We start from the raw sequence: 144,179 nt of genomic DNA on the forward strand, positions 1-144,179 counted from the left end.
TAATTTTTTCAAAGTCTTTTTTTCTCCTTCTTTTAATAACACAGATGTACTCCTTGGTGGCGTTAGACACCTCAAATTTAGGGTGAAGAGACCGTAACATATTACTTAATATATTTTAAACATATATGGAGTGATAAGGCTATAAGAATAACAAACAAGCTTTTTAACAACCAACCAACAATTAGTGTAAAGTAAAAAAACATATATATATATATATACAAAACCCTTTTATAATACAGGTGTGCGTGTCTAAAACTGAACACTCCTTTAAATTTTACGGCTTGAGGGCTTGATGAGGGGTTCTCTAATAGACCTTAAGGCCAAGATCTTTCTTAAATAGCCGATCCATGGTCCTTCTGCTGACGTTGAACTCCCTGGAGAGGCCACTGAAGGTGACCTTGCCTCTCTTGTCCTCGACAGACTTTTTCACGGCAGCAACCATTTTGTCCGACCTTCAAGACCTTGACTTAGATCTTGTGGTCTCAGGAGTCCCTGTGGCTACCACGCTGTAGACGGTGGTACGGCTGCAGTTCAGAACCTTGGCGATTTCAGTGGGAGTTTTTCCCCGCGCGGAAAGTTCCAAAATTGCGACTCGACGTCTCTCCATATTATCGGCTGTTGTTTCACTTTTGCTATTTAGATTTTGCTGGAGTTTTGTTTATAACTAGTCAAGACCCTTTTCCTCGAAGTATGAACCGGTTTCAACTCAATAAAATCACGAATATGTGCATGGCATAAAATTTAAAGGAATGTTCAGTTTTAGACGCGCACACCTGTACATATTTTTTTTCACCATCCTTTCCTATATACACTCCTCCGTCCATTCTCCAATCCAAGGCGGCCTCCCCTATCTATGAAGTATCCAAGAATACGGATCGATTGCTCTATATATTTCCCGAAACCACCCTGGATCCCCTTTCCTCTGCACCGGTTGGCGTAGAGTATTGAGTGCTCGCTTATAACCAAACTCTCCATTTTTTTACAGGTCACATGCCGACTTGACGTCGTTATGAGCCAGTCTAGGACGTTTAGTTTCACCTTGTACTCCGCAAGAATATAATCCTCTCTAACATTCTTCAAATCGTCTAGTTGACCCTGAATAATTTTACGGTTTTTTTTTTATAAATATAACAACAGATCATATTTTTAGATCAAAAACCGACGTAAGTATGTAGCTAGCTTTGTTACCAAGAGCTCTCAATTTGTAAATATTTTGAACAAACATAATTGAATGGATTAAAAAACAATTTTGGAAAGTCATGTTAAGTCATTTCCAGGCATATATTTTCCAATGTTAGCACAAAAATGTTATGAATAATTGCTATAAGCGTAATGCCTAAAAGGAATGTGACATTTAAAAGACGTACACTCACAATAAAAACATAAAATAAAATCTACAAACTCTACAATTGCACGTCTTGTTTCAGCTCGATATTATACATACACTAAATAAAGTATGATAAACAATCAGTAGGGAAGGGAAGATTGTAGAATAAAAAAATAAAAAGTTTATTATTATTTTTGCAATTACCATTGCAGATGGATAATATATGTAAAAATATAAAAAACAAATATATATTTTTTTCAAATTGTGACACTGAACGTTTGGGAAGAGAGCATCTTAGTTGATGTTATATACAATCAGCTGCAAGAAGTCATGACAGGATAGAAATACACACAAATCCCACACATAAGGGGCATCCGGAGGAATACATTTTGTGAAGGAGGGATTTTTTTAAAATTAAATTTTCTGTTTTCAATTTCTAAAATTACAATTTTTGTTCCGCCACAAGATTTGGGATTTTTTATTTATAAAAGACTGTTTTTACTTTAACAAATTAAATTTTTATTTGCCTATTAAAATTTTGGCTCAGTCCAAGGATTTCATCCTAACCTCTTAATGATCTATAATTGAAGAAAATCATTCCTCTCTGTTTTCGATTTCATATAAATTATGATCTATCCTTTTTTATAAAGATAAATCTTCATCCGTTTTAAAATTGACAATTTTTTCCCCCAATTAAAAGTTTTTTAATCAATTTTTTTAGCCCAAACCTGCGTACGCCCCTGTACATAGCAGAACTTACAACTTCCGAGCAAACACTTAAAGTTAATCTTTGTCTTTCATAAACACACTCACTATTTATTACTTTTTACTTAGATTTTCTCTCTTCAAGAATCAAATAACAATGGCAGCAAGTTTTGATAAAAAAAAAACCCTGTGCGGATTAGCTACCGCTTTTCAGGACAAGTTTTCTTGTGATGGGCAACTATGTGGTTAGGCAAAACACTTTAATAGAAGATTAGAAATAATGTTGTATAAAATATGACCTAAACAAGGCATGTCAACCTTCTAATATAATGGGCCGTATTGCCACTCGAAATATTTTAATAGGCCATAGAATTTATTAAATTATATTTAAAGAAAAATGGCTTCATAAAACAAAAAAACTATTAAATACATATTTATTTCAAATTTAGGCCAAATATATAGAAAGGCCAAATCCAATTTTCAAGGTCAAACTGATTTAAATAAGGACCAATCTGGCAACCTTGTTCAGGGGCGTCCCCAGGATTATGATTAATTGGGTTTTTTTTTAAATTTTTGAAAAAATTATTCTTTTTCCTGGACTGCATAATTTCATCCAATGACCTTTTTCATGACAAAAATTGTACAACCCTGACCTACACGAAGTGGTAATCTCCAAAGGTTTTTTAAAATTTTCCATTATTCTTTCATTCTTAAGGAGAGAATATCGAAGTATAAAGTATAACCTCACTAACACATAAATAAAGAGGTTATTTGTTGTCACCTGTTGATGTTTCAGCTTATTCTCCTCATCAGTGTTCTGAACATTGTTGGATTGAATTAGAATTAGCTTCTATTAAGTAGAGAAACCACTTGCAACAATTATTGAATAATAATTCCCACTGCCAACTGAGTTTGCTGCTTTTTTTTTTCCGGAGGAAAGGTTCTGTGTTACAATCAAGGTTATAACTAGTGTTGAGACTCGGTCCAGCACCAATTTTTTTTTTGTTCGGTCTTATATATTATGAGAGAACAATTTTTTTTATGGATCAACTGTCATTCATTTTTTACAAAAAAATCTCAAAAGTACACTATAAGTTCTAGAACGTATAGAAGAGACGGCGGGATCAAAATTAATCTGAGTTATCTCTGCTTAAACTTCGTATCACGTCATGGTACTTGAAAAGACATATGATGTCATGTTATAAACAACTTATCTGTAAAATTGGTCTGGACCAATTTTTTGGGACCGAATTTTTCCATTGGACCGATCTAGATAAAGATTTTTTGTTGGACTGAACTAATTTGGTCCTAAAAAAATATAACGGTTTCAGACCGGTCTAGGATTTCCAGACCGAAACCCAACACTAGTAACAGACTACTAAGAGTAAGTATAATGCAATCATATGTCCATGTGCTCATGAACGAGGTAGAGGACCTCTGAGGATTTGTTGGGGAATTATTCGAGTAAGTCCTTGTTAGACTCAGATTAGAATTGAAGATGGACGTTGGAGTAATTCTTGGCTATTCCCTTGGTACATACGGAGTAGGAGTTTGTGTATTACTAAGGATGTGAATATTGGCTAACGAGCATTGAACAGAACGCAAAAAAAAAAAAACAAAAAACTTGTTTGTAACCTGCAAAATATCAAAAATCATATTTATTATTCTTACCTAATTTGAAAATAATGTCATTTGTAGCGAGCGTGCTCAAGCCTTTGCTTAGTATTATATTGTCAAACTACTGCTGTAGACAAAAATTGATCACGTGGCCACATGATTTATAGCATAAAAAAATGAAACATAAAGCTATACAACATGGCTTGACGTCGACCTGTTAATAGAATTAATAAATAATCTATTTTTTAAAATTAGCAATAATTCAATTCAAATAATCATGTTAATTTTTCTTAGACGTAAAATAGAATGTTGTACAAGATTTATTTGTTCTAATTCAACTAAAGAAAGATATTATATTTTTGAAGTACTATTTTTGCATGCTTGATGGATAATTATTTATCTAAAGAGGAATTTGTATTAGCGGAAGGCGTAACTACTTGATTGCTTCACAGTTGGATGCGACAAAACAACATTAATGAACTCTTTAGCTACGAGTACATTTTTGATAGTATGTTAATAATTATTATTTTTCGTTAAAATTCATGCAAGTTTTAATCCTACAATATTTTGCATACATTGCCAAGAAGGGGAAAAAAGTAGTATGATGTGCTCATTATTGCTCAACTACGACTTTAAAGATGAAGTGAAGAATGTAAAATGGTGATATCATCTAAATCTGTAAGCAAACATTTCTATAAACATATGTGGCCCCTAAGACAAAAAGAAAGCTATAAGTATTTTTTCAAAATTGAGTATGGATTACAAATGTACTCTTCCATGAATTATAGTCGATTCCATTCAACAAAGTTACTCTTATTAACCATTTTGGTATGTTGCAAATTTCACTCTTACAGTAGCTAGTATTGATTGTCACAATAAAAGACGGAGAGATTGATATATTTTATTTTAAAGAGCCATATCGGGGCCAACATATTTTAAATCAAATAAAGATTCTAAACTATAGTAAAATTTATTGGGTATCTTAATTCGTTCCAGTAATTTGAATAATACACCTATAATTAATTTAAATAGGAATAGTTGTGGATTTTTGAAAAAAATTGAATGTCAAATTCTATATTTGAATTTTTTTTCCAAAATTACCCTTGGAAAAGAAAGAGGAAAAAAATCACACACACAGAGAGGGGAAAAAAAGCAAGGAGACGATTCACAGAGTAATAATAAATCGTGGAATCCTTCGGAAACGGGATAGGGGAGAGGGTTGGAAGGACCCCTTATTCACACGAACTCCTATACGGTCTTAAAGAAACCAGAAAAAGACTTCTTGTGGCTTTGAAAGTAATTATTTGATTCTAATCATTGATATATATGGCACGATATAAGAATGTTAACCCTTCACTTAAAATAGGAAAGGCAGTATTTAGCGATTTTTTAATTATATAAACAACAGGCAGTCTTATTTTTATAAACTTCAACTATTACGCTGTGATTTGGCATTAGTTTTCATTAAAATATAATGATTAGTTTTGTAAAAAATCAAATTAAATATAAATAAATCGCGTTGGTTGTTAAATTGAGGTTGAACCTTATAAATTTGAACAAATAAAATCAATAGGAATTTTCTCGTATGCTTGAATTTTGTAAAGATTGTTATTATGTAGACATATGTTTTTTAGTGAGAAAAAAAGTTGTGCAAGATCAAAATTGGGCTGTTTATTTTATTTTTTTTAAACAATAAATGTACATTTTAATGTAAAATTTAGTCAGGGGGGGAAAAAAATCTCTTTTTTTTTGTCCATAATGACTATATAAATAAGTTGAAAACTCTATTCATAAACATTGGTGTGTCCCATATGAACAAAATTTAGTTACATATTGAAATGTGTACATAAATTATAATTGAAACTAGTACCTCCAACATCCCAGTACGGTGTAAAAAAAATTGGGCTTCCGATTACATAAGCTGTATTACTAAAATTTCATTTTTTTTTTCAATTTTAAGAATAAATATTGTATCTTCTACAGCATTTTCACTGACGTCATTAATTTCTTCATTACCTGCATTTAGTACATCTTGATCTTAATGATATAAACTGATATTTGAATTAAATCAAAAATGGTTAAACAACGAGAAAAGTTGTATATTTAGAGAACAATCTTTTATTATTTCCATTTAGTTAATTTTTATCTATTAAATGGAAAGAAGATTGTATAACAATGTAATAAGGTATTTGTTTTAGATTTTAGGGTCTGATATATAATAAAAATAAGAAATACAGGGATAAAAAGTTTATATATAGTAAATATTAGATCCATTTCTTTCTTGGTCCAATTTTGACATAAAAGAGTTCACTAGTTTACTTACTATTAATAAAGAAAGTGGTTGCATTGTTATAAAACATGGTTGTTTAGGCCCCCAAAATATCAAAATGCTCTATTAAAAGTCTACAAATTTTATAACTAGCTGGGCCCTTTAGAATCCAATACAAAAATCCTTCGAATGCATGTGGTTTGCTCTTATTTGATATATATTTGTCCGCGAGATGTATCGAAATACAAATAACAATTTTGATACGTAAACAATTACGAAAATATAGATTCATGTGTGTCCAAAATATTCATGCATCTATAAGCAGATTGTTCTATGGTGTTTAGTGCCTATTTATATTTTAGAATCTTTAGAGATTAAATGCATAATTTTTTTACTTAATTGAGGACGTAAAAATAAGTAAATAGCCTAGCAGCTGACATGTCTTCCCACATTAAATGGACGCTACTTGAATCGCTCCTTGGAGACAACTTTTTTGATTGCAAGAGTTGGAGAAGGGCCCATCATAAACCCACAAAATACATATTTGAACTTCATAAAAAAAATTCAGTGCGGAAAAATTTCATATTAAGAAGTTTCTAATATCTAGACTAGACTACAACAAGTTATGGAATAATTGGATAGGTAACACATGTTAAAATAAAAGTTCCATATTCAATTACAAAAGTAATTAACAAGCTGACCACGAATCTGAAACTAGTTTTTATTTATCGAATTTGGCTTTTAGAGAATGAATTACTCTTAAAGAATTCATTTGAAGGGTAAATAAAACGTTTTTAGTTTAGAAAAGAGTATTTGGGTTCAAAAGTTCTAGTTCAGCTGCAATATTGATTTGTTTTCAATTTTATTGAGGTATAGAAAAAGTATAAAACTCTATTTTTACATTTTTTGAATTAAATGTATTCATTTGTTTTTTATACAAGACTAGTAAAGGGTTACCCAGCCTTGCTCAAGTGAAAGAGGGATAGGTACTCACATTGACAATGGTCAATATTATTTCTTGTCAATTTTTAGAATCCTTTGGTAAGGGCGAGCATTATAATATTTATATATATATAATTATTTTTTTTAAACTCCAAATAACATAATAGCCAAAAACTTAAAAAATGGAATTGTAAATACGAACAAAAACTTAAAAAAAAAAAAAATCGTACTTGCAAAAGAAAAAAAAGTATGGAGAATAATGTTGTCGAAAAAATAACTCTCCATAATTGGTTCATTTTTACAAATATTGCAAAATGTATGCAATAAAATATGTATGATATTTAAAATACTTTTGTCATCGGTTAAGTTTTTTTCTTGTGGCATTTCTTCTTAAAAATTGAAAATTGACCTTTGATGAAAAAATGAGAATCCAAATGAAAAAAATTGAAAAATTATTCTTTTTTTTTTTTTAGATATTTCAGTTAAACAAAATTTGTGTTTGTAATATTTATATGCAAACGAAACTTCAGACAAATTTTATAAACTTTAGCTCTTCAAAAAATCCAATATTTCATAAGAAATTCTTCTTTTTTTCACCTAAAATAAAAATAAAAACTGCAATTTTCACCGATTGCTTTTTTGATTTTGAATAAACTTAGAAGACGTCCTTATTGGCATAGTGGGTCTTTTTTTAGACGCCAGTCACTTTTTGATTTATAATTCAACCCCTTATCGACTCTCCATGAGCTGCAAAATAACGGTTTTTATGTTTTGGGTAGAGTATAAGCCCAATTATATGACCCTCTCAAAAATTGGCACTCCTGTGTTAGCCTAACCAGGTTCAAAATAGGCACACATGCACAATTTTAGCCTCCTAAGGTCAGGGTTGTGGTCAAATATAAAGGACACACGCTCTATTTTTTTAATAGATGCAGATAATATTATTATGGTGTTTTAAAAAAAATAGCACTCAACCTCGATAAAGAAATATACTTTTTAAAAACTAAATATTATTTTTTAAATTATGATATGCTTCAAATAAATATATTTTTGATACATTATGCCGAATATCCCTGCAATATTAACTCTAAAAACAATAATTTCAATGATTTTCTCCCTTTAGCTTCCCAAGATGCCTACATTCGAACAATGGCTCAAAATTTGCGAGTGACGAATTTAAGGCAAATCTCTGACTCCCTCACCTTTACCACAGTCAATCAAATAATATGGTATAAATGACTTTACGAATGGTTATGAACGTCAGTGCGCTGATAAAGATTATGGGAGAGCGGCATCAACATTATAACAGATATCGCTAGCATTGTAATATAAATTCAGGTACGTGGAAACATATTTGAGCAATTGTGATCGACGGAGTCAAGAACCCTCTGCTCCTAGTCAAATAACATATTCTTCGCATAGAAAAGTTATTTCCTTTAATTTAAAGCTGGCAATAATTGAATTTCAACTATCAGCCATCGCTGTCTACAATTTCCAGGTAGAAGGATAAAGTAGGACGTCAGGTAAACTTATACAATATACCTATACAAAATTATGTACAGGTAGTAATACCAAAAAAAAAGCACCAGTTTCAAATTTCGTACCTTGTTACACCCTGAAGCCATGATCAATAAAAAATACGGCTAAACCATCGACAAACTTTTCTTTTCCTATGCCTTTGCGAAGGAAAATAAAATGTGTAATAGTTTATCCTTTATATATTAAGTAACGAATATGACATAACTAAAATTTAGGAAACAAATTACATCATTCAATCTTTAAGATGTAATTTAATGTATACAAAATTGAGGATGCATTTATTTAGTTGCGTCACGAGAAACGTTATATGTGTGTAAGTCATGTTTGATTTTACGTCATTGATGTGTCGGAACATGTTTATTTTTTTTATATAACAAAGTTATAATTAAAGTTGATAATATAGTAGAGAAAAACGCGTGCAAGGAGATAGGTGAAAAAAATACATATGGTATCATTGTTTAAAATACTGATGTGATTATCATCTGCCTGCTTTATTATGATTTTGAGCGTATAACGAAAGTATTTATTAGCAAAATGTTTAATGAAGATATACTATGTATAATTGACTTAGACGTTTTTCTATCCGTTACTGTAGATTTTATAACGTCACACTACATGAAATTGTAATTCATTATGAACCTTATTCTCAGAATAATAGCTAATGAAACGACAAAGTAGAGTATTTCGAAATATGTTTGAAGTTCCAAGTTTAAAAAAGAAGCCTTTAATTAAATATAATCTACATAATAAAAAATATACCATCATACATTTATGTTAAATATACAAAATTAAACAATTGGAATCATATAACTAATAACAATAAATTATATATATAGAATATTGAAATAACAGATTGATCCAAATAATATTTTCTTGTTCTGACACCGGAATCCAGTTAAATATGCCATAACTTTAGGTTGCAAGACACAAGCGAGACGTGGAGTTTAATCAAAAAGATAATGACCCCTCTTCTTCATGTGGAAGTTACTATATACAATTGTGCACAGGATAGATATATCTCTACCAATGAGATCTAACTAATTATTAATAATAAAGTAAATGTCAAAATCATAAAATTACACAATAAACATACTAATAAAAAAAATGTTAGAAATAAATCCCTCTTTAGCTATTTAGGGCAAAAGCTAATTATGTAGTAATGTCCGGCGATATTACTCCTCATTAAGAGCATCAAAAAAGATATTATCCCCGTTATTTATGCTTATATAACAACATACTATTATCATGAAGGATATACACAATTGCTAATTATAATACACCCAATGTAACTACCCCCGTTGTTGTGACCATTTAAGCAGTTGTTTTTGCGTTTTATGAGTTTTCTGAACACCATTTCTTGGAGCCTATCAACCATAGCTAAGCCTTAAGTGATAAAAAAAGTAATATTTATTGACTATGTAATATTGGAAAACCTAATTATCATACCTAAGTCTTTAAGTGAAGAAACTAGTCTCAGACAAACTAGTTGCGAACCAACCAAAGCTACTACCCCCGTTGTTGTGACCGTTTAAGCAGTTGTTTTTGCCATTTAATGAGTTGTGTATCATAATTCTTGATATGTTTAGCTAAAATAGAATCATATTTTATGATTAAATTTACAAAAATTGAATACTTACTGTTAGATAGTACAAAATTCAGAGTTCCATTTCGAAATTATTAAATATTTTATACTTTTTACTGATAACTTGATCGTCATTTGGTGTGGATGACTCAAAACATTTTTATATGTATTTCTATAAATGACATGAGTACCAATATTCTCCATTAATTTAATGATGGTTCCTCGGGAAGGGATAGGTTTACCCGTGTATTTCTCCATAAATTTTTTGAACTTAGATGATTAGCAATGGATAAGGTTATATTACATTCAATAAGCATCTTTGTGAGTTAAAGTATGACTTGATGTATTCATCATTAACTTGATTTTTTAGATGAATATCCATGCTCTTGATATGAGATGATGATAATGAGTGGCGTGTAATTCTAGACAGGGGACTAAAGGCACATTTATATCGACAAATCCGACAAACCATCTGTTTCTCATCCGGTAAGTATTTTCCAAATTCCTTGGCCTCCATTTTCAGAAATCCAGACAGAAGGCGACGTTATTTTAGGCATTGTATTCAGTTCTCTATCGACTATCACCATCTAATATTATATTAATATTGAATAATAAAGGCGGGAATGATAACGTTCTTGATTGATAGAAGAAGATGTATATTATTTAATCAATGATGCCATAAGTATTTCTTCTCTTCTCCTCGCACGCTTTTCTATTCTTACCAAAATTATCACCCTTAGTTATAATTCAAGAAAAAAATAAATTAAATATAACTATGGGACGTCAATACGAAAGATGGGCTAAAAGGATTTTTTACAAAATTGACTCTGGATTACCTTTATATTCTTCGTTGAATTACCGTCAATTTATATCAACGAATATTTCTTATTAACTCTGTACCACAAATTACACTTAAAGTAGGCATAATTAATCAGTCATCTCAATAAAAGGATAAGAAATGGATAGGTTTATTTAAAAGGGCGATAAGGGCCAATATAAGATTCTTAAATCAAATAAAAGTTCTAAAGTATAGGTAAACCTCTATGGTATCTTCACTCATCCAAAGACTTTAATTGATTCAAATATGTCTATAAAATATTGGGGCGTATGTACATCGGGTGCTTTATATATATTTCTGGCCTAAGCTACTCTAAGTATTTCCAGGTGCAATTTGACATTTCTTTTGGTTAGTTTGACATTTTTGTAGCATAATCGTACTCAGAATGTTTTGACGTACGACAATCACTTGTGTTGTTTTCAGTGACTTGAAATAAATTAATTTGGCAAAAAAATTGAATTAAGTCGTGAACATTTTCATGCGATCCTTTTTCAAAACTTTCGAGGTGGCTTATCAGGACAAGAGTGCATTGATGAACTTAAATCTTTGTACACCATCCTATAGAACTGTGAAAAACTGGTTTAGTGAATTCAATCGTGGTCGACGCTCGCTCAAAGACGAATTCCGTGAAGGTAGTCCAAAAACGGCCATTGTGCCAGAGAACATTGATCCCGTGCGTCGAGTGATAATGCAAGATCGTCATGTGACATACTGTGAGATAGAAGCATCCTTGGGCATTTCTTACACCAGCATACATTCGATATTGCATGTACACCTGGCCGTAAAAAAGTTTGTTCTCGTTAGATCCTGCATAATTTGACAATCGCTCAAAAGAAGACTCATGTCGTTTGGTGCAAAGAAACGTTGAAAAATACGCTCGCGGTGCTTCAAAAGACGTTTATAAGATTGTCATAGGTGACAAATCATGGATCTATGCGTATGATTCCGAAACAAAACAACAAACGACCGTGTGGGTCTCCAAAGACGATCAAATCCAACGAAAGTTGTTCGTGGAACAAGCACCTCGAAGCAAATGGTCACCTGGTTCTTCGGCAAAACTGGTCATGGGGCGACTGTTCCACTTGACCATCGTAGAACTGTCAATTCTGAGTGGTACATCAAAATTTGTTTACCTAAAGTACTCGGAGGAATTCGAGGAACGAACAAGAGTAGGCGAATAATTATTCACCTACACAATGCGAACTCAAACATCGGCTCAAACCAGCACCTTTTTGACCGGCCAAAACGTCGAATTGATGGGTCATACACCGTACAGCCATGACTTGCCACGCAATTACTTATTTTTATTCCGCACATCAAGGAAAGAAAGTGTGGTCAACGGTTTTCGTCGCCAGAAGATGCTGTTGAAGTGTTTAAAAACCATGTTTTGGAGGTGTCTCAATCGGAGGGGAAAAAGAGCTTCGACAATTGGGTTGAGTGCATGCAAAAGTGTATAAATCATGCTGGAGCATACTTTGAAAAACAATAAAACCATTTTTGATGGTAAATATTTGCATTTTCACTATTAGGCCAAAAATATATATAGCAGCCTACGTATGCAGGCTATAAGATATATATATATATAAAATATAAGAATAATGTATATAATAATTTATTTTCCAAAATTAATTCAGCAATTCACAAATATTTTGCTATTACATTAAGGGGTACATAGTGAAGTCAATCACTCAAAGCAACCAACTACATTTTCAACCACACCCTCCCATTTGTCCCTGAACCAGGCCCAGACCTTGATCAGAAACTCCTTGACAATGTTGGCCACTGCCTCGAGAATGGAAGCCCCAAAGAGTCAACAGTGTTATTTGGATGTTTATTGGACTCTTTCTCCAAGAAGCCCAGCACAAAGTAGTTCAAGGGGTTCAGATCTGGCGAGCTAGGAGGTACCATGTACATTCATTTTGATTGTGTATTCCATAAATTTATTATTAGTTGATTAAGCAGTTTCTCAATAATCTCCTGGAGTGTGTACCCAGCATGGAGGCACACAATGATGGCCATATTTGTAGGACATTTTAAGGATTTTGTATTAATATTTATATAATTTTGTCAGTTGAGTCTGAAAAGCATACCAAGTGGTCCATTAAAATCTGAACTCTTTGAATTTTAAACTTCATCAAGATATAATTTATTAATTAAAAAGGGTAATCCAACAAAATTAATACTATAAATAGATGTTTGTCTGAGTTCTCTTAATATTAATGTAGCCAACTTTAGTGGAAATTATGGCTTCCAGGAGGATCTGAACCCCTTGGACGCCATGACAGAGAACTACATCTGCAGCGGGTGCCACATGTTGTTCTATATCATGTTGTCCAAGTGCTGGCTGATAGTGCGTTGAGGGACTTGATTTTTGGATGACGGACACTTCAGGCCACAAAATACACAAATATAATATTTTATTTGTCTTTGAATATTAAATATTTCAATAAATATAACTTTAAACAAGTTTTTGTTTAAAAAATGTGCGTTTATGAATGACTCCCGTCAAAAAGTACATTTTTTTTATGTAGCTATTTCACTGTAAAATTTCCTCACTCCTGCATTTAATGATCAATCGGAAAGTGGGTTTTGAAATTTTGAACCTATTAATTATTTTATAACATATCATCCCAAGGTTTTCATCAAAACAACTCAGAATTCCATAATGTTTAGTAAAATCATATAATAAATTCCAAAAAAGTGGAATCATTTTTGTAAATGTCTAAAAATTCTGAAACAAATCCTATTTTATTATCTATTCTTGCACAAAAATTCGATTTGAATCATAAATGAAGTTATGATTTGCTTTAGCGATATAATTAATTAATTAAGTTCATCATATTTATTAGAACAAATTTCATTTCTGATTCAAATCGAAATATCTTCCAAACTAAAAGAATGAAATATATTTTATTTTGAATATATAAATTTGGGAAAGTACAAATCAGAAAATAAATGATCCCTTTATTGTTTTTATATACTTTTTATACATATATCTATCGAGTATGGCTAAATTTGGAAGGAATAAAAGGCAAAAACATTGAGAAACTTTTGTTAATATAAATTATAAACACTGTTATAGGTATCACGGAACTTGTTGATCAAAATCACTCAACCTTTTCTAAATCTTTTTATTCATATCCAGCTATGAATGGAAACTTGAAACTGACATACTTCTCTTATAGGTTCTGTGTTAGAAAAATAGAACGGTCTCTGACTGTATAGGTTTTTTTAATTTTTTTAAATCGGACGATAAATGTCATTACAGAGAGATTCAAGGCTTAGCGTATCCAACTCCTCTTTGTGCAAGTCATACTCCAACAAAGATGTCCACTATGACGGGAATGGCTCGTAAGACCATCTGCAATGTTAAAAAGAGGCTAGATCAGAACAAGACCATGGAGTGAAAGGAGGGCTCCTGAAAAAACAAACAAAAAAACTCATCATTAAGGTGGATATCTTCAAGGACACACCTAATCTACTTCCTGGAGGGTTACAAGCTCACAACAGCCATGCACATCGACGTTTTCAAGGGTAACAATCTCCCCTGGGCCCAGGAAAATTTCTTCGACGGCAATGTTGTCTTTGAGCAAGATAGGACCCCCCGCGCACACTTCAAAAATTACTCAGACTCTCTGAACTAACAGCATTGCTCTCTTGAACAAGAGAATGTGGCAACCATAGAGTCCGGATGTCTTTTTTTCTGGTCTTACATCGAGAGGAGTGTCTGTAACATCTGTCACTCGTCGATAGAAGCCCTGAAGGCTTCTATCGACGAGGCGTGGGCTGCCATAGACCCACAGTTCATTCGAAATACTTGGAGCTATTTTCGTTAGACGCTTCTCACGATGTGACAATCGTGGATGAATAGAATAAATCAATTGGACATTGCCTATGTATCAGAAAATCATTAATAAAGATTTTTGTTATATGTTTAATTAAAGAATTGTAAGCTATTATCTTTTTTCTTTCCATGTGTGTAAGTTTCAAGTATTTCCCCCGTATATGTTGGTCACCTTCCCAATATCAGTGCTCTTATGAATAATTTCTGCCTATTTGGAAAATAGGATTGTAAATCCTAAGCATTTTTTTTTATTCTTGGCAATCGGAAGATATTTTTTGAATTTTTTCCTCGTGAAGGGAAAATCAAAGTTTAAGGTGTAACCACGAGTGTGTCAAATGACGGTGATTGATATTGACAGTGGCGTTTGCCAGGATTATACATATTTTTTGGGAGGGGCTTGGTTTACAAAAAAACAAAAACATGATAAATTAAATTTTTATGTATAAAATTTGATAGTTATAAGTAAAAGTCCCTGTGGGACTCATAGTAAAATTGAGGATCCAAAACTCAGTAGTTCCTGTCTTTGCCCTTGTTGTCCTGGAATGTCATTCTACTTTTTTATGAGGTCTACTAGTTTTCATTGGATGAATATCTCCTCCCGTACTCTCTCGTGGTATTCGGAATCCGAATTTGAACATCTCTCTTGAGAAGTATGATCAAGTTAAAAGTATCTTCCTTCGATTGCCTCAATCTTCCTTTTATAGAGCATGACGTCATGAAATTTACTTTGAACTCAGAAAAGATAAGATGATAATGTTGTCTATTGGCTGGTACAACACCCATAAAAAATGGGGTCACTTAAAAATCTAAACAAACATCTAAAATGAAACAAAAATCCTTGAGGATGCTTATTTTTTAAATAATTTTTTTTAAAATTATATTTATATTAAATGTTTTTCTATAATATAAGCTTTACCATATATTCCTCATCACTACTTATTATGAATAAGTTAATAGGGCCTCAGGAAGAAAGTTGTTTTTCATCATTTTTCAGCATAAAAATGCACATATATCGAGTTAAGAACAAGATACAGAACTAAAGAAACACTTTTTAATCGTAAAAAACACTTTTAAATAAACTTTATTAATCCCTCTTCAAATTTTGTAAATGTTTCAAGGGTAAAAAATAACTCTGATCAGTAATAGTTTCGAATGACTGTAATCCCAGATATTTCAGAATTCAAATGACTGAGAGAAAAACTGAGACGAGTTTTGAATTCTACTCTTATAGATAAATTTGATTTTTGTCTTCAGTTCATTTCAACAAAATTTCCCTGTGTAATCCTTTATAAAATTTGATTTTTGACTAACGAATCTGTCAGTGTGCAAAAAGTGATTGGTAGTGATATAAATCATTTGTATTTTTTGGCTGCCCTTTTTATAAAATTGGTAATCCAATTTTTATGATATTGTCATTCTGATTTAACTCCCTTTTCTACTAAAGTCAATTATATTCAAAAGCTGATTGAACAGTCGTGAGTGATTATAAAAAACTGAGAGTAACCCGAGGATTTGTGGCAAAGTTAGAATTGTAAGTCCTTGTTAGACTCAGCAGGGGCGTCCCTAGGGGGGGTGGGACTGAAGTGACTGTAGCCCCTTTCCCATTATACAAATTTACAAAAATTAGATATTTCAATTTTTGTTTTCGAAAATAAAAAATAAAAAAACTCCTTATTTTGTGAACAGCTGTGCATTTTTGATTTGTTTCCTAAAAAAATTAAAATTTTGTGAATGAATGTGGATTTCTCATTTTTTTTAACATCTGAAATTTTACTTTTGAAACTACTTTCCAAATAATTTCATTAATCAAATTTTTTGTCAACAGAGGTTTGCTTTTAATTTTTTTTTCTAAGTCCTTGTCGGACTCAGCAGAAGCGTCCCTAAGGGGTGGACTGTAGCCCTATTCCCATTATACAAATTTACAAAAAATTAAATTGTTCAATTTTTTTTTTGAAAAAAAAAAAAATCCTTATTTGTGAACATCTGTGCATTTTTGATTTGTTTTCCAAAAAACTTGAATATTTGAAATTTCGCTTTATGAAACTTTTTTCCAAACATTTGATTTTTATTCTTTAATATGAAAAGCTGGTGATTTTTTAATTACTTTTTCGAAAAAATTAAATTTTTTGTTTATGAATGTGGATTTTTATTTTTTTTTATATCTGAAATTTCACTTTTGAAACTATTTTCCAAAAAATTTCATATATTAAATTTTTGTCAACAGAGGTTGATTTTTGAATTTTGTTTTGTGAACAGCAGTAGTTTTTTGATGATTTTTTTTCTAAAAAATTTAATATTTGGAATTTAATTTTTTAAATTTTACCGATTATTTTTTTTTAAAACACAAAAATACTCGAGCAACCAAATTCAGCTCGCAGTACATGACTAATGTTTTTATAGGGCTAATAAGAATTTAAGTTAAAATAAAATATATTCAATGTATGATTTATTTTATCTTTCTCAAACCAAAAACAAAGAAATATATTTTTTCACTTTGTATGTGGTGCAAGACATGGAACAGAAAGTGGTTAACTAACATACATAGAACATTTTAATGACAGAGTTATACTTAAAAATGGAGATAAAAAATGATTTATTTGTTTTTCGAATCATAAATCTAATAAAATATACATTATTTTTGGGATCAAAGTTGATTTAGCGTAGGAAATTGAATAAAATATACCCCACAAAATGTTCATTTTTAGCTTGATAGATTTTTCCATCTTTATATAAGTAATATACGTGTAGGCAGTCAATACAAAAGCAAGCTAGAATTATTTTTCTAAAAATTGAATGTGGATTATATTGTATTCTTCCACAAATTATCTTTGAACGCACACCAGTAAATGGAGTGATTTTCAAAAAAAAAAAAAAAAAAAATTGCTATGTCGATTAAACATTTTTTTTTGGAAAGGCAAAAGTCCTCAGAAGACAAAAGTAAGCTTGAAATACATGATGGGGACTCTGCACCTTCGATTAAAATATTTAATCAGTAGTTTCAAAATTTTCAAAGTGGCCATATGGTCACAAGTGACGCTGAACGCTCTAGACGTCCTGTCGAGGTTATTAATCCGGAAATCATTGATTAAATCTATCATATGGTGATGGATGACAGAAGAGTGAAGGTGCTCAAGATTGCTAGTCCAATGGGATCACAACTGCTGAGGTGTGAGCTGGTGCATTTTCGGAATGGAAAATTACCTTTTTTGTCGGTCAACTGTGGGCGTTTTCCAAAACCCATATATATTCTCAAAAAAATAATTTTTTGAAGAAACACTTCAAAAATTCAGAGCTGTTCATAAAAATGCAATTTTTTGGGGGAAAAAAGTTGTAAGATTAAATTTCAAATAATAAATTTTTGGAAAAAAATTTTAAAACAGTAAATTTTTGGCGAAAATTTTTAAAAATCTATTCTCAAAAAAATAAATTTTTTAAGAGAAATTTCAAAAATTCAAAGTTGTTCACAAAAAATGATATTTTTGGAAAAAAATTCTAAAATTAAACTTCAAATAAAAAATTTTTCGGAGACTAATTTCAGAAATCCATAGCTGTTAACAGTTAAGAATTTTGGAAAAAAATTTAACTAATGTTAATCGTTCAATTTTTTTTCTTCAAAAAAATTTTAAACATTAAATTTTTTAATAAGAATAAAAATTCCTAATTACTTCTCTTTTTTTTTTTTTTGGGGGCTACAGTGCTTCCAGCCTCCCCCTGCGGACATCCCTGCTGGGATATTTATAGATCTTGTGAAAGGGATACATAGGTCATTTGCTATCCTCTTTGATTGACTAAACCCTTCTTAAATCAAGTTTCCATAGTTGTAAGAAAGTTTCCTTGTTAATTTTGTATTTTTGTAATGAATAATGAGGTTATAATGTTTAATTATGTTTGTTTTTTTCATATGGACGCAAATATTCATGAAATATAAAACCTACATGGGAGGAAAAAGAACTAAAGAAAAAAAAACTTTGGACATTGATCATTTTTTATGTACTAGACCTTCTCTGTAAACAAGGTATCATATGACGGAAATTATTCAGGCAATCACAACAGAGTAATTTGTAGTGCAAAATTGAAAGTCAGGCCCAAGATATAGCAACTTAAAAAATTCCCAATTTATCTTCAAAACCCTGTATTAAATATTTAAAAAAAAAATCAAGAAGATTTACAATTTTCATATCCCAAGTTATAACTAGTGATAAGACAATTCTAAATTTGTTTTTTTTTGGGGGAGAACTATTTTTTTTTTTTTCTCATCACTTAAAAAAGTAATAAATAAGAATCGGAATAGCAAATTAAACATTCCTTTTTCCTATACTAATTCTCCCATCACTAGTTATAACCCTGTATCTAGATATATAATACGTGCATTGTGTATTTCAAATCTATGAGATAAATGACATTTAGTAATAAAAATGTCATTCCATATTTTATGTAAAATGTTGTTTTTTTATTATTCAAAATTATTACACAAATATACAATATTTTTGACATTCAATAATTATTAAATCCTCTGTATATGTCTATATTTTATATATGGGTATAAGTTTTTTGGGTAGTTGTTACGTTATTTTAGACAAGAGCAATCTTTGTTTTCATTCATAAATTATTAGTCATAACTTCCAACTCAGTTAGTAAACAATTTCTCACTTTTTACATATTGTCAGTTACATATTATTTACAGGTATTTTACGTCTATATATTTCTGTCTAGATAACAGAGAAATAAAAGCATAGTCTGTAGCTATTCATTATGGGCCCCATACATAGGAGGATCGCTTGAAAAGTCCATACAAAGTCCAAGAGATGACACTACTGGCACGTATCGAGGTTATGTTTAGTTAGTAGCATCTCTTGGAAGAACACACACCAACTTTCAGCCAGATCGGTCTATTCCTTTCTGTTTGGCATTTGTTTGTATCAAGGAAGCGGAGTGATTTTGTAAAAATGGCCGAAAAATAATTTTGTCTGTTGATTAAACATTACTTTATGAAAGGCAAAACGCCTGAGGAGACTAATATGTAGGTTTATACACATTATGGGGGCTCTACACCTTCGATTAGAGCAGTTTATAAGTGGTTTCAAAATTTAAAAATGGTGTTGTGATAGATCCCATGCAGACATTTCATGCCTGAAACATACGCCCACCACCACTAATCCTATATAAATTACCAGTAAAGGCAGGGTCCTGTTATACAACTCGAATGTTGGGCTGATTTCGGGTAGCATCATGACCCAAAATGGGATTAAACTCACCGCCACTATTTAAGCAATGACAAAGAGCCCCTCAAAACCCCTCATTTACACCGAAAATGCTGATGTTGTTTTGTGTATCATATCGTTTTGGAACCAGCTGTACCCAAAAGCAGCCCCAACTTCCTGGATATAAATTGAGGTTTTGGGAGTGGCTTTGAAGTTAATTTATCTGACGATGGTGGGTTCAATCTCTTTTTGGGACCTGGCGATACATGAAAACATCCCAACTTTTGGGGTATAAATTGAGGGGTTTTGAGGGCCCATAAATTGGGAGGGGGGATGTCTGCAGAGTTAATGTTGCAACACCTGAAAAAATAGTATCTTAATATATTTTTTAAATGTTTTTTGATTTGCAACTTTGTTCAAAGCCTTGAATAGGACATAAAACCCCTTTGTCATCAAGTTATATCTTATATTTTGTTTAAATATAAAAAAAAATTAATGCATCACAATTCTTTAGATACTAAACATAAGTATAACCATCTGTGTTTATTACCCCTTAAATGTAGCCATATAATAAATTTAATAATCTAATAACCTTTAAATTTATGACTTAGTCATTTTGCATAAGTTATTCTCTAATAATTTATTTTTTGAACATCCTTTAAAATCATATTATTTTTTAGATATACACATTCTTTTATAATTAAAAGCAACTACATTCAGGTTGCAGCTATTTGAACTCTGTTATGTTTCGAACTTCACCTCTAAATACACCCAGGGGCGTCCTCAGGATTATAAATATATATATTTTTAGGGGGGTGAGGTGCTTGGTTTTTGAATTAAAAAAGAAATCCAAAAATTAAATGTTTTTGTAAGAAATTTGAAAAATTAATTTTTTGAAAAATCCAGAATCGACAGCTATTAACAAAAAATTTAATATTTTGGAAAAAAATTTCCAAAATCCATAGTTCTTCTCTAAAAATTAATTTTTTTTGGAAAAAATTTCCAAAATCCACATGTATTAACAAAAAAAAGTTAATTAATTAGAAAAATAGTTCAAAAATCTAAAGCACTTCTTAAAAAAAATAATATTTTTTGAGTAAAATTTTCATTAATCCTTTGCCATTCCCAAAAAATATTTTTTAAGAAAAAAATTTCAAAAATTACATTTTGATTAGAGTTTTTTTTATTTTTTTTTTTCAAATGTTATGTCTTTGGAGGAAAATTTATATATCAATACTTTATTACAGCAAATTATTTTTTTGGAAAAAAAAAATGGAAAATTAATTTGAATGTGAAATATTAAATTTTCTAGTTAAAAAAAATTCTTAAGTTTGGAGAAGTTACAGTCCCTCCAGCCCCCCCAGGCGCCCCTGACAACTGAAGCACAATGTTTTTTTTTTCACGTATTAACAAATATTTACATCTACTGCATATTAACATGTTGATACTAAACCTTCTGACTCCAAGTCTATGATGTCCTATTTTTTTTCACACCTTCCCTTTTTCCCCTTTTCTTCAATCTCAAGGATCGTCTATTTCACCATAAAATTCTTCCTGTATTTAATGGAACCTGATATTGTTCATTTTTTCCCTTTCCAATAATCTGTCAGCTATTCGACTATCGCCAGTACATAAGTATCCCAGAGAGCTCTCCAATATATAAACTCTTTGAATTCAATATCTTTTTCTATCCGAAGTGGTGGGTTTATGTGAATATTTACTTCTCGGACACTTGTTAATGACCTTCCTTCTGTGACTTTTCTAATCATATTTACTTCTTTTATGATGAATGAAGTTTTCCAAGATTTTCTACATGAACCGTCGGGTTTCATGTTCATGTTCTTAGATATAATTTTCATTATTGTTATTGTAGATTCTGAATTTGTTACTTTTACACTTTTTTCCAGCTTTTGAATCAGTGATTGATTTTCCATGTCTAAGGTTGTATCCGTTCAGGTTTAGCGGTTCTATCGCTCCCAGTTCTTTTTTAGACAGGATCAGTTTTGTAAAAACTTGAAAAAAAGTGGCGTTGCTAGAAAATTCGGGCCTAGGAAATGATATTTGATACAAACAGGACCTCAACTACCTTATATGCAGAGTGCTTAGTACCCCATGTCTCAGTAGGGGCCCTGAAAACTCGTATACAGGGGGCACCAGTTTAAAACGTATTAGTGTAGGGGCAAGCTTAGCATAGTGAAGTTTGGGAAACCCTGGTTTAAGAAATGTTATAGTTATCATAATATAGGGGCCCGAAAAGCTTAGTAGCGGACCTACGTCCATGATTTACCCACCCCCTCCCTCTTGTATTTACACTGTCTGGTGCCTAAAACCCCTTTTCTAGATCCATAAGAAGCCTTTAACTATTTGGAACTCAGATACAACTGTATCTCCTAGCAACGTAAAAAAAATCATTGGAAACACTGCAATCACATATAAAAAAAAAATCAGAAAACTGACTACATGATTACTACTAATTTATCTATCATTAAAATACATTTAATTTAATTTTTATATTCTATATAGGAACAAAAGTACTATCACGGAGACAAATCAGCAATATATTGCAGCCTCGGTTCGACTTTGTCGGTTTGGGGTCTAGTGGTTCAAGAACCGGAACGTCGTGAACCCTTACAACTGTAAGACCTCTTAGGGCACAATCTTGTCCATTTCCCATTCACTCTTCGTCGGCATCCTTTTTAATATTTAATTTTCTCATGTAAGTTTTCACGAATTTTCTTTATTACTTAATTTCCACTACTCCGCCATGTTATGTTTTGACCATCATCATCAATAAATAGACTTCAAGCACTTAGAGCAGACTAACTTTATATTTCGCGTATTAATATATGTATATAAACACATACTTCTTATTTACACGTTGATCCTCATATCATTATATCCCATCAATCAGCAATATGTGAAAAGAGTGCATGCTGAACAATAGTGGCACGACTTTCAGTGGGGGGTCAGTTGTAAATTTTACCGCCTTTTTGCAAAAATCTATTTATTTTTTTAAATATGTTTCTTAATGGGATTTTGAATCTTCTATTTCTTTTTTGAAAATAAATTTCATATCTTTTATTCATTAGGCTTCAGAATATACAGGAAATTCCCGCATAACGTTGTGTTTGGAATTTATCTGACTCCTCGCATCGTGCGGTGTATTCCTCTCATATTGCGATTTTTATATTATGATAATAAATTATAAAAAAAACTTTATATTAAGGTAAACAAGAACTTTTAAAGTTGTTGATGAGTTTGTTCATATTCTGCTATTTATTCAAAAAATAGAAGGGTATCTACGCTCTTATTGTAAGCGAAACGAAGTTGAGTTAAAAAATAAAATGAAGCATTGTTTAAAAAGGCTCTTTTTGTTTTTGTGGAAGAAAATGGTTGGTTCAAAAATGGCGGCACAAAAAGACAATGGATCGAGGCTTAGTGCTCTTCTTGATGCCCCGATTCCTTAAAAGAAAATTGTAGAGCTCTTTGGAGATGGAATTTGAACTGTCAAACGTATTGCGAATATCAAAAAAGTTCATTAGGACACTAACACATATGTGGGAGTGGCAAAAAATATTTTGTGGTAACTTAGGCTTTGAATGAAAATATATTTGACCTAAAGGAGCACAAAATATCAATCAGGCAGTACTCTCGTACCATGGACGTGTCACAGAACCCAATTCGAAGATTTTTGAAGGACATTGACCTTTAAGTTGTACATGACAAAGAAAATTATTACAAGCGTAAATAGGTTTAAGTTTTGGATTAAAAAGAATTTTGTGTCCACAGTAAAAATTTAAGTCCATTTCACTATTTTTAGTGGGGTGTCCTTTAGAAAAAGGTATATGCTTCTCCCAGCCCCAACCTCGTCTCCATTAAGATAGGCATCAAGAGACAGTGGAACTCATATCTGCCTGAAGAAATTGTCCAGACCTGTCATAATTTTTGACACCGTGTTGAAGCTGCAATTGATACAAGGAGCTCTTTTATTGATCTTTAAAAGATGATTAGTATATGTGCAATTTTGCGCAGTTTAATCCAAATAAATTAATTTATTTTAAAGTTATAAATAGTTAAATATTGCATTGCTTGATGCACCATTTCTTGGCATCCCGTGGCGTATAAGTACATGATTTGGTTTTTTTTAAAAACATAAATGCATTTCACGCTGACAAAACTCTTTAAACGAAAAGAAAAAACAAACCCGGTAATTAAAATCTTCACTTGAAAGACATAAAGAATTGTTATTAACATATAGAAAGGAAATGTGAATATTCTTAAAAGAATACCTTCAGTAGTTAATTGCAAAAAATTTGCATTGCCGATTCCTCGGAAATTTATTGACTCTTTTTAGACTCTAATAATAAAAAAACACTACTAAATTTTTAGTATATTCTACCAATGTACAAGCGAATTCTTCTTTTGATCATCCAAAAATTCCGTTCAAATTCAAAACAATACATAATGTCTGACTTTATGGATGTGAGTAAATTAAATGATAGCAAAGCTTTGTAGAATTTTACCCACAATACATATTTAAAAGAACAAATTCTTGAAATTGAAGGCTTGCTCATAAACTAAGTGTACATTCATTTATACGAATGAATTTAAAAAAAAACAGCTTCTTATAATCAGACTAAGGATTGTTTTGAAGCTAAGATCCTTTTACATGAAAAGAAGTGGGTATTTTGACAATTCCAACAACTGAGTTTACCCCACGTTTTTCAAGATTTGAAAGCTTTTTAACTAGACTTTGCAATAGATTAGGATATCAAACTCGAAGATTCAAATAATATGAATCGCTGCTATGTTAAAAAAAAAATGGAAAGAAAATGAAGGAGGTAATTCTGACAATTTGAATAATGTTTGAGGGTAGAGTAAAATGATATTTTATTAGATCAGCTGCAAACAGAATTACTCGGATGTCGATGTTCAATTATACTCCGAGCCTATAGTTATAGTTGCTCTTTGGCCCTATAAGAACACACACACTAGATATTATTTTATAGCAGGGATTTCCAACTTTTTTTAAGTGATGTACCACTTGGAAAATATTTATTTAACCCAAGTACAAGCACAAAGCAGTTTTAACTTCAGTGACAGTTGAGTCAACAGGATTATATATATATATATATATATTTTTGAGGGGGGTTGGAACTTTTTTGGAAAAGTAATCCAAAAACTAAATTTTTTTGGAAAAAAAAATTAGAAAAATAATTTTTTGGGGAAAAATAAAGTTTTCAAAAAAAAAAAAAAAAAATGAACATCCACAAAAATTTCGATTATAAAATTTTTTGACAAAATTTTTTAAATTTTTCTCTAAAAAAATTACAAATTTCAAATTTTTCTCGAAAAAATTTAAAGATCCATAGCTTTTTACAGAAAATTCAATTTCAAATGCTAAATTTTTCAATAAAAATGGGGGTACGGACTATACTCCCCCCTCCCCCCAAATAATAATAATAACTTACCGCCTGAGGACACCCTTGACTATGTACCACTTATAAAATAGTCGTTCAAAATCTCAAGTACCCCCTGGAGTGCCTTCATGTACCCCTAGGGGTACGCGTAGCCCCATTTGAGAACCACTGCTTTAAAGTACTTAGATGTGCTCTATTTAAGTATTAAATAATAATTACAGATGCTTCACAAAATAAATAAGCCTTTTTTAGGTTGTCAACTAGAAAAAAATCACTTCCCTTTTCTAGCACATACGAGTATTTTATACACGTCTGTCTATTGTATTCTCAGTCCAATAAAGTCTCAGACTTATAACTCCGTAGGAGCAAATCCTATTGGTTACTCTCCCTCCATCATGAGTACCCTCACTAGTTATTATGTTTTATTAGGGGTGTACCGATTCAAGAATCGGTCTTTTTTAAAGCAATACAATCGGCTCAATAATGTCGATTCCTCCCCATGTCTATGCATAATTATAATATATATAATATGACTTATTCGAGCTCATTTTTCGAGACAAAATTACGGTTACAAATCAATAAAATAGCTGGACCAGACAACGTCATTGAGACAAATTAAAAAAAAGAACAGAAGGGGTTAAAATACACAGAAAGAATATACAAATTTGCAGTTTTGTACAGGGCATTTACCTCAAAGTAACACTTTAGAAATAACTTTATTTTTAGTGCCCAATACATTTAAATTGTATCATGAGTTGTTCAAGAAATCCATAACGGTAGGAGTTGGGTTGAGCAGACTGTACTCTGCAACCATGAAGTAATACTTTTTTTGTATGTTTGTTGAATAATATTGTTTTAACAGAGTCAAGTTTTAGTTATCAGTATCCGTCCCGGCTCCATTAAAAAAGGACACAAGTCTGGACTCGCACACTGGTTTATATATATTTCAATTCCTAGGGCAAGCATTTAAAACTGATAGTTCTGATGTAGGTACAACTAGTTAAATAATAGAAAATAGCCATTTGTTAGTGAAGTAAGTTGTTTTTTTAGCAGTAACAATTATTAGAAATTAGAACAAAGGCCTAGGATGTTGACTTTAATTATTTAACAAAGGAGGGATGCGACAAACTCCTAAATATTAGCTCCACATAAATTAATTGACTCCTGATCACGGAGAGTTATTAACTTTTTAAAATTAAAATTTATTAAAAAACAATTACATTTGATTAAATCATATTTTTTCCCCCTATCCGTAATTAATAAAAAGTTAACCATTAAAAGAAGGTAATAATATTATTATTTTTTTGTGAAATTCCTTGACAAGTAATAAGGAATATCAATCGTCAATTAAAATGGTATTGAAACTGGAATAGGAATGAAATCTGATATCTGTATATCCCTACTGTATACTGAAATGTTCCTTCTCAAGAATTAAATAATATGATTACAGCTTTGGAGCGCGAGGGCGCCACAAGATAAAGTTATTTTTCATGTGCTTGTACTGATTGTATACTTTTTGTGTAGCATTAAGTATTTTAATAATTAATAGAGCTATGGAAATTAAAGCATACATATATTCGCATAAAAACTAGAAAAACCTATTCCATTGTAATATTATGATCATCCACGGTGGACACCATGAGGGGTATATTTAATGATTAAATGCTTTTTCTTCACTTTAATAAACCTTTAAAAAAATAATAATAATAAAAACACGTTGTGAAATTGTATTTATTTCTAAATGCTAAGAGTAAAAACAAGAAAAAGAAAGGCAGGTAGGCAAGCATTAATACTTAAATTACAGAAAAGTTTTTCTATTTCTTACTCTTTTTTTCTATGCACATATGTATTGTACATATTACTTAAAACATATTTTGCAATAAAACAAAGGCACACGCAAACACATCATACAAAAAAAAAAAAGAGAGTTGGGTTCTTATATTAATCATTCAATGAATGAAGACTTCAATAAAGATTTAAGTTTGATAAAATATCGTAAAATAAAGGAAATTAATCCTCTAAATGGGATGTATGTAAATGGACAGGGGCGTCTGCAGGGTGGATGGAGGGGATGTAGCCCCCCCACACACACGATGCATCAACTTTTGTCTTATATGTGAAAAAATATTGCTCTGGAAGAAAAAAAAGTCATAGAACCAAATTATGCAGCGTAGCAAAAAATTATAATTTTAAATAAGAAAATAAATTATTCTTTTGAACTCTATGTCCGTAGATTATCCCTTGGTCTGTACTTGAAAGAAATATACTTTATTTATATGGACATTAAAGAAGATTCCTAGGTCAAATGGAGTCATTGTAATGCTTAACTTATACTTAATCAGTACAACTCAATCTGATCAATTAAAAGAACATCAAATAGAAGTCTCGTTGAACTTCTAATTGAATTAAGGAGATAAATACCATTTGATTCACTAGGACATGAACATCATATAACTTATAAGAGATGCAACTGCAAAACTAAAGAAATATTTTAGTCGTCATAACAAAAACGGCACTATGTACTTTCGCTTTAAAATATTTTGCCTCAGGACATATTGTATTAAACCATTTAGCCTTAAATATAAATAAATTAATATAGAATTATGCTCCAAAAGTTCAAAACATACATGTTATCTAAATCTCACTATATAATGAGTTTAAACCAGAGACAAAATAGTTAATGAAGTTAGTATGACAAACAAAAAAGACAACAATTGGAACGGTAGAAGTACTAACCACTACTCCATTATTAATCATCATTACACATGATGGATTATTTATACGAGAAAAGACTCATGGATTGACGAACAATCATAATATGAGAAAGTACATAATTATTCTAATTGAAAACAACCATTGACTGCGTTTTATAGTTATACACATTACATACTTTTATTAAAAAAGTCAAAGGAAAGATCAATTTTAAGTAAAAATAAACAATGCCAACGTATAATTCTTATTTGTTTGTTTCCTAAGAACAAATGGTTAAAGACAAAATGTCCTGAGGCGAAATAGTTTAATGCAAAAGTACCAGGCACCAACAAAAATACCTACGCACAATAAATGAATCATTTAATTTTCCCCCAAAATTTGAATATTCTGAAAACTTTTCAAGAAATGAGATTACTAATAAGGTCGATAATGATTTGTAACCATAAATAAATTGAAATGACTATAAAAAATATAATTAAACAAAATTAATCAGAAATAATTATTAAGTACTCCATCTCCATTATCTGAGTTTTGGTTGCTGCAAATAAAGATTGATTGCTTTCGGAATTTATAATTAATTTTCCAAAGATTGAGGTTTTTTCCAAATGTTTTACTAGAAATTCCTTACAAATAAAACTTTCAAATACATACAACCTTTCTGATGATGCAGATAGCCCACTCACCTCTATTACATATTTTAAGAAATAAAACATAGGATATATTTGGGTATTTTAAGGATAAGTAACATATTTGATAGCCTATCTAATTCCTCTTTATTTCATATTCGATGGGAACTTATATCACATAGTATTAGAATAATTTATGTGTGTGTCTGATGTTCGTTCGTTCCGCTTGGAAAAGTAATGATATATTTTTTTAAACGGAGAAAGATACAGACATTATACATATAAAAGTTGTTCATAATTCTGAGTTATGTATGTAAGACATTCTTTCATTATGATCAGATCAGATTCCTGGACTATGGAATGGTTTGTTTTTTCGCTAATAAGTTGATTTTTTTTTCATGATATAAGATCGATTCCCCGTGTCTCAAAGTTCTTTTTAAAGTATGGGGTGTCCTTTGGAAAATGGCCCAAAAATTTTTAAATCCAAAAAGCAAATTATTGTACCAACGGAAAAGGACAGAAAGTATATTCAATAATACGAATTAAAATTAAAAGAATTATAAAAAAGTTTTCAAAAATGGCAGTTTGAGTTACCAAAAATAGCAATGTTGATTTTGTTAATGAGGATATAAGGAAACAGTTCCCAGGAGATGACATCATACTGTATAGATATGACAAATGATGAAATCAGGACGATCTTTTATAATTTACTCCGGAATATTTAAATACCGGAGTATGTACCAATCTTAGCTTCACATTGCGCCATTGGTCCATAAAATGGAATGTGCAATGTTACCCATTGAGTTCTCGATGAAGTTGTACCAAAAGTAATTATTGCTAAAATTATAAATTAGAGTCCTCATTATAGAAAAATTATATTTTTTTTTACAAGAATCACCCTTATTTCTGGTGGGGATGAGTGTCTATTTTCACTTATAAGAAAACAGTTCCGAATTAAATTAGCAATGACAATGGCAATAAACAAATCATAATATCAAACATTTGAAAAAATTGGATTTATATGTACCAAAATCATTATTTTCAAATGGTCAATTATATGTTGCATTTTCAAGAGTGTCAAAGGGGGTTGCAGGTTTGATTATATTTACACCAAGTAGACATAATTTTTTTTTATACGCCCAGGTTTTACAATATAAATTTATCTATGATATATTTAAAGTAGATCGTTTTAATTTTGAATTTTAACATGAACAAACTAAATAAAAATAAAATCTTTACAAATTTTCACTGTTTATCTTTGAGATAAATAATAATTAAAATTTAACAAATTTTCAGATTAGAGTTTAACAAATTTTTAGATTAAATAACTCTTAAAAATAAATTATAATGTTATTAACATACTCAAGGGAATAAGTGTATCAGTCCTATTTGGATCAGTGTCCTTTCAGAAGTACGGCAACAAAATCGTTCATATAACACTTATTTTATTTTAATTTATCTTTGCAAACTTGCACAGAAGAGACTATACCACAATTAAGAGAATATTTTGGTTTTATGAATTGAAGACAATAATAGAGTTTATCTATGAGCACAGAATCCAAAACTAATATCCGTTTTTCTCTCAGTCATCTGAATTCGGAAATATCTGGGATTATAGTAAGTTGGGACTATTATACTTCAGAGTTATTTTTACCCTCAAAATAATCACCAAATTAAAAATAGGATTAATTAAACTGATATAAAAGCGTTTTTTATGATTAAAAAATGTTTTACTAATTTTGTATCTTATTCTGAACTCGATATTGCTGAAAAGATTAAAAATGAGGTTCTTCGCACAAAATTGAAAAGCGGATCAAGGCAGATGATAAGCTAAGGGCATTGCAGAGATAAAAATAGATCAGGGAGACCAAGGAAACCATCCAAGATTGAGGGGCCCTAGCTCTGATTGAAACAAACCCTTCAACGTCTACCAAAAAAAAATCAAAAGTGCTAATTTTGTGTACCTCATTTCATAGATTAAAAAGAGACAAATATAAGAAATTGAATAATAGATGAAAAAATCCATAGCTATTTCAAAAAATAAAATTTTTGGGAAAAAAAAAAAAAAAAAAAAAAAACTTATTGAAAAAATTTCAAAAATCCAAAGCTATTCTCGAAATATTAAATTTTTTGGGAAAACATTTCAACAGTTCCTAGCTATTCACCAAAAATTAAATTTTTTATAAAATTTCTAAAGTCCATAGCTATTTACATAAAATTAAAGTTTTTGGAGAATAATTTCAAAAATGAAATTTTAAATATAAAGTTTTTGGAAATTAAATTCAAAAACCATAGCTATTTACATAAAATTAAAGTTTTTGGAGAATAATTTCAAATATAAAGTTTTTGGAAAAGAAATTCAAAATCCATAGCTATTTACATAAAATTAAAGTTTTTGGAAAAAAAGTTCAAATATAAAATTTTTTGGAAAAGAAATTCATAAATCCACAGCTAATCATTAAAAATTAAATTTTTTGTAAAAAAACAAAAGTCCATTGCTATTTATAAAAAATTTCAAATATTAAATATTTTGATGCATAATTTTCCCGAATGACGAACAAAATTTCTAGTAAAAAGCAAATATTCCTTCATTTGAGAGGAAGGTTACAGCTCTACCTCCTGCAGACGCTCATGAGTAGACAAAAATTCAATTTTTTACCAACTGTACATTGCTTAAAATATATGTAATGTTTTGCAGCGTGGGGACCCAAAAATTGCAGTATTATTTACTTTTGCTTTTATTCTAAATAATTTTAATTATTTGCTTTCATAGGGAAGTCAAACAAAAGATGACATCTTTTATTTGTTTTTTTGGTTAACATGATGAAAGTGTCAGATGAGTGTTACGTAAATTAATGATATGAGATAAAACTTAGTACGGAAAAGGATAAGAAAAAAAAAAATGTAATTCATATAAGAAATATTGTTAATTCAAGTAAAGAGGAAAACTATATTATTAATTCTATAAATTCATGTTGATATTTGGTACAGAATATCAGATTATCGTTCATATTGTTCCATTTATAGAATTAAAGAAATACATTTATTTGAAAGGTTAAGCTTTTAGTGTAATTAATAAAAAAAAAAGGATAAGATAAGGGAGGAACTCTACATAAATTCAATAAAGTAAGACAACTTTCTTAATGATCAAGTTAGATGTCAATTTTAATCATAGTCTATTAATGTTTTAATACTAAATCTGATTTATTAACATCAAAACAATCGGGAACACAAATCAAGTAAATGAGAAAATCCTATTATCCGATGGTCTATTGAAATCTATCTTCATACTAATTCAACAATTAATGAAGGTAGAGTGATAGAAATTAATTCATATTTCATTATTTTAAAGCATAAATAATTAGTTACAAAATAAAAAAATCTGAGCTCTCTAACTAACATAGAAATTGACAAAATGAAACTTAAATGTGATTGACGAATTTCAAAAAAAGTATACACCAAGCAACTCGGAGTCTCCGTGACCATCGTCTACGCCGTAAGCAAGTACGAAACGTTAGAGAGGAAGAAGGGGTCTGTCAAAAAGGCCAAATAGGCCAATTTTCTCATGTCCAATTGTTCACATATTTTTCTAATGGGTCATTTTAACCCAATTACAAATGATATTTTAAAAAGTTTAAGAAAAATATTTAAATTTTTTTTCCAAAAATTTTTGTGAATAACTGTGAACTTTTTTTTTTTTTTTTCAAAAAATTTAATAATTTAAATTTTATTTTTTAATTTTTTTTCCAAAAATATTGATTTATTATAAATTACTACAGATTTTTGGAACTTTTTTTTCAAAATTTTTTTTTTCTGTTAATGGTTATGGATTTTTAATTTTTTCAAAGGAATTTAATATATATTGTGGAAAAGACAAGTGGTTTACAATTTTTTTTGAGTTGAACCCTTAAAATATGTAATTAGACAATGTACAGCCACAAATTCCTCTCATTGAGAGATAAATACAAACTTTGTAGTGCATTTTAAGCAAATAGATTACTTTAAGGCCATATAACCCCTATAAAGTTCAACCCAGAGGCACATAATATAAATTATTTGACTATATTGATCAAAAATAAAGATTTAACTTCAACATACATATTTTGACAGAAATAAGAAATACAACAAAGAAATAATCGAATATAGGAGTAAATTAATATACATATGTACTACATACAATCATTCCTCAACTATCAAATCTCCTTTTTACGCTAAATAAACTTAAAATTGAAACTCACAAAAAAAAAAAAAAAAATATTACGGACTGTGGATGTGCAAATAAGTTTATATTCTATAGTATTAAATAAATAAGACTAGGACATCATAGCGAGTAAGACTCTCGAAGTAATACGGATTTTATTAAAATAAATATTTCACTAAACAAACATTAAGTACTCCAACATTAGTGATGTAACGGTAATTGTACGGAATCCTACAACTCCCCTTTGAAACCTTTAAGTTCTAAAACTATGAGGTTTCAGAACTTTGTGCGGACTTCTCTTCGATTAATGAGCTTCACGATCCGACGCTTCATCTAATTTATTTTCTATATTTTGAATACACATTCACCCATCTCTAATTGAGGAAGGTGTATTCATCTATCATCTCTGTTGGCTTTAGATTTATCGTTGAACCCTTGTCTAGCATTTGCCGATTTCTTAAATAAATTTATAATCTCCAATACGATCGTATTGGGATTGATAGGCAGGAATCAATGTTCTCATTTTACTTCCAAACAACCACTCAGCTGTTGAGAGTCAATCTTGTCTGGGAGTATTTATCCACTCCAATAAAGCACTATGAAAATTATCTGTCTCCAACTTTCCAATATTTTTTTACGAGTCTTTTCATAGATTTAACTGGAGCTTCCAGGTGTTCATTACTCTGAGTATAATGTACACTCAATGTCTCATGAAGACTATTAAAACTTTTTACAAAATTCCTTAAGCACCACAAACTTAAACTATGGTCCGCCGTCCATCCTTATTATATTTGGTGTACCAAAAATTGACATATGACTTTTAAGAGAATTTGCAATATCTTCTGAACATGGTGATCTTCTGTATTGTGTAAGCGATGACCAACCACTGTATCTATCAACGTATAGATGGAAGAAGTTGTTACCATATTCAAAGAGATCTGCTCAAGTTGATTCGTATGGACGATGACACTCATCTGTCTTTATCATTGGTTATCGGGTTTGACTTGCACTATACTTTTGATATTGTTCACATGCTTGGACTACCTGCTTGATCTCATTTTGGAATCTTGGCCAATATAAAAGAGATCGAACCCTCTCCAACCTTCTAGTCATTCCTTGATGACTGCTGTGAACCCTTTGTATAATTTTGGATCTTAAATTCTTAGGTATAACCAAACCATTTCCATTGAATAATATGATACATCCCTTATTATTGTCCTCCAAGGATAAATGATCTCAGACTCTTGCATATAGATGTGCATAATGATCTTGAAGAATTTTCTTGAGAGGCTTTGACTCTTTTATCATCTTGCAAACTTATTGATAACTCTCGTCCTCCCTTGCAGCTTTGTAAACGGCTTCATTGCCAATATCTTCTACTTCGTTGCTCTCCACATTGAATACAGTTTGTATTTTCTAACCAAATTTGCTTTGCATTCCTCCCATTCTAAAGTCCTATTCTCATGTGCTACCTCAAATTTAGTAGGTCTAGCTTCCTCATAAGATATACGGAATTCGTTAACATGAGGACTTACATAAGCAAGCAACACAATTGACTTGTCTGTCCTGAACTTGATTTGATAGATTCACCATACCTTCACATTTTAATATTTTTTGTATTGCCCTTTATTTGACGATATTGAGATTTAAAATGTCCTAATTTGTCACAAAAATAACACTGCTTGCCATTAGTTGGATATTGCCTGTTTGCATGACTTTAACCACACTTTCCACATTTCTTTTACAAGACTCTGACTCCTTTTGGGATATCCTTTGCCTGTGTTCGTAAGATGCTAAGTTTACAATCTAAGATATCTTGCTTTATTCCTGCGGCCTCTCAAGAAAGACATTTCTCTAATATGTCCTTCAATGTTGGATTATATATTTTTAACATTTTCTTCTGGAGTTCTCTATCATTGAATCCTAAGAGTAAACGTACGCCAAGTTGGTCTTCAGTAGAAAATTTATCGAGTTCGACTTTGGTGCATAATGCTTTAGTTTTATTATAAGACGTAGTAAAGTCTTCTCCTAATCTTTGCACGCAATTATAGAAGTCAACCCTTCTGTTTAACAACGAGTATTTCTCTTTGTAGTGTTAATCTAACGTATCTATACATATTTTGATACTTGTGAAGTCATCCATTTCCAAGAATTGTTCGAGATTGCTGCAGCTGATCTCGGTTATACATACATCCAAATATCCTCTTGGCTCGTCTAAAGGCAATAACTGCATGCTTTTGGCTGAGTAATACTGGTGGAATGTTTTTTTGACATGCCTTGAAATTAATGAAAGTAGTATTATGCTCTAAAGGAGTGGGCTTTAGAAATGAATCCACTCGACTTTTTCTTCCCGATTCCAGGTTTCTATTGGACACTGATCCTTGCCGCATTCTCGAACTCGTATCTGAGCTCCACAAATCTTCTCCTCTGAGTTATAAGATCCTCCTCTAATTTAGAGTAATTCTTGTGGTATGTAGACTCTGTCAATTCCTGATACGAAAGTTCTTCGACTTGAGTGTATTCCCCCATGACCTCTCTGAGTTCGTTGACTTTCTTTTCCACATGGACTACCTCTTGTTCAACCACAGCTATTTTAGAAGGGTCTTTGACGTCCTCCATTGACATCACCTCCAGTTCATCACAAATACTTCTTAGGTCCTCAACAGCTTTCCTTCCAAGAAATCCGGTCTCTTCTAGCGTCCTGAGCACTTTGATGGCGTTCTGTTTCTTTCCCATGTGGACTATTTTTACTATATCGTCGATACGTACAGCTTGATACTAATCTCTGGGTTAGTTAGGAGTAGATTCTGTTTAAACTATCAACTGCGCTATATTCTATAGTGTTAAATAAATAAGATTAGGACTACATGCGAGTAAGACTCTCGAAGTAAGACTGATTTTATAAAAATAAATATCTCACTAAACAAACATGAAGTACTTGAACATTAGTGATGTAACGGTAATTGTACGGTATACTACAGTTTATAAAGGAATCAAAGTTTGAATTCGACGGATGTGAACGATGCATTGAGCAACAAAGGTCTATCTTAGATTTAATTTTCGACTCAGTAGCTCGAACATCATTTTCCACTTTAAGCAGCAATCTGTAATTATTTTGGGTATAAGTTAAAACAGAAAAGGTTTTCTCATATGAATAAGTTGAGCCGTTTAGTATAAGTAAATCTAAAGTTGCTTTTTTAGCCAGCAGTGGGTACTCACTCATTCATCCCAAATCAGTCCAGTGTTTTCGAATCAAAAATCTATTTTTAGTGTTTGGTTTGATAATCGTATCTTCCATATGTGACGACCAGCTATGTTTTTATGGAGCACTATCTTCTGGGAGATGATACTTTTTAAAATGATCCAGAGGAGACTTCAAAAAATATATACATTCATCCTTATTCAAGTTTTGATGCCACAATTCAGATTATATTCTTCTTTTTTGGAATCAACTTGCTACCCCTCTGTTGTGTACCGTGACCCCCACTTCGGAACCACTTGCAAGGGCTACTCGTAATTACAGGCTTGGACATCGAACGGAAAATTAACGTAGTTTGTTTTTATGCAATAAATAATAGAGTAAACCTGATGATTTGTTGCAGAGTTATAAGTCTTTGTGAGTCTTGGAGTAGAATTGAGGATGGACATCAGAATAATTCAATACTAAATGTGTTTGTTTTAAACGGAGTGGATTTTGTTTTTATAATCTTACGGCAGATTGCAGCTGATCTAATAAAACGTCATGCCAGCTGATCTGCTCTCTTCTCAGACATTCTTCAAGTTGTCAGGGTGACACCGTTTACTTTAAGTTTTTTTTTTTAACATACTGGTGGATAGTATAACTAGAATCTCTGATCTGCCGACCCCTGATTTACGTTTTAAGAGATTTGAAAGCAATATTATTCAAATTATTAAAAGGAATTATAATCCTTTATATTAAGCCCTTATGCATATGTGAATAATCCCAAACATTTGAGAATGGGAATGATAAGGAATGTAGAACTGAAATTTTGATATATGACAATATGATATGGGCCATGTTGTAAAATACATTGAATTACTTAAAAATTGGAAAAATTAAATAAAAGAAATGGAAGTGATTTTTTTTGGAATCTATTCTTTGTTAAAATATGTCGTTAAAAAGAATGTAGTTTTTGTTTTTTTTTCTTGGTTTTTGGATTTTTTCTGAAAAAAATCCAAATATTGAAATTTTTAGAATTTTATTTTATAAATCCATAGCTATGACACAAAATTAAATTTTGTGAAAAAAAATTCAAAAATTAAATTTCAAGTATTACTTTTTCTGAAAAAAAGTTCAAAAGTCCATATCTAGTCACAAAAACTTACAAACATCCATAGCTATTCACCAAAAACTAAATTTTTGGAAAAAATGTATAAAATTAAATTTCAAATTTCAATTTTTTTGAAAAATTATAAAAGTCCACAGGAATTCATAAAAAATTTTTTTTTTTTTTTTTTTTGGGGGTCATATAAATTATATCTTATTGTAAGCCCAAAACACAAAAACTGTTTTTTGGGGCTGAAGAGCTGAAGGAGACTCGGCAAAGGGTTGAGTTTTGAATCAAAAAGTGACTCACTTCAAAAAATACATCCTTAAAATAATCAACGTTTTCTAAATTTATTTATAATCAAACAAGTTATGGACAAAGTAAGAAATAGGTGAAAAATGAACTTTTTTTTTTTCAAATGAAAAAAACCGGATTTCCTTTCAATTATTGGATTTTTTATTTTTTTGAATCAATGGTTAAATATAATCTGTGACATAAACATATTTGTATATATTTAAGGTGATATTTTATGAAATATTGGTTATCTCAAGGTCCAATCCATGTTTTTTGTTGAATAAAATGATATTTGCAGGCTCTGCAATACAATATAACTCCACAATAGAAATTAATTGATTTTGTGCTAAGGGTATTTTTCCATAATATATTTCATACGTTCCAATTGCAAAATGCCATCCTTTATTGTCGGCGTCCAAAATGGATTTATATAAGTCTGATCGAGCTAGTCCTCTAAAATATGGTACGTCATGGAAAATAAAAGAAACCTTTTTGAAACCAGTTACAGTTTCTATATTATCTAAGGGATTCGATGTTTGTATCCAGGAACTACAATATCGATGCGTAGCATTTGGATTAACAGAAAACTCAGGATAACAGAGATAAAAATAAAATTCTTCTGTAATAGAGTTTTTACAGAGATCATCAAGATAGCCTAAAATTGAATATTTTTTCGTTGCAGGATTATTTTGGTTGTAATTAATTTCTGATGCTAAAAATAGATTTGGTAATTCCTGATTAAATATTTTAACCCTCAGCATAGGATTAGGAATTGAATTGAACCAAATTTTGGACTCTTTAAATGCTATTGGATATTTTATATGGATGAGGAGCCTATCATTGGAATCCGATGTTTGTATAAATGCAGATGACACAGGTTGAATGAGGAAACACTTTTTGGGATCGGAAGGAACAAGTGAAAAATATCCACAGTTTTCATCTAATAAACAAACAGAGCCACAGAGGATATGAGACGGCAAGTCCTCAGGTTGCAAATCCACAGTCTTGGCGCTTCCCATATTTAATATGAAGCCTTCATATTCCTTGTAATGATATGCAGCTTGATCAATAGCGATGGAATCCATCACAATAATAAGAGTAAGAAAAATAAATTTAAATTCAGTCTTCATCTTTCAAATATCAAAGTAAGAATGGAAATGTATCTATTGTATCGTTTGTTCATGACAGGAATTTCATTATTTATTTATAAAGAATCAAAGTGTTTATTTGTTGTTGGCAACCAAGAACATAAATGTCTTCCATATGTTAGCAACATACACTTTTGAATAAAACTTTTGTTTCAAAAATGTATTGGTTGATTGGTTAAAAGGTCCTTTCTTTTAACACATTAAGTTGTTTGATTGTGTAAAAATTTTTTTTTTTTTTTTCTTTATTATTTTGTCAACAAAATATAGCAAACATGCAATTACTATACTATTAATAAAAGAAAAAGAAAACCTCCACAATTGTAGTCAATTTAAAACGATGAAATATAACAAAATAACAACTAGAATTTATTTATAAGTGCAGAATACAAAACTGATATCAGTTTTTCTGTCAGTCATCTGAATTCGGAAATATTTGGGATTATAGTAATTCGGGACTATTATCGTTCAGAGTAATTTTTACTCTTAATAAATCCTCAAATTAAAAGTAGGATTAATAAAACTTATGTAAAAGTATTTATATTGATTCTGTATCTGGTTTTGAACTCGATATATTTCCATTTTTAGGGTAAAAAATGATAAAAAACGACACCCTTCTTTAAACCCTTATAACTTATTCATAATACAAAGTGATGAGGAATATCATAGCTTATAACATAAATAAATATTAAATGTATAATTTAAAAAAATATGTACTTAAAAATATGCATCTTCAAGGATTTTTGTTTTATTTTGTAGTGAGCCCATTTTTTATGGAGGTGTATAAGCAAATGGTCAACATTATCATAATATTTTTCCCAGATTCACTACTAATTTCATGACGTCAATTCTCGTAAAAGGATGATCGAGACAATCGAAGGAAGATACTTCATACTTGATCATCCATGAGGTAGAATCAGATTCCGAATTCCACGAGGGACAACTGGTTGAAAATTCATCCGAGGAAAAATACCAATTAGCGAGTAGAGTGGCCTCCTTCATTAGGGATGACATACCACGATGGATAGATAATTTTAATATTTCAAAATGGGATCACTTAAAAATACAAATTGGAACAAAAATCCTTGGAGATTAATATTTTTAAATAGATCCCTTTACTATTGAAGTAAAAACGTGAATAAACTTAATTTCGGTGCAATATTTGTCTCAGTAACTTTGTTCTTACAAGAGAAGAGAACGAAGGATGATTCATTTTTTAATCTTACACTTGGTAAATAAATCCCTGAACTCTAACCTTCGCACCAGTTTCTCTCCGCCAACTTTGTTCACAGAAACTCGTTTAAAACAGCAAGAGCCAAACTCCTCGTGGGGTAAACATGATTATATTGGGCTCTGGACAATATACTCTCGAGATCGCTAGCTCCCCCAAAACCATACAAGAGTTCATGGTTTGATGGCTACCTACCCAATTTGGACTCAAGAACCTGGCTAATGTCTTGTAGTATAAACTTCAGGGAGATGAAGTCCCTGAAATTATGCGGTATTGTTTTTTCTTTCATTATATTCTTTGCAGAATGCCAGCTCGTCTTTAAAGAACCCTTCTTAAAAAAGACCCGAGACAAGATACGACATTTCAACTACATCTGCTTTAGTGTGATGATAGGATCCCAAACACGCTTGATGAAGTCCTGTACTCTTTCTGTTTCTGTACATAATGCAGCCTCCTTAAATTTTTATGTGTGGTCTTGTCCTGATGGTCGATGTGGCTACTTTAAAGAAGTCTCCGTCTCTGTTCCTTTTTGAATTGAATGAGTATTGCTGGAGGGGATGCTCCAGCATCGCCAATAGAAGATAAACCCTTCTTGCATTTAATACATCTTCCACTGTAACGAAGCCCAATTTTTTTCTTTCACTTTTTCAGGTAGATATATGGTCATCATGCCATTTCACTCGATTGGGTCCCCTAAGCCTATATCCAGCTAGTATGCTCTTACGGTTGAATCGGAATGCTATTCATTTCTCTCTTCGACAGCCACTGTAAACGAGCAGGATTTCTTTCACCTTCAGTTTCTAGAATTGCCCTATTCCAGGGGAACCCTACATGTGGGGCCCACCTCCTTCAAGATATTAAAATTAAATGCCACTGTAATTTTAATTCAATAATTCTCAAGCCTCTGCAGATCTTAGGAGTGAACAAACGGCTTGTCCCAGCCCTTTTTTGTGATATGTTCGAAATTAATTCCTTTCCTCCTCCAATACTCATCATATGGTCTGATTCACTCTTGGAATTACCAATTGATTCCAAAGTTCAATAGTCTTCAGAAGAGTGAGTCTATGTTTTAAAATTTCATCCATGGATTTGCAAATAGTGTGTCTTCCTTCGGTTTTTAAATGATCCTTTTTGATGGAGAGGGTATTTCTAGGATTGTTGTTTCTTCTACTAGATGAAAGGAACGTAGATTTTGAGGAATGGTTCTCATATTCGTAAGCATCTGAGTTTTAGATGCATTGATCCTCAAGTCAGATCTTTTTCCTACTATTTCCATCACTTCTCCTAGCCTAGACGCTTGGGAGTCAATGATGTAACCACTAAGAATGAGGGTTACATCATCTGCAAAAAAATAGGTTCATCACTTGTCCCTCTAATATTTGCACCTCTAATCTAGACATCAACAATGGTTTTTATTGACATTGTTACATCTTCCATTTGATGACTAGGACGGAACCGGAATTGAGTTTTTGGATGCTTGTTATTAAAATCGGGTTTAATCTTTCTGTTATTCAACCAGAATAAGTTTTATACTCAATTTCGAGCAATGTTATTGGTCTACAATTTTTAATATTAGTCTTGTCTTTCCTATTTTTGGTATTAAAATGATGAGCCACTTTTTCCATCGTTTAAGTGACCATGGCCAAATAAAGCATTGGTGAAGAGTTTTGCAAGGTATGCAGTTAATTGTGGAAAATGCTTGTAAAATTCAGTTGTGAATCCGGTTATACTCGGTAATTGTTTTACCTTAAGTTCTTTCGATATATATTCCCAGATTTCCGATGGTGTAAATATGTTTGTCTAATTCCACTGCGTTTTTACAGACCTATCATGGTCTGTATATAAACTCAATTTATAAAATGCCATCCTTCAGTTCCTCGTATTCTAGTGTCCAAAAGGCAGACAATCTCAAAAAACTTTAATGAGTTCAAGAATTTCATCAAAGAAATCCTCTTTTGATTGCAACACAGTCTATTTATATTCGCATCCAATACTCTGAATTTTCTTTTTTTTATTTTGGATGTGACTCCTCACTTTCTATGTTAGTCCTTGATTGTCTATTTTGGGATTTTACCATCTCATTTTCACTTTGTGATAACTCTTTCTCTACTTCGTTTATACCACTGATTCCCAAAGACCTTACAACAAGGAAGGCTTGGATTTCGGCACTTCAAAGAAAAGACAAATTCAATACGGATAAAACTATACCTTGTGTTCGTCATTTAGATCTTTTGCTTCTCTAAAGAGACTTACAGAATGAACTTTTGGGAACTCCAACCTGGTGCTGAGCTACCTCAACATGAATCCTCTGGACTTCTACATATAGGGTATGTTAGAGAGCAAGGAATGTGCTAAATTCCACCCTCCAAAAAGGCAGCATTGTGTGTGAATTCCAGCTCACGCCAGAAACGTCTGTGCCATTTTCAGGTACCCAATCGAGTGCATAGTGGTATATTTGTAAATGAAAGACAATCTACAAGTCAGGACCTCAAAAATAGACTAGATAGTAGAGGTTGATCCTAAACTTCCTAAGGCTTTTAAGTTAGAGGTATGGTAGTACACATTTTCAATTGATTTAGAATTTGTAATTGCATGTAGGGATGAATTAATTAGGGTCTTTTTGAGGGATATTAATGATAGGAAAAAGTTTTCTGTTTTTACAATACTTCATGGAACTAACATCTCCGTTGCTCTAGTATCAGCTATTGAATTTACTTCAAATTCTTCACTCATAGTATTTTGCGTTGGATGAATTTTTAATTTTAATCATTGGAGTCGGATTCCTGAATTTCGTTCTCATAATCCATTAGTTTGGTTTCATTTTTTTTTTAACTCTTGACCTCACCAATCTCCCTATCTGAATCCCCTGGATAATAAAATCTGGTGGCAAGTAGAGTCCCAGGCCTTTAGAATCTTCAATGTTGAAGCCTTAAAGGAATCTGTCTATGAAAAGTGGGCTGCCATATCCTAGGTGCCTACATTAAAAGCACCTACACCAAATTTTACACCCACCTGTAAGTGGATATTTGACTCCTTACGTTGATCATAATCAAGTTTAATGATCTTTAATGCAATTATGATAAGTTAAACTAATACAAATATTTTGAATATTAATTTATTAGAAAATTATACCTTATTATTTAATTCGTTAATTTAAGTCTCACAATTTTTTTATACGACCTGGTATTGGTACTTTAAAATAATATCTAAATCTTAAGTAGCTCATAGTTTTTTATGGATGTGAGTTGTCGTCCTACAAATGTATCACAATTTGGATGTTTTAATAATATTTCCGTTGCATAATTTTCATATCATATAAATATAAATGGGTTTTGAATTTTATTGATAATTTATGCAAATATATATATCTTGAATGGCTTTCAGTTCTATGCAGCATTGTGAGCTATTGTTAATAAAGGAGCAAATGAACAAGGGAATATTAATAAAACAAAAAAATATATCTTTCTAAGAACCAAAGTGAAAATAATTAATTAGCCTTTCTCGTATTTTTACATAATAGGCTCACAAAATGGGCAAAATATAGACTATAAAACATAAACCAAGATAATAAACTTTTCGACACTATACTAAAACTATTTTTTTTCCCCCTCAAAGGATGAATAAAAACAAATTTGCTTTTAAAATCAAACACAAAAATAAATCCTCTAAAATCTTAGAGATGAAAAAGTGAAAACACTTGAACATAAATGAAAAACTTTAACATGACATAATTAATTAATTAACAATCAAATTCTAACAAATAAATACCATAAATATATGTGTGTCTGATCTCTCTTAATAATTAATGTAGTCGTCCTTAGTGGCAAAGAATGCTACTAGGCGGCATCTGCTGTTGTAGTCCTCTTTCATGGTGTCCCAGTGCTGGATGACAGTGGCTTTGAGGGTATGAAGATTTGGATGACAGACACTGCAAGCCCTCCCCTCAACATGAACCCAAAAGAAGATAGATCGAAGACAAATGGTCAATATAATATCAGCAGGAGATGAAAGCCTTAAATAACAAGGGGCTGTGAGTATGATAGTCGATTTTCAAGGTCACACGGTAAACAATAAAAGATTTTGTGTCCTCTAATATCGACAAATTGTTACTTTAACGGTATTTATAGAGGGACTTATTCGTGATACCAGAGGATTTTCCCAATATCATTAAACAAATTTATAATCGTGTTTTTTCAATAGAATCAATAAATAAAAGCAATTTAGAAAATCATATCCTAGAGATAAAAGAGAAGTATTCACTATTATTTAATATAAAAGACAATTTAAAATCAATGAAGGGCAAGGAAATGCATATTGGGTAAGTTACGCATCGTCAGACACATCGAAAAGGTGTTTATGTTCATATATTTTATATAGACATCGCGCGTCATATTGGAGATTTTTTTAAATAAACTCATTGATAAATATGTTAGTTATATGTTTTGTATACAAATATTTTCAATAAAGCATCGAATAAAGAGGTTATTAAAGATTTAAAAAGACGTTCAAAAAATGCTCAAAATTCATAAAATTCGGACAAGTTTAAAATCAAAAATTGTTTCTTAATTTCAGCCACCATGAAATAGCAAAAATATAGGAGAAAAATATACATAAGAGTGCAAATGCTGTTTGAATATTTATATCTTGGGTGAATAAAATTTAAAATACAACGTCCCTACTCTTGTACGCAGGGAAATCCCTGATTATTTGGTAATCCTTGAGATGAAGGATCTCATATTATTTTATGAAAACGAATGTAACGAGGAACATGACATACGGTACATCAATTAGAAAAAGAAATTAGAAAAAGGAGAAAAACTGTGTTTTCAACTCCGTCTCGGGAAGGAATAAAATGGGCCAGTTCGGCGATATGATACAATTTATTCCATAGATACCTCCAATATCCGATTCACTTTTAAATCTTTACTCAGATTCTAACTCCAGACAAGTATCTATAGAGTCTTTCGGAGTCCAAGCCACTTCACTTCAACTCATGGAACCTTCAGAAAAAATCAACTTTGCAAAGATGTGCTATAATTCTCGCGCCTTGTTTGCTCCTATCGTCAACTCCAGAATGTTAAATCCTCATTTCCAATACGATTCTATATTTCATTGAGACTCTTCCATGTAAAAATTTATATTATCTTTATAGTATGTCGGATCAATTATGAAGAGGAATGGTCTCTAACTCTAAATCCTTCATTTACTTCAATAATCAAGATTTATCATTTGTATTCCGAAATATGATGTGTTGATGTTTTACTTTTGTTAAATTCTTTGGTTTCATTTGTCAATAATAATTATTATTTAATACACCCTCGTCTCCTCCAGACATCTTTGCATTAACGTTCTACAGAATTCCAGTTATCCTCCTTGTTAAAAAATGCTTCATTCACTAACTTGGAAGATTCGATAGGTTTGATATGGTTCAACTTATTAATAAGCAAGGAAGTCAATGGACTACCTTGCGCCTCAATAACTCTAATGTTTTCAAGCATACAAAACGGCACTGAGCTCCTAAAGGAGGAAGGAACTAATAAATTATAATTTGCCACTCATTTATTGCATTATTCCGTTTCTCATTGATTCACTGCTTAAAGATTGTTTTCACATTGTCTAATTTATAGTTTTACTAATAAATTAATTTAATATTATAATATAAAGTTCATAAATGAATTAATTTGAGTTCTTAATTGATTAATTAGTTCGAATGTATCCCCTTGATTGGGTAATACACCATTGGAAGAGGGGAATCATAATATTGGCTAAAGTTTCTTCTACCGTCTTCTCATACTTTTCCCTCAATAAAAGGTATTAATACAAATTAGTTTAATATTCAGCTCCCCACATTGACAATGCTTCAAGAAAATAATAGCATTAATCCAGTTAAGCTTAATGTTGCTATGAACACCTGTTAGGGGATCCATAACAATTATGTATGCTTGCAAATGAAATGTTGATAATTTCCCAAGTTGATGATTTGGAGAGAAGGGACTGGAACTCTGAGAGACTCAGTCCGATAATTGGGTAGTTCTAATTTGGACATAGATTTAACCGTGAATCAAACATGTATTCGAGGTATCCATGGGATATAGGACATTATCTTGCTGAAATGGACCCGTTATACTCCTTCTCGTGACGGAGTTGGATTCGTGGATATAAACGTGATCTCTTTTATTAATTATAAATATGATTGATGTGATGCGTGAGGGAGTTGAATGCAATGATTCTAAAACAAGGTGAGGCAACAAGAAAATGGCTTGGCAAGTAGAGCAGATTTATAAAATAAAACTCTCTCCTTGTATGTCGGGTGACGTCATTGAGACGAGTCTTGGTTATTAATACTAAATAAATTTAAATAGTGAAAATATGTGGTTACTAGAGTTTTCTTAGGGGATGTTTTACTTAAATTAACACCAAAAGGAAGTTTTTAAATTTTATACATTATTAAGACATTGACGTAACACAAGTTCATCAATAATGTATTAATAAAACTACAAAAAAAAAAGACAAATTTAATACTGATGTAGCCAGAATTTGGTCTCATCATTAGGATTCATTAAGTAACAATGAGTATTTGTTTTGGAGTTACAAGTGTAAGTATTTGTTGGTCTCCGAGTGGAATTGGGGACCGACATTGGAGTATTTCCGGACTAGATACGCAGTGAGGCTTATGTTTATTTCCTTCATGCCACAGCTGTTAGCAGCTAATAGAATGAAACGTCATTGCAGCTATGCTGCGTTTCTCCTAAATATTTTTTGAATGATCTGGTTGACCATTTTTAATTTTATATTTATTTTCTTTTACAGAAGCGGGGGATTACACTATATGCATCAATGGATATAGGTAAGTACCTATGTTAAGTGTGTTGATGAGAAACGGAGTGTTAGACCCAGGATTTCTTGGAGAGTTTTCCTGTTTGTCGACGCATATTAACTTTTAGCAATGACGAGTACAACGTCTTGTATATTACAAATGTGTAATAATGATAGAATCAATTACACCATGTAACAGCATTTTCGCCCAAAGCTGAAACCCAGATATATTATCGTTATTTAAGCCGTAGAACACGAAAATGACCATTAAAACTTTCAACCCGGACAATCTTGCCCTTTAAAGCCTATAAAAAAAATCATATTTTAGGGAATAACCATGATTCAGTGCCATATTTCAACATAAAAGAAGTATAAAGATGAAAATCAAAGTAAATAACAAATTGGTGAAAACATTTCAGCAGTTGAAAAATTAATTATTTATTACTTTATCTTGATTACAATCAATCAAAATCATGAGCATTTCAATTTTTTCCCCCGGAATATTATTGTAATCTACCGAGCTTATTTTATTAAATTTCTTTATAAATATTAAAAACTAAATTGACCAAAAATTAACCTCTTTTATAGGCATTTAAAAAAAATTGAAACATAAGGTCTATTTTATATCTTCAGCTATGATATAAAGCACCTGTAGAAAAAAAAGATATTAGCTGCTAAGTAAATCCTTCATTTTAGTCTATTTTTAAGTGGTGTTATACATTTTTGATTAATTGTAATCTGGATAAAGTAATATATAATTCATTTTTATATACTAAAATGTTTGCATCCATTTGTTATTCACTTTTTTTTTCATTTGTATAGTTCTTTCATGTTGAAATATGGTACTGAGTTGTAGTTAATCAATAAAAACTTGATTTAAAAAAAAGGCTTTATAGACCAAACCAAGGAGGAAAATCTTAATAGCCATTTGCTTGTTCTATGACTTAAATAACAATAATAAATGTGGGGTGAAGTGTTGTTTTAGAAACTCGAAAATACTCATGCATTAAAATTCAGCTCGCAGTAGATCACTATTATTATTCATTAAAATGACCCATGTTAAAGTTAGATGAAAAATTATAAAACGTCCAAATTGTTATTTATACATTTTGCGGCAATTTATAGAAGCTACAACTTGTACAGACAGCGCAACTTGTACTGAAAAAATATATTTATTAAGCTCACTTGATGACTGACACACTTTTTGTTAATGTTTCATCATTAGTCAGAGGGAGATGACCGATTAAGGATAAGTAAACATTATTCTATGATTATTAATTACTCGGGTTGACCCAGGAATTGCCTTTGAAGTATTTTATATTAATGAAGCAAAGTTCTGCATTTATCAATAGTGAAAGTAAGTCATTTTTTAGTGTAGATACTTGATTTTTTTTTTTTTTACCCAAAAAATTGTGAGATATATATATTTCATAATGAATTATGCCAAATGATAGGACGTAAAAAAAATAATCCATTACATAATCAAATGTGAATTATATATATTTAAGGATAAGTTGAAGAGGATTTAGACATATAATTTACATCTAGAAAAGAGCAAAGGCTTTCAATCACCCCTCAGCCCCTATAAGTGGGCAAACCACATTGACAAGTAAAATAGATTATATCACACAAAAAGTTATTGATATTTTCCAAGAATTGAGGATGAGACTCCCGTTTTTGCAATTGACAATAAACTACCTTATCCTCTATATGACTCCTGTCTATCAGGGACAATCCATACTAACTTTGAGTTGGTAATTATTTTTTCACATACAGGTTGAGAGGTAATGTCTAAAGTTATTAATTAATCTGTGTATATACTTGATAAAGCGCACCCGTAAATATGGGATAAAAAAACCAACTGGCATAACATACGTTCTAAAAGCCATTTGTCATATTTCTATGGAAAAAAAACCCCGTATTTATTATATTGAAATTAGCATGATACAACTTTATAAATAATCTGAGCTTTAAAATTCATAAATCACAGATTTTATTAAATTATTCAATTCCAATATCAAGCCTATCAACGGCCTCTTATTGTAGGGTACCCCTTTGGACTATTTGCAACTAATGAATGGTGTTTTCCTCCCATAAAAATATGAAAATGGCCTTTTGAACTTAAGTTATGTCATTCTAGTATTTTTTCAAATCTTCTACTCCTTATGAAGTAGATGCACATGAGCTCACTATCAGGTTTCTGGTATTAATCTAAAAAACAATAAAGAAAATCTCTTTGTTTTTTTATGTCAAAATGAATAAACCTTAGGAGGCGTTTAGGTCAAATCATATTACAAAAGAAAAGAAAACGGAAGTACTTTATATACAATTAATAAAAAAATTGAACGAGATATAGATAAAGTTTAGAAACGAGCTACCGTAGTCTTCAGCTAATGAAATTATATATTTTTCTCCAGTATTTATTATTATTTTGATATTCTTGAGGAAAAGATCATCTATTGATTGAGTAACTATGTGTGAGTGTGCTCATAAAAACAGAGAGTAACAGTGAGGATTTGTTGTGGAGTTTGTCTACGAGTCAACCACTAAAAACTTTAGGCAATGCCGAGTACTCTTGCGTTTGATGTATATTTTTTTTCTTGGAGCAGACGTGAATCGAATCTAAACACACAAAGCTGAAGAGCCTTGGACGATTTCCACCGAGTTACGTCACTTTACCGCGTAGATAAAATTATTAATTTTAAAATTTGGGGTTGATTGGCATCATAGTATGAATTCTGAGATTTAGGAACTCAGACGTTTCTGTTGCTATATAAAATAATACCCCTTTTTATAAAAATATATATATTTCAACACAATGTACCTGCAAATATGGAAAATAGCAATATTTATTGGTGTTCACACTTCCTTGTTGGAATGATTTTCTTGTTTTGAGCTATTTATGCAAGGTATTTGGGGTTTTAAATTCTGAGTAATATGGTTGTGTCCATTAAATGCAAAGTTCTTCTTTAATGTAGTTGATTGATAACACCATGCAAGGGACTTAACCCCGCATTTATTATTGTTATTACAGCCGAAGAACACGCAAATGAACATTAAAACATTCAATCTTTAAAGTTCTGGCTTTTAAAGCCTTTTCAAAATCAAGTTTTTTTAAAGAGGAGGACCATTATTTATGTATTAAAGAAGACGTGTCTTTAATACAGAGTGTTTAATGTTATATTTAACACAGTTATAGCGTTTTGTTCATACGTTTTCTTCGCTCGTATTGGTTGACTTTTGGGCTACAACTTACTGATTAAATCATACCTGTGTCGTTACATTATATTTTTCCTTCGGCAACGTATTACTCTTAGAGTGACCGGCTTCTTCTTGACTAGAACATATCTTAACTCTGGATATACATATTTATTATTAATTTTTATGAATATAAAGTAATAAATCCTTCCTTTTTCAATCGCTCAAAGTTTAAATCAGTTTGTTATTTACTTTGATTTTCATCGATATAGTTCTTTCATGTCTAAATATGGCACTGAATCAGAGCTATACCCTTAAAACTTGATGTTTTTCAAACAGGATTGCAAGGTCAAACCTTTAGGGGTTGAAAGATTTTAATCGTCATTTTTGTATTCTATACCTAAAATAACAATAATAATTGTGGGTTTTATCCTGAAGGCATTCCAAGACCTTTATTTTGTTGCATAGTGTAACTAGCAAAATAAAAGACGGTATTTTAGTATATCTAAGGCCTTTATTCGTCCATCACTTTTAGAGATCATAATTTTTTTTTTTAATTTGGCTCAAATATATTTCTTCTGATAACCTCCCTTCTCCCACCTTCGGTGGGTCCACAAATAAAAATCCTTGACTTTTCCTCCAAATTTAAACTCACTAAAATCTTTGTTCCAAGCTTCCTAAAATCTATAGTTTTTACAGAATCCGTAAAAATATTTAAATTCTAAAGTTTAGAAGCTCAAACTTTATAGAATCATACTCATTTTGGTAGTATTTATATGATATTAAATCTGCTTTCATAAATGTGCATCATGTTAAGGTACATTTGGGCAGGAAAGATATGAGTTGAGCGCAATTTGTTGGAACATGCGCAATGACAGTCTATTTTGAGGCTTTTCAAAAATATAAATGTATATTTTATTTATTTATTTTTTTTTTTTAAATCTATTATGTATAGTAATCAACAAGGACTCAACAAGTACTCTTGTACGACGTGAAATACAAGTAGTATTCATTGATTCTTTCAACGAAGATTACGTCAAAATTGCTCATAACTTTCCATCTCTCCTTGCTTTCTTTATTTTCTCTCTCACAAGTAGTGCAGGCAAAGTTTCTCTTCACAACGCCAGAAGAGCAGAAGAAGATGTTTTCCGCTCCTTTTTTCCTATTTATTTTGCCTTCTCTACTCCTTTTCTCCCCAACATACCCAGACTTGTTTTATGTAAGATATATTTTTAGTTAGCAGCAAAGTCAAAGGATGTAAGGAGAAGAGAAAAAAAGGCAAAAAGAGAAGAGTATTTATTTTTTTTTTGGATAGAAGAAGAAGAGAAAGGAATATTAAAAGAATATAACATTTTTTTTTGTTTTTTTGTTTTTGAGAAAAAGTGAATAAAATTATAACCAGTTGCATCTCTAACTTTTAAACCGTTCCTTCACCATATTAAGTGTTCCGATTGATTTATATTACATATAAAAGTTATTTGAATATACATATCCAAGTATATCCAGTGGAATATCATTTTCTTACCTTACTTTCGGTGGTTCATCTACAACGTCCAAAATCATCACCATTATCCTCTCCACCACAATTAACGAGTCGAAGAAAGTGGCGAATATATCTTTATTAACATATTTTAACGGTTGACATAGTATTCACATACATATATATATATTAATATGTATTATAGACAAGAGTATTTATGACAAAAGAAAAAGGCGGGAATATTTATATTTATGTTTATATTATTTACGTATTAACTTAGTTACTTTTTCTTCTCTCATCCCCCCTCCCCTGACTTTTTTTATATACTTAGACTCAGATGTAGTGTTTGTATAAAAATTTCCTTTATTTTATCCTTGAATAGAGTTATTGCATCATACAATTGAAACAGGTGTTAAACTCAAATACATTTTATCCTTCTCATTCCCTCCTACCCACTTTCTTTTTTTGCTGTTCTTTACTTATTTAGTATGTATAATGGTTATATTTGGTTGGTTGATGTGCCTTTTAAATTAACGTTACATATAACCTTTAATTCTTCATTTTGGAAAGTCCTTTTCTAATTCATTTTAAAATTAATATGTTAAACACTTTCTATGAAAAAAAAAAGAGTCAACTTTTTATATAAAACCTTCTACCATTTCTTTTCTACCTTAAATAACTTGTTGATTTAAGTCTACAGTGCGTTATAAAAAAAGGTGAAAAATTACCTACTCACAATAGATATGCCTTGTGATTATTGTTTTTGATCAAGTAGGACTTGACAATTATACAGGGTCAATCTTATTTTGTGGTACACATTCCAATTTTTTGAATTTATCTAGAGTAAAATTTAAACAAGAGATTTTGTAATGACATTTATTTAACAAAATTATCTTAAAATAATGCTCCTCATAACTTTTATTCATTATGTGGGCCCTGTGCTATAATAATTGCCTCAATACTAGGCCCAGATCCTTTGCAGATCTTGAATAAACATGAAGACGGCCACATGTTGAGGTCCTCAAAGTCCAGAAAGTTGTATATCAGGAAGGTCTGAGAATTCCTCTCCATAAAAATGGAAAGCCACGTACTTTGCCTCTACTGGCCACCGTATTTTTTGTTCTAAAGCCATGTCTCACTGAAGCTGAGATGTTTGGTTCTGAGATACCGGCGTTTCTGCTTATTCACAGTGGCATGAACGGTGAAATTTTTTTCAACGATACAAAGCCTAACTTTGCCCCAATTTTTGTTGGGCTTGATAAAATTTAGAATCTTCTTTATTCTTTCCACCCGTCTCAGCTTTCGCTGCTCAGAGATAAAATGTCTTGTTGTCCTTCTCCGTGATTTCACACCAAAATCATTCCGGATTTAACATAATAAAATGCGTACCATTAGATAAGATCAACCCTTTATCATATGCAAAGTTTCCGAAATTGTGTTTTAAACCTATGAAGGAAACTTATTTTTTGACTCCTAGTGTTATCAGAGTAAGATTTCAACTGCCCTATAACTGTGCAATTAGTAGGATGTGAAAGCTTTTTCTTTTGACTAACGTGTCAGCCAGATATATCCCACTATATGCCCACAGCTTTTTGTTAAATTTTGAATTCGTTAATGATACGCGGATCAAGGGTCGGCCAGAAATATGATCCTAACGAATTGGCATCATGTGCTATTTTAGCTCTTTGAAATTAGGTATCAATTGACTTTGAAGTCTTAGAGAATACATAATAAACTTTCTGGTTGATTTCAATGATCAACCAGAAATACCAGAAATCAACCAGAAATGTTGCATAATGTGGTTATTCAACCTCTTATAAATGTAGTCAAATAGGCCTTGTAGCTCTTAAAGTTTTTAAAAAAATATTCCGCTTTCGTGAATTTTCGATAACTATAAATTATTAATGATTGGAAGATTAATTGGAATCAGAGAATTTAGTGTTTTTAAATGCATCGGGAAAATGATGTTTAATTTGCGATTCCAATTCTTATTTAGTTCTGATACTTGACTATTTTTACTTTTCTAAATAATGAAAAAAAAAACACCCCCCCCCAATTAAGAAATTTTTGATTTAACTAAAAAGTTTAAAATTTGAATATAATTTATTCAAAAAGTGAAAAAATTGTAAAATTACTTTATTTTTTCAAGTTTTTTTCCAAAAAATTTAATTTTCTCTGAATAACTATATATTTTTGGAATTTGTCTCCCAACAATTTAATATTTTAATTTTTTTTTGTAATTTGTATACTACATATGAAATTCTGAAATTTTGTTGTAAAAAAAATTACTTTTTTGGAGAAAAGCTGGAGAGTTTTGAATTTTTTCCCTAAAAATTTTATGTAAATTTTTTTTCAAAAGTACCTGTGAGTTTACAAAAAATTTTAATTATATTTTTTTTTAGTAAATAGCTCGGGTTTTTTGAATTTTTTTTCTAAAAAATTTAAACATTTATTATTTTTAAATTGGTCGTACAGGGGAAATTTGTTCCCAAGTTTTTATTTGAAATAAAATATATCAATTTCTGATTCTTTCATTATAACAATGCACGTTTACATTGTTTATTATAGAAATTTAACCAAATTCATTCTGGCCTGCTTTTTGTGTTGAGGGGCCACTATTATGCTTTAAAAAGCAAACAAAAAACGAGCAAAACAATATCATATTTAAAGCTATATACAAGTATTATTTATCCAAAAGTGGATTAGTATTTTGGCTATGATTTTTTATATGTTCGACATTTCGCTAAATTTAAACACTTGTAAGTAGATATCTATAAATAGATCTGTAAAATGGGCGATATTCCTTGAGCATAAATTAAATTTTTAACTATTTCTTCGTATAATATTTTAAAAGGTCAAACGTATGAGCCAACAAAGTGCACAATTGTTTATAGTGATCTCTTACAGCAGAGGTCACTCTTGGGGTTGTCCTTAAGGTTGTCCCAATCTGCTGATCCGACAGACTGGGACCTTGCTTAAGGCCTTTATGATGTCCGAGTTGGTCCTCCCGGCGCAGATTAAATTGCCAATTTAAAAACTCTCGCGGATTCAAGTGCAAATTATTATTTTTTAACTTCTCCCTGCGTCTTTATAACAGAGTGTTGAAATTTAGTCTAAAAATAGATTAATTGTTGTAAGGACTCTCAAAAGTATTGTATTTTGGAGTGATGCCAAAGGCATAAAAATTGTTATTTGTTCTTAGATAGGAAATACATCATTACCCATCTTGGCATTACGTAGATTAAAAGATATGAATAGAAATGAACATATTTATCTCAAGTTCCTGAGTGATTCACATCTTTTATTACATTCTTAAGTATGGATAATTCTTTTTGAAACTCGATCCAAGACCGAATTATAACTTCGGTTCGGTCTTAAGTGATTTTTTTCTAGACCGAATGGGACTGATACTTTGGTACAGACCGCAATTTTAGACATAAGACACAAATTATACATAAGTTTATATAAGTGAAAGTTCTTGTTGGACTCGGAGTAAAATTGAGGATCGATATCAAAGTAATTCCTGTATATATCTGTGTTAAGCACTGAGTGAAATGTATCTTTAATTCATTCTTGACGAGGCTGCATGTACATAAGTAATCTAATGAACCGTCAAGATAGCTCAGCTACCCTCTTTCAATATTATAATACTCTACCCTCAATAACTAGTGTTGTGTCAGTTCTTATTCAGTCATGTACATCAGTCTAATATTATATATATCTCTGATTTATCTACTCTAACGTAATATTATAATTCACTAGGACTTAATCGTATTATATATATATATTTTTAATTATTATTTTATTAATATTTTAAATAACTCCATAATTTAGTAAAATTGTCGATTGACAACATAATAATTAAAAATAAGTTCCTCCTTGAACCATAACGAAGATACTTACTAAGATTATCTCGCTAATCCATTTCCTAATCCCTTTTGTAATTCATATTAAATATACGGTCTCCCCTTTTCTGTATGTACAATAATTCGCTTTTTTGGATTTTTAGTTATTTCAGTGTATTTTCCATGGACAACCCATAGAAAAAAAATTACTTCGAGACATGGGGAATGAAAAAAAATCAATTCATTAATGAAAAAACAAACTTGCCCTCCAGAGCTCAGGAATCTCGTCAGATCAGAATGAAACGTGGCGCTTTAGGTACATCACTCAGAATATCTCTCTATGTTTTTGAAATAAATACCCTATACTTTCTATCAGCGGACATAGAACTATAATATAACATGTCCCCTAATATAAACGTATATTTTATTTATTTCAAAAACGGAGTTGTTCAGAATTCTGAGTCACATACCTAAGGCAATGCTTTATTCTGATCAGGTCAAATTCAAGAGCTTTGGAGAGCAAGTATGTTATTTTGGCAAAAATAAATTTTCTTCATAAAACAAGATCGATTCCACGTGTCTCAAAGTTTTTTTAAGGTATAGATTATAATTTGGAAAATGCACCAAAAAGCCAATTGTTGTTTTAACCGAGAAAAGAAAGAACATTTATTTTGAATACGAATTAAAAAAGAGAATTAGGAAGTGGATTGATGAGTTTGTCTTAGTATGGATCTTCATTATGTTTGAAAGAGGAACATATTTCTAAATTTTTCTAATTATATGTAATAGCCCAAGGGAACTTCAAATGTTTTCTATCCACAAGTCTTACAAAATTCTGAAGTAATTTAAAGCAATGATAAAATTACTCGAAATACAATATAAAATAACACAGGTACGCTCTAGTTATAATATAATATTACATCAGTTTTATAAAACTATAAAGTTCGGTTCTAGATGACGTCCCTCAATATTTCGTCTTTTTTTTAGAATCATTTCTAGTACTGATAGTCCAAAGGACCGACAGTTTTAAGAACCGGTCCCAAGTACTGATAGGAGCGATCCTAAGACAGGAACGGACCGAATAAGTAAGGAATGCCAGAACACTATGAATAACTCAGTGTGTAAATGTGCCTTGTTTACATTGTAGAGATTAAGAAGGAAAGAGGAGACAAGATGTTTGAAATAAAAAGTAAACAAAAACTACGTATATGAATTAAGTTCAGGATTCAAGTAACCTCGATCAAAATATATAGAATATAAATACCCGTTGTAGATGATTAGGTTTGTATTTTTTGTTTTAAAGCAACTTTTCTAAATTTTAAAACGCATCATCATGATTAAGATACCATTAACTATGGTTTTAATTAATAGTTTATTCTTCTGGTTTACTTTAAAGAAAAATACATAGCCCTGTCCAAAACGTTGACTTGTCTTAAATTACATTAGATGAATCTTAGTCAAAGACGTGATAAAAATGAACTGCGCAAAAGAGGAAAATAGCGCATATACATAATTTTGGACGAATTAGAGATAAGAAAAAATTTCTTGATTGATATATATGAAACCTCTTTCCTTCATTATACTTTTAGTTTAAAGGAGTGAAATTGACTAAATAAATTATATAAAGGAAGCATGTAAATTACAAACTCTGCATTTTCTCTTCCCCACACAAGAAACATTTGATATCACTTGAGGTTTGAAGATAATAATTTGCAAAGTTTTTAGAAATAAATATCATTTACACACATGAAAGATATGACTGCTGCCTAAATACAATCTTATGTGCAGTTGTTTGAACTGATCAAATCAATTGAATCCTTGCTTTGTGCTCTATTTTAATCAAAAAAAAAAAAGTTGTACTACAAACAAAAGGTAGAAAAAAAGTTATTTACTAAAGGTAAAAGGGTTCAATTATGATCCATTAGCTTTCAATTTGTTTGCTTTTTTTTCTTTGGCCTTATGAGCTGATTACTTTATCATTATTAATTAGAATTAAAGACAATGATGTTTTTATACTTATACAAATTGATTCGTTATTATTACTATCAAAAGAGAAAGCTCAAGGAAATGTGAACGTTTTTTCAATTAGTAATATTCAAATGTTGTGTCAACTTTAAAAATTAAATTAACTCTTGTCTCATATGAATTTTCAGATTGTAAAAATGCCCAAGTTGAATTCATATTTTGATATATATCACTAGTGTTGTATCGGTCCTTATTAAGGACTGAAGACTGCAGTACAGTTTAGTGTCGGTCCAGTCCAGTTCAGCTCTTCGTCTTAGTACTAAATTCGGTCCTTTATGATGTCACTAAATTAACTTTAATTTTGCAATTAGTTATATATTGATAGTACAAAAGATCTACACTCTTAAGGACCACTTCTAAGACTGGACGGGACTAGACCAAATAAATAAGGACTGAAACACCATTAATTTTTACTACACCTCATCAAATGTTAGTTTGAGTTTCGTGGGAGCTGCTATCCCTAAATTATATTATAATTAATCACAATTTCTAATAAGGTTCTTCTTATATCTGAAGATACAAACTAGACTTATAGCATGGATTTAGAACCATAGTACCATTACACAAATTAAGAAAAAGAATAAACAATGAAGCAAAAAAAAAAAAAAAATCACGCCAAAGTACGTAAAATGTACATTCTCTATATATCAAATGTCAATGTGTGTTTGTTTTTTTGTAATTCAAGCCAAACCAATGAATTATTTTTCTTGAAATTTTTTATGTAGTTTCTTAAAGCTCCAGAAACGATTTTAATGACATTTATCTTTGCATTCAAGCCCATGGTGGCCTTACAATAGCAAAATAGCACTTCACGTGTACAACCTGAGGGCCAGGCTGTATTTTGGATATTAGAAGGGTTCTTCGATGCCTAGCGAAGCAGCGGTAGAATAATTTACCCTGCCTCAGGGACCAGCAGCTCATATAACAACCATTAGGGGGGGGGGGTATTCTTGCATATTAGGTGCTTAGAAATACGGCAGCGATTCAGTTTAAACTTACTTGAGGCCTAGTACTTCACCTCTACAGTTTGAAAACGGGGATGTGTTTTGGGGTATTAAGAGGTTCCTTAATGATCCTGCACATCCCATGAGCTGGAGTGTATTATAGCATATCAGAAGGATTCCTTGGTGCCTAGAAACACGGTAATGGTAGAGTTTAAACTGTATTTAGGGCCAGAACTTCACATGTACAACCTGAGAGTTGGGGTTTATTTTTGGATATTAGGAGGATTTGTTGATGCTCAGGGAAGTGGTGGCAAAGAAATTGAACTGAACTTGTTCCTAGCAGTTCCCCTGCACAACCCATGGACTGGGGTGTATTACAGAATATTAGAAGGGCTTCTTGGTGCCTAGAAACGTAGCCGCGGTAGAGTTTAAAATTTATTTTGGGCCAGTACTTTACTTGTTCAACCTGAGAGCCAGGGTGTATTTTGGGATATTAGGAGGTTTCTTTTATGTTCAGGGAAGTGCCTGGGAGACTGCAAGCTCGGTGTCTAACCCAGAAAAAAAACTTACTCATCGCATGAAAAAAGAGTCTCTACATATTAGAATACTAATACTCATCAAACTTTCAATAATTTTTAAAATTTTTGATTTTTGTTTTATATAAAACAGAAGAGCTCTTAATTAATTTTAATTTCTTATTGTTTCGGGCAACACTAAGAAAACCTACACTAATATCAATTAATTTATAGGATGAATGGGGATGAAGGATTACATAATTATTATATCCACCATTTTGACCTTGATTCGAACTATACTTCTACAAAAAATACCACAACATATAATCAGACAGTGTTTTTGAAAAGAAAACGTTTTTAGAATTTTCTGTATTTAGAATGTTATCTCCCATAAGAGATATTTTTCTCAATTGGAGAGAGAAAAATTTCTTCAAAATTGAATTTAAAAAAAATTAAACTACCATTTTTTTTTAGTTGGTTATTTTGCATGTTTTAGAAGGGATATGTAGGACTGAATTATGGACCAATACAACATAAATCATATATATGAATTTTGAAGAGAATTTTTAGGTCAGATGGAGTGATTATAATATACTATAATGTTTACTTGATTTAATTAGTGCAAATTATCAATCATACAAATTAAATGAACATTAAAAAATAGAACGCCCAATAACTAATTAATTAATTTACATTTAATGAAGATCCTTCAAAGTTTAGATACTTTATAGATTATATACAAGGGTGTTACTAGATTTTAAAAATAGTAACGGATGTGAAATTTCACAAGAAACCTTCATACCACATTTGAGATATATAATTTTTTATGGAACAGACAAGATTTGGATTAAGTCAAAGTCCATATTGCTCAAATGTTAAAACAGTGGGAGATATTTTCTAAATTATTTTTGGGTATTCAGGTAACTTAATTGGATTTTCAAAAATACAAAGATAACTTTTCATATCTAATCATTTAAAGAAATGGGGTCATATATACTTTTATTATCTATCTCTAAATGAAACTTAGCCAAAGGTTTTTTTTACAAGACATTTTGAATGGATTTGCTTTTCAAAAGTTCTATAAACTTTATATGAATTAACAATTTTTCTTTTCAATATATATATATACGTCAGTTGTGAGCTCTTTAAAATAATTTTTGTTTTCTCTTTTTTCGATGAGTAAAAAATAATTATTCTAGTACATCAATATAAAAACAGTCTTAAAAAGAGAGAAGTTCCCATTTTTTTTTTGGTTATGGACTTTAAGCTATAGCTAAACTTCCGGGGTATCATAAACTATTCCTTCTTTACAATATTTTACTTTATAAATCTTTTTATACTTCTTACAATAAAATTTAATATTTGAAGGAATTTTGAATGTAAAAAAGAGTGTTTTCCTTGAAATTTTTCTCATTAACATATTGGATCAATTATGAAGTTAATTAGAATTGAAAAATTTATAATTTGTCAACCACATATTAAAATTCATGCATTGAAGGGTTAAGCCGAGGCTTTTCTTCCCATGTTTAATACAAATGCATTAAGGAACATTAAGAAGTGGGCCTATTGGGCCTTCCTACCAATGCAGTATTTACATTTCTGATGAAATTGATTATATATATACCAACGTATGTAAACTCTGTTGGAAGAAAAAAAATATATAATGTAAAAGCTCATTTTTACACAAATATATATTTTTCTCTTAAAATAGCTTTTTATTAGCGACTTTCTTCTCTCTTTAGGTTTTTATTTCTTTTTCTTTAGTGATCCCTTTATTAAAATATAAATAAAATTTACTTCATATATTCCTTTTTTGAGTTTGTCATATTTAATTAATATTTATCAAGTTTTTTTTTTTCATTAATAATCATTTAACTGGTTGTTTTCTGTTGGAAAATTACACAATGTAATGAATTCGAACCAGAGATAAAATAGCTAATAAACTTAGTATAAACACGGGAACTATTCGAAGTAAAGAATTTCTAACCACTTCTCCGTTAGTAATTATCATTAGACATGATTGATTATTCATACTAGAAAATAATCATGGTTTGAGAAACAAGGCAATCCAACAGAAAACAAAGATTTAATCCATTTTATAGTAATAAATATTATATATTTTTATTTAGAAAATTCAAAGGGACCATCAGTTTTAACCAAAAATAAGCAATTACGAAGTATAAACATCATTTATATATATTAAGGTGAAATACCCTTGAGGCAAAATGGATTTAAGGCCAAATGTCCTATGGCAAAATCTTCTGAAGGAAAATGTCCCAAGGCGAAATAGTTTACAGCAAAATTACCAGGCACCCCAGCGAGAACCGAGTATAACTCGTAATTTTTTTAATATTTTTCCCCCTTTATAAACTCGAAAATACTCGAGCAGCAGACTTCAGCTCGGAGCACATCACTAGTTACGAGCTCCATGAACGGTGGAAATCGTATTCTAGGGGTTGTAAACTCGGTATTTGTCTTCATCCAAATCCCTTTTTTTTGTTCATATAATGTCTTTTATTGTTATCATACGGCTGTGTCAGTGGGCAAACCTACAAAATTGGCAAGGAATCAAATACTTATTTTCTTTACTCTATATATTTGAAAATGTATAGAAATACCCATATCAAAATGCTATAAAAACATGAGTATCGAGACAATACTAATGTATACACATTATTTCTTCAAAAAGGGGGAAAAAAAGGTTTTGATACTTTGAGACTTATGGTACAAAAAAACAACATTGTAATAAATCATCCTATGCAAACAGAGGTTCTGTCATTGCCAAAACTGTAATGAACCTTGTTTACATATATTAGTCTGTAAATAAGGCAACAGAGAGTGGTGCTGCTGTGTTGAGGCAGAATAGTACAACTCCTTGAATTATATTACACATGGGAACAATCAAAAAGGGGGGTTTTGTACAAATGAATTGAAGAAAATAATGAACTTATGTATGAGTGTAAAATCCAAAACGGATCTCCGTTTTTCTCTCAGTCATCTGAATCTTGAAATATCTGGGATTATAGTAATTTGGGACTATTATTGCTCAGAGTCATTTTTTACCCTTAAAACAAAATCACCAAATTCAATGTAGGATTAATAATACTTATGTTAAAGTTTTTTATGATTAAAAAATATGTTAAATGATTGTGTATATAATTCTGAACTAGATATTATTTTGATTGGTCAATTTTTTGACATAAATAACGGATGGATTTATCATCTAAACATATTTTTTAATGCATATATGTTGGTATGTTATTTGAAGTTTAGAGCGCATTTTTTTAAAATTCATAATAAATATACATTACGTATTCTCTCAAAAAAGTACCGGGAATTGTTATTTTAAATTGCCCACACTGATTTAAACACTTTTTTTTTGTAAGTCGACAGCACTGTTTTTCATTATGATTCCAAGTTTGAGGGCAATCTGTGAACCAGTTTGCTTGCAACAGTTGGATAAGTAAGTCTAACTCCCTAGTGCTCCACGATTTTTACTATGAACGAATTTATTGAACAAAAAAATTGTCATACTAGCTTTATAGAGTTATCATATTGTCTTAGCATCTCTCTCTATTCAGTTCGTACCATTCTTACAAAAAAATTGGGCGTGAGAATCGTCGCTGCAAGGCTTTTTACAAAAGAGCTGAATATTTTGCCTCTTTGGACATGCTTGATCATGCCAATTCTGACCCAACGTTCATGGAAAGCATCAGAACCAGTTATGGGCAAGTTAACTTATCTTTTTTGCTAGTTAAGTTAAAGTTAATTAGTATTTTATCCTTTAATGACTAGTTAATTTCGATTTTTTTTAAAATTTAATAGTGATTAAGATAAAGTTAATTAACATTAGAGTAATTGAAGTAACATACTGACCATTGGTAAATTTAATGTTTATTTTGATGTTGGAAAATAACTATTAAAGTTCCAGTCAATTGAGAGATTTATCAAGGCTACATAATAAAAATTATTCAGTAGGTTTGTCTCTCTGGGATTTTCTCCACTTCAAATTGAACTATCAAGAAGTAAATACAGACTAAAAATCCCACCAACTTCTGCTTTGAGTCGAAAAAGCATTGGAAGGGATGCTTGCTTCGTATAATGATTACTGGAGGAGGCTAATGTTGAATGAAACACGTTTAACGACGTCTTTGCGGATTTTCACTTGAACTTAATAAAGTTAAGTTAAAGTTAATATATTGCAGTTTAAAAAAATAACTAGTTCAGTTAAAAGTTAATCTGTAGGTGGGATATTATTGTGGGGCAAAAATGAAAAAGAAATGGAATATTCATTTCATAGTTGCGATGAATTGACTAACTTCTAAATTGATTTTGGGACTTTTTTCCTAATTCTTATCGGAAGAAAGGTTGGGTGAAACAATACATGGCACGTAGGGATTTAGCACGTCGTTACCTCGCTAATACGAAAACATATAGGGTGCTTTGTTGTTAGCTGTGAAATTCTCCGCATCCTCTCTCTGAATGAGTATTTTGAAGGGTGATTGGTCAAATTAGAATTAGCTCTTGTAATCACGGAGCACTTCCCAACAATTATTTCATAGTTGGAAAGAATTTAATAACTTATACAAAGTAATAAAAAGTTAGATGATAAATTCCCATTTATTACATTTTCAAAAATACAAAAATTGAAAAATTTATTTTTTTGAAAAAAAAGAAAAAAATTGGAAAAAAAAATTAAATTTCAAATTGGAAAATTCCCATTTATTAAATATCTTAAAAAAAAAAAAAAAACAAATATAAATTTTTTACAAAAATTAATTGTTTTGGGAGAAAAAATTGAAAATTTGATTTAAATTTTTTTGAAAATTTCAAAAAGTTAAATTTTTTTGAAATAAATTCCATATATTAAATGTCAAATATTAAGTTTTTGGAGAAAAATATGAAAAATCTATAGTTATTTACAAAAATTTAATTGTACAGTGAAAAGAAATTGAAAATTTAACTTAATTTTTCTAGAAATAATTTCAAAAATTAACTTTCATACATAAATCTTTGAAAAAAATCCAAAAGTTTCAGTTTTAATATTAAATTTGTAATAGAAAAATATTAAAAATCTATAGCTATTTACAAAAATTTAATTATTATTTTTTTTTTATATCATTTCAAAAATTAACTTTCAAACATAAACTTTTTTCGAAAAAAAGTTCAAACATTAAATTTTTGGAGAAAAATTGATAAAATCCATAGCTTTTTACAGAAAGTAAAATGTTTTGGAAACAAAATTTAAAATGTTTTTGGAAACAAAATTTAAATTAAGTTTTTTAAAAATTTCAAAAATTTAAATTAAGTTTTTTGAAAATTTCAAAAATTAAATATTCTAGTAAAAAGTAAAAATATTTAATTTTTGAGAGGAGGCTACAGTTGTATATTTATCTTTGTTTTTATCTTGCTCACGGCAACCCAATCCTGAGGAGGATCACAGCCCATTCGCATAACTCCTTACCACAACTGTTATCTACCCAAATATTATGTATGTGTAAAGAAGGAATATGTATAAAGAAAAAAACTAAATTTATAAATTAGGAAAGAAAAAACGTTTTGTTACGTATTCTCTTTTTTTTGGTCTCTTATATAATAGATCGTCGTGGTGTTAATTTCTCCATCTGAAGTAAGCATTATTGCCTATCTTTGGTGCAAATTGTTTTAAAAATACATTATATAAATGAATTGTAATATAATTAAGATATTTTATCTACACTGATGCTATTTGAAATGTAACAATGTTTCATTTTCCCCTGTGAAATCATGTAATAGGCAGTCTTTTCCTCTTATTTTTACACAAATTGTGTTTCTGTGTGTATTTTCTTTCTCCTTTCAAAGGTAAATATTCATATCTATAATTATAATGATTCCCTAAGAATAAGAGAGTGACTTTGGTGATGAGGAATTTTCCAAATAGATATTCGTTTCCCGTCAATGTTTTCTTATCATAAATACTCATTTGTATATATCATAATTATTAATTATTTAAAAAAAGACAGCCTGAGACACAGAGATCTTTGATGAGTCTGTTCCTGAGTTCAACTCCTGTCGTAGAATGAACAATAATGACCGAGCACCTTCTTCGGCTCTTAGTAAAATAAAGAAAAGCCTAAACCTGAATTGGGCAAGGCGCCGTCGTCGGGAGTCCACGGCTATGAGTGTATCCGCTCAAATAGCGAGTACAGTGCTCAATACACGAGCAGCAGCCGCGGGACCCACCTCTCCCATTATTTCTTCTGCTCCATCATCACGGAATGGAGATGCTCTACGTCGACCTCAGGAGAAGAATGAAAGTGAAGAAGATGCTGGTTGGCGAAGGAATCAAAATCCAAATATTCTCGTCTATGAAAAAATGGAAAAAATTGTCTCTCAAATGCAGTGCGAAACGGATGGAATCCCCATTCGAACGGTGAAAAGCTTCATGTCAAAGATACCCTCTGTCTTCACTGGGCAGGATATAATTGCTTGGATTACCACACATTTTAGACTAAGTGATTCAAATGAAGCTCTTTTACTAGCTAATAGAATCGCCTCCCATGGATATTTCTTTCCTATTGATGATCATATTCTAACAGTGCGGAATGATTCTAGTACTTATTATCGTTTTCAAGTGAGTTGAAATTAATTTTCTTTATTTCTTTGAAATTTCATAGCCCCTTATGTTATGTATTGGTAACAAAATACTCAAATTAGCACAAACACAATCTTCAAGAAAAATTAGAAGAAAAAGGAAATTCCTAATTTATTAATTTTTACATAATATATTAGTTGGTCAAGTCAAATCAGCTTGTGATTTAAGAAGGAAAATAAGTTGGAATGAACGTGAATTTTCTAGAATCCAATAAATAATATGTATTTTCATTTACTTATAATAATATGGAACTGTAGCCATTTTCTGTCAGAGAGGAAGAACGCTTATGTGCCTCTGTAATCATTTCCATACATCACAACACATAAACTTATAATTTTGTGGTACATAATTTTACTCAAGTGTCATTGAAGACAATCCGAGATATTAAAAAAAAAACATTTCAGAGTGTCGGTCATCAGTAGAAAGAAAGTTCATCAGAAGAATGCAAGATGTATGTACGTCCCAGTTGGATCGGTCCTGAGACTGTATCCCTAATCAGTCTTGTTTTTTTCTCCCCCATTTCAGTCTTTTTCTACTCGATCCGGTCTTTTTCACCATTCATCAGTTAGTATTGTATCGGTCCTTGAATTTTTTACAAAAATATCCATGGTTTATTAACCTAACTAGGATATATGAGCATTCTACATAACTTCCAAAAAGTATCCTGGTTTCATTGTAATCTAATATAATACGAACACATTAAATTTTTATAGAGTTAAATAATTTATACTATTATATAACAGAATAATGAAGAAAAAAAAACATCAATTACTTCCAAGGGATCGATTTGACCTTCTTGAATTACCGACAAGTGGGTTTGAGTGGTCCCAGACCAGACTGGAATGCTGTGCTCCGTCCCAAATAAGAACCGATACAACACTAACACATTTCCTTAGGACTGATCAGTCGGTCTGACGTTTTACGCAATTTTTTTATCTTCTTCACTCTTAGCTAGAATGGAAAAAAATAAAATGGAAGAAAAACATAAATGATAGCCATACATTTTAGTCACACTCTAACTATGTTAAACTTCCCTTCCCTTACTTCACATTGCAAGTGAAGGAAGTGAGTTTCATAATTAATTTTTGATTCGTTTAGGGTTTTTTTTTTTCTGAAGTATTTTTTTGATTAATTTGAGCCTTTTGGACTCTTTCCCAATATTTTTCCTTTATTATATACACAAACAAAAAACCTCTGGATAATTAATGAACTGTCAAATCCCCCTCTTTTCAGACACCTTATTATTGGCCTTCAAAAAGTTGGAGTCCCGAAAATACAGACTATGCAGTTTATCTTTGTAAGAGAACAATGCAGAACAAGACACGCCTTGAACTGGCGGATTATGAAGCTGAAAACTTGACCCGATTGCAGAAAATGTTCAGTCGCAAATGGGAATACATATTTATGCAAGCAGAGGCTCAAAGTAAAGTAGACAAAAAACGGGATAAGCAGGAGCGGAAGATTTTAGACACACAAGAAAGAGCATTTTGGGACGTGTATCGTCCACCTCCCGGTTCTGTGAACACGACAGAGTTGGACATCAAGAAAGTCTGGAGAATGAATAAATACAACCATAACCCGGAAACAAAGAAAGTGCAAAATAAACCCGAGTAAGTTTTATAATTATTATTTAAATACTTATTACATATAATTAGAGTTACAGAAAAAGAGGGAATCCCGGCATGTAAGGAAATTCTAGGCAGGCTAATTTCTTGATAAAATTTGAAACATATATATTTCTGTTTTCAAAGCCGTGCCTTTCTTTTAAATTTAATACTTGTCGAAATGATTAAAATAAGTTATCGTCTTCTCTCTCTAAAAAAAAAAAAAGATTAACTGACAAAATAATTCTATTACGTTCTTCTTATTGGTCAAATTTTGTCTTTTTCAAAAAATATTAACTCTAAAAATAGGAAAAAAATAATTGGTCATTATAAAAATAAAATCTGCTTCATATTAGTATAAAATAACGATGTAACTTGAAATTGGATACAAGTTAAAGCTCAGCCATGTAGTGTTCTAGAGACTAAAGTACTTCCTTTCTCAATACGTCACATTAAAAACAATATCAACTTGTTATTATTCGTCATCAAATTCTTGGGGAGAGAACATCTAAGTATTGAGTAACTATGCGTACTTATTAAAAAATGAGAGTCACAATCTTGTAATAATTTTTCTGTACTCTAAATTGTGTGTTTAAAAATTTTGTTTGTGTCGAAAGGATTAAAGATATTATTCTCTTGTGTAAAAAAAATTTAAGTGTGAAAAAATTCAAAAAAAGATCATTCTATAAATATATCGTTATGAGTGTGACATTGAATGAGGTGTAGCAACGAGCATGTGTAGCTAAAAGTTCGGTCAGGTAATGTTCTAAAGAACTCCTTGATTTATCACCTGACATGGAGGTATTTTCTATTGGGTCAATTACATTATTTTGTAAACATTAGAAAAATCAGTCTGTTAAAACATCTGTGTGTAAAAATAAATTAATAACCATAATTCATCATTTGAGAGAATTAAAATGAATCACGATATACATTGTTTCTTTCAAAAACTTTTTGGTTATTTGTTTCTCAAAATAACAAAACGACTTTCTTTTGTATGAAGAAAAAGGGAGAGGAAAAACTTTTTCAAAAGTTCTTTTGTTGTCAATATTTTATTTATGATTTTCTTCAATGGATTCAAATATACGTAAGAATGTTTAACGATTAAACATATTGCTTAATATATCTAACAACGTATGGGCGTATGTTTTTTAACATTGAGGCAACTTTGAAGTAGAGGACTTTATGTATTTGAACATAGAATTACGACATATATCTCAAGAACTCTGTTTATTATACGTTGAATATTATATTTCTTTCACATATATCCAGGCTTCTAAGCGTTTAGGTAAATTTTTTTTCTTCGTTCGTCGTTAACCATTATTTCAGTTCCGTATACATTGTACGATATCAATGGCAACTTCCACATTGAAAGTGTCAGGGAGGCCTCATTTGAGAGCTACGTTTCAAGATTTTTTAATAAAATAATGAATAAATTTTGATGTATTTTTTTTTTCAGAAAAATTAATTTGCTATTTTTTGCTTTATATCAATACTTCATAAGAAGTGTAACAATTATCTAATTAAACCCAAGTGTGCGCCGTTCTGTCCGAGAATATATTGCCTATTAGAGTTCAACTTCATAATGCCTTCTTGTAGAAGTATTTGACCCTATTAGCTAAAAAAAAAGAAGAAAGAAGACCCCTATTGAGGCCAAATTTGTAAAAAGAAGTGTGCGGCCTGGTGTTGTTTTAATGATGTCTTGTTGTCTTCTATTCACCAAATCTGGCCGCTTCAATCGGTTGTGCTGCTCACAGTAGAGGGCAGAATTGAACAAGAAAACCATAAATCGCTTTTGACGCGTTTTCCCTTTTCAAATAGTAAAAATGTAAAATTTGGCGAATTTCTTCCTTCGAGATCACAATAGTCAATGCACAATAATTCAAGACTGAACTATTCTATGGCAATACTCTCAGAAAGTCGTTTGTAGTATTCACTTACACCTTTACAACGCTTTATCGTATAATGCTATTTGACCAATAATAAACAAGATATATTCAGTTTAAAAAAAATAGAGGTGGGAAATATGAAATTACTTTTTCCCCAAATGAATATTTGGTAAAGAAATTACATTTAATTTTCTTCTTTTCTTGAGTGATTGTCGAGATTGTTTTTATGTAGACGAAATTAATCGTCTAATTTTTGAGTTTGTGAATGAAAAACTATTCATCATTGATTATTTTGTTCATTCTGTGGCACATTTTTAAGTTCAAATGCCCACATTTATAGTACTTGTAACTGCATACTAAATAAGTTATATTAATACATTAAATGAATGATTTAATTAATATGTATATAGTGGGGGATTAATATGACTGATGATGTAATTAAATAAAGCGTTATGAGGCAAATTAATTGTAATTTGTACAATTTGATAATAGAACTTTCACATAGGGCATGCCATATAACTTCCTTTTTCATAAAAGCAATACAACAAGCTTTATTTCTGTTTCATAATGATGGTATAGATTTAAAGTAGGTAAAGGCTTGAATAGGTGATGTCCCCATTGTCCGCCCATATACTCATTAAAATAAACTTTTATTGTATTTTAATATCCGTTGTTGTTTTTTTTTGTTTTATTGTTTCTCTTGAAATTACTTTTCAATAAGAGGTTTTAGCAGGATAGTTTTTCTATACAAAAGATTGCATAATTTAGTTACAAACATACTTTATTGCATAACTATGGTTGATAAGATTGATAAATATGTAAAAATGGGTTATTTTGCAAACGTTATAGAAATGTTGTTTTCTGGAATAAATCCACAAATTCGAACAAATTACTCTCGAATCCACGTTTTTCTGCCCAACCCAGCAAATAGATACTTTATAGAAGTAGCCCATTGTTTACATTTATATTATAAAGAAAATCAAATACGTCAATGATACTATTTTATTTAAGCTTCATAGTTATCAACTTTTATTTTTTCTTCTATATCTACAAAACTTAGTTCACATATCATCATCGTTGTATTTAATATGATTTTTATTTTATCTTCCTCTTATATCAAACATTTTTGTACAATATTCGTGACAAATATATATATATATATATATACAAGTTTTATGCATGAATATTTAATTAATTTGCTTTCAATGCAAAGTCCGTGTGTTTTTTTTTCTAAGACGAGGGAAGCATGGAATAATGTAATATTATAAAATACTATGGGTTATTCAATTGAACTTAAAAATTAAACTTAAAGGCCTCGTACCCTCTGCAGATGTAGTAGATGTAGTGCTGTCTAACAGCGCCTTTGAGGGTCTCAGTATTTGAATGACGTACACTGCAGCCCTACCCCTCGAAATACACCCAGAATGTATGGTCGATGGAGTTGGCATCAGGGCTCTAGAGGGACCAAAAGTTTCAAAAAGAAAAGAAGTCTTAAAAAGTGTCTTATAACGGAGGAGATGTGTTTTTTTCATTGCTGGTGTCAAAAGTGGCCTATCCACCCTCACAAGGCCCTTTCTAAACACTTTTTTGATAGCTCGATAGTCAAAACAATTAAAAAGACTTTGGATACGAAAACTTTGTATAAACTTTGTGTTCGCATCCTTAATATATATTTATTATTTTAAGCCTAGAGTTAAATCATTAGATAATATTTCACGACAGAATCAAAATACTATTAAAAATTATAGCATTGTTGTTCTTCTGTTAATTTTAACTTGTCAAAATGTTATGACAACATCAAAATGTAAAATCAAATGGTCCAAAAGTTTTTTAGAAAAATCACTCTGAAATTTCATTTTTTATTTCATAAAGTAAATCCTTAGAGGACTTTAATTAAATGTAAAATGATTCAATGTTTAGTTTCTGAACTGTTTGTATTTTAAAATGATGTTTTGTACATTGTACGTCAACAACAAAAATAAAAAAACACAAAAATTCAAATTTTATTTAGCCTAGCTTTAATTATACATTTGACAAAAATCTATATTTATGTTGTTCTGATAAATAGCCAATGTCAAATTTATTTTTTCTATTCGTACGCCATTGGCCTCACAGATGGCGACACGCCTCTTGCAATAAGAGTTGCAAGTATTGCAAATAAAGTTCGTGCCCATTAAGCCCACTCTTGGTCGACAGAGGCCTTCATGGCTTGAACGTTCGGATGACAGGCCCTCTTTGTGATGTGCCGCCAAAAATAAAAGTCGAGGGATTGACATCTGGACTATATGGTGGCCACATTCTCTGGTCCCAGAAGCGATGCAATTATGTCTTAGTAATTTTAGCAATATGAGTGGGGCTCATCTTGCTGAAAAACTACGTTGCCGTTGGGAAATTTGCCTGGACCAAGGGGAGGAGGTTGTCCTTGAAAACGTTGATGTGCATGCCTACATTGAGCTTGTAACCCTCCAGGAACCAGATCCAGGCGATCCAATGGTCTTGTTATGGTCGAGCCTCTTCCTAACATTGTAGATAGTATTACGAGCCGTTCCGTCAGCCTGACCACCTTTGTTGGACTGTGACCTGCACGAAGAAGCCTTCAATCTCGCTGCGATAACATTTCTTAACCGATTTAAAAATTCAAAAAGAAGTTAAGCAACCTGTATAATTACATACAGTTCTAATTTCCTCACATCGAACCTCTCCAATCAATATAATACATAAGTTTCATACAGCAATGATTCATAGACATATTTGAGTCAATTACTATGTTTGTATTCAAATTTGTGGGAGGAATTAAGATAATCAATAATTCTAGCTATACTCTAGAATCTTAATTTGATTTAAGAGACAAATAATGGCCTTGATATGGCAAATAAATTCAATAAATTTATTATTTTTTTATTGTCAAGATCAATTTTGGTTAATTTATAGGTTCAACTTGTGATAAATCCATAGGGTTCATAATAATAATTTCTTGATATAAATGAACGATAATTCGTCGAAGAATACAAAAGTAATCAAACTCTATTTTTGAGAACCATCATTCTAGCTTGTTTTTTTGTTGAGATATGTCATGTACAAATTACGCTGCTGTTGAAGTTGCAGCTAAAAAATGAAATGCATTGTTTATATAAATAATATATATTAAACTTGTGATTGGAATAATGCCTTGATTGAATATTTCATTATGATTGATTAATTTAATTTTGACGTTTTTTGTTATAAGATTATTTTATACATTCGGTGGTACATTTTTAAGTGAAATGCCTACAGTTATAAATACGTAATAAATGTATCATTGCTCAAAATGCAAATATTGCATTCATCAATAGTTGTTTTATTAAAATGATGCATGATGTATTCAAACATGATACTGTTAGGCATGCAAATTGTAACTTGTTTAAGAGGAATCGCGGATATTTTCTTTGGAAAAAAAAAATCTAAAAAATTAATAATTTTCGAAAAAAATTCGTAAGTTTATGAAAAAATATTTTTTGAATGCCTTTTTTTGCTGACCAAAAAAATTTACAACCAAAAAAACCAAAATTCCTGAATTTAAGAGGGGACCCTCCAGCCCAACACCCCAGACGTCCCTGTATTTAATCTTCTTATACGTATATGAACGTAACTTTTATTTTGATAATTTCTTAGATAAGAACTTTTATACTCTCAACGTACTTGAAATAAAAGTCTTTTAATCATAAATAATGTCCCCCTTGTTTCTGACAGATGTATTTTTCCTTATATCAATGAAAAGAAAAGCTTTATCCATCATGGACCTTTAATTCCAAGTTAATTCAATTTGGATATATTTTCGATGCATTAAGAAGGAAGTACTTGCTTAATGGTTCTCATAGATAAAATAGTTGTCAGATATAGGTATACTATAGGATGGGTGGTTGACCTAGTTCTGAAGTAGCCGGGCATAGTACCGGGTGGTACATTTAAATATGTACACCTAATAATTCAATAATTAATTAAGGTTGAGGGATTAAAATTATTTCATATTTCGATTTATTCAAGCATAAAGAATTAGTTTCAAAACAAACCTGAGCTCTCTAGCTTATATAAATTTGAGAAAATGACACCTGAACGTGAATGTCGAATTTCTGTTCGCGCACTCCAAGCAGTTGAGTTTTTCCAGGACCACTGTCTACGCCGTCAGAAAGTCCAATACGTTTGAAAGGAAGAAAGGCCCTGTCAATAAGGCCAAACTGAACCAGGAGGAGATAAAGAAACACATCCCAGGTCAATCTCCTCAAGTCCATGATGGCCCATACATGAGATCTTGTGGTTTCAAGCTCGATTTTCCAGAGAGCCATGTGAAAAGTGGGTGAAAAGTGCCTTGTGAGGTTTGGAAGGCCACTTTTGACATCAGCAGTTCCTATCTCCTCCATTGCAATATTCTTTTGAATGAGTCTTTTGAGCTCTGTGGAACTCTTTTTTTAAACCTCATGCCCCCCTACAGCACTGATGCCAATCAACTCAACTATACATTTTGCATGTATGTCGAGGGGAAGGCCTGCAGTGTCTCTCATCCAAGCACCAAGGCCCTCACTATCAACCAGCACTGGGACCCCATTTTTTGCCTACAGTAAACAGTTTAAATTCAACCTTGAACAGGATCCTATTTTATTTATATCCTAACTTGGGCTAAAGTAACTCATGAAATTTGAGACCAGTACCCGCCTAATTTTGGTTTCAGATCTGGATTCGAAAGTTTGGGTACTCGAAATTTATATAAACATCGGAACCAACTGGATCTGAGAAAATGAAGATTTATCATATCTCTAATCATAACCCAATATTGTATTACATATAGTCTGTAATACTTTTTTGATTTTGGTTATATTGCTCAGAGTTGGTATGACTTAGAAACCCATAAAGTCCTGTAAGTAGGTTCGATATCCGGTACATTCTATGATAATAGAAGAATTTTTTTGTAGTTGCAATCCAAAAAGTCAAAATGGAGTGTGGATTACATTTGTATTCTTCTACTACTAAAAGAAAATTATTCTGGTGAATCCTTGGGTTTATTGCAGATTGCAATTAAAGAAACCAAAATAATTGATCGTTTCAACAAAAGAACGATACATGTATAAATTATATTTGAAACAGAACAAATTGGGGCCAATGTAAGCCACATAAATCAAATAAAGGCTTTCAACTATAATTTATGGGTATTTCAACTCATGTAACAATTTTGAATACGAGGCCAATAATTGATGTAAATATGTTTATGAAATATTGGGTTGTATGAACAGCGTGCACCCATTCTTTAACAAATAATTTTGAGTGCATGCACGTTAGGATGTGTTCTTTTGCTTTTTTGATTGCTAGCCAGAAGTGTTTGGGTAAGTTTAAAAAAATGGTATCAATCAACAAAGTGTTTCTTCAACACTCGTATAAAAGGCAGAATGTCCTTGATGCAATCCGTGGAAGACAAGGTGATGCTAGTTTTTTCCTAACATAGAAAAGTAATTAATAGACAAATAAAAAATAACAAATAAGAATCGCAAATTAAATATTATTTTCTGGAATCCAATTCCAATTCCAGAAAGAACAACCGATTCTTCAATTCAATATTCCAATTCCAGAAAAAAACACCTTATTCTCCAATTCCCAATTCTGATTAATCGTCCCTTCATTAACGACAAACAACCCTTTGCGGTCTCCTCTACTTTTCACAGACCAATGTGTATACTGCTGAATGATTCCCTCGTAATTGTGTGGGAACATAAATCATATACTTGGATTTTTCTTGAAAGTATATAAACATGTACGTTCATACATTTTTATGGTTACTTGCCAAAATATTCACATAAGAAACTACATTTATTCGTTATTTGCATGAATGCCTCTTTACTCCCAAATAAGTTTTTATAAAGAAATTAGTAAGAAGCTTTATATAATATAATCTTATATGTATGGATCGTAATTTGATTAATACAACTTTTAGAGTATTTCGTTACTACATCATTTAATGTTTGCCTCTCTTTCACTCGTTCTCAGTTGAGAGGATGATTGATGAAACATGTAAGATTAAAATCATACATATTTTATTAATAGCAAAAATTTAAATACAATCAAAAAAGTGCTAGTGATCCTTGATTTGGGAGTGTTTTTGCTCGATATGTCAGGGGAAAAACATATATAAGTATTCAGGGACGTCCGCAGGATTATATATATATATATATATTTATTTTTTTAGGGGGGCGGGGAATATAAAAGATACAAAATAATTTTTTTGCAAAAATTATGTTTCAAATCTATTTTTTTTTTCGTATGAATGTCAAAAATTTAGAACTTTTCTCAAAAGATTTCTGAAATCCATAGTTATAGACAAAAAAACCTCCCCTGCGCACACCCCTGGCAATAACAAACAAATCATTATCCACTCTGATATAATGAATATAATATAAAAAGGTACAATTCTTAATAATACTTCAAATCACTGGCGTACAGCATTATCAAGGTTAGTAGAAATACAATGATAGACCATCATGTAATCTGGCTCGCTCGGTTTTTCAATTTGAAGTACCGTACCTACTGCTGGGCAAGGCATACCAATTTTGAGATAACAAGCAATCACACATACACTATGACGTCAATAAAAAGCGTGGTGAAAGTTAAACATAAGTCGTACATGCGTTATGGTATAACCTTTTATTTTTATTAACCTTGAGTTGTATGATATTTAAAACTCTTCCGGTGCCTTTTTCTGGAGGTGTGTCCGTCGTTGTTTAGAACTGAATATTGCAAGTCCATCCTGTATATCAATAAAAAAAACCTTATAAAGTTCGGTCCTTGATGACGTCACTCAACTTTCTTTCACTTGACCTTTTTTAAGTAGTTTAAGTATACTGACAGTTCCAAGGAACAATAGTCTAAGGATCAGTCCCAAGAACTGATAGGGCCGCTTCTACGTCTAGACTGAATCGAATAAGCAAAGACTCAGAGGACACTACTTTTTTTCTCGTCCTCATTTTGTGTTCACATAATTAATTGCATAATCATCATTTAATATTTGTATTCCAAAAAAAAAATCGTAAAATATTTTTTTTTGTCTAAGAAAAAGTATAAGTTGAATTTTTCACCAACTTTTTCCTTCTACTTTTTATTGCTTTCTCTTTTGTTTCTTTTTTTTTTATTCTTCATTCTTCAAGGACATATAAAACCGGTCCTAAGACTTTTTTTTTTATGAAAAAAATGTTTATGATCGTTTTGACTTCATAAATTCATATAAATGCAAATATTCACATTTAAGAGTTGAAATAGGGCTATAATATCAGAAATACCACCGTTTCAAATGGTACTCCACATCCTAATACCGTTTTTATTTTTTTATTAACCATTTATACCCTGAATTAAATTTTAAATGATTTTTTTTTTTTTTTAATTATTCAAACCTGGATATATGTAAAAACACATTTATTATAAATATATATTTTTTTTTTTGACAGTCTGGAAAAATTTACATATATCAAAGTAAAAATTCTCAGTTCGTAGCGCAAATTTGACTTAAATGTCCCACCGATAAAAACTGTTGAATGTGTCTTAAATCTAAACTTAGAATGTGTTTTAGTGCCTTTAGCTGATATTTTTTATAAACATACCTGATTGTTTACAACTATTTAGCCTACCAGAAATTTTGTTCATCGAGTTAAATGAAGCAGATGTCAAGGAGAACTGAAATTCACGTCACTGTACCACCAAAGCTTTTGCTTTAACTGAAAAGTGGTGCACTTTTCTGATGCAACACTGAATGAAGACGTAAACAGAACTTTTCTTCTACCGGTTTTATTCTGTTTCCAAATTCTACTTCTTTATTTATTGTTGATATATGTTTTTTTATAGTATGACGAATTATTTCACAATCGGAAGTAAAGGGTTAAACTTATATTCCTTAAAAAAGTGCAAGATAGTGAAGTTATAGAAAAGATAGAAAGTTAGGCCAAATCAAAGAATGCAAACCTTTTTTTATTCAAAACTATGTATATTTACTCAGCTCCTTTTTTTCAGAGGGAGGGGCTTAAGTCCCCCAAAAGTTTCTGAAAATGTTTATTATTAATATAATACAAATCTGTTAATATACGCATTACGTTATTAATAATAATTTTTGTGGATAAGCCCCCTCCCCTGATTAACAGTAAAATTAATATTATCAACTCAGCGACAGTTAAAGTGAGGCTTGAATTAAGGTCAAGAGAGGTCATATTGAAAATCAATATGCTATTACCATCTATTTTGTTAAATAAAAACAAAAAATCGTCACAATACATTTATTCATAATGCGGATTAGGTCAACGTTTATTCAAATTGTAGTTTATGACCCTGTACAATGTACACAGAGAATTGAGACCCAATAATCTTCTTTTTGAAAGATCTGTATAAATCCTAGCTTATACCTTTAATAGGTAAGTAAGTATTAAAAAAGGGCTCCTTAAGGATTTCAGTTAAACAAATGGAAGATATATATATATATATGATATCCAAAGATCCCTAATATTTTATCATTAAAACCTTTTCTAAGTCGAGGCAAAGTTTTGTGTGTGTAGAGGCTTTAAAGATCAACATAAATAAGGATTCATTAGAGGATAAAAAAAAGTTATGGAATATAAGATCTTGTGGCCTTTCTTTTGTTATATCTCAAGGTGTTATTTTAGTAGCATACAAATATAGATTTTATTTTTGTTAACATCTGTCGAATAATCTGTTTGTATTCCTATTATCCGTGTTCTGTATGTCAATGGGTTGAAATCCTATGTGCTCTTATTAAGCTACGCCCCATTTTCAACAATAATTGGATTCGATGGTTAGGAACGATTTTGGGTCATTTTTCAAGGGTTTTTTTCAAGTAAATGAAAACAACCATTGAACGCACTTGATAAATATATACACATGACATATTTTGAATACAATATTCAAAGAAAACATACATTTTCACCAATAATAAACAATAACGATATATAATCGTCATTTATTTATATTTTAAGGAAAAATATCCTTGAGACAAACTGGCTTTCGGTAAAATAGTTTAAGGCAAAATGTCCTGAGGCAAAATAGCTTACGCCAAATTAACAGCCACCACTTATAAGAAATATTCTTACTTAAGTCAGTTTTAATTAATAATAGAAACAAGCTATTATCGTGTATGAAATATTCATAAATCCTAAGGACACGTTCAAAACAGGAGCAAAACTTGTTTCAAAGAACACTATTGATCAAATGGCGTAATATTAGATCGTAATATAATATCAGCCAGTGATATCAACATCAATCAATCTTCACCGACTTTTATAATAATAATAATAAACTATTATCATGGATAAAAGATACTTAAAGTGTTTATACAATAACGCAATCGGTATAAATGAAAGTTTGTCTGACGGTCTGAATGTATGTATGTAGGAAAACAAGTCACAGGGTAGCACTGGAAATAATGCTCCCTGATATATATAATAAAAATATTTTTTATATCAGAAATAAAAATGTAGTCATATTAATGAAATATTGCAGGCGTGTGAGTATATCAAAAGTTCAGCTTCTGGTATTTTTTTGGTATCTTATGTATAAATTAATAATTTATTTGTGAATATGTTAAGATTTGATAAAGTATAAACGCGAATTTGTTTAAATAAATTTTGTTAAAAGTGAGCACTCCTTTAAATGTAAGTACTCATCTGACATCCCAACATATTAAATTGTTTTCCTCAAACTCTTAAAATTATTATTTCTTTCTTGAGACGGGAACACGTCATATGAGTTGATACTAATATATATGCAGGGGTAAAAATCCAGTCATGAATGGGCATGTTAAAATAAATCAGCAGAAAATCAACATGGTAACCATAACAATTTGAAGAATATTTTGGAGGAGAGGAAGAATCATGCTCATGACGTTTAATTGTATCAGTTACAATCAGCTGAGACAAAAGAGGAAGGAAAAAAAGAAATTAACAAGGACATTTGCTAGAATTACTCCGAATTTGATCCCCAATTCTACTCTGAGTCCCACAAGGACTTACAATTATATCTCTATCTTTTATGAGCACACTCGACCGTTCAAACATGAATATATTTGAATCTATTTAGGAAAGGATGTGCACTACTCAGGAATTAAATAATAATGACAACTTCTATGGAAAATAAAATTCCTTCTTTATACTACCGATCACAAATTAACGGTCGAGCTAAAAAATACCCCTGATTTAGATCATTGAGTATATATAAATATTGTTTCGAGTAGTTATGTGTAGGATTGTGGTAGTTCTTATTTTGGACTTAAGTCTACAGTCCAGTCCAGTTCAGCCTTGGTCTGTTCCAGTTCAGTACTAAAAACTTATAATCGGTCCTACATCATGTCATTCAATTATTTTTAAATGAGCTATAGTACTGACAGTCTGAAAGACCAACTGTCTTAAGGGTCGATCCTAAAACATGACTGGACCAAATTGTTAAGGACAGACACAATATTAGTTACGTGTGAATGTGCTCATGAAAAACTCAAAGGATTTCTTAGAGAGTTATCTTCTATTAAGAAAAATATGTTCTTTATCCGGTGCCTAACTACTCCGGTGCAGGATTCTTCCGCTAGTACAATATATGTGTAAATTCTATAAGATGTTGAACAAGTTTTGGACATTTTTAATCAACGAATACCATGGACTGATTTTTATTCCCATATTAAAACTATGGACGGATAGAACCAATTGTTTACATTCATTTTTTAAATAAGAAAAGGTTCTGCTAATAATACAAATATATTCCATTGAGTTATTGACTAAATTAAGCAACATTATATCTAAAAAGCTATACAGTTGTTGATTACTATTTACAAGGGATGTGCTATAAGCAAAGCTCATCAATTGGTATATAAGTTTTATGAGGCACAAAAACCTGGTTCATAAACCAAAAGTGCAAGTATTTACTCAGAACTCGTTAAATAACTGTATCTTGGAATTTCCTCTTTGACTGACTTTCTTTCTCAGTGAAATTTAGAGCTTATGTTTTAGCACAAGCAACACTTTGTAGAAGTATGTTGACGGTTAGTGAAGAAAATTGTGTTTATTTTGGGTATGTAAAAAAAAAAAAAAAAATCAAAAATCAACATGAAAATTTGAAAAATATTTCAAAGGAGAGCAACTTAGATGTAATGACGATTGATTAGATGAGGAAAGTTACTCTTTTTCTTTGACGCACTCGTGATTACTTGACAATTATATGTTCTCTCCTTAAGAATAAAAGAATAATTATGACAGTTTTGGTAAATCAAAATTTATGTGAGTGTAGCAAATACAATAAGAGCACGATTTTCAAACTTCATACTTTAATAATCTCTGATTATTACTTATTATTATAATAATTATTATTTTTACAATTAATATGCATCAGGGCCATAAAAATATATTGTTTATAATCCGAATATAGTAAAATATTACTTTGTAGTTTATATAAATTTTGAAATTATGCTTATGATCAATATTCAAATAAGTTGAGCCAATTTTTTAATGTAATTTGAGGAATAACTCGTAACTCGTCGAGTTTTTTTTTCTTTTTTTTTTTTTTTTTTTTTTTTATGGAACTTGAAAATACTCTGAAAGCAAAATTCAGTTTGCAACACATTACTACTATTTATATAACAAAAAGAAATCCATTATTTTTCTAATACATGGCTTTAATAATGTTTTTCTAGTGTTATATATGTGCTATCGGTTTCCACGATATGGCGTTCGAAAGATAAGATTCCCTTCTAAAATAATATTTCAGAGAGTTTCGTGAGAGTTTTACTTATTATTTTTTGAGTGGTTGTCAAAGATGGACACCGGCAAAAAAGAATATACGCCATATTTTACAGTTTTTCTTCGATTAAGGTGAAAAAGCAACTCAGACAGCTAAAAATGAGAGTAGTGTTTATGTTTGTGATATTTTAACAACCAATTACGCGCAATTTTGCTTTCGTCGATTCCGTTTGTATAATTTCGATGTCAAAGAATGAAGGTCTTTTTTCGAAAATGTGGATAAAATAATAAAAATCCTCGATTGTCAAAGAAATAAACATTAATGAAATATATATATATATATATTAAATTTTTTGTCAAAGTGTCCGTTTGGCAAAATGGCATTCGGCAAAGTGTGAAAATGTGAATAGGGTTTATATTCCTGATGCTGTAACAACCAGTCATGTGTTACTTTGGTCTTGTCAATTTCGTTTTGTAATTTTGATGTTAAATGATGATGCACTAGGCTCTAGAAAATGAATTGTCGAAAATTTGGGAAAAATATTGGAGTCCAAACGTCCATTTAAGTACTGTTTTGATTGTCAAGGAGATGTTCCATATTTCTACACACTATCCCCGTATGATGTGTACAAATTACGATATCGTACAAGTTGCAACCAAAAAATGATACATGTATGTTACAAAATGCCAATTTACAGAGAAAAAAAAACTTACAGGAGGCGTTTGTGAAATTTTAGAAGTGTCCCATAGAATTGCTGGATTTTCATTAATTAAATAGGAGAAATCAATTTCACGTAATTTATATTTAATATAGATACATTCTTAATCTTTCACCCAGTTTAAACAAATTTCCAATCCATTGCTTCGTTTAATCGTACCTTTGTCTCGAAAATAAATCATCTCAAAATATCCTGTAAAATCACAAAAAAAATTGTATTGGATATGAAAAAAAAGGTTTAATGGACGTCAAATTATATATTCATTTAGTATTTTGTAAATTTTATAACCAATCTTTTTGTTCAAAATACATAAATTTTAGTCCGACATTAGCACCTTCAATCTATATTACTACGTAATTTGAAAGTTCTTTGTCTTAATTTTAACCGCTCTCTCTTATTTTTCAATAATTATCATTTAGTGTCTAGAAATCATGGGAAGATATTTATATACTTGAATTTCAAATTATATACTTCAATTGAGAATATTTCAAATCATCTACTGCACAATACTATTTTCTGTAATTCCTAAAAAATATCATTCAATTATCTTTATGTTTAAGTAATTTGTGTTGTTATATTGAAATATCTTATATTATTTCATCGCAGATTTCGGTGTAGTTTATAACATAAACAGATTGGAAAAAAGACATGAAATGTCGATGATAAGTTCTTTAATATTTTAGCTAGAGACATGATTTTGGTATCAAAATGTATTTGTCATTATCTATTAGATAGAAGCGATATGAAAAGAAATAAAAATGAATTTGAAATTTGTGAAAACATATCCAAATGATATTAATCAAGTGTGTATTGCTCATAAATGTACGATGATCATACGTCTCATTTTAATTTATAGTTACTCAACTTCAAAAACATTTCTTTTACTTTGCCCTTTGACGAGAAAAGTAAAATAAATTAAAGAACCCAATTTCCTTTCTTTGCAACTATAAATCCCTACAAGATACTTTAAAAAGACGTAAGCTTGAGGGAAAAACCTTACGTATGAATATTGACATTTTTTTTATAAATATATCCCAATGCGGGAAGCTTTCTAAAATTCAATACTTTAATTTGTTTATATGTCCCAGCATGTTATATCCCCACAATGTTTCATTTTTTAAGCAACAAATATTTCAAGTAAAATCTTATTTATTCATATATCTTTATCTGTCTGTATGAATGTATGAAAAACAGTCACGGGGTGCACTTTATATGATATATATTGTAAACATATTTTGATATTATAGGGGTATCCATAGGGGATGGCTGGACGGGCTGTAGCCCTCCCCCAAACTAAGGAATTTTGGTTGTTTACTAGAAAATTTATTCATTGAATTTTTTGTTTCAAAATATTTTAAATTAAAAAAAAAATTCAAGAAATTTAATTTTTGTAAACAGTTGTTGTAGACTTTTGAAATTTCAAAAAAAAAAAAAAATTCCGAGAATAGCGATGGATTTTTGAGTTTTTTTTCCATTAACTTTAATATTTTAAACTTTTCGTGTGTAGCTGTGGGTTTGTAAAATGTTTTTCCAAAAAAATAAATTTTGTAAACAGCTGTGGACTTCTGAAACTTAAAAAAAAATTTAATTCTTCGAGAATAACTATGGATTTTTGAATTTTTTTTCCAAGAACTTTAATATTTTAAATTTTTTGTGAGTAGCTGTAGATTTGTGTAATACTTTCCCAAAAAAATTAATTTTTGTGAACAATTGTGGATTTTTGAAATTTTTTTTCTAATTAATTCTAAAGAAAAGGCCCCCCAAAAAAAAAAAAAAAAATATATATATATATATATAATTCTGCAGATACCTCTGTATTAGAAATATCAATGTAGTCGTTTTAATGAAATATTGCAGGCATGTGCATTTACTATCGAATATGCACAATTTTCTCTCTTTTGTTTATAATAATTAAAAAGCATTGACAGTATATGTTCAGATTTAAATAAAATTATATACGTTTGTACGTAAAAATTAATTAACTAAAAAAGACTCATGGATTGACAAACCCAGATAATTTATATAACACATGAGCATAATTTCATCCTTATTCCAATAGCAAACAACTATTTAATGTGTTTTAAAGTCTAAACATTACATATTTTGATTAAAAAATTTAAAGGGAGCAACAATTTCAACCCAAAATAAATAATACCGACGTATAAATCTCATTTCTCTTTATTCAGGCAAAATGGTTTTAAGGGAAAAACATTGTACACCCAAATTGATTTGTCGTACTTTCTCATAATTTGATAATTATAGGAATTCATTTTTTGTTTTCAAAACTAATGCTACCTATGAAACATTAGAATAGAAAACTTGACTTCATTTGGTGTATCAAGTTTCCAAAGGCAAAAATAACCCCATTTGTTCCCACCTATGTAATTAAATGAAAAAGGAAATGGATACAAAAAGATATTTTTTTTTTGGTTGATCTATTTATTTTATATCATTCTAATAATAATTAATGAAAAAAGTTATTTTCAACCCTTCAGACATTCATAATTTACAAGATTGTTCGAATTTAATTTTCCTATATATTTTGTGCCCGATTGAGTAGCACTGATTAAGTATACGTAAACATTTTGGTATTATATTTCCTCCATCTGACCTAAGAGTTGTCTTTTAAAAGTCCCTATACTTCGTGTATGTTTCCTTCTCTAGGAACGACCGAGACGCGTGATTGAGTTCAAAAGAATAATTTATCCTGAGCACATTGATCCATTACCTTCTCCAATTAATTACAACTCAACTATTACAAAAAAAAGAGGTGGTTGTTCCATGTACAGGGTGCATTCTTTGACTACTGTCAACTTTCCCCTGTAGCAACTTGCCCTATGCTCGCCCTACATTTATATGGTGTAAACATGAAGACGTTAGCCATTCTCATTGTTTTTTTTTGTTTTTCTTCTTCATCAGCTGAATCAATTGAATTGATTAAATGAATGCTCAAAACAATATCCCAAAAGGACGATAAAAATATTAGTTAAAATTGTGACTTTCATATCTTTTCCAACTCTTCATTTTCAACGTATCTTCTCGACTACATACATATTTCTTAACAGCTGAAATTTATATCCAGATATTTCTCAACTTAAAAAGTAATTTTGTATTTCCCTCCCCTTTTTTTAAAACTAAGTTTATCTTATTCATTATTGGTCACATTGGATAAAGCGTTGTAAAGGTGTGAGTGTATACTGAAAGCTGTGTGTGAGCTCTTCATGGCTCACCCTGATATCCCCTCTGTCCCAGAATAAACAGGTCTCGTCCTGTCAAATAGGTGGAACTCCAAAAACTGCTTCCTGTGGTCCTGAAATAGCTTAATCATGGCTCTACAGCAGGTAACCCTTGTTGGCCTGAGATAAAGAATGAGGTACTCACAATCTGAGGAGGATTTTGAAACGTAGATCTTCAGTCAGAATTCCAGAAATTGCAGTGGGCTGAGGGGAAAGCTCTGCTAAGACCTCTCGAACGCTCAATCGGAGTTTGTTCTTTACCAGGTCCTTGACTTGGGTGATGTTGTTGGGGTTCCTTGTCTCCTGGGGATGTCCTGTTGAAACATCTTTTTTGAGCTTAAAAGTCCCATCCCAGATCTCACTAGCCCACCGAAAGATGGTTGCACGACTAGGGCATGCATAAGGGTAAACGATAATGAGGTCGGTGTGGATCTTAAACACTATTTCTCCCAGTTTGTAGGTTGTCAAAAAGGACGAGCGAAAATTGTGAGTCTCCATGTACAGCAAAGAATGGAGAAACATGTGCAAATGTGGTATGTAGGTATTAGCTGTTGAGTCTCTAAATAACTTAGGAATGTTTTTCCATCATAAAATTCATGAGAAAATTGATGTTGGCGGAGTTTTGGAGCTAATTCTTCTCCCTTCCCTTCAAACCAAGAAGAAAAAGAATAATAACAAGAAAAAAACTGCCTTTTATTTCTCTCATATGACATAATTAGAGTCATTTTTGACTGAATATTTAGATGCATAATATTTATTGAGTATACAAATATTATGCATCTAAATATCCAGTCAAAAATGGCTCTAATGACGTCATATGAGAGAAAGAAAAGGCAGTTTTTTTTTTGTTGTTATTATTATTTTTCTACTTGGTTGCTTTCATTGAAGAAGAAAATGAAAGATATACACCTACGTAGGTAGTCTATGGATTAAAAAATTATATCTACATATAAGAGGAAAGTGAAAAAGGAATTCTTTATTCTTTTCAATTACAGAGTAGTATCCTTTGAGCCGGGCCCCTATCATGTGTTTTTAGTTATTATATTATTTGGTAACATTAATACTGATATTTAGGATATAAGTAGAAGTGGTAGAGTGGTGGTCTGAAAATTTCCCAACCTTACAAAGACACTTGACTTTTTGTCTGATTTTATTTCTCAAAAGAGTCTATTTATAACTCTATACAGTTCTCATAGCGATGGCTCCCATCTCTGTAACCCGTCCTTATAGCGCTCAGGGGCGTCTGCTCGATTATATAATATACTCTTTTTTTTTTTTTTTAATAGAAAAAATTAATTTTTTAGATACAAATTTCAAAAATCGACAGCTATTAACGATCCTAATTTTTCGGAGAAAAAATTTCAAAAATATAAGTTGAAATATAAAATTTTTTGAATTTTAAAATTTCCATATAAAATTTGAGAAAAAACATTTTCAATATAAAAATTTTCAAATATCTACAGTTTTGTACAATAGAAGATTTTTTTTCGAAAAAAATTTCAAAAAAAAGTTTAGCTATAAAAATTTTTTTAAATACATTTCAGATATAAAAATTTTTCAAAAATCTACAATTGTGTACAAAAAATTTATTTTTTTGGAAAAAGATTTCAAAAATTAAGTTTAACTATAAAATTTTTTTTTTAAACATTTCAAATATTAAATTTTTTGTAGAAAAATTTCAAAGTTCTATAGTTATTTACAGAAAGTTAAAAAATATGAAAAATTGAAATTTTTTGAGACAAAAATAAAAACATTAAATTTTTTATATGAAAAAAAAGTTCAAATTTAAATTTTTTGAAAAAACATTTGAAAAAAAAATTCCAAAATATACAGTTGTTCACAAAAAATTTCAAAAATTAAAGTTTAACTATAAAATTTTTGAAAAACATTTCAAATAAGAAAATTTTCTGGAGGAAAATTTCTAAATTCCATAGTTACCCACAGAAAGTTAAAAAAATACGAAAAAGGAAATTTTTTGAGATAAAATAGAAAAATTAGATTTTTCTATAAAAAAAGAAAAAAAATTCAAGTATTGAACTTTTTTGTAAAAATCAAAAATTCCATAATTAGGAGTAGGCTCCAGTCCCTCCAGCCCACCCCCTGTGGACACCCCTAGTACTCGACCTTTTTCTCTCCAAAATAATTGTTCATGAGATACTTTTCGTTTTTCGCTCAATGTCTCCGAGTTGGATAGACTTAGTCACATCAAATGTTAGAGTAACAAGCCTTTATATGTGAGCTATTACATGAATCTATTTAAAGGTTACACCTTCAAAGACAAATATTTAATGACTCCTTGATACTCGATTTTGTCTATTTTCACAAAAACACTCGCATCAAATACCTCAAACAATTGTTACATAAACCCGGTGAATCCAAAATGGCTGAATTACTAAGTAACTGTCATTAAATGCTAGATATAAGCTAGTAAATAGCTAATATTTACAAATACTCCCAACGGTGGGTCGGAAACATTTCAAAGCCCCCTAATTTACAATCAAATATTTGGTCCGTCAACACATTAGCATATTAGTATATTTTTTCTCAAAATTATGCATGGACTATATTTTTATTATTTGATGAATTATCCTCAATTTCTATCAACAAATTTTCTTATTAAACCTTTGGGTGTGTCGCAAATTACATTCTTAAAGTAACCAAAATTTACCATCACAATAAAACAATGATAAATAGACATATTTTATTAGTAAGGGATCATATCTTGGGTAAATATTTATGTACCTTAAATCAATTAATGTTTTAAACAATAACTTAAGTTCTTGAACATCTTAATTCATCCCATAAATTTGAATACAATGCCCATAATTGATCTAAGTATGTCTATAAAGTATTTGGCTATTTGTATGTGATATAAAAAATATATGTAAATATATTGAGATTTTGTCCTTTCCTTGATTTATATTCAATATTGTTTTTATGTTGACGTACCACAAATGTCAAATACAAAGGAAATAGTCAAAATTGATCGTCAGAAAGAAAAAAAACACAATGATAGATTATAGTTGAAAGCTTCTAGCAGGGCCTCTATTATTTTTTAAAATAAAATAAAGGTTTTAACCTCTATATAAAATTCTTGCGTATATTTTTTCATATTACAAATTTGAATTAGTCGCCTATGATTGACTCAAATATGTCAATGAAGAATTGGGCTGTATGTATATATGAACCCAAAATAAGAATTGGCTTTTTCTTCTTTTATTGATTTTTGTTCAAGATTTTTTTTATGATGAGTCACCATCCATAACTTGTCATTCATTGAAAATAGAAGGGTAATCAGTTAATACCAACAAAAAATCTAGCAATTTATTGGCATTTACTTGATTTGATGATGACATGCTTGAGTGGTCGATAAAGTATTGACCTGAAAAGTGTCAGATGTGTTGACTTTTCTAACTTATATTTCATGCTAGGTTTCTTCAGTTGGATCCAATCCCATGATTGGAAATACATAAATATTTAAGTGAATGTCACGTATCTAAGGATTAAGTAATTATTTGTGAGTGAGCTCATGATAAATGAAGAGTCACACTGAGGAATTGTTTCGGAGCTATCTTCTATATTGTAAAGCAAATATCTTCTAGGTATATTAATACAGCAAAGTTTATCTGTACGAATGTTGGAAGGAAAAACAGTCATTTTTAAGTTAAGAAATATCAATTTCATATTAATGAAATCTCGTAGGGGTTTTGCTGAAAGCGTTGAGCGTGTATACCAGGCGCACTGTAAATAGTGTTTTGCTTGAAGTATTGAGTCAATATATATAGGGGGCCCGTGTATAATGCTGCAATATGTATAGGGTTGGTAAAAAGTAATTTTGTATTTCTCGTCCATTTTTTTAACTACGTATACATTGTTCAGGATTAGTCTCATCGGATCATATGGTACCATTAATTATTGTAAAGATTAATATCTTATAGGTTTAAAGTAAAGCAATCTAGAAAAATTGGAATGTTTAAGAGGTCAATACTCTTTTAGTTTGTGTTGCACAAAAGATATACGAGCAATTTATTTTCAACTTAATTCTGCCCTCTACTATGAATAACTCAACCGTTTGGGGAATAGAAGACAACAAGATATCATCAAGACGATAAGGCCTGGTCGCATACATCTTTGATGACGCGCCAGAAGCTCAAAGACCTCATATAGGAATTTCTTATGCATCCAACCTACAGATCATACCTGGCACCAATTGATTACCACCTGTTTCTGTCTATGACCTACGCGCTTCTGGCTACATATTTGGCCTCATTGGAGGCATGTGAAAATTGCTTGTTCCAGTTTCTTGCCAATGGGGACAAGGACTTCTACTAAAAGAGCATTATGAATTTGGATTCTCGTTGGCAACAAGCTATCAATCAGAACGGAGCCTACTTGGCTTAAACTGGATGACTGTAATACTTCTAATTAAGAATTGAAATAAAGAAAGAAGTACAAACGAAGAAATAACAATGCGATCATATTAAGAATATATCGCATGTAGCATCAATCGTATGTAGTTTAGGCTTAGCGAGTTAACCTTCCAGAGACTAAAGTACTAATTATCTCATCATATCATATTTTTTGTTCCAAGTTCTGAATATTATTCTTTCATTTTCGAGGAGAGAACATATAAGCATAGAGTAACTACTTGTGAGTTTGCTCAAGAATAACAGAAAGTAATATTAATGAATTCAAGGGGAGTTATCTTCTATATTTAAAAAAACAAAGTTTGTCTGTTGTTTGACTCTAAATAACTACGGGCAATTCTAGTTACTACCACTGGTTGATCTAAAAGTCTCAAATTTGGTACACATATTCCCAAACAAATTTAATATAAGATGTAATAGGATTTAAAAAAGTACATTAATACATAGCAATGGTTTTTACTCCTCCAAGGAAAATGGCTGAGAAATGATTCTTCATTCTCTTTTCGAAATAAACCCCATTAAAAGTTGCACATATGAAGGGTGTTGTTTTTGTTTGAGCATATGTAACTAAATAATTGTTTTAAAAGACTAGGTATACCATAAAGTAGTCCTTAAAAATCTAAATACTTTTAGTTTTCAACTTCAACAAGATATAATTTATTCATTAACAATAGAATTTCAACAAAATTAATACTATAAATAGATGTGTGTCTGAGCTCTCTTAATAATTAATATAGCCACCCTTAGAGGCAATGATGGCTTCCAGGGGCGACAGAAGGCATAGCACCCTCTGTGGATATAATCCTTTGTTATAGCATTCCAGTACTGGTTCAGAGTGGCTTTGAGGCCTTTGTATGACGGACACTGCAGGTCTTCCCCTCGAAATGCACCTAGAATATGTAGTCGAGGAGGTTTGCATCAGAGTTGTAGGGGCCAAAATTGTCAAAAAAAGAAGTTTAAAAGACTATTGGAACGGAAAAATTGTTTTTTTATTGCTGGTGTCAAAAGGGGCTTCTCCACCCCCACAAGGCTCTTTCGACCCACTTTTTTTAATGGCTTTCAAGACATTCTGATATGAAACCTCGAGGTCTCTTGCATTTTTCCTCATGGACTTGACGGGAATGGCCTGGGTTGTTGTCTTTCCCTCCTCAGATTCTAGTGAAGGCCTTTTTGACAGAGGCCTTCTTCCTCTCCAATGTTACTGACATTCTGACAGTTAGACGGTCAACCGCTTGGAGTTTGCGAATAGAAATTCATTCGTCATTTTCTCGACTTGTATGTAAGTTAGAGAGCTCATATTTGTTTTGTTTTGTAACTAATAGTTAATGCTTAAATATATCAAAATATGAATTACTTTTAATTGCTCAACCTTAATTAATTATTCAATTAGTAAGTGTTCAGATTTCAATGGACTATCCAGTACAATATACATAGAAAAATACCTACAGTTGTATATATTTAACTTATTAGTTTGGTCCGAAATTATTGAGACTGCCCCAGTAAGACAAGAAATTACATTCAAAAGATTAGAAGAAGTACTCAATCATGTCACATAGTCTCCTCCGGCTTGGATAACGTCATGACTATTGTTCTACAACTCCCACAACTGATTGGAGAGCTCCTCTTTGTTCAATAACTGCATTACCCGCTGAACGCCACGTACGAGGTCTTCATGGCTATCAAAATCGTATTTCAAGAGCAAGTGCTTCAGCTTACGGAAGACAAATCGGTCACAGAGATTGAGATCCAGGCTGTAGGGAAGATCGTTTCCACCTTTCTCCGTGTTAACAACAGCACTTTACTTACTCATCCTTGTTGGTCTGAGAGAAAGAATGGGGTACTCACATGCTGAGGAGGTATTTTAAGGGGAGATCATCAGTGGGGATTCCAAAAATCTCTGAGGGTAGTAGGATAAGCTCCGGTGAGACCTCTTAAACGCTCAATCTGGGTTTGTTCTTTACCAGGTCCTTCACTTGGGCGATGTTGATGGGGTTCCTTGTCTCCTAGGGATGTCCTGATGAAACACCTTTTTTTAGCTTAAAAGTGCTATCCCAGGTCTCACTAGCCCACCAAAGGATGGTTGCACAAATACGGCAGGCATCTGGGTACACGATAGTGAGGTTGGTGTGGATCTCAGACACAATTTAGTACAGAATTTAGTCTATCAAAAAGTAAGAATGAAAATTGTGAGTCTCCATGTTGAATAACGAATGGAGAAACATGTGCAATTGTGGTATGTAAACATTAGCTATTGAGTCTCTGAATATCTATGCAATGTTTTCCACCATAAAATTTATTAGAAATCGATGCTGGTTGACTTTTGTTGCTAACTCTTCTCCTTTCCTATTTTTATACTTCATAAAATACACTTAAAGGCCCATAATTACTCAAGATACTTGAGTCAGTTATACTCTTTGATTTCACATTTGTGTGATAAGTTAAAATAGCCGACAATTTAAGCGATTTCATTTCATATTTATTTTATACATATTCTATGCATATTGCCTCAAAAATGTTTCATTTCAATAAAATATATCAGTGCCGTCCAAAAAGAGTTTTGAAGTATATCGTATGATCCGATGTGACCAGTAAGGTACAAGATAATACTTAGTTGAAAAAAAGGACGGGAAATACAAAATTATATTTTTACTCAACCTAATATTTTGTATAACTCTTTATATATCTTCAGTTATACTTTAATTATAGTCCAACAAGGCCTTACACTTATAATTCATCAGCGTTACTTGCCGTCATTCATATAAGTTCTCTCCTCAAGAATTAAACAATAATGATAAAAGCTTTCGAAAATAGAAAAAAACAAATATTTTATTATAACATTATTTTTATCTATGCTCATAAAACATAACAGATGCATTCATTTATTAATCTACCGGGTGGAAACTTGAGACGTACACTCCTGGAAAGAAAAAAGAAAATAGTCTGTTCATCTTTAATTATACATCTAACAAAGAGGTATCTTTTTCTGATACAAAGCCAATATCAAATTGATTTAATCTATTTAGTGGCCTCACAGATGGAGACAAGTCTCTTGCGAAAAGAGTTACAAGTATTTCGAATGAAGTTCTAATCCATAACAGCACCCTCCTCATCAATGGAGACCTTTATGGCTTCAACATGTGGTGACAGATGTTATAGTCTCTTCTCTTGATGCGTTGCCAGAATAAAAAGTCGAGAGGATTGAAATCCGGACGGATTGGAGGTTACATTGTCTTGTCTCAGAAAGCAATGTTGTTAGCTAAAAAGTTCTGAGTAATTTTCGTGGTCTGAGCAGGAGCCCATCCTGCTAAAGACGACGTTGTAGTGGGGGAAATTTTCTTGTACCCAGGGGAGCAGTTTGCTATGAGCCTGTAACTCTCCGGAAACCAGATCAGGGGCTTCATTGAGAGCAAAATGATTAGTTTTTTTCCAGAGCTCTCCTACCTTTCTATGGTTTTGTTTTGGTCTAGCCTCTTCTTAACATTTTAGATGGTCTTTTGAGCCATTCCTGTCAGCCTGGCCACCTTTGTTGGAGTGTTACCCGGACGAAGAAGAATTGATACCTTAACCCTTGAATGTCACTGCGACGTCATTTCTCATCCGATTTTTAAAAAATCAAGCAGCAGGTATTTGAAGTACATGGCTACTTATTCAGTTACAGACGTTTCTAATTTCATGATAGAGAACCTCTTAAATCAATGTAATACAACTGTGTAAAGTTTCAAGTTTCCACTCCGTAAGTTTGAGTACTAGGTGTATAAAACATTCCCTGGCTACAAAAATTGAACAACAATTAATTGAGTGATTGCATCATATAGAATATTGGAGCAAATATCGAAATTTCTAATAACTTTCTCAGTATCGATACAATGCATATATTAGATTTTTTGCCCAATATATCGTTTTTTCGATTTCGATCCCATATATCCCCCCCCTCCCGTTTAGTAACTACAAATCCATCAATTATAACTTATTAACCAAATCGACAGTACATACAGCAAATTAAAAACACTTTCACATCATATTTATCGTAATCCAAAATATGACTGTTTATATAAACATATTCATGTATTAAAAAAAATATCCAATACATTATATTTTATGTTCTAGAAAACTGGTTCGATTTTCAACATTTTCCAAATATCGATAACAGGGAGTATGGAAAAGTTGGCATATTGTATGACAATTATATATGCAAAATTTCATTTTTCTACGATGTCATTTTAAGGTAGCAAATATTGTGCAAAGTTTGAAAGAAGACAATAGTTCTTTATTTCCCCAGTAGGGGCTATAATACAGCATTCATCATTATTATCTATTTATTAGTGATGAAAGACATTATTCTAGCCTATAAAAATGTAAATAAAGTATTTTTCTGAACCAACACTATTGAGTAAAAAGAGAAAATACCATAAAAAATTGTTAATCTTTCCTTTTTTTAAATATAAGGAAAAGGGTGCGCACTATACGTGGATCAAGAAATTTTACAAACTTATTTTTTTCTTTTTTGATCCATAGGAAAATTAAAAAAAAACCTTTTTAAACACTTTTTTTAGGTTGAAAAATGTCTATCAAAATGACTAAAAAATTTCCTCTTAGTATCTATATTAACTAAGTAAAGAGTGTTTATCTTTTTCCATAATTTAATCGAGATGTGCGACCTAAAAATTACTATGCAGGACAATGCATTTTACATTGGTTATTTCAATATCATATTAAGACTTTTTATGTTATAGTTTATGTAAATTCAATAGTAATAGCCACATATTTTATCGAAATTCTGATATTATTACAAAAAATTTCACAAATACAAAAAGAAACAAATGAGTTAATAATTATTTTTCCTCCTTTGCTCTTCAGTGTACTGCAGTAATTCTATTTCCTCTCTTCTTTTTCTTTCCATCACTTTCCCTTCTCTTTTCTGACGTCACAGCGCGGGAATCTTGTTCTTTTATGATAATTAATAACCGAGGAAGTAGGCATCCCGAGTCCCTCTGGTATAGAGGATTCCCAGGTCCGTCGGTAAGCTTTATACACCGTTCATCATTTTCCTGTAATCTCCGACTGGGCAGAGATGGCTTTTAGGGTCTCCATTGAGTGGAGTACATACTCTTCCAGCCTTGTTGGAATAGGAAATATTTTATTTTTAACTCCGTCTATTATCCCCTGGAATTTAGAGATAGGGGTGATTCAAAACGAGCAGTTTTTGGATTGTAGAAATAAAACACATAAAATATTATATTATGGTCAAAACTTTATTATGAATCGAAAAAATAATCCTTTACAATTATTTCTAGAAAATAATCCCCTTCATATGTTGGCCGCAACTGGCCTTTAAATGGTCCATTCTTTCGCACCAATTTTCGCTGACACGTTCGAGCATTGTGACCGGAATCTCACGAATAATTCGCTCCATAATTGCTTCCGATGCTTCAATCGTCGCTGGTTTATCCACATAGACTTTTGCTTTTACGTAGCCCCAAAGAAAAACGTCCAAAGGTGTGATATCGCACGATCTCGGTGGCCAATTCAACGGGCCAAAACGTGAAATTATTTGCTCACCAAAATGATGTCCCACTAAATCCATTGTTAGGCGTGCTGTGTGGCAAGTGGCACTGTTTTGGTGGAACCAAATATCGTGGAGACCTTGCACTTCAATTTGAGGTACAAAAAGCCTGTTACCATGGCGAATCTATTCTTCACGATCTTCGGCTACACTCTCGGCTACGGCCGCAATATTTTCTATGCTGCAAGCTGTACGTGGTCTACCATACGACGGGACATCCCAGCAAGTTGCCGCCCCTTCAAATTTTTCGATTATTCTGCGAATTGTGGATTCTGAAGGTCGAGTATGTGGACCATAAGTTGGGTGTAATTTACGAAAAACTTCTTTCATAGAACGCGGATTTTCATAGTACAATTTGTACACGTTGTTGTGGCGTATATCTTTCCATGAAGAATTGTAAAACAATGCTGAGTAAAAATGACGTATGAATTTGACAGAACTACTTGGGTGCCCCTGTCAAAAAATCCATACTGGAAAAAAGTGCTCGTTTTGAATCACCCGTTATACTCAATCTTCAGGCCCTTTTTGTACTTCGAAGACGTTACTACGAGCCAATCTAAAGCGCTGGGTTCTTGGCCTTTCTTTTCACGGATGATAAAGTCCACCATTTTAACAGTAATAGAGAAAATATATATGTGCAAAATTTCATAAAAATAACTCTATTTTTCTCAAGGGCACTTGTAGTATCTATTTTATAACACGCCCGTTTACTACTGTTGTGCTATGCCAAATTTATTGGAACTTTCCTAAGAAGGTCGATGGTTTAATATGGCAAATAAGATTTAATAAATATCTATCAAGAATCATTGCATAACTCTTGAAAAAAATATTCCCATTTTCATTAAAATGAAATATTATTTCCGTTGTGTTGTTGGTTGTTTATTCATTCAATTCCAGTCATAGGACTTTCGCTCCTTAAAATCAGTTCTAAGTACCGTCAGTCTTTGGGATCGGTCATAATCTATGGCAATGGCTACGGTTCGGAAGAGATAGAAAATGCATTGATATTTGTATAGATGCTCCAACATTTTTCCATTGAGAGAAATGAGATAAAATCAAAACTGGTTTTATTTTTTGGTTTTTTCATCTTAATGTGGCTTTCTTGAAACTGCCAAATTTATTCCTGTGATACTCATCATTTTTACAAGCAAATTTTCTGCTCTGGCTCAATTATGATTCGAAGCGCATGATCATCATTAGTTTCACATCACTCTCATCCACAAAAAAAAAAACCCAAAAAATTAATTTTTGTTTTTTGAATCTTTTATTTTTCTGTGTGGATTTTTGAAAAAAAATTCAGACAAATCCATATTTTGGTTGGGCCGTGACTAAAGTACATACAGACATTCACATTTAGTATATCGATGCAATATAATTAGTGTTGTGTTGGTCCTTATTTATTCGGTCCAGTCCGGTCCCATCCAGTTCAGTTCATTATATTTAGAATAATTTATATAACAAAATAAAAAGTTTGTATTACATAGCATTACGATGATCGGTCCTGAGACTGTCCTTGGGCCTAAATAACAATAGCATTGTGTCAGTCCCTACTTATTTGGTCTGGACCAGTCCTAGAACCGTACCTTATGGCGGTTTGTTCTTGGAATTTTCTCATAAAAATGTCGATCTTTATTAAGCCAAGTAAAATATATTAAATATTTAGCAAGAATTATGCAATATTTTTTGATTTCATCAAAATATAATCAAAAGAAATTATATTTTAACTCAGTTATATAATTTATTCTAATATTTTCCTTAGAGAATCATAAAAATATGAGAAACTTTGTGCGAAAACGCAAGCTCAGCGGCTGAAAATGGCAATAGTGTTCATTGTCCTAATATTGTAACAGGCAGTATTTTGTTTTCGATTCTATTGTGGTAATTTTAAATGTCAACGAAATTCTGACAAATATAAAATCCTCGAGTTCAATCGTCATGTAAATACTGTTTCGATTACCTAAATGTTATTTTTTTTTCTGGAAATCCTTTAAAATCAGAAAAGAGAAAATAGTACATGGTTTATAGGTTGTTTTTTTTAACAATGCCAAACGCAAGCCAGGGGCTGAAAATGTAAATAGTGTTTATGGGCCTGAAAGTGAAAAAGACAATCATGCAATATCTTGGTTTGGATTCCGTTGTGGTAATTTTAAATGTCAACGATGCACCATGCTATGGAAGGCCAATTGTCGAAAATCTAGATAATATAATAGAAATCGTCAATTAATGATTGTTTTTTTTAAGTGATTAAAAATAATAATTTTTTTTGATACACCTGTACGGATGAGGCACATAACTTATTTACAAAAAAATTAAAAGTAAACTCAGCCAGAAAAAATGAGATATCAGTCTGAAAATTGGGGAAAAATATTCACACCACCTGGCTAAGAAATTTACTAGCACCAACACGGAGTAGAATCCTTGAATCAATCTATCTAAGTGAATGATTAATAAAGTATATATATAGAGTAAATTAGTACATTGTACACATGGAGGGAAGAAAAAAAAGAGATAATTAGAGTATTTTCAGGATATGAAATATAGAAATAGCATGTCCTATTTCTTGGCATGTTGTTATGAATGAAAGAAAAAAGTAGTACCTATTGTGTACCATATACAAAAAGTGTTGGAAAACTTTTAAAGATCGAATTTAATGTTCGGTTTAGTCTTAAATAATTTTTATAGACCAATTCCAGGGGCGTACTCAGGGGGTGGGCTGGAAGGGTTGTAGCCCACCCAAAAATTATGGAATTTTTGTTTATAAAAAGAAAATATAATATCTGAAATTTTTTTTACAAAAAACTTAAAATTTGAAATTCAATTTTTGAAATTTTTCTCAAAAAATTATTTTTTGAGAACAGTTGTGGAGTTTTGGAATTTTATTGTGAAAAGCTGGGAATTTTTGAAATTTTTTTCCAAAAAAAATAAATATTTTGTTAACAATTCTGAATTTTTGAAATTTTTTTTGGGAAAAAAATTATTTCTCAACTTTTTTCCAAAAAAAACAACAAGCATCCCCCCCAAAAAAAAAAAACCAACTAAAATATATATAACCCTGTGGACGTCCCTGAATTCGGACATATATTTTAGTCCAGACCACGATCTCTGACTGCAGACCGAATTTCGATCTTTTTTAAAAAAATCGTGTATTATTTTTATCTTTATACTAGACCGATTTTCTACAAATTTCTTATTTATAAGTTCTACGAATATGATTAACTAGCTGTAGTACCCAGTATGGCCATGAGTTATTAAGCGGCTTGGAACAGACAAACTTTGCATAGTAGCGATATTTAGCTGAGCTAAACCCGCTACATGCAATGCGCAATACCGTTCTAAAAGCTTTGTAGTATACACTCACATCTTTATAATACTTAGTCGTATGATCCAATGTGACCAATAATGAACAAGATATACTTAGTTTAAAAAAAGGGGCGGGATTCACAAAATTACTTTTTCCCCCCGACCTAATAGATATTGGAGTACTCCGCACGGTACACTCTATATAAACACTCAATACTACAAACAAAATGGCGGCAGGATTAAATTAATATGACTATCATGTTATTTTTTAGATCTTAGATAATATACAACAGGGAGCACTTTATACACCACACACACTGTATACACGCTCTGTGCTACATACGAATTGCCTGTGAGATTTCATTAATATGACTACATTGTTATTTTTAGATTAAAAAAGACTATTTTCATTCAAATGAACATTCATACAGACAAACTTTTACTAATATGAATTCAACATATTTAACTACGTATGACGTTATTTTTTATAATTTGGAACGTAGTCATCTACATTTCATCTAAAGAATCAGTCAACACATCGTTACTTTTATCGTATTTCTCAGCCTTTCATCTGAAAATAAATAAAAAGGGGCACAAAATAAGTTTTTAGTTTGTCGATTCATCCAAACTATGGAACAGTTGTTTTGAATTTTATCTACTTACCAATTACTAATTCAACGAAGCAACGTTCAGAACACTAATTAGTAGAAAAGAAGCAGAAACATCGACAGCTGAGAGCAAAATATATTGACAATATTTGTTTTAGCGAGCTAACGCTTTTCTTTACTACCAATTTAGAGCTAACTTTTCTTTGAAACCAGTCCCTACCGATCTTTTTTATAGGAGCAAATTAGTTTGGTCCAATAAAAATCCTAACGATCTCAGACTGGACCCAACACTAATACAAAAATACATGCTAAATAATAGGGTGCCTCCCTCTTTTCCATTACTTATAACAACGTAAAAACATGGAATACATCTTTACGGTTGAATAGCTTGTCAATCTCTAATATTTCATATTATTTATTAAATATCACTCAGATAGGTTTATCAAAGTGTGAAGCTTGTGTAGAAAAAGAAAAACAAAAATGGTTACCAATTTTTTTATTAATAATCCTGTATTTTCTAAAAAAAAAACATGTTTTTATTAAAAAATAATGTTGCCAAACAGGAAATTAATCAAGGGATCTCAGGAATATTTCTATTTTTTACACCTACTTTTTTAATGACGTAGTGACATTTCTACATTGTGCCCCTGCAAAATTGTATCACTTGAGCCAAAAACCTTGAAAAACACGTTATTTGAGACAAATAATATTCTAATATTTTGTTTAAATTTATTTACCACACTATCAACTCTATTGTCTATCCAAAATATGATCCTCCAGCAGCAACCATACCCTCCACACGAGTCTTGAAGGTCTTGCAGACACGGACTATATAGTCCACTGGCATGTTGGTCCGAGGTAGCTTTGAGGTCATCCACATTCCTGTGTGGAGAAGCATAGGTCTTGTCCTCCACAAAACCCCATATTCTATAGTACAATAGTGAACAATCTGATGAGGATAGAGGTTGTCTAGAAATATTGGAAATTATGTGCTAGCTATTTTTGAGTCTCGCTGCTTTTGTTGAGCACAACCCTGTTGCCACACATAGGAGATCCCAGTATAATTGGCATTAATGCAGGGCTTCACTATGTTTCTTATTATCCCAGGTACTCCTTAGTCCCAATCCTCAAACAGTATGGCAACCAATAGGGAGGCATCCTTTCCCGTTTGATGCAACCACACAGAAAATGTTTTTAGACGTTTAAAGAGTCTCTGTATGAAAATCTAACCAAGTTTTTTCATAAAGTTTTTCATATATAATGTCTGATTACATATACTTTTTCTTACCGTTTTAAACGAGGCAATACATGGATAACACTATAATAGTCCGGTATACTGAACAAAAATACAACAGTACAAGTGATGTGGACGACAAAAGTGTATACCCAAAGGTCAAATAAAGGTAGCAAAATGAACTTCTGGTCTTAGAACTTTGGCCCCCTCAGAGCCCAATTCTGAATCCACTGGACCACTCCATTTGGTGGCAAATTGAGAAGAAGCCCTGCAATGTCTCCATCCGGAATATTGATGCCCTAAAGACCTTTGTTAACCAGCAGTGGAGGATCATGAAAATGGACTACGTTGTCAATGTGTGCAAGGGGTTCCAGAGGCGGTTGGAGGCTGTAAATGAGGCTGGTGGTGGCCAGATTCATAATTAGTGTGCATTGTTATATTAAAAAATAAAATTTTCTATGTCAAACATCATCCTAATTAGTTAGGAGTATTTTAATGACTACTTAGAAGCAGGTCTCAGTACTTTTTCCACGCCCAGTACATAAGTCAAGTAATTATTTTTTTTAGATTTCCTCCTATTCTTTTCAAGATTGTTTTTATGCTGACGCACCAGGAATGTACTCCAGACTCAATTTAAAGAAAAAATAATTCCAGCTTTTTTTTCGTCTTGACAGGTCAAATATTAAGTAATATATGAAGTACGGAAATGAATGTAACCAGACAGTATAATTAATTTGTTAATGTTAAATAAATGAAATTGCGATATTAGAAAATGTAATTTAATAAGCAATGAAAAGGATCATTATGATTGACTTTGATAGTAACTACAAAGTAAAAAATGGTCATTAAAATAATTGAAATTCTTCCGTTCAACATACATAGTGAGTGGTCCATTAAAATCTAAACAATTTGATTTTTAAACATCTACAGTTATTAATTAACAGTAGAATTTCAACAAAATTAATACTATCAATAGATATGTGTCTGATAATGGTTTCCAGGCGGCAGTAGTAGGCCTTGCATCTGTGTCATGGTGTCTCAGTGCTGGCAGACAGCGGCTTCGAGGGCCTTGGTTATTTGATGATGGCCACTTCGGGTCTTTCCATCGACATAAACCAAAAGGTGTAGTCGAAGGAGTTGGCATCAGGGCTCTAGGGACTGGGGGCAAAAGAGTTCAAAAGACTCATTTAAAAAAGTCTTGCAACGGCGAAAATGGATTCCTTTCATTGCTGGTGTTAAAAGTGGCCTCTTCACCTTCGAAAGGTTTTTTCCATACCTTTTTGATAGCTCATTCTAGTTTGAACCCCAGATCTGTCACATTTGCCCTCATGGACTTGAGGTGATTGGCCTGGGCTATTTTTTTAAATTCCTTCGGGTACAGTTTGGCCCTTTGACAGAGCCCTTCTTCCTCTCAAACGTTTTGGACTTGCTTACGGTGGTCCTGGAGATGCCCAACAGAATGGAAATTCGTTGATAATGTTCAAGTGTCCTTTTCTCGTCTTGTACGTAAGCTAGAAACCTCTGTTTTTGTTTTCTTTTCTTTTTAGTTTGTAACTAATTGTTTGTGCTTTAATATATAGAAATATGAATTAATTTCAAACACTCAACCTTCATTAATTATTGAGTTAGTAAGTATTCATATATCCATGGATCACCCAGGATATACTTTCATAGCATAGCAGTCTTCTGATTACATCCCAAACCTTTCCTCCAACCTAAGCTGACTTAACAGCCTCGTTAGTCTCCAAACCGTACTAATTCTTCATCTATGAGTAAACTTATGAAATCAACCTGGGATTTAATACTATTTCTTAGATTGTTTTATCTTTCATTAAAGTATAGTTACCCAGAAAAAGTAGTGTAAATCCTAAAAATCCTTATTTTTTGACAACTAGTGACGGATCAGTCTAAAAAAAAAAAAAAAGTGAAGTTCTATCAATCTACAAAACAAGTCCAAAAAAACGAAAAAGAGCTCCCTACATATATTTTATGAGGTTGATAAGACAACTCCATTGAGAAACAAAGTCGAGGAAATTCTCTTACAAGGAGTTTGGTCTAACGAAGGCAGACTGAATGTTTGCTATATCAACTGGAGGTCTACTCTCCTTATAGGCGGACTCCATTCTCGCCATTGCCATCTCTTAAAGGTGCAAAGGTCGACTCATCTCCACAATTATGGTCGATGTCATCAGGAGGGACATTGACCTTCTTCGGGGGCTGTAGAAGATTAATTTTATATGTTTATATAGACATACAAAAACAATCATATTTACACAGGTTGGGTGAGCTATATTCATCAAATTGTTCCGAAGGGAAGGAATATATAATGATTTGTCTCACCTCATTGCATTTCTTTATGACTTCTTTTAGTATAAGTTTTGTTTTAGGAAATTTGGTGAACATATTTTAATTTGATTTTATAGTTATTATAGAAATATTGTTGTTATTAATTAATGTAAGAGTGTGGTCTAGAAAAAAAAGTAAGTCCTTATCAGTCTGGAAATAATAAAATGTGTAAATCGTTGTACCGATCCTTATCGTTCTTTGATGGTAAATACTACACCTGCAATGACAAAGTATTAAACCCTGTTCTTTCCTGCACCTCAAATAACTTCTTAAAAGAGACATAATGCCTCTGAAGTTGAAAGTGGGTGGCTGGTATCTATTATTTTGTGTTCTAGCTATAATTTATTATTTTCTTCATTTTTATGTAATTCGGTACTAGCTATGAGTAAATAATAGCTACCAAGATAGCTAAGACCGTAGGACTGACGTATCAGTCCATAGGATTAAAAAAGATTGGTCATATTAAAAAGAAAGGAGGGGGGATGACGGATTAGGAAGTTAGTCCATGGACCGATCCAACACAATATGCAACTCAATAACGGCATACATATTGTAGTCAATGATAGGCTTTGCATTCAAAATAGTGGGATGGGTGAAGTTATCCCAGAACTGTAATTATAATTGACAACCTTTCTTTGATTTAATGGACCTATATAACCCCAATATGGCCCTTTGTTTAAAAATCTACTCACTTGTCATTTTTTTATTCTGCCAATCAATTTAAGCTACTTAAAGAGTATGTATCTGTTTCAATATTAGTCACATGGGATCATAAGTGTTGTAAAGTTATGAGTATATACTTCAAACGCTTTTTGTACAGTATTGTGCTTGGACGGTTCAGTTGTGAGTTATTGTGCGTCGAGTATGGTGGTCTTAAAAGTAGAAATTCCCCATATTTTACATTTTTACTAGCTGCAAGTGAAAAAAGTGCCGAAAGCGACCAAGAAAATAGGAGATATATAACCGATATGCCGATAATTCTGCCATCTGCTGTGAACAACTCGACCGTTTGAAGCTGGCTATCGAACAGAAGCTACTAGGTTTGTTGAATAGGAGACAACAAGACGTCATCAAGACAGCATATCTTTGATGACGCACCGAAAACTCCTGGAGCTCGGATGGGAAGTTCTTAACAATCCATCCTACAGTCCAGACCACACAAAGGGACACCTGTTCCTATCAATGGCCAACGGGTTTAGTGTTACTAATTTGGCTTTAATAGAGACCTGGGAAAATTAGGTTTCCCAGTTTTTTGTCTATAGGGAAAAGGGCTTCTAAGAGAATGGCCTTGTGAAGTTGGATTATCGTTGGAAACAAGTTATCAAACAGAACGGGACATGTTTGCCTTAAATTTGATGATTGTAACCCTTCTTCTAAAACATTGAAATAAAGTTAAAAATTATATGAAGTTACTTTTTTCCCCAAACGATTATTTAAGAGTTATAATTATTTTAAAGAAAATTCAAATAATTATTCAAAATTGCAATGAAATTACTTATTTTATGTTGACACACCACGTATGTAAAATTAAAAACCTATTGTAATTAAAATTTCTTCAATGATGTCATTATATATCATTTCTATTACAGAGACCTAAAAGCCGTAGAGAAACGACTACGTGTTGAGGCGTCCCATCTCCGATCTCGAGTGGAAAAATGTACAATTCGAATTACAAAATGTGCTGAAACCTACGCAGAGCATTTTAATCTCTTTCATGACTATGATTACTTCCTTGTCATCCCGGAACATTCAAATCCATGGATCTCTGATACTACGGATTTCTGGGACTCTGTTGTGATTACGGAAAAACGTGTTCGATCCTGGAGCTTCTCTTGTTGGGACCTTCTGAAGGATCCTCAAGGACACGATCATTTCCTTGTGAGTTATATGAATTATACTGCATTTTATGTATTTTTATCCATCAATGAGACATGGGCAATACAAAAAATAAATACAGGGGTTTCTAAAAAAATCGGGAAAATATTTAAAAGCTTATAACGAACGAACTAGGTTGGGGTAGAGCCATAATCGTTCTATTATTTGAGAACAAAATTTAATAACATTCTATTATTTATAATGGCATTCACCTTTCTTGTTAACCTCGGCCACATGGCACTGGAAGCTTTGGAAGGTCTGGACGACCTCGCGCAGATCCAGCATCACTATTGTTCTGGTTCTGGATGGAGTAGACCAAGGAAGAAATTACAGCTTATAACAAGACTGTGCAACGGTCCACAAGGCCAAAAAGTTAATGATGCCTTAACCATAAAAGTTACTCACTTTAGAAGCCCGAATTTTTGGCTTGAAACAGCTGCCACCTCAGGCCATGAGATTTCTATCTCTGGGAGAGTGTCAAGCATGAGGTCTATGTCAACTATCATTTGTCTGTGGAAGAAGTCAAAGCACCGTACAATGGTGAAGCTGAATCTGCACAAGGTTACCCGGGCCTTGCTAAGTTTCTGGAGCAGTGTGGCTGATGTTATGAAGAAAGGCGATTTTATTATAAATAATTGAATATCATTAAAGGTAGTTTTCAAATAATACAAAAGTTCCACCCTTTTCTGGTTCGTTTGTTAAAAGCCTTTGAAATTTTTCCCAATTTATATATTTGTGTGTTTAAGAGAGAGTCCTCGAATCACGGCCAAACTAATGATTGGATTTTTCTTAAATTTTTCATATATCTTTTTAAGGCTCCAGAGAGTGTTCTAGTAACCATTTGTTTGGCCTTCTATGCCTTAAAATAGCATTTTTCTATTTAAAAAAAACAACTAACAAACGACTACTTCATTTACTTTTCGACTACTTTTAAACACTATTTGCAAGCAAATCTCCTGACAAATTTATTTCGAACTTTATTTAAGCTACGAATTCAAGACTCTATTGGAAATCCGTTTTTTTAACGTTGCACAAAAACGTAACTGCAATATTTATTTTCTTAGGCAAACACACGTTCCGTAATACTCCAACACATGATAGCAACGGATTGTATATTAAAAGAAAACTTTACAATCTTGCCTCTAGAATGAAACCACACCCACCCCACTTCTACTTTTACAGCCTGAGTGTCAATCACTATATACAAAGGAGGCTATGTTCCCTGGCCATGTATATATCTTTGCATAATTAATTAATATTTAGATATTGCTAGATCTAATTGCGAAATATTACACATGATACAAAATGAAATGCTATTCGATCAGTATATTTTTAGCTTTCATAATATACTAGACTAGGTTTATCCAGACTTTACAGGACTTTCCCGGGACATTAAGAAATTAAAAGTAATTAAGAACTCTTCTGCTTAATATAAAACAAAAAAATAATGGACCGTTGAATTTTAAGAATAATTCTTATGAAGGGTTTTTGAGTATCATTATAATTGGCTAATTGATAGTTTAATCTCTACCAACGCCGTGTTTACAGGCAATAAATATTCTATAATACACCCCGGACCACGGGTTGTGCATGTGAACTGCTGGATCCGAAGCAAGTTAAATTTATCTGCCTCCCCTTCTTGAGCATTAAGGAACCCTCCTAATATCCCAAAATACACCACAGCTCTTAGATGTTGCAGGTTAAGTACTGAGGTTCAAGGAAGTTTAAACTGCATCGCCACTGCATTTGTAAGCACCAAGAACACCTTTGAATAAACCTCGGGTTGGGTATATGAGCTGCTTGTCTCTGAGAATGGTTAAATTCTTCTAACGCCGCTTCACTGAGCATCAAAGAACCATTTTAACATCCAAAATACACCCCCGTCCTCAGGTTGTACAAATAAAGTGCTAAAAAATGTAATTTAAAGGCTGCCATTGTATTAAAGGCCAAAAAAATGTTACCAGAACCGTTTCTGTATCCTTAAGAAGCTACTTAAAAAATTTAATCAACTTTCATTCATTGGTTAGGCCGTGATTGAATGACATTCAGATTTAATAAAAAGATATATGTTAGATTAATTCCTATTTAATTCTTTTATTTATTACATAATCATGATCTTTTTAAAGAAGTACTTTAGCAGTACATTTGTATCTAATTATTTGAGAGGATTTGCTGACTCAAGTAGGCATTCAATGCATATACACAGTATATTCATGCATTCATATATAATTAAGCAAATGAATAGAGCCTTGTAAAGGCTTAATGATACCATTGACACTAACCTATTGTACATGTATTAGACTGTTTCTTGATGCATAAAATATGCATGTAAAAATAAAAAAACCTGGAATGAACGTCGTAATCCTGACAATTTGAATAATGTTTGAGAGAAGAGCAGCTAAACTCTCATGACGTTGTATTAGATCAGCTGCAATTAGGCGGAAGAGAAAGAAAATAAACACATATTTACTCCAATGTCAATTCTCAAATACTGAGTGGTCCATAAAAATATAAACACTTTGAACTTTAAACTTGAGCAAGATATGACTTATTAATTAACTATAGCATTTCAACAAAATTAATACTATAAATAGATCTGAGCTCTTTTAATCATTAATTTAGACGCCCTTAGTGCCAATGATAGCTTTCGGCGGTGGCAAAAGGCATTGCATCAACTGCAGATAGGGTACTTTGTTATGGCGTTCCAGTACTGGTTGACAGTGGCTTTTGGGGGCTTCTGTGTATGGATGAAAAACACTACTGGCCTTTTTCTCGATATGCCCCCATAAGGTGTAGTAGAGTTGTTAGGCATCAGGGATGTAGGGGGCCAAAAGTGTCAAAAAATAGTCTTGCAACGGAAACTTTGGTTACTTTCGATGCAAACTCATTTCACAAACCCTCGAGCCAGTAGACAATGGATGCTAAACAATGTCAGGCCTAATTGAAAGTTGTTAGCGTGGGTTTATTTCTTATGAGAAAACACATCATCTGATCTGTCTATGCAAATCTCTCTGTTCTTTTTTTTGTGTTTCCCTTTTCAAAGTGAGACCTACTCCATTTTAAGACAGATGGCAGGACGTCACGTGAGGTCTCTGACGTCCCTTCCGGAACGTCTATGATAATAATGCTAACAGGCTTAGAAAAGAAAAAAATCATCTTCCAATTGCTAACCTTAAAATCGGTTTCCACTTTCTAGTACAATTTTTATAAAACTCTGCTTTTGAGGCAAACAGATTAACTTTTAGAGGTTGTGCATCACATTGTTCCAACAAATAGTCATAAAACAAGTCAAAATGAAACAAATTGTAATCAATAGGTATTTTAGATGAATAAATAATCTTTAAAAAGTTTATTAAAGAGTGTCCCCCAAAATGGTTATTTTCTATAAAAGTGATAAATAAAGTAGGATTATGTTATAAACTTTTTTTCAAAAATCACTTTTCAAAGTGAAAATTGTATATTTTTCTGGCCATATAATATCCAAAAAAATAAGGTCTAATGTAGATTATACACTAGAAGCAAAGACCAATTTGGATTAATGTTTATATCTTTTCTTTTCTCCTTTTTTCCAGGCTTTCTTGGAAAAGGAGTACGCTACGGAGAATCTGCTCTTTGTAGAGGCTGTGTGGAAAATGAAGAAGTTATCTCAAAAGGATATAGCAGATGAATGCCGACGGATTTGGCATCGTTTTCTGGAGAATGGTGCTGAACTCCTAGTCAATGTGGATTCAAAATCACGGAAAATAACAGAGCTCAACATGGAATCCCCGGATCGTTGGACTTTTGATGTAGCTGCTGCTCATCTCTATTACTTAATGACAAGCGACTCCTATTCTCGCTATTTACGATCCTCACACTACAAAGACTTTTTGGACAATACTAAAAAGAAAAACTCAAGAACGTTTCAATTGCCAAAACTCTCGAGTGCCAAACTTAATCTTGTTTCCTCTTGCAATTCGACTGCAACAACATAGTTGGTTGGGTGTGTTTGCTCCGGCAAACCCGAAGAGCAGGATACTTTCTTGTTTTGTTCATGTGTTTGATTCATTTCATTCCTTGGTTTTCAAACATTTATATCTATTATTAATTTTAATCATGATCATAGTTGATTGTGATCAACCATTTGTTATTAATATAATTTGTTGTATGTCTAAGAGAGTCACCGGGTTTTTTGATATGAAATAGTATGATCATGCCCATTTAAAATGTCCAAAGATAGTTTTGGTTTCACTCAAAGTCTTTTCAAGGCCCACCAGAGCAAATTCACTTTGCAGAACAAAGGGTAACTGTCAATAATATAAATCAATAATTCAAATATTATCAAAAAAACCCAATCATAAACGTTGAAAATCTTCAAAAAAATAGAAACATATATCATAGTTCAAATCAAATTCAAATAAGATGAGGGAGATACCAAAACTTTATTTATCACGTCAACATAGTGAAATATTGTAAGGGATATACCTCAAAACAATATGTTCCCGTAACTTCAGGCTCAAATAAGACTTTATCTTTAAAATATTTCTAGGAATATTGCACTCTGGGGATTGTTATTGGGAAATTATCTTCTGCAGAAAATAGCCCGCAGTTATACTACCTATCTGTCCTAATATAAATATCCGTACATAATTTTCGCACCTGCAAAAAAAAAAAAAAAAAAAAAAATAGAAGTTGTCATCTAAAATAGGTATTGGGACGTTAGAAAATATTCTTTATGGTTCTTGAAGCAGCAGTGATGTTTTTGAATCTGCGTCGAAATACCAAATTAATTATTATAGTGGTTTTTAGCTGTATTGAGATCCCACGGTTATCCAACAAATATTATTTTACTGTTCCCCATTTGCAGATTGAAAAACTAACATGAGATCCTTAAATGGTTGGAACCCGCCTGTTGATAGATAGATGAGTCATTATAAATGTAGTGTAATTGCAGGCAATTTTTGTCAGCAGGCAATGTTCTGTAGAGCCATTTTTCTACCATCTATCCTCTGCACGTACTTAAAAATAGCTTTGACGAGTTTTGAAAAGACATAGGTACAGATAGACCCACCCAACATAACTTTAAACTTATAAAGTTACCATATTTAAACTCGGATTAACTTTAAACCGAGTTTTTGCTGCCAAAACTATACTAGTAACCCATCACACATTCAATCTATTTCATTTCAAAATAAGTGAACACTCTAATGTTTAAAAAAAGAGCAAAATAACACTATAAGATTTTAAAAAATAAAGGAAAAAACCTTTTGTTCCGTCAACTTTTCCCGCTTTTGACCTGTAGCTTCCTCGCCCTTTTTTTGCTCATCTCTGAAATATACTTTAATCATCACAAAGGGGCTCTAAGGATATCCCCCAGTACCCAAAATCTCCCTCATCCCTCCCACATACGTATTTCCTTTTCTCACTCAAAAGGATATGTTACTCTGTGTATTTATACGCCAAAAGCTTACTTTCCCAATCCTCTAACTGACCAATTAATCATTAAAGAGAGGTTTTTTTTTTTTGTTTTTTTTTTAAATTATCTGTAGACTAATTAGGAAAAAAACAAAATAAAACAATGGTGTAAGAATAAGCTTTTTCTGTGGAAGATTTAAATTATTTTTTTTTTTATCTTTATTTTTATGTCCCTAGATATATTTTCTTATTTTTAAGAGTTTAGAATTGCTTTGAATATTTCATAAATAAATGAAAATTACATTCACATTTCGAAGAAAAGAAAAAAAAAAGAAAAAAATTATGATAGAGCTTTTTACGTATACAGAAAATTTAATTTAAATTCATAAAGCCATTTAAAGAGAAACTGTCTTTTATTTTTTGTGAGTTCACTAGTAATGAGTAAATAACAAGGAGGAGCTGTTTTGTAACCAGATCTACATATGTAGCAAGTCAACATAATAGCAAATTGTTCATATGAACTCATGGAGAGTGTAATAGTTGAAAATTATCGTCACAATTAAATAGTGAGAGATTGATGTCTTTATTTTAAAAGGACCGTATTCGGGACAATATACGTCTCTTAACTCAAATTAAGGTATTTAAACTATAGTTAAAATCATTGGTGATCTTAATTCATTCCACAAATGTACAAATGTGAATAATACGCATAATAATGACTCAAATTTCTATGAAATATTGAGCTGTATCTATTTATAAAAAAAAAAAACAATTTGGGCTTCCTCCTTTTCTTGATTTTTTTCAAGATTGTTTTATGTTGACTGGCAAAACATACGGACACTCCCAACTGTAGGAAGGACCGGGGCCGTGATAGTGGACTACCTTTACTTTTTTTCTAATAATTGCCTTTCTTTTTTTAAATACAAATGATTAAAAAATAAACGATTGGTTAGGCAGACAAATTTATAGGATAGTCAAAAATGACCAGAGTAGTAGAATAAAATTAAAATTATGCTTAAATTTTGTTTGGTGAGGGGGGCAGGAGAAGGGTAGGGAGTCAAGGGGTCGATCTACCCCTCGGCGATGGATATTTTCTAGCGTGGCATAATTTATTAAAGAAAAACTTATTTTCTTTAAAAAAACAAAACAAGATCCGATATTTTTTCCTGAAACTTTTTCCGATTAATCAGTCGTCTATGAGCGTCAAAAAATACACAGAAAAGTATTTTGTATTCTTTTTTTCTGTTACTAAAAAAAAAAAAACTACAAAAACGGACCCTTTCTTTTGTATAAACAAAATTTGAAATGCCCATACAAAAGGATAAATTTTTAAGAAATGTTATTTTGTAAATCTGTGGCGTGGGGACGCTCAAATTTACTAATGGTGTCCCTCTGAAAATTATGCTATATCACCACTGGGCTCAAGCATCGTTTTAGACGGGCCCACCCCCTTTATACATACCTCTGTAGTTGCGGCACTGGAAGTGAGCCACATCTCTCTCTTAAGACACAATAACTTGGCTCTTACTTAAGTCGGTCAAAAAGAAAGGTCATTACTTGCTTACACATAGGTAAATAACATGGAAATCTATGTCGTCATATATATATATTCAACATTTATAAATCCGCCTTAAAAAAACTACTTCAAAAGAACAATTTTTCTTAAATGTACCTTGTAGTTGCTACAATTTTTAGTATATAATATAATATATAGTAAATTTTTATCAAATATATACAAAAAAAGGAAATAAATCAACTCTATTTATAAAACCTTCCCTTCCCCATCACCTTTCTCTTGGAAGGATTCGATAATTATGTTACATACTAATAAATGGGATGATCTTTGAATGACGTCATCTTTTAATTCTCTCTCTTCCTCCTTTTATATATTTTTTGAAAAAGACAATTCGTTTGAGTAGATTGAATAATTTATTTGTCAAAAAGTGCTTTGTTGCATGTCTGCACCATTTTCCCACCATTGCTCGGAAATGTTTTTCAGTACAAATTTATACAGCATACATACATACAATTTTTGTTTTGTTGGGCAATGTTTAGGCAAGGATTACTCTTAACATAGGGATGGGGTTTTTGTACCGAAAAAACAGAGTTTTTCTAATTAGAGAGAAAAAAATGTTGGTGCGTGTGCTCTAACAGGGGCATCCGCAAGGGTTGGACTGGAGAGGCTATAGCCCACGAGAAATTAAGGAATTTTTGCTTTTCATTAGAAAATGAGATGTTTTAAAAAAATTTAATCCAGTTTCAAAATAAAAAATCCAAAAATTTTAAGATTTTTTGAAAACCTATGGATTTTAGAAATTTTTTTCCAAAAAATTTAATTTTATGTGAATAGCTGTTGATTTTTGAAATTTTTGATTTAAAAAAATTAATTTTAGGAGAATAGCTAATGATTTTTGAATTTTTTTGCAAAAAGTTTTTTTTTTTTGTGAGTAAGTGTGAAATTTTTAAATTTTTTTTGTCACAAAGTTTCCAAAAACCAAGATCCCTCACCCCCTCTCCCATTTAGGCGATGCTCCTCTTTACAGTAGTCATTCATTTTCTCCCCTGAAATTATACAACAGGCATCTGATGTTAGCAAGTGTTTTAATCCCATAATACCCACCGTCTCCTCGTGCTTTACAAAAATCCCTTTCTTTCATAGAGTGGAACACTTTTTCCTATTCTTTAATTTGATCAACTAATTTTTCTACCTTTTTTCAAGTAGAATAGTGCTGCAATGAATTAAAATAACCCTTAGAATTTTTTTTAAATATCCTTCAATTTTATAAATTAACAGAATGATAATTAATTTTAGAAAATTGAGAATTTTTTATTCAAGCAATTTAACAATTGTTTGCCTTAAAAACATCGAACTGCCTTAATCGAAGAAGTGATACAATTCATTTTTAAAGCTGTTATATGAAGATAATAATTATTTTTTTAATAAACATCACTCAATCACTTCATTCGAAAATATAAAAAATTATCAACTTCCAAGCAAAAGCTATTAAATGTTAATTTATAAATAAATCAAAAATCTTTGGTTTTCACCCATTTTCAAAAAAAAAAAAAAAAAAAAAATTCTATGAAATAAACTAGGATTCTAATTTCCACATAAAAATAGTTATTTCAACCGCACAATCATCTTGAGGTTTTTATAAATATACGACATTCATGGCAGGATTGTTTTTTATTGTTTAAATATAAACTATTCTACAAATAGAGAAATAATAGCCTTAAGTTGGTCAAAAAAAAAAAGGAATAAAAGAGTGCAACTTCCATGTATAAAGTATTCCTTGCTTTAAAATTGCTTTATTAATATATTTTGGGCAATAAGTAGGCGTTATTATTGTATAACCTCGTTGAACAAAAATGTGGTTGTTGTTTTTTTTTAAATAAATAAATAATGAAATAAAGGATTTATAATATTGTTGTCGTTTTTTGTTAAAATCTGAGTTATAAATAAAATGAGGCCTGTTTTTCATTTTGTGTTTTATTATTATATAATTAATAATTTAAAGAATAAACTGATAACCTAGAAAAAAAGGATTATATTATTATAGAATATTATAGAAGTATTAGAGAAAATTATTATAAATTATATAAATTTTCGTCATTCCATAGAAGGTTTAGACCTTTGTTTCTCCCAATTTAAGCTAAATTTGCTCCAAAATGGGGATTCAAGACATGCTGTTGCATAACTAAATTACGATTGTTATGGAATCAAGAAAAAACAATCCATGATATGTTTAAATACCATATATTTTTATTCAATTTACCTTCTTCATTCACAAACAATAACATCCTAAACATACCAGTGAACAGATTGGCAGCTCTTGACGATGAAGGCCGTGTCCATGTCATACCAAGCTGTCATGTGGCAGCTCGGAGGGAATCCAAATTTGAATGGAAGGAGCGGCATACAGTATGTGGTAGCGAATCGTGCAGTAATTTATTCCTGTGTACAATGTAACCCAGATGTTCGAAAATAAATGAGGCAGAGAATTGAAATTTTTAAGGGTTTATTGGGATATGATTAGCTATATCATATCTCAAATGGCCTCCCTTGGCTGCAACCATAACCTCGATCATGGAACGGAAGGCCAAGCATGTCTTCTTTTCGAACCAGTGAGGCTTCATCCTGTCAGAGAACACCAAATTCATTCCTTGTCTTTTCATTCCCTGTAAAATTTATCCCCGTCATACTTTCAAAACTAGTTATACATACATATACTACGAGTTGGTAATTTTTAACGATGTAGGGAGGTCCGGGCAGTCGGCACTGAAGAAAACTGATGACTTATGAGGTATGAGACATGGATATGAAGGATTTATGGAGTTTATGCATTAGAAATGGCATCATCATAAGTCTTAAATTCGAGTAGAACTGATATCCAGATCCGTGGATATTATTCGGACCTAGGGAAGTAGAAATAAATGACGTCATTACTCTTCACTGCCATCGTCTATAATTTTATATACTCACTCACATCAATTTTATCATCCCAATTTCTCTTCTCACAACTCAGATCTACGTCAAAAATAAGCCAAACAGCTTGGCCCCCTTGCACTCTTATCCAATATGAGTACCACTCACCTAGTTTAAGTTCCTCTCTGGACTGAAACCGTAATATATCCTTATTTAAAGTGAGAATGAAATGTCCGGGAATGAATTCTACAGGGGATGAATTAACTGGGAATGAAATTAGTAGGAATGAAAAGAAAACGAATGAATTTACTTGGAATAAAATGAATTAGCACCATTTATATGGATGATAGGACTCATTTGAGCTCATTTTTTGATACAAGACCATGGTTACTAATCAATAAAATAGCTCCACTAGATGACGTTGTTCAAACAAATTCAAATGAAGGTGGGGAGGGGGTTGAAAGTACTTAAAAAAATAATATAAATTTGCAGGTTTCTACAGGAAATTGACTTGAAAGTAACAATTTACATATACCTCATTTTTAGTTCCCCATACATTTGAATTGTATCATGAGGCATTCAAGAAGTCTGTGCCGTTAAGAGTTGGATTGAGGGGTTTACTCTGAAACCATAAATTAACTTTTTTCACTAAATATTTCTCTTTTTGTATGTTTGTTGAATAATACTGTTTATAACAGAACTAAAGTCGAGTCCATATTTTCTGAGTCATGTTCCAGTCATCAGTACATAAAAAAGACACAAGTCCAGACTCAAGCACTGGTTTATACATCTTCAATTTTGGGGAAGTATATAAAACTCAGTTATGAACTGGAGACAGTTCAAGACAATTTGATCTCATGTGGCCTGAACCAGTAACTTAATAGAAAATAGCCTTTTGTTACTATAGCAAGTATTTATATGTTAGGAGTGAGGAAATTGAAATTAGATAAGATGACTCAGGGTTTAAGAGACAGACTATGACTTCGATCATGGAACGGAAGGCCAAGCATGTCTTCTTTTCGATCCAGTGAGGCTTCATCCTCTTCCTGTCAGAGAACACCAAATTAATTCCTTGTCTTTTCATTCCCAGTAAATTCATTCCCTGTAAAATTTATCCCCGTCATACTGTCAAAACTAGTTATACATACATATACTACGAGTTGGTAGTTTTTAACGATGTAGGGAGGCCCGGGCAGTCGGCACTGAAGAAAACTGATGACTTATGAGGGATGAGACATGGATATGAAGGATTTATGGAGTTTATGCATTAGAAATGACATCATCATAAGTCTTAAATTTGAGTAGGACTGATATCCAGATCCGTGGACTATAACAAAGGAAGGGGGGTGTCAAACTCCCTAACAAGTCAACCAGAAAATTAATTGACTCCTGAGGACGAAGAGTAATTAACTTTTTTAAATTAAAATTTATTCACAACTAATTATGAAGTTGATAAATTTATGTATTTTTTTTTTTGCTATTCGTAACTAATAAAATAGCAAAACTTTGAAAAAAGTAAAAGATTTTGTTATTTGTATATGAAATCGGTGTAGGACCCGGAATCAGCTGAAACTTTGGTATCCATACTATTCACCCTTAGAAAAAAAAAAATTGTATTAACTTGGGAGATATGAGGGGTTTTAATTGTTCATATATCATTTAAATTATATATAATCAAAATTCCTATATAATAGTTTTTATATATTGCACATATATACAATATATATTAACATACCATGGAAGTCTATCGATCGTCTTCGTCTTGTGTTTTTTTTCTCTCTCTCTCTCATTTCTTCTCTTTCCTACCTTTCTCTTCCTACCCCTTTTCTCGTTTGTACATAATATGATAATAAGTTTTAAAATCCGTGAGATGGCGTTTGAACCTTTCTAACACATAGCGTATTCAAATACAATATGTATACCAACATAAATAATTTATTGTACATAATTATTTAATGGGGATTATTTCTTGGAAATAGTAGAATGGTAAATGTTAGAGCTGTAGAAAATATGCCATCCTGGTGTATAAAAGTAAACGTAACCGATAAATGAAAGTGTTAATCCCAACTAATTGATTTTGGAGTAGAGGAGCTAGACTGTCATGACGTTGTATTAGATTAGCTGCGAGCAGTTATGAGATCAAGTATATAAACACTAATCACACTCCGTGCCTAGTCATGATATAGGCTGGAATTACACCCATGTATAAGTGAAAAAATAACACTTGAATGTGATTGACGAATTTTCATTAACCCCACTCCAAGCAGTTGGGCCTCTCCAGGACCAGAGCCCTTGCCTTCAAAAATTCTAGAGTATTCTATCAAAAAGGCCAAACTGGATCTTGAGGAATTAAAGAAAACAGTCCACGCCAATCCCCCTCAAGTACATGAAGGCTCATGCAAGATACCTTGGGATTTCACACCAGACTGTCCAGAGAGCTATCAAAAAAGTGGATGGAAAGGGTCTTGTAAGGGTGAGAAGGCACCTTTTGACATCACCAATGAAATAAACCCATTTCTTCAGTTACAAGACTCTTTGGAATGAGTTTTATTGAGTTCTTTTGAACCTTTTTTAACACTTTTGGCCCATCTATAGTCCTGATGCCAACAAAAAAAAAACCGGAGACAAGCACATAATCTCCGTTCACCTTCGTAAAGGAGATAATTATCAACTTCCAACCAATGGCAATAAAATCTCAACATCAGGATAAATCAAAAACATTCGTTGTTTTTGACCAATCTTCCAAGAAAGACCAAAAATTTCATATTGATTATAAGTTGAGTTCTTCTTTTTTTTGTTAGCTATATTTAACTAACAAAAAAACATCAGTTGAACAACTATTCATAAAGGGAAAAGTTACTCTGAATAATAAAAATCCCTCAATTTCTAGAAAAAAAATCAAATTTTGAAATGGAACGTAATAATCCCGACAGTTTGACGAATGTTTGGTTTATCTTCATGATATTGACCTCCGCGGGATGTTTCACTGCTCACGTCTGTTTTAAAGGTTCCCGTAGCTTTAAATTTACTTTCATTGTTGGTAATAGTGATCAAATAAACTCCAAAGATCTTGGCTATGTCAACAAATCTGTCTCCCGCACAAAATCCACGTTATTCACTCGGGAGAAATTATTCTCTTTAACTCAATGTGTGTAGGTTTGCGGCCTGGTAATTCCTAGAGAAATAAATATTCTTTATGTATATGGCCTTTATACAAAATTCTTAGGTTAGTAATATTATGCTTAAACTCCATCTAACCAATTTATAAACGAAACAAACAAAAAACATGGCACTTCTTATTTAATTAAAAGTAATACGTAACATTAAAAAAATACACTACAAAACCTTGCTGAAAATTCGATAAAAATTTTTAAAAATTGAATTCACTCACAAGCCATTATCGTGTATACGTTATAGTAAGGACAAATAGTCTGGAATTACACCAAAGTCAATCTTTAATTCTACTTCAAGTTCAACAAAGACTTACGCCTATATCTCCTTGCAGATCCCACTTTTCCATTGTAATGGTAATGTACTTCTTCAAGGCCTCCACAGACGAATCAAACATAGCACAGGCCTCATGCTCGACCCACCCCAGAGATAGAAATCGTTTGGGTTCAGGTCCAGGTTGTTATCAGTGGAAAATCTGGGCCCCAAAAGTGAGAACATTTCGTGACCAAGACATCCTGCACTTTTTTGCCCTTGTGGTCCGGTGCACTGTCTTCTTGGAAGGTGGAATTTCTTCCTTGGACCACTCCCCCTATCCAGGGAATGTAAATTAAAAGTGAAAACGAGAACCAGTACAACCGTAATGCTGGATCTGCACAATGTTACCCGGGCCCGCCAAAGTTTCTGGCGCCGTTTGCCCGGAATTATAAAAAAGCAATTATCATTATAAATGATTGAATGTCATTCAATGTTGCCTTCAATTAATAAAAAAAATATGGTTTTACCCAATGTAGTTTGTTTGTTGTAAGCCTTTAAAGATTTTTCAAATTTATCTGGATCGCCCTGAAAAATGCGGCGTCCGTGAATTATCCCCATTCAGAACTGTGGTTATTTTTATTATTTCACGAGCTCCTTTATTAAGAACCCTCTAGCTAAATGAAATATTATCTAACAATGTGCTAAATTCCGTTCTACTTACTGTAGGTTTTTAATTTTTTTTCTCAACCACAGGGACTCTATATTTATAAATATTTACATGTACAAAAATAAAAATAAACTGAAAAAGAAAATTTGTGTTTGTATAGAAAACATCATTTGGCATGATGGTTAAAAATTCATTTCCTTCTAAAAGACCTAAAAACTCAAAACAATCATCAAACTAATAGCTAAATACAAAGTTTAACATATACAAATGACTAGTGAATATACAAGTTATGTACCTAAATCTAATCCCAGCCTCAAAACGGATTTGCATCTTCTCTTTTCTTTTTTATGAGATAGCTAATACATACTTTTAAAGCACATCTATTATAAACACTAATATATATGAGATCTTCATACCGACATACATTTGTAGATAATTTACTCCCGTAAATGTATATAAGATGAGAGTCTCTCATTTATTCAATTGATCTTATATAACTATGTATATCCTAGGAATTGAATTACGTTATGAGACATCTTCGTTGAAAGGGCACAAAGTGTGCACTTGGGTACTTTGATTAGTTTTGTAATTGTATAAGGCAGGGATGTCAGTACACTTACAATGTTAGACATACTGTATCTCTGGTATTAGGAACGTCACAGCCTATTGTAAGCTCGACAACCATTGAATCCCGGGAATACATATACCGAGTGACAAAAAAAACAATTTTTTTATCACCCAGTATATATAAGTGAGATGATGTTTTCAAATTACAAAAAGAATAACTCACTTAAAATTGAATCAGTTTCATTGTTGATAAAAACAAAAATGTGATTATCTTCTACACATTTTGCATGAAAAACTAAATTATGCAACCAACCGATATCAAGAATTATCAAGAAGCAAATCCTTGCAAGCGCCCATTGAGTTTCGCAAATTCAAATATTATCTCTTCCATCTAATTAGCCTCAATAAAGAAAGTGCTTCGGTGTTCAATGTTTCAAATTGTAACTGCTGTGAGACGATCTTCAATGCAAGTCTCTCTCCTTCTCTTTTTTTTTCTTTCTTCTCTTTTGAAAATGAGACCGACGCCAGGGAAATCAGGTGTAACGTGGGTTCTCTGACATCACTTCCGGTACGTCTATGACTTACATAGGTAGTTGAGTTTTGGGGTTTGGATCGGTCTGAGTCCATTAATATTTTTTTAAACTAAACCATAGAGAAAAAAATACATAGAGGCAAGAAGATGTACGCTAGACTGAGCAAACGTATCAGCTTACACAAGGGCTATAAATAATAACATTTGATTGTTTGTATTTTTTACATTAAAAATTCACAATTCCTACTAGAAACACGATTAACATTTGTATCCGCTGTCAACCTCGACTGTCAAAAGGGAAAGGACAAATTTAAAAATATATATGGCGAGGGATGTCTGCAGGGGTGGGCTTGAGGGTTTGTAGCCCCAACCCCTAAATTTTAATTTTCCAAAAAATTTTATGCTTCAAAAAAATTCCACAAATGTAATAATCTCTGAATAGTTATGGAATTTTGAAGTATTTTTTCAAAAATTTAATATTTGAAATTTTTTAAGAGAAAAATCTAAATTTTTCCTTTACAGCTGTCGATTTTTGAATTTTTTTGCTCCAAAAATTAAACATTTGAAGTTGCATTTTTGTAATTTTTTTCCTTAAGATATAATTTTTGTAAATTTATTTCTAATTACCGATATAATCTGCAAAAATATCTGGGGGATATTGAAGAGAAATTAAATCCTGTAGGCTCTGTGTATCCAAGAGACTCACGGACTTCTCTTCCTCCCTAAAAGATAAAGAATAATCCCCATTACACATGCACCTATACAGTCTGTTCATGTGACGTCAGCCTTGTTAATGTATGGTATTTTGCACATTGTCCGCTCTAATGTGCATTTTGCCGGTAACATACACTGTATTTTGTTCGACTTTCGATAATAGTTCTAAAGCCAAGGTTTCCCAAACTTTACAATAATACATATTTAGCTAAGGCCCCTTTTATACAAAACATGTTTACTATGTATATGCAGACTATAAGCAATCATCAATTATCCATCTTCCTGTACCCTCATCCCCTATTCTTTCCTCACGGCCACACATTGAACCCCATTGTCTTAAGTAATTTTTGTTTTTGGATAGCCTGCTAGTACTTGAGGCACTACGTACTCTGCCTATAAGGTAGCTGCAGTCACTTTTGTATTGAATATCATTTCCTGGGGTCGAATTTTCTAGCAACGTTCCTTGGTTTAACTTCCCGTTCCAAACTGAGCCTGTATAAAAATAACTGAGACTGGAACCGAGACCATTAGGTTGATCAGAGGCCAATACCAGAACCGATAGAACCACTGAACGAGAATCAGGCACAGCCTTTGAACCAGGGTTCACAATATTAATCAGGACCAGACTGATAGTACTTCAATATTTTTAGTTTCTCAGACTAATCCAACACATGATGAAAATTAGAAGAATCAACAGTTTTACAAATATTTAAAAATGTAATTACAACACAGGGGTTCTAAATGATCATTTTGAGTATCAAACTTTTTCATATCAAAATCATTAAATTTCATGGAATAAAATCTCAAAAATTAAATTTTTGGGGAAAAAATTTCATAAGTACAGAGATATTTGCAAAAATCAAATTTTATGGATTTTTTTTTAAATTCACAGTTTACAAAAAAATAAATTTTTTGGAACAAAATTTCAAAAAATAATCAAATAATACATTTTCTATTAAAAGTAAAAATCCCTTAATTTGGAGGAGGCACAGCGTATGACTGCTATCAATCCAAGAACAGTCTGAGACCGTTAATATTTTTGTGTACCCATCTAATTCGGTTCTTTGAAGATGTTCGGTCTGGACCGGACTCAAAGAAAAAATCGATCTGAATTGGTCTTTTAAAAATATGTATCGGTCTCATTTTAAATTCGGTTTAAATCGATTTTATAGATTAATTGTTGACAAAGTTCAGTGTTTTTCAAAATTGTAAACATCGACACAGTAATGTGTTATATAAATCATATCCAACCAAGTGATAGGTCTATTGATTAAGGCCAGCCGGAAACAAAATTAGGTCTTGGACCGAGTTTCAACACAAATCCCTACCCACAAGTACAGTGTTGATCTTCTACGATGTTTTAATTTTTAATTTTTCAAGTGTAAAATTTAAACGAGAGGTTTTGTGAGGACATTAATTCTACAAAATCATTAGAAAATAGTGCTGGGCACAACTTTTATTCAATATATGAGTCCTCGTCTCTAATAAATGCCTCCATTCGAAGTCTAAATTCCTTGCAGACCTTAACTAAGTACTCGGACTCAATTTTGGTTCACATCTTCTTGATGGAGTCCTCTAGAGACTGGACACTCCTGTGAGGAGTAGCACACACCATCTCCTCCGGATGCACCTAGATAGAGTATTCCTAGGTTAATAGAAATACAAGGTTATACCATAACGTGTTTACGGCTATCGTTTGACTTCCACCGCGCTGGTAATATTGAAGTCATAGTAGATGAGTGGTTGTGTTTTTGTCAAAATCTGTTTTTCTTCCCAGGAGTCGGTACACGTACATACGATATATTAAATTGAAAATTCTAGAAATAGTGAAACCATAGACTAAGAGTGGTTGTGTGTTTTGTCAAAATCTGCCTGTCTTCCCCAGCAGTCGGTACAATATATTAGATAGAAAATTATAGCGAGACCGATTACATAATAGCCTAACATTGTATTTCTATTAACCTTAGAGTAGTTTAAGGGGTTGGGGCCTGGAGAGGACAGTATCCCTATTTTGAGTTCCCATATGTCGGGAAAGTTATGTCTGAGTAAGGCCTCGGTCTTAGCGTCGCGATGCCACGGAGCCAAGTTGTAACAGAACTTTTCACTGGTCCAAGTTAGCACTTTCTTATGCAGAATTTCGATGTAGGTATCTGCATTGATCTGCTCCTTCCTCTTCACAAAAATGGTAGAGCAGACTCCACAACGCCCGAGACCATGGCGTCGGCTGTACTTTTTGTTCTAAAGACATGCATCACTGAAGCTGAGACATTGTGTGGATGTTCGGTTGTGATGTTGCGGCTGTTTTGTTTATTCACAGTGGCATCAACGGTGTAATTTTTTCATCAGAAAAGAGAAGACTTTGCTCGAATTTGTATTGGCTTGTATAAAATTTAGAATCTTCTTTCCAACCGTCTCAGCTAGCTCTTTTCAGTGATAAGATGTCTTGTTGTCCTTCTCCGGAATTTTGCACTAATGGCATTCCGGATTGAAAATAGTAAAACGTATACGACTAGATAAGATCAACACTGTATCAATCACATGAAAAATTGATAGTATAAAATCCTTCCATTACGATCATTAAGATAACTAAGGATACGGGTATGCAAGAAACAATAAAATGTCCATAAAAGGGGACATTTGAACTATGTCATTTGCAAGAAGGGTGGGAAAGAAATATTAGATAAAGAAAATACAGGGTGCGTGGCCAAAATCTGCCGCTTCAAAAAAACAACAACTACAAGGTTATTTTATAATATTTATTGATAAAATAAAATATCTTTATTCAGATATAGAGCAGCTATCTATTCAATGCAGTCGCCGTCTGCGACCAACCCCCGCTCAATGCGGCTACGAAACCGAGAACAGGGATTTTGGATCTGCGCTGCTTCTATCTCACTGAATTTCTCCTTGATGCAGGTGATAAGAGACTGCTTGGTGTTATGGGAGGAGTGGTTGGTCATGTTCTCCACGTAGGACCAAACAAAGTAGTCCAACGGGTTCAAATCCGGTGATGAGGGAGGCCAAGAGGAGAAGGATACGAACGCAAAAGTATTGCTTTCCAGCCATTCTTGCGTCCGCTTAGCTTTGTGGGCCGGAGCCGAGTCCTGCTGCCACATCCACGGCCTTTCGCTGACAACAGACTTGCCTGTCTCGAAGATGTGGGGCGGTATGACATTACCCTCACTTGACACGACCCCAAAGACCATGACAGTAGCCTGAAACTTGGTCTTCATTATCCTGGGGACGTCTCTGTTGTTCACACCAATCCAGCAATGGTTTTGGGAGTTGTGGATATGATCCTAAACAAAATTCTTCTCATCATAGAAGAACCAGAGCATGTTCGGCGACTTTGAGTTCTTCAAGATGTTCAGCAGCCTGAAGCTTTTGAGCAGCCGCAACCCTTGAGTCTTTTCAGTCAGAAGTTGGGCTGTCTGACGCCTGTAGGACTTGCACCTTAAGTACTCCTTCACACAACCCCTCACGGTCCACTTGGCTACGCCTAGATCCCTCGCCATGGCTCTCATGGAACCATGGGGTCCTCGTCGATGATGTCCCTGACCTTGTTGATGAAGGCGACGTCCCGGACAATCGCCTCCTTCTTCTTCCTGTTAACAACGTCCATCGGATCCGATGACTCCTCAAGCTGCTTCCTGAGACTTCTGACTGTTCTAACTGGCATTGACAGACGGCCAGAGATGTCAGTATTGCTTAATTTCATGTGATCACTAAGCATAATCTAAATAGCAGCGCACCTACGATCTCTCTCATTCAACATAATGACTTTTCTTGGGCACTTAAAACTATCGCTACAAATAGTAAACAATAACTGAAGCCTATGACCCAGGAATAAATTTTAACATTAAAAACAGACGGATCAGACATCAGCTGATGGAGTAATGTTGTCTCTAAAATGCGGCAGATTTTGTCCACACGCCCTGTAGAGTGGAGAAAAGGTTTGTTTCGGCGTTTCTGAGTCTCGCCAGCTCTAGGCAGTTGAGCAAAAAACCAAAAATTATTACAATGGTCCTCGATAGGTATTGGAACATTTCAGAAGAAAAAGGATAGTCTGTAATTTTTGTACACAAATGAAACTACCTTCATACTTCATTTTTTAACTATTCACACAAAGATATCAAATTAACTATAAGCTTTGAGAGTTGATTGATTCTAAAATATGATAAAGTCATGTGATGAGTATGAAAAACTGTATAACTGGAGGAAATTATTTTTGTGTAACAAAAAAAGGAATAAAATCAATGGTTTGACACCCAATTCCTCACTTTCTCTTAAATTAATATCATTTTTTGTTAATGAAATTGAAAAAATAAATAAATTCGAATGTGGATTTCTAAAGGAGGAGAGATGAAGAGAAAGTCTTTCCTTTCTATAGTTTATCAATATATACATAAAAAAGAAAATATATGCTCCACTTACCATCAAAGCAATTCACATTATTATAAACATTCAATTTTAGTATTGAATCCAAGATTCCATGTTAAAATTTATTACACTTTAGGCCGGTGTGTTTTTCAACTTTTATCGAATTAAGCCTTGTTCAAAAAATTGTGGTATGTTAAGAAAACAATATATGCAAATTTCATTCACATACAATGTCATCTTTAGGTAACACATCTCGTTATAAGTTTGAAAGGAGATAAAAGTTCTTTATTTACTCAATAAAGATTAATCTAACGCATTAATCATTATTTTCTATTTATAAATTATGATAGGCAGTATTCTAACCTATAAACAATATTTATGAAGTTTTTTTCTAAAGCTGCCATATGGAGCAAAAAGAGAAAAACATAAGAAAATTGTCATCCTTCCTCTCTGAAAATGTAAATAATGATGCGCGCTATACGCAGATCATCAAATTTTCCTAACGTTTTTTTTCTTTTTTTGTTCCATAGGTGAATTTTATACAAAAATGAAATACTTACTATTGGTTAAGAAAGTGTGTATCAAAACATATAATGCAAAATAGCTAAAATGTTTTGGTTTTTTTTCATATCTATATTTACGATATTTTGCGATCTAAAGATGACCTCAAGAAACAATACAGTTTTGCATAGCTAATTTTTATACCAAATTACAACTTTTCCGCACTACCTGTAATCGAAATTTGAAAAAAAGTTGCCTAATAAATATGTCAACAAAAAATTACAATTTAAATTATATTATAAGGTCAATATTCACACATAGACAGAAAATGACGTGATAATCACGAATCTGTAGTTCATTATTTCTTGCCAAATATGGGTTTCAGAATTTATTAATTTATTTTTTGAGGTTTTTTTTTTACTATTTTTATATATTAGAGGCAGCTTTGGAAAAGAATAAAAAAATAATTGAAAAACAGAGGTGTTATTCCTTTAAAAAAAACTATACAATTTTGTAGTTAAACAACGATTAAATTGCATTTTCCCAAGATTGGATTATTGCATATACAGAATGAGCCATAAGTCATAGGGCAACCTACACACCCTAGAAATCACAATAATATTTATATCTTGCAAAATCTTCTTACACAATTATTGCAATCAGCGTAAAATTTTCTTTAAATGAGTTCCACTTCATACACATGTGAGCCACTACAGCTCTTAGACGCTTTGGAACTGCTTTACACGCTGTACAGATGGTCTCCTCCAACAAATTGTCCCATGCGTACACTATTGTGGCCTTCAAGTCGTCAACGCTGCTGTAGTAAGTCAAACTGACCTCCCTCTTCAGAATGGACCATATGGAGAAGTCCAATATGTTGAGATCTGGGGAGGAAGGGGGGTTAATTTTCTCCGCCTAAAGTGCCCGAAAAGTGGTTTGGAACCACTCTTGCACAGGCTTTGCAGCATATGAAGGTGCTCCATTCTGCTGGAAGCAGTAACACCCTTCCCAGTGTTCCTGGATCCAGGAGAGTACTTGATACTCTAACATGTCCAGATAGACACGTTGATTGACCTTCACACACTCAGGAAAGAAGATTAAGGGATTGTTCGTCTTACAAGAAAACCATTACCAAAGCGATGCTTTAGCCCTAAACACACTGCACTCGCTCAGAGGAATGTCCTCGATGCTCTGAGACAGCATCCAGTTGTTGTGGCTGATGTAAGCGATCTTTACTGTGAAGATCTTGTCGTCAGTCCAAGTGATTGAAACGTGCGTACAAGAATTGAGATTTAATAAGCTCCATCCCCCAGATCAACCTCTTGATCATTGTGCCCAGCTAAGAAGCTGTGGACGGTACAGTTTAGGTTCTCCTTCAACACCCTAAGCATGGTTTCTTGAGACACGCCAGCCTCATGAGCCATCTTGGTCATTAGGGGGATTCATGATCTTGTCGTTGGATGCTCAAGAAAAAAATTGTTTCCCAATAAACAAAGATGGAGGTTGGGTGAGTTATATGCAAAAAAAAAAAAAAGCAAAAAAAAGAATACAAAAATATTCATCTGCCTAAAGAACTATTAAAATATTAAGTTGAATTAACAGTCCTGAGATTTATTGGTCATCCCATATGATAAACGCACATATTTGAAGTTAAAACAAAATTTGAAAATAATATACTTATTTTTATGGAGGTTACTGATTTTTTTTTCAATGGGTGCATCTTTATCCGTACATTTTTTTTTATGCACACATCCAACATGCCCATATACCTCATTTTAAGGTATGGGAAAAATAAATCCAATATATTTCTTTAATTTCATTTTTTTATTTGGTAAGAATTATCCAATTTAAGTAAAATAAACACCGTTTTGTTCTACAACTTGTAGCCATTTCAAAAGTAATTTCATAATGCCTCTTTCTTTGAACCCCTTGTCCCTAAAATACTGGGAGATTCAATTTTCACAAACTTCTTTTGAGGCAAATTTTCCGCCAACGGAATCATTCGCCATAAAAGTGGATGCATAAGAACCTTCCAACCAAGCTTCCGGCTTGTCGATATGTGTGGCCTGGCGTTGTCCTGGTGGAAAACAACTCTTCTCCTATTGGGCAAAGATGCCCACTTTTGGGCGATGGCTTTCTTCATACGGTCCAATTATGTTCAGTACAACTCCCAATTAAGAGTTTGGCCATAGGAGAGCACCTCATAGTAGATGATTCCCCTGTCAATCCCGCCAAAGACCCAGTAAAATCTGCCTGGATATAAATCCTGGCTTGGCCACTGCTTGCACCATACCATTGCCATTGGAACGAACTTTTTCCCTGGATCCCTTGTGTCGTAAGTGACCCACTTTTCATTACCAGTAACCATCCACTTCAGAAATGGATCGATTTTGTTACGATTAAGTAGGATTCACAGATTGAAATTCGGTCCATGAGGTTTTTTGATTTAACTCGTGTGGAACCCGTATATCGGGATTCATTTTGAATCCAGCCTTATTTAAATAGATATCTACGATTTATTTGTGCAAATTTTAGCTCTTGGGCAATTGAAATAGTGCTTACTTGACGGTTGGCTTCGACTATTTCCATAATTTCATAGATGGTTTAAATAATTGGTCTTCTGGAGTGTGATGCATCTTTGACATCAAAATTACAGAACGGAATTGACGAAATCAAAATTGCACATGATTGGTTATTACAGTATACAAAACATAAACATCATTTACATTTTTAGCCACCTGGCTTGCGTTTTCGGCTTTATCAAAGAAAAACTGTAAAATATAGCGGATTTTCTCTTTGCGTGCGTACATCTTTGATACTCAATTAAACAATACTGAGTCAAACAATTATAAAATTATGTATAATGACTTTTAAAACAAAATCTTATCTCTTTAATTCCATTTAGCTTAACCCAATAAAAATTATATAACGCGAGATCCAGATTACTAAAGCGATCTATCGGAAAAATAATGGATTTATTTTTACTTGATCTATTATTATTCAACAAATATGTGTAAAATTGCAACATTTTTTATATCTGAAAGAACTCTAATCGTAAGTGTGAACAGATATTAGTCTAATTTTACATTAGCAATTACGCTAAGTAGGCAATTAGTAGAAGTCTTCAGAATTATACTCTTTCAAAAATCTTTTCAACCCCATTTTAGTAGTAAGGGAGACCCAGGGCACTTTCAAAACCCGCTATTTCTTGGACACGAAATAGCTATAGACACAAAACTTACATTAGGACTGTATAATATAATATAAAAAAATCATTTTAGTGCATTTTTGTGCGAGATGTTATGAAATAAAACCGAGTGCAAAATCCTGAATTTATTTATTTAAAAATAGAGTATTTCTAACGGTCGCAGTAGGCCCTACGCTTGCATGCCAATAAAACTGATCCTTACAGAAAATTGAAAAATTTCTAATAAGAAAATGTCGTTCTACAAAATACCAGTTCAAAATAGAAAAGGATATATTTGGGCTTTGTATCAGATGCTTTAAGATACCCAATAATTTTACCATTATTTCAGCTAATTATGTTCCCCATTTAAGTTAAAATCTATCAATGGTTCTTTCTTTTATTGTGACAACCAATTTGGAATTGGATTGATCCCTAAATGGTGAACACGATTAATTTATTTTCAGAAGAATAAAAAAAACAATCTACACTCAATTTGGAGAAAAATCATTCCATCTTGCTTTTGTGTTGATGGGCACTTATTGCATATGATAAAGTTTTACCTCGCCTGCTTTTGGAAGAGTCTAACTTGAGAAGACACGTTTAAGTAACATTTTTGTTTCTCAAACAATAATTATATCATTTTTACCTGTGTAGGTCGTGCTAGAATTATTAGATATTATAACAGATAAATAAGGATGAAGATCCAGTTTATAATGGGCATGTTAAAAAAAAAAAAAGTCGAAAATCAACATGGTAATCCTGACAATTTGAAGAATGTTTTGGAGGGAGAAAGAATAATGTTCATGACGTCTCATTAGATCAGCTACAATCAGCTGTTATAAGGAGGAAGGAAATAAACAAGGATATTTGATAGGATTACTCCGATGTCGATCCCCAATTCTACTATAAGTCCAAAAAGGGCATACAATTATAACTCCACAACTAATTTTCAGGGCTCCGTCTTTTATGATCACACACAAATCTTCAATCAGTTTGTGAAATTAATTGAATCTATTAAGGAAAGGATGTTCACTACTCAGGGATTAAATAATAAAAACAACTGCTAAAGAAAAGAAAATTCCTTCTTTATGTTATCCTCTAGTTTTTGAAATTAAACGTGTTAAAATTACAGATTAAAACGTCTTGGTTTTCAATTACGCACCTAATATAGTTCTATTCCGGGGCACTAAGTTTCAAGTATATTTTTTTAATGTAAAAATATGTAATTTCCAAGGACTTTATAATTTTTATTTATGTTAATTGCCTGGAGTAATTAGGGGTCGGCTAAAATACCAATTTTGATGTAATAATATATAAGATAACTTCCGAAGAAATACTCAGTATTACTCTCTTTTTTTTCATGTAAACGTTCACACGTGACTACTCAATACTTATATCAATTCATATGACGTGTTCTCTTCTCAATAATAATAATAATAGTTTTAGAAAAACTAATTAATCTGTTTGGATTATTGATGAGTACCTTTAATCTTTAAAGCGCCTACTAATAAAAATAAACAAAATTCATTCTAACATACCAGCATTTATATTTAATTAAAATATTTAACAAATAACTGAAAAACACGTGAACTGTATTAATATTCAAAAGAAACCAATAAATAACAAACAAATATCAACAGCTGTTATACACACACTAAGGTGGCAATAAAATTATTATAATTTTTTTTTAAAAGTAAATGGCTTACGTTAAAATTGGTTTTTAATAGTACAAAAACATTTAAGAAAAGTTTGAACAGTCTAGAAAATAATTTAAAGGTAGATCAGAAGCCCTAAAGTTTTGAAAATTTATATTTTTAAAGAAAAAAAACAGAGTATTTCCTTGAATACTGTCCATACACCGAAGAATATAGTTTTTTTTCGTTTGTTGTTTTTTGTAAAAATCATAAATTAACCAGCCACAGGAAGATGGAGAATTAAGGATTGTTTCTACGCTTTTAATAAACTATTTCTAGGGAATATTATAATGGAATATTGCCTAGAAATACTCTATGTATGATTTTAATCATTATGAATATGTATCATTCTGAATTCATTTTAAAAATTGTGAAAAAATAATATTATAATAATAGTCTTGAAATACTTAAAAGAAAAATAGCAGTAAGTATGGTCGACTTATTTGGCTAACTACAAATGATTTCCATCCTTTTTTCTAATTCTTTTTTGAGGGAAGGCTGCCTTATGTAGATGGAATTTTAAATGGCTATAAATATTCAAAAATACTGTATACAAAAATAAAAACAAGAACCGAGACCGATTAACAATATATTGCAGTATTGGTTCTGGTCTTGTTTCGACTTTTTCGGTTACATTAATAGCAGTTCAAGAATAGGAGTCGCTAGAGCCACTACACTTGTATAAAGCCCAAGAACTTGATGTTATTTGTTGTCAATATTAAGCATTTTTTCTCTTTTCGATGGAAAGGTTTGCGAGATACAATAAAAGTAACAATTAATAGTCCACTCAATGCATTTAGTATCAATCAGTACTTATTAAAGCCTTTTTTGTCATGAATGTATTTAGGTTACTTCACCATGGTATTCTAATATGAATACTTAATAGGTCTAAAAGTAAGTGTATAATTATGTTAATGTTCTATATTTTTGTGTGAAGGAAAATTGTATCTTAGGACGGTGTTTTATTAAACTTTTCGAATTTTGATTGCAGCTAAAGAGAAAAAGTTATTCCAATAACAGAAAGGATATTTAATAAAAAAATAGTTAATTACTAGAGCTAAAATTTTATTTATACTTTGTTTCTTCATGTTAAAATTAAAAGCAAAAACTATTCATATATAATAAATAATAAAAATTTGAAAAAATTAAATTATTTTAAAAAAATTTAAAAAATTAAATTTTTTTTAAAAATATTCCTATTATTTTTTTTAATTTCAAATATTAGTTCTTTGGAGATAAATTTTATAATTGTCAGTTGTTGACAAAAATTAAATTTTTTGGCAATAATATCCAAAATTAAATTTCACATATAAAATTTAAGTATTACACTTTCTCACTAAAAATTTAATTTTTGGAAAAAAACAAAAAAAATTTGTAAAATTAAATTTAAAATATCAAAATTTTTGACAAAAAATTTCAAGAATTAAATTTTTTACCATAAAGAAAAGAAAAATAATACATATATAAGTTTATATTTGTTAAATTTCAAATATTAATTTTTTGGAGAAAAATTTCAAAAATCTACATCTATGGACAAAAAATTAAATTTTTATCCAAAAATTTCAAAAACTCAATTTCAAATATCAAGTATAATTATTAAACTTTTTAAATAAACATTATAAATCCATAGTTACTCCCAAAAAATAAAATTTCTTGAAAAATATTGAAAAATTAAGTTTAAGCATTAAATTTTTTCGAATAAAGCGAAGAAAAAAAAATTAAATATTCACTTATATTTTTAAATTTCAAATATTAATTTTTTGGAGAAAAATTTCAAAAATCTACAGCTGGTGACCAAAAATTAAATTTTTAGCAAAAAATTTCAAAAATTCAATATCAAATATAAAATTTAATGATATTTTACGCACTTTGGAAAAAAATAATAATTATTTCCGTCTACCCCCCCGAAAAAAATAATACTGTTGACCTATGAATGCGTATTTTTCTAATCTTTATTATGAAGAAACTCGTAAATGTCGTGCTCTCTCGTCTTTTTAAGCTTAAAAAAATAGTTCATTCCTTTTTAAGTTTATAAAGAACAGTTTTTAAGGTCATAAAAAGGTCAAAGGTTATAAAAAGGTCAACTTCTTCTAAATTTCTATTTTAACGTATGTACAAGGGTTGCCAATTTTTAAAGTGATCCGTTAATTAGATCTTCTCTAGTATTATCTAGTTTTAGTATTCAAAGGACGTTTTTTGACCTTTATAGCTACTTAAAAATGACATTTTTAACGACATCCTTCATTTGTAAAGAGCTTCAGAAGTTTCAATTTTAGAGTCATGCCACTAAATTTTAGAAGTTTCATTAATTTTCATTTTCTGAAGGGATATATAAAAATAAAATCCTTATTTTTCATATTGAAAAAAACAAATTGTAGCCCAAGAAAATATTTCAGATACTCAAACAATCAAAACCACATTACTGACCTACAAATCGAATCAAATAAGTATCAGAGCTCACTCCTAAATTTTATTAATAGTGGCTAATGTAATATAAATTACTGTTAATTGGAGTGTTAAAAAAACAAATGTACAAATAGTTTGACAACGGATAAAGGAAACTGTTTATGACGTAAGAGAACAAATAAAAAATTAATACCATAGAAAAATAATTCAATATGCTGAAGGGTATCAAACTTCCTTTCAAATATCATAAAGAGTATTTTTAATATTCGTAATGTATATTTTGGGATTGATATAAATTCATTCTCCAAATTTCTACTAAATTAATTATGAGTGAAGATGTACAATGTACATGTAGAATAGGCTCAACCCCCGCATTTAATAGACCAATCAAATTAATTCTGACATATTTACTCCATACTTATCTTTTAAAAGAAACCATATTTTCCATTGGAAGTAAATCGCTCAATATTAACAATTTCGTAAAATATAAAACTTGGGGCATGATTCAGAATGATTTATAGGTTCCAGTAGATTTGTATTCATCTTTCAATATACAGGAGAAAGATAATAATACTTAACAAAAGTTGTCAATTCATTATAGATCAATTTTTGATCATATCGAAACCTTCAAATCCAAAGACATATGTTCTCTGTCGATGGAATCATTTGGTTAGTTTGAGAAGAGCAAGTACTTATATAATTATGCTTGAATTAATTGAAAGACTGGCTGGCTGGGTGGGAAATATCTATGATATTTATTGTTTTCAAATCAAGATAAATTTACTCCATTTTAATTACTAATTTTTTGTATAAAACATTTGTGGATGTTGCTAATCGGAGAAAAGTACCTAGAGAGTTTTATCATTTGAGTATCCTAAGTATTTCGTTGGGCTGCAATGTGTTTCTTCGAAAAGAAGAAAAAAAAGATTGCATTCTTATGTATCGATTGAGAAAAGGAACTTTAATGAAGTATTTGAAATTCAACAACATAACTTTAAAGTTCAAACTTCCGAAGTTCAACAACACAACTTTAAAATTGAGATTTATGAATCCCTTTACAAATAGAGAACATCATTAAAAAAAAGTCATTTTTCATATAAGTAAAAAAACGCCCTTTGAAGTTTGAAACTTTAGAAACATAATTTTTCGTTTAAATACAACAAAAGATCAAATGAGCATGATATCCTAAAAATTGGACACTCTAATACACATGCTGAAATAAATTTTTTGAAAAAAATGACCTTTTTATGACCTTAAAACTAGACTTTATAAACTTAAAATGTTATATAACTATTGCTTTAAGCATTACAAGGCTTTAATGATTACGACGTTTGCAAGTTTCTTCTTGTTACTAAGAAAAAATATTCGAATAATACGTATTCATGAGTGAAAAAGTAATTTTGGCTTTTTTTTTTTTCAGAGTGCTAAAAAAATCATTTTGCATCTAGCTAAAATTGAATTTGACTTTTCTAATTGTTTTCCACAAAAATTTTTATTAGAAATTTAATTTCTTAAATTTTTTTTGTGAACAACTGGAGATTATGGAAAAAAAAGTAATATATGAAAATTTTTTCAAATAAATTTTATTTTTGTGAACAGTCGTGCATTTCGGAATTTTTCTGCTACAAACTAATTTTTTTTGTGACTGGCTGTGGATTTTGATTTTGAATTTTTTTTTTTTTTTCAACAAATTTATTTTTTGTGAATAGCCATGGGTTTTTGATGGTTTTTTTAAATTGCATCTTTAAGAGTGTCAAAGGGGAGTGCAGGTTTGATCATATTTACATCAAATGGACAGAAAACAACAAAAAATGTTGTATACAAGGAGGTTTTACCATAGAAATTTTCCTATTATATTTTTATAGTAGATCGTTTTAGTTTAGAATATTAACGTAAATAAACTAAAAATAAATCAAATCTTTTATTTTTTCACTGCCTACATTAAAGATAGCGTGTTATCGCTAGTTATTTACTATTGTTACCAATTTTGCCGCCAGTTTGAACTAATTATTCATTGCATAAGTAAGTTTTGCCTACGGCAAATTATCCCAGAGTGAGTAATCCTGCGGCAAATTTTCCAAATACGACCTTTTCTAGATCCGTTTTCATAATTTAAAATTTAATCATACATAATTGAAAGGATACATAAAATTGAACAAGTTTGATTTTTCTACATTCTTCTGTTCAGAAACACATTCCAATTCCAATAACATAACGGGATTTAAAAGTTCCAGTTAGTCGAAAATTGTCGAATTAAATTTGTCAAAAAAGACAGTTCTTTATTAAAGACACATTCCAAATTCAGCAGTTATAACTTACAATTCATAAAAGGCAATAACTTATTTTTACAATTTGACGAAAAAATAATAGATAATTGTAACAACAAATAAGTGATAAAAAGCTTTTAATTTTTAGTTAGGGGGTCTTACTATTCAAATTGTCTAATAAAAACAATCTCATAAACGTTTAGGTAATATTTTCTATCACTTTAATTATATGTCTCTATTTCGAGGGCTATAATTGATTAAAATTTAAATAAGACTAAAAATTGTATAAACTTTTCAAAACATAACCAAAGTTTGTCTTTTACATATTTTTTTGCGTATTAGGAATCTGAAATTCTTTTTTCTGAACTAATTAAAATTTGAGAGCCCCATTTTGGGTTTTTAATAAATCTTTAACAATTTTAAAAATTAAAATCAGTCCTGTTTGTCAAAGCATCTTTTAAAAACCTATAAAAATTGAACCTTTGATTAAGTATTTCTTTGTGTGTTAATTTCCTACTCTAAATTCACATTCTTCCCAAAAATAACCAGACATGTTGATCGAAGTTTTTTCTGATCGAGGATCAATTGCGATATTATATCTTTGATCTCAGTATTGCAATCGGTCCTGATCTTTATATCACTATGTCGCAACAGAAATAGCAAAATAAAATTGCAATCCGATCAATTTGTTCAAAATTACATATCAGCTTATCTCCCTCAATTCAAATTAGCCTCGTTACTGAGGTGACTCAAGAAAAAGCAAAATAGTTCCTTCTTGATGAGACCATCATATTTGAAGATCAGCCATCCAGCCAATGTCTCAGGATCTGCAGAAAGAGAGAAATTTCTTCATCAAAGTCCCAAAAAGATGGATACAGCCAAGTAGGAAATGGTAAGATACCTGGCTGATGACTTTGAAGGTCTGGAAATGATCTAGGCCTACCGAAGGATCAAAAAGATATTTCAAAGATACAATGACATGCTTCCCAGTAGTGTCAGCAGCGATCAGTTGTTCTCAAAACCAAACAGATCCTGAGGAGGACTAGACAGAGGCTGAGAGACGACAATTTTGAGAAGCAGCTCCAGTTAATGTCAAATAAAGAGCTAGAAGATAAATTATTTATGTAGATATTTTATAATTCACCAGCAGACTATATTTTTTTTTTTTTATTATATTAAAATATTGTAAATAAATACACTTGAAATAGGTTTATAAGTCGTTTATTTAAGTTAAAAAGGTATATATATATATATTATACATATATAGCTTTAGTAATAGGTTCAAAGAAGTTGTATATTTGAATATGCAATGCAGGAGCGTCCGCAGGGGTTAGGCTGGAGGAGATGTAGCTTACTTTGAAATATAGATTAGAACCTTTAATGGATTTAAGAGACAAATACTGGTGCCGATATGGCTTTTTAAATAAAAATTTATCATTCTATTATTTGAAAATAAAAATTAGTATAATTTGTCCACACTTTAGCATATATATGGAATATTAGATTGAGTATATTTTTCTAAATTTCCTACTATAAATACTACGTTAACATAAACTAAAATCTCAACAAAAATCCGGAAAAGGATAAATATTTTTACTTCACAAAATATAAAAAAACTTAATATTTTAGATTATTTGAGTTAATTATAGGCTTTGCATTCAAATTTGTGATAGTAGTTGAGATATCAATAAAATGAAGAGACTTCAATTGGTGTACGAGAGTCGCTTGAAAAGTCCATGCAAATTCCAAGATATGGCACTACTGCCGCGTATAAAAGTTATGTTTACTTAGTAATATCTCTCAGAAGAACACACACTAATCTTCAGCCAGGTCAGTCTATTGCTTTCTGTTTTGCATTCGTTTGAATCAAGGAAGTGGAGTGCTTCTCAAAAAATGGACGAAAAATAATTACGTGTGTTGATTATGCATTACTTTAGGAAAGGCAAAATACCCAAGGAGACTAATAAGAAGCTTGATAAACATTATGGGGTCTCTGCACCTTTCATTAGAACAGTTTATAAGTGGTTTCAAAACTTTCAGTGTGGTCATATGGGCACAAGTGAAGTTGAATGTTCTGAACGTCCTGGTAAGGTTACTACTCCATAAATCATTGATAAAATCCATAATATGGTGATGGATGACAAAAGTTTGAAGGTGCGTATGGGAATCTCGAGTTTGAACCCTGTTTCCATTAATTTGTGCGACAACAAGTGTGTGATGGAAATTGACTTTTTTGTGTGACAATCGGAGGTATTTATCTTCTTGTTCGGTTTTCGAAAAGGTCCAATAACGATGACTAATATCCACATGTAATAGTTGTACCCTTACAGCTTAGTCAATGAGGATTATTCCTTGGGAATCCAAAAGACAATGGCCATAATCTTTCCAGGCGATTCCAAGATTCAAACAAATGCCATACAGAAAGAAATGGAGCGATCTGGTTGAAAGTTGGTGTGGTGTCTGTTCTTCCAAGAGATATTACTAATTAATAATTATTTTGATATGAGCCAGTACTGTCATCTCTTGGCCTTTTTAAATACTTTACAAGCGACCCTCGTAAGAATAAAGTGTAATCAGGATCATGAAATATGGAGAATAACCCTGAGGACTTGTTTTAGAGTTATTCTCTATATTATAAAAGCAAATTTTGTATATTCGTTGGCGCTTAATTCCTCCTAATAATGATGTGTAATACTGTTATTTACATACTTTATGTATAGTCTTTCTCATTTAAAAAACAATTATGGTATCTTAGATACAAAGAAAGACAAGGCTCTCTCCAACTTTATGGAGCCTAGTTGATTTATTCAATAACAAGTGGGAGTAAACATGATTATGGTCGTACACAATTACGTATAGACTCTGATCAATGTATTTAATACAATTTCTACACTTTTTATATATATGTATACGCATGTACTAGGAAAAGAGAATGAATATACCGTATGTCCACTAACATACATTACATTTTTTTTTTAAATTGATGAGGCTCGTAACTAACTAGAGCAGAGGTCGGGTAACTTTTTATAGCAGCGTTAACCTGAAAGAACTTTTAGTAAAGTTAATTTACCCCAAACTAGTGTAGGGGCGTCCACGAGATTATATTTTTGGGGGCTTAATTTTTGGATTAAAAAAAATCAAAATATATAAAAATTTAGAAAAAAAATTTAAAGAAACCACTGCTATTCACAAAAAAAATTTTTTTTTAGATAAAAAAACCAATAAACTACAGCTGTTGACAAAAAAAGTTGGAAAATTAAATTTTTTAGAAAATATTTTTGAAGAAAAAACATTAAATTTTAATTATTAAATATTTTTTATAAAAATTTCAAAAATCTATAGCTGTTCACAAAAATTTAATTTTTATCCCTAACTTTGAATAAAAAAATTTCATCCTCACCAAAAAAAAATCTAGTAAGGAGCAAAAACACCTTTATTTTGGAGGGGCTACAGCCTCGCCAGCCCACCCCCTGCGGACGCACCTGCAGTGTCATTTTGTTTATTTCAATACGAGCACCATGGGTTTCATATCCACTGGTGATGCATACAATTGTAGGTGCGACCAAGCCTTAGAAGGAATTCGTTACGCTCATAAAGTTGTCGATGATGTCCAGGGGAGGATGAAAGTTTTTAGAAGTATGTGGAGAGTGTTTCAAATATTTTATTAAAATGTCAAGAGTGTGGTATTACCGTAAGCAAGAGAAGTTCCAATTTGCGTGTGAGGATATCAATATCGTCAGTGACAAGATTAGCAAATATGGTGAGTGATGGAAAGAAGTTAACAGGGAACCGTGAATTCCCTACACCTACTAATAAAACATAGTTGAGATCATTTATTGGTTTAGAAAATCAGCTAGCCAGTTTTTTATCGAAATTTAGGAAAGTAGCAGATCCTTAATGGCAGCTGTTGATTAATACTCTAGTTCTATCAATTTTTGATCCAAAGAAGGAGACATAAGTGTAACAACAGGACTCTGCCTTCTGCCACATGTTCAAAATCAGCCAAGAGTTCATCAGGAATCAACACTTCCGATTGGAATCCGTTGGATAACTTCTTATAGGGAAATTTGGAAAGAGGTCTATTCCAAACATCACAACAACATGGGCAATTTGAAGGCAACTATCAAGAAGGAGTGGACAAGGATCTCTGTGGCAGATGTAGAGAAAGCCTGCAAGAGCTTCAGGGCCATGATCCAGAAAGAGATTGCCACTGAGGGAAGTCACATTTAATAAAATAATATTACAAAAATGTCAAACAAATAATTGTTGTTTTATTGCTGACATCTATATCTAGTCTGCAATTTTAGAAAGACAATTAAGAATTTTGTCCGGATTCATCGCAGCAACCCTGTAGAGTATGTTGTTGCATATTAATTTATAATATATTGAATATAATTATAGCATATTTGTGAACACCCGGTATATAAATTTATGCACGTATGATGATTCTAAATATAGAAGAGCTTTCTATCCTTACAGCATTTATATATATATAAACATTGGCATGATTAGAATATCTAATCATATGTATTTTATTAACATTTTTGTGAATCCATTTAATGAAAATTTTAAACTAATAAATTGGAATTGGTGTTGTTTTTTTGTTTTTGTTTTTGTATCGTCATTGATTACATATATTAGACTGCAGCATAATGACAAAAGTTGAGAATTTGGTATCTCTGGATATCTTATAGTTTGTATTTTATTCCTTTAAACAAGAAAATAACCATCAAACGTCCAAAAAAAAATCATGTACGCGTTTTGATTTGAAAATCTGTGAAATGTAAAAAACTGACATTTTTATGTATTTTCTTTAAAATTATCGATTTGAATCAGGTAAGAAGATTTTAAATACTAGCATAGAATGAAAAATATCAAACTTAATGAATATAAACATAAAAATATGCTTCCATAAAAACAAATCAACCCCAGAAATTAAGAAATAATAAATAAAAGTCTGTATTTTGAAGAGTTTAATGGACAGTTTTTGTTTTCCAAAATTACAAATTGATAAAACGAATTGTCTTATTTGGTATAAATGAACAATAAAAATGCATTTGATAGTAATATATTTGACACTTGTTATCAAAAAATTAGATTTGTATAATAAAAATGACGAGAAACTTTAAAATTTATGCGCGTAATACGCGGTATTGAAAGATAATATTCATTTATTAGCAGCATGTTTGAAACTAAAGTACACATACCACGAGACAAATTAAAGAAACTTTGTAAAAATATTGTTGCAAAATATATATTTCATCTATAATACTTAACAAAATAAAAATCCTGTAACTGGACTCAAATCGATAATTTTAAAGAAACAACATCAAAATTTCCTTTCTTTTCTCGACATTTTACAGATTTCAAATATTACTAAATTGATGATTATTTTCTTTTTTAAAGGAATAAAATGAAAAATAAAAAACATCTGGTGATACACAATTCCCAACATTTGTCATTACGGTACAGCCTAAAATATATATATACGAGTATACACTAATATAAGTCAAGAAAGAAAATCAATATTGATGTCATTTGAATTTATATTTGTATGTTTTGACGTTCTGAGTGACGTACAATGGTTCTTGGAGTTGTAATTCTGAAAAAAAAATCAATTTATCCTCTGATTATAGAAGTATTATTATTTCTTTCCAATAAATATAATTTTTGTAAATAGTTATTAATTTTTGGAAAAATTTAAATATTTAATTTTAAATTTAATTTTTGAAATTTTCGGATTTTTTTGCCCCCAATAAAAAAAAATCCTGTGGACGCTACTGATAGCTAAATAGTTTTTTAACTGTTATTTAAAATATTTAAGAATAGGAATCAGGATTCCAAATTTTTAGCAAAATTACATCGTAATCGGCATTGGGATTCTTTTTGGAATCGTTCCATATCTAATTATTCGGTTAACTCTCCAAAGAGTTTCTTAATTATCCTCTTTTGAGGATATAAAAGTCCTTGGGGATCAGGGGGAATCTCCTTCCACTGTTTTCACATCATCTTTTTATTCGTTGCTGGGAGGAAATGTTAATCTTAGTAATGATCTGGACAATGACGTCAATATAGAAAAAATATATGAAAATAAAATGAATATTCATTTTCTATCAAATGGACAATAGTTTAATCATTTCACAAACTGTTAGTGAACACCCTTTTTATAACTCAGTTAGTAAAGTGGAAACAAAAGAACTCGAAAATGAAACAAATCTAATGACTTAACTAGAGTAGGTCTGCCCGGCGTTGGCCTGGACATTAAGAAAATAAAATTAATTAAGAACTCTTCTTCTTAATATATAAAATGTCACGAATTATTCTCATGATGGTTTTATGCGTATATAGGCACTCCTTTTTCAAGAGATGAGTTAGTAGTTGCTTTATTCTGGGCTAGACGCCGAACTAGGAGTCTTGCAGCCTCTTCCCTGAGCATCAAGTAAATCTCCTATTATCTCAATATACATACAGGCTCTCGGATTGTACAGGTAAAATACTGGGCCAAAATATAGTTTAAGCTTTACCACCACCACGTTTCTAGGCACCAAGGAAACCTTCTAATATGATATAATACACCCAGCCCGCGGGTTGTCCAGTTGAGCTGCTGGGCCTTAAGCAAGTTAAATTTCTCTGCTGCTGCTTCCCTGAACATCAAGGACCCCTCCTAATATCCCAAAATACACCCCGGCTCTCAGGTTGTATTGGTGAAGTACTGGGGCTCAAAGCAGTATAAATTGCACCACTGCAGCATTTATAATACCAAGAACCTCTTCCAATTTGATAGAATACACCTCCGCCCACGTGTTGTAGGCTGATGGTCCCTGAGGCTGGTTAAATTCTTCCACTTCCACTTACCTTTGCATCAAATAACCTCTTTAATATCCAAACCACAACACCAGTCCTCAGGATTTACAGGCAAAATTCTAAAAGAAAATGCTCTTTATAGATTGCCATGGCCTTTGAAGGCCAAAAAATTGTTACCAGAACCTTTTCCGGAGCTTTAAGTGCCTACATGAAATGGAGTTGCACTGATTAGGTATTCATAAATATTTCTTATAGTATTACAATGACTCCATTCGGAAGAATGATCTTTGAAGTTCATATGCATAAAGTATATTTCCTTCTCTAGGAACGACCGGGACGCAAACCTACGCATATTCAGCTCAAGAGAATTATGTCTCGCCAGCGCATACTCCATTGAGCGACGTTGTTCCACTACGTCATTTCTAATTAGTATTTTGGACCTACCGATACCACAATTCAAGCCCATTCTGATGCCATCAATTCCCGATATCGATTCTTTCTTGTGCATAAAGGAATTACATTAAAAAAAAACACAATAATTTACTTTATTTAATCTAACTTTTTATTAATATGGGCTTGACGAGAAAAGACATAAATATATCAATCATAATTATGATTATAATTAGTTGTAAATAATTTGAAATGTAAATTTAAAAAAGTACATTCTTCTCTGTGCTCAAGAGTCAATTTATTCCTGGTTTGCAAATATGTATTACTCACATTACTGAATAGTCTTTCCAATTTCAATGGATTAAAGCGGGCATGATAAGATTTTTGTTTATATGGTTCTTTCACGGCTGAATATGGGTCTAAATTAAAGCAATTTTTTTTTCAAGGCTATGAAGGCCAAACTTGGTTTTGTTGAAAGTTTTAAAGAACAATTTTTTCGTGTTTTACGACTTTCAATAACAATAATAAACATGATTTTATACCAAGAAAATAATATTTAATTTGTAGTTCCGATTCTTATTAATAGTTTTTCTATGTTATAAAATTATAAAACCCATCCCAAAATAAGGATCATTAGTTTTTTTACTATAAAATTTAATATTTGAAAATTCATTTTTTTTTGTGAAAACCTGTGAATTTTTGCAATTTTTTCCCAAAAAATTGGATTTTTTGTGTAAAGCTGTTGATTTTTAGAAATTTAAAAAAAAAAATATTTGTGGATTTTTGAAAATCCACACCTAATATCGAATTGGATATTTGAAAATATTTTCTAAAAGTTTTAATTTATGAATTTAAAAAATTCTACAAACCTTGGCTCCCTTCTTAAAAAAAAGTATATAATCCTTTGGACGCCTGTATAGCAAAATGGTCTTTTTTGACTATTTAAAATATAAAAAGTTTCGGGAAATTTTAATAAAATCGTATTGGAATCGACATGAGGATTTATTTTAAATCATCCCATCATTAATTATTATTGTTCTTCTTGTGAAAATAAAAATTTAGTAAAAAAAATAGTTTTATTTTTGGTCCCTAGACATAAACTTAAGTTATTCTTGACTATGGTCCCTACCTCCGTTTATTGGTATACTATTTGAAACAATAAAATTTTAAAAATTAGAGAACTTTTTTTTTCTCGCTGAAAAGCTTTTATAAATAAGAATGCATTGGTATAGTTATTGAGCCGATTCTTGGCGATTCCAATGTATCGGAATTAATACCCACTTGTTTTATGAAAAAATGAAAAGATTTCCCAGTTTATATAAAGTAATTCTTACAATGTTATAGTTTGTGGCTACTGTAATATACCTCAGTTCTCACCAGGGCGTTGCTAGCTTTCATCATTAAGGGGAGGGGCAGGGCATAGTCCCAAAAATTATCAGCATCATTATATAATTACTTTTATAAATAGGGTTATTTTATATATATCCTAACAAAGGCACCATCTCACTTGGGGTACGAATTCCCAAATGCACCCACAAAATAGTAATTAATTTTCTGGCTGCAATTGGGAATTCGAGACATAATCATGAGACTTTCTATCTACTTTCATGATCCTCGAAAGCGCTCATTTTCTGAATACTTGGAAAAAGTCAAGATTCGTCATATATAAATAAAATATTTCGAAATATTTTTTGTGAATAAAGTGTTCCGCAAAAACTAGTAAAGCTACAATTTTAAAATGGTGGAACAACACAATAAATAGATATTACAATGATGTATTTTTAAGAATTTAAAAAATACTTTTTTTTACATTAAAGTGATAAATATCTATCTATAATAAGATTTCTTAGTCGTCATAAATGAACTCTGGAAGTATATTTGGTAAAAATATATTAGACACTCGGGATTAAAAAAGGAGGATTGAGTAGTAAAAGTGAAGAAACAAATGAAAATGTATACGCCTGATACACGCTACCTCATGAGTATGTTTATTTTCTTGTGGTATCTTTAGGACTCAAATACTCATACCTTGAAGCCAATTAAAGCAATGTTATATGAATAGTGTTGAAAGATACACTTCTAGTCTAAAATACTTACTTCTATCAAAATTTTGGATCTCAACATAACTCGATAATTTTAAAGGATCAAAATAAAAATAAAATGATTAATTATTGGTATTTTCAATTTCCAGAACATTATGTTATATAATTTTTGGAATATTTGAAAAAATGAACCAGTGATCGAGGGTTTTTTTTCGACAACATTATTCTCCATAACTATTTTGTTTTTGAAATTACGAAAAAAATATTGGGAAGTTTTAGTTACATTTTTTACAAATTTTCTTCGCAAATATCAATTTGCCCATTTTTGACAAAAATGGACTTCTCATCTAGACAAGTTTTTTCATGGATATATAATGATATGTTATTTGAAGTTTAAACACTTTTTTTTTTCTCATTGATAACAATATATATTTATTATAATGCTTGCCCGCGCTGAAGGATCTAAACATTAAGAAGAAATAATATTGACCATTGTCAATGTGATTTCCTGCTCACTCCTTGGACTGAACAACGCCGAGTAAACCTTTGCTAGTACTTCATACAACTTTATTCATGAGAGCTAAGCTGCTCTTCTTTAAAATGTTTGCTGGATTGTCAGACGTTTTTGCAGTTTTCTTCATTTTAAATATCCATAGAGCATTTTATTTACAATTCTATTTATTAGTAATACTTTGTCTTTTACAATGTAATGTTAAAAAAAAGACGTGTTGCCTTTTTTTTATATTTTACTTTCTTTACTGCTGTACACTTGTCTTTTACAGATGAAAATACTTTTTCTTCAATCTTTACATGTGTCAATGCCGGATTTTGACAAGATTAATTGACGTTATATATGAGCATGAATTAATTCATGATGTCATTAATAACGAATCAATTTTTAATAAAAAACCAATACCGAATGAAAGCTGAATCACCAAAAATGGCATCGACTCAACCTCGAAAACGGAAGTAGGCATTGATGACAGTGGCTCAGGATTCCG

The 144,179-nt window shown here is 31.4% G+C and overlaps 1 protein-coding gene across 8 annotated transcripts; it reads left to right on the forward strand.

Moving 5' to 3' along the window:
- Positions 1-50,747: 50,747 nt before the first annotated feature.
- Positions 50,748-108,391, forward strand: RSG7 (Regulator of G-protein signaling 7). Of its 8 annotated transcripts, none has more exons than XM_071890189.1 (5): positions 50,748-51,433; positions 64,604-65,218; positions 66,473-66,849; positions 103,496-103,784; positions 107,354-108,391. In XM_071890189.1, exons 2-5 carry the CDS (start codon positions 64,664-64,666, stop codon positions 107,753-107,755), a joined length of 1,623 nt encoding a protein of 540 aa, XP_071746290.1. In that variant the 5' UTR covers positions 50,748-51,433; positions 64,604-64,663; the 3' UTR covers positions 107,756-108,391. The 8 variants fall into 8 exon arrangements, with proteins under 8 accessions (XP_071746290.1, XP_071746292.1, XP_040572947.1 ...); XM_071890191.1 differs by having other exon boundaries at positions 50,801-51,433; positions 64,608-65,218; XM_040717013.2 differs by having other exon boundaries at positions 50,979-51,389; positions 64,702-65,218.
- The last annotated feature ends 35,788 nt before the right edge of the window (positions 108,392-144,179 follow it).

The sequence above is a fragment of the Lepeophtheirus salmonis genome, chromosome 7 (genome assembly GCF_016086655.4).
Source record: "Lepeophtheirus salmonis chromosome 7, UVic_Lsal_1.4, whole genome shotgun sequence".
In the NCBI taxonomy this organism is placed as follows: domain Eukaryota; kingdom Metazoa; phylum Arthropoda; class Copepoda; order Siphonostomatoida; family Caligidae; genus Lepeophtheirus; species Lepeophtheirus salmonis.

Excerpts from the sequence above, each read along its gene's own strand:
- RSG7 (XM_071890189.1), top strand. The coding sequence starts at position 64,664 with ATGAACAATAATGACCGAGCACCTTCTTCGGCTCTTAGTAAAATAAAG. Across the intron at positions 65,219-66,472 it reads GTACTTATTATCGTTTTCAA|ACACCTTATTATTGGCCTTC; the intron begins GTGAGTTGAAAT and ends CCCTCTTTTCAG. Across the intron at positions 103,785-107,353 it reads AAGGACACGATCATTTCCTT|GCTTTCTTGGAAAAGGAGTA; the intron begins GTGAGTTATATG and ends CCTTTTTTCCAG.